The following is a 144,179-nucleotide window of genomic DNA, read 5'->3' as shown; positions in this document are numbered from 1 at the left end:
CTTTTCATTTATTTAGATCTTCTTTAATTTCCTTTAACAATGTTTTATATTTTTCAGAGAGGAGTTTTGTTAAATTTATCCCTTGATATTTTATTCTTTTGGTTGTTTTCATAAACAGAAATGTATTCTTATTTTTTTTATTTTTTATTTTTATTTTCATATTGTTCATTGTAGAAATACAATTGATTTTGGGATTTACAAAAATCCAATTGTGTTACATAAATAAAATTGGATTTTTGTATATTACTTTTGTATCCTTAAACCTTGTTGAACTCATTTGTTAGCTCTAATAGTTTTGTGTGTGCGTGTGTGTGTATGTGTGTATTACTTAGAGTTTTTTTATATACAAGGTTATGCCATCTACAAATAGAATGTTTTGTTTCTTCATTTCAAATTGTATGACTTTTGCTTCTTTGTCTATCTTAATAGCCCTGACGAGAACCTTCAGTAAATGTCGAGTAGAAGTGATAAGAACAACATTCTTGTTTTGTTCCTTATTTTAGAGGAAAGCAGTCTTTCGCCATTAAGTATGATGTTAGCTGTGGGGTTTTCATAGATGTTCTTTATCAGGCTGAGGAAGTTACCTTCTACTCTTAGTTTGTTGAGTATTTTTATCATGAAAAGCTGATTAAATTTTGTCACATGCTTTTTTTGGCATCTGATGTGCTGATTATGTAGTTTTTTTTTTACCTTAATTCTATTGATATTTGTGTTATATTGATTTTCAGTTATCAAACTAATTGCACTCCTGGGATAAAAGTCCACTTGGTCATAGAGTATAATTCTTTGTATACCTAGCTGGATTCAGTGTGCTAGTATTTTGTTGAGGAGTCTTGCATGTATATTCATTAAGAATATTGGTGTAGGGATCCCTGGGTGGCGCAGCGGTTTGGCGCCTGCCTTTGGCCTGGGGCGTGATCCTGGAGACCCGGGATCGAATCCCACATTGGGCTCCTGGTGCATGGAGCCTGCTTCTCCCTCTGCCTGTGTCTCTGCCTCTCTCTCTCTCTCTGTGACTATCATAAGTAAATTAAAAAAAAAAAAAAGAATATTGGTGTATAATTTTTTATGTGATGTGGTTGCCTGGCCTTGGTATCAGAATAATACTGGTCTCAATGTGAGTTGGAAAGTGTTTTCTCTTATTTTTTGGAACAATTTTTTGGAACAGTTTGTGAATAAGTTATACCAATTTTTCTTTAAGTATTTGATGATTCACCAGGAAAGCTATCTGGACTTGGGTTTTTGTGTGTGCATGTGTTCGGGGGCGGGGGGTAGTTTTTGGATTACTGATTCAATGTATTTTCTTGTGCTAGGTCTATTCATATTTTATAAATATTCTTGAGATAGTTTTGGTAGTTGTGTTTTCCTAGAAATTTATTCATTTCATCTAGGTTATAGAATTTTTTGGCACACAGTTATTCATAATATTCTCTTATGATTCTTTTTACTTCTGTAAGATTAGCATTGATTTCACATCCATAATTCCTGATTTTAGTAATTTGAATCTTTTCATTTTTTGCCTTGTCACTTTAATTCAACATGTGTCAATTTTATTGATCTTCTCTAAAAACTGACTTGGGGGGGCAGCCTGGGTGGCTCAGTGGTTTAGTGCCAACTTCAGCCTGATCCTGGAGACCTGGGATCGAATCCCACGTCAGGCTCCCTGCATGGAGTCTACTTCTCCCTCTGCCTGTGTCTCTGCCTCTCTCTCTCTCTCTCTCTCTCTCTCTCTCTCTGTGTGTGTGTGTGTGTGTGTCTCATGAGTAAATAAATAAAATCTTTAAAAAAATTAAAAAAACTGACTTGGTTTCATTGATTTTCTATATTGTTTTTATATTTTCTATTTCATTTTTTCTTACTCTAATCTTTATTATTTTTTCCTACTATTTGTTTTTGGTTTAGGGTTTTTTTTGTTTGTTTGTTTAGGGTTTTTTATCCAGTGTCTTAAGATGGTGAGAGTGGACATCCCTGTCTTGTTCCTGATCTTAGGGGAAAGGCTCCCAGCGCTTCCCCATTGAGAATGATATTTGCTGTGGGCTTTTCGTAGATGGCTTTTAAGATGTTGAGGAATGTTCCCTCTATCGCTACACTCTGAAGAGTTTTGATCAGGAATGGATGCTGTATTTTGTCAAATGCTTTCTCTGCATCTAATGAGAGGATCATATGGTTCTTGGTTTTTCTCTTGCTGATGTGATGAATCACATTGATTGTTTTACGAGTGTTGAACCAGCCTTGCGTCCCGGGAATAAATCCTACTTGGTCATGGTGAATAATTTTCTTAATGTGCTGTTGGATCCTATTGGCTAGTATCTTGTTGAGAATTTTTACATCCATGTTCATCAGGGATATTGGTCTGTAATTCTTTTTGGTGGGGTCTTTGTCTGGTTTTGGAATTAAGGTGATGCTGGCCTCATAGAACGAATTTGGAAGTACTCCATCTCTTTCTATCTTTCCAAACAGCTTTAGGAGAATAGGTATGGTTTCTTCTTTAAACGTTTGATAGAATTCCCCAGGGAAGCCATCTGGCCCTGGACTTTTGTGTCTTGGGAGGTTTTTGATGACTGCTTCAATTTCCTCCCTGGTTATTGGCCTGTTCAGGTTTTCTATTTCTTCCTGTTCCAGTTTTGGTAGTTTGTGGCTTTCCAGGAATGCATCCATTTCTTCTAGATTGCCTAATTTATTGGTGTATGCTGCTCATAATATGTTTTTAAAATTGTTTGTATTTCCTTGGTGTGGGTAGTGATCTCTCCTTTCTCATTCATGATTTTATTAATTTGAGTCTTCTCTCTCTTCTTTTTAATAAGGCTGGCTAATGGTTTATCTATCTTATTAATTCTTTCAAAGAACCAACTCCTGGTTCTGTTGATCTGTTCCACAGTTCTTCTGGTCTCGATTTCGATGAGTTCTGCTCAAATCTTAATTAACTCTCTTCTTCTGCTTGGTGTAGGATCTAATTGCTGTTTTTTCTCTAGCTCCTTTAAGTGTAAGGTTAGCTTTTATATTTGAGTTCTTTCCAGTTTTTGAATAGATGCTTGTACTGCGATGTATTTCCCCCTTAGGACTGCTTTTGCTGCATCCCAAAGATTTTGAATGGTTGTATCTTCATTCTCATTAGTTTCCATGAATCCTTTTAATTCTTCCTTAATTTCCTGGTTGACCCTTTCATCTTTTAGCAGGATGGTCCTTAACCTCCACGTGTTTGAAGTCCTTCCAAACTTCTTGTGATTTAATTCTAATTTCAAGGCATTATGGTCTGAGAATATCCAGGGGACGATCCCAATCTTTTGGTATCAGTTAAGACCTGATTTGTGACCCAGTATGTGGTCTATTCTGGAGAAAGTTCCATGTGCACTTGAGAAGAATGTGTATTCAGTTGAGTTTGGATGTAAAGTTCTGTAGATATCTGTGAAATCCATCTGGTCCAGTGTATCATTTAAAGCTCTCATATCTTTGGAGATGTTGTGCTTAGAAGACCTATCGAGTATAGAAAGAGCTAGATTGAAGTCACCAAGTATAAGTGTATTATTATCTAAGTATGTCTTAACTTTGGTTATTAATTGATTGATATACTTGGCCGCTCCCCCATTCTGGGCATAAATATTCATGATTGTTAGTTCCTCTTGTTGGATAGATCCTTTAAATAGGATATAGTGTCCCTCTTTATCTCTTACTACAATCTTTGGGATAAACTTTAATTTATCTGATATAAGGATGGCTACCCCTGCTTTCTTTTGAGGACCATTTGAATGGTAAATGGTTCTCCAGCCTATTATTTTCAGGCTGTAGGTGTCCTTCTGTCTAAAATGAGTCTCTTGTAGACAGCAAATAGATGGGTCCTGCTTTTTTATCCAGTCTGAAACCCTGCACCTTTTGATGGGGTCATTTAAGCCCGTTCACATTCAGAGTTACTATTGAAAGATATGAGTTTAGTGTCATCATGATATCTATTCAGTCATTGTTTTTGTGGATTGTTCCACTGAACTTCTTCTTAAAGGGGAATTTTGAGAGTCCCCCTTAAAATTTCTTGCAGAGCTGGTTTTGAGGTCACATATTCTTTCAGTTTTTGCCTGTCTTGGAAGCTCTTTATCTCTCCTTCTATTCTGAATGAGAGCCCTGCTGGATAGAGTATTCTTGGTTGCATGTTCTTCTCATTTAGGACCCTGAATATATCCTACCAGCCCTTTCTGGCCTGCCAGGTGTCTGTGGAGAGGTCTGCTGTTACCCTAATACTCCTCCCCATAAAAGTCAGGGATTTCTTGTCTCTTGCTGCTTTAAGGATCTTCTCTTTATCTTTGGAATTTGCAAGCTTAACTATTAAATGTCGAGTTGTTGAACGGTTTTTATTGATTTTAGGGGGTGATCTCTCTATTTCCTGGATCTGAATGACAGTTTCCCTTCCCAGATTAGGAAAGTTTTCAGCTATGATTTGTTCAAATACATATTCTGGACCTCTGTCCCTTTCGACGCCCTCGGGAACCCCAATTAAACGTAGGTTTTTCTTCCTCAGGCTGTCGTTTATTTCCCTTAATCTATCTTCATGGTCTTTTAATTGTTTGTGTTTTTTTTCTTCAGTTTCCCTCTTTGCCATCAACTTGTCTTCTATGTCACTCACTCGTTCTTCCACCTTGTTAACCCTTGTCGTTAGGACTTCTAGTTTGGATTGCATGTCATTCAATTGATTTTTAATTTCTGCCTGATTAGCTCTAAATTCTGCAGTCATGAAGTCTCTTGAGTCCTTTATGCTTTTTTCTAGAGCCACCAGTAGCTGTATAATAGTGCTTCTGAATTGGCTTTCTGACATTGAATTGTAATCCAGATTTTGTAACTCTGTGGGAGAGAGGACTGTTTCTGATTCTTTCTTTTGAGGTGAGGTTTTCCTTCTAGTCATTTTGCTCAGTGAAGAGTGGCCAAAATCAAGTTGTATTGGGAAAAGGAGAAAAAGAGAGGAGAGAAAGAAGGAAAGAAAAAAGAAAAAAGGAAGAAAAAAGAGAAACAAAATGAAAGAAAGGGGAAAAAAGGGTGGGGGAAGCAAACAGAAATCAAAAAGCAAAAAACAAAACAAAACAAAACAAAACACCACGAGGGAGTATCTTCTCTTTCTGTGTACTTTAAGTCCCTTAACTTCCCCTGGAATTTGTCCGTCTGGCTGGTCTTCTGGGGGAGGGGCCTGTTGTGCTCATTTTCAGGTGTTAGCACTTGGGGGAGCTGCTCAGCCCCCTGCCTGGTGCAGGGCTCAGTGGGGGTTGTTTTCCCCCTGAGGCCCCAGGAGAAACAACCCCAGTGGCGGTGGTCAGCTCTGGAGCCCTGGATTCCGCCCCCGCAGTAACTCTTGAGCTCTCTGTCTGCAGGGCCTGGAGGCTCCGGGGCGGGTCCGCTTATCTGCTCAGCTGGGGCAGGAGCGTCCTTGCTGTCCTGTGCCCTCCCGGCCTCTGCCTGTCCCGGGGGGAGGCCAGATCCTGGGCTGTGTCCCGGCGCCCTGTGCTCCGAGGCCTGCGCTGTTGGAATCGCGCTCCCGGGCCGCGCAGCTGCCTCTCTGGAGCCGCCTCCCGAACCCCTCCGAGCTGCTCCCGGGTCAATGCGTGCACGCGCTGCATCCCTTTAGGGAGCTCGGCCGCGGGGTGTGGCGCTCTCCCTGAGGCACAGGTGCTCTGTTGGTGTCCCTGGGAGCCTGAGGACATCCCCGTCCTCCTGGGGTCCTGCTCCAACTCCCTGCGAGCGCCTTTCCGCCCGGGAAGGTTGGTGAATCTCCTGCTTCTCCCGCAGGGAGCTCTCCTGTCCTGGGGACACTCGCCCCGGCCTTAGCCCGGCTCCTCGCGGGGCCCCTCCCCCTTGGATGCCTTTTGTTTCTTTAATTCTCCCCCCCCCCATCTTCTTACCTTGATAGAAGCGTGAACTCTTCTCACTGTAGCATTCCAGCTGTTCTCTCTTTAAATCTCAGGCTGAATTCGTAGATTTTCAGGATGATTTGAAGGTTATCTAGGTAATTTGGTGGGGACAGTTGACTTGGGGACCCTACTCTTCCACCATCTTGCCTCTCCTCCCCTCTGAGTAGTTTTAAGGTACTGTCTCAGGTCACTGGCTTTCTGCTTGATGATCTTCCTTAAATATTTCTTATAAGGTACATGTATTAGGAATGAATTTTCTCAGTTTTTCATTATCTTGGACTATTTACCATCATTTGAAAGATAGTTTTTAAGATATATGATTCTAAGTTGACAGGTTCTTTTCATTCAACAGTTTGAATATCTCATTCCACAGCTGTCTGGGCTTAATGGTTTTTTTTTTTTAAGATAGATTTATTATTTATTTATTTATTTATTTATTTATTTATTCATTCATTCTTTCATTCATCACACACACACACATACACAGAGAGGGAGAGAGAGAGAGAGGCAGAGACACAGGCAGAGGGAGAAGCAGGCTCCATGCAGGGAGCCCGATGTGGGACTCGATGGGACTCCAGGATTGCACCCTGGGCTTAAGGCAGGTGCTAAACCGCTGAGCCACCCAGGGATCCCTCCTTCATTGTTTCATATGAGATTTCCTTGTATGTAATGAATTGGTTTTCTCTTGGTACTTTCAAGATTTTCGTTTTTTCTTTTACTTTTGGCATTTTAACCATGATGGATTTTGATGTATTTTGCACGTATATTGTTTGAGGTCTCAGATTCTTTGGTATATCGAATTACATTTTTAGCAAATTTGGGACGTTTTCAGCCATTATTTCTTTGAAATATTTCTACTGCTCTCTCTCTCTCTCATCTCCTTCCAATACTCCATTATGTGTATTTTGGTGTGCTTAATGGAGCCACACATTTCTCTGAAGTTCAGTTTATTTTGCTCTGTTCTTTTTCTATTATTATATATAATAGCAATTATGTAATTGTTATTAGGCAGTCTTCAAGTCTGCTGATTCTTTCTTCTTCCAATAAAAATCTACCATTGAATCTCTCTAGCAAATTTTTCATTTATGTTATTATACTTTCAACTTAAGAATTTCTATTTGGTTCTTTCTTAAAATAATTTTATCTCTTTAGTGATATTCTCTATTTGATGTGATATTGTCATTAAACCTTCCTTTATTTTTTAAGCATTATTTCCTTTTAACTATTTGAACATATTTATAATGGCTACTGAGAAGTTGTTTTCTGTTAAATCCAACATCTTGGTAACTCTTTCAGGCATTTTCTATTGCCTGCTTTTTTTCTTGTATATGAGTCACTCTTTCCTGTTTGTTTGTTTTGTATGTCTCATAATTTTTGGTTGAAAACAAGACATTTTAGGTAATATATGGCAGCAAGTCTGGATTTTGATTTCCCTTCCCATACCTCTAGCTTGTCTTGGTTGTTGTTTGCTTATTTGTTTAGTATCTTGACTAGACAATTTTAATAAAGTGTATTTTCTATGGAATGTGAAGCCTTTGATGTTGTTTCTCAGACAGTGCAGACTTGAACATGTGTTTCAGCAACATTGTCTTTGAATGTTTCTCTTCCTGTTCCTTCTGTTAAGATGTCTACTTCTGTTGGTATCACACTCAGTCATTGGACTCCACTAATGCCTGCCTGACTGCTCTATTGTTTCAAACAATGCCCTGGGGCTTAAATTGCTCTAAAATTTGATCCAATTACATTTGGGCTCTTCTGTAGAGATAGTTTTTGAGGCAAATGTTTGAAGTTTATTATGATCCCTGGAGGGTTAGTCTTAGGGTTCCATTTCCCTAGTTCTTTCCAGTAAATTTGTTGGCCTATAGTTACCTTGTTGCTTTCATGGATTTATCAGTCTCTTCTTAATTGCTTACTACCAAAATATCCATCGTTTCCAAGACCACCCTTAGTCTTGAATTTCCCCACATACTGTTTCAAATTAAGTCAGTTCCTAGGAGGAGAACTTTGGAGCTCTCTGTTATTATGGGCTTCCTCTTCCCATAGGAAAAAATCTCTGAGCTATTCTCTGGGGACTGTATAGGTACAGAAACCTCTGGTCTTCTCATTTCTCTTCTCCTGACATGGAACCTTTACTTTTAGAATGAAGTGGAGTAGAGGCATTTGGGGCCCCAGTATTCTGGCCAGCCATGCCTTGTGTAGAACCTCTGCCCTGTGAAGGATATGGGTAAAGGCAGAGTGCCCCAACTTCTTGGCCATATTCACCAGGAACTTAGCTTTTTTAACTTGGAGTGGAATGGGATGAAAAGAACTGGCTTGTTTCTCTCAATGAAATATGGTAACCCTTGATTTGGAGTCAGGGATGAGAGAGACCTTTTTGGCCACATCCTCCTGGAGGGGAGCTCTCATTAAATTCATCTGGGGCTGGGGAGGAAGAGAATGTGTCTTGGCTGAACTGCCACAGATTCTTGTTTTCCTATTTAGTTTTAGCAGATTTTCTTAAAGAAATGTTTCTGCATTTGCTGTTTACCCTATGACAATTTCCAGAGACTTTTAAATGGTTGGCTCTCAAAATTATTTTCATCAATTATATTTGCTCCTGGAGTGGATCTATAGTGATCCCCATATGTTGTTCTAGATATGAAATTCTTTCACTTTTATCTTTAAGAAAATACTACATTGTGTGAGAAATTTTATGGTTTGGTGGATTAGTTCATGAAGACAAGGGTTATTTATATAGTCACTTTGTGTCTTATGGTCAGGTATTCAGTCTCCATCAGGGCCCAAGAGTAAAGCAATAGCTATTTTTCAAATATAGAGCAGTTGGCAATCGAGGAGGGCATGGCCTTACTCATAACCATAGTGATCTTCACAGTGATTCTTATTGGTGCTTTCCAGAGGTTTCATGTTGCTTGTCTGCCTTATATAGACATGAAGTTTAGGATAGTATCGGGTCTGCTGGGGCCCAATAAGATGCAAGGGGTGGATTAACTTCCACTGCAATCAGAACATGCTGCCAAGCTGTTTCTTGCTCTGATCTTCATTAAAAAGTGAAGCCTTACAAGGCTCCTGGTAAATGGGTCAGAGCAGCATAATCAAATATAGTAAAGATTAACTTCAAAATTCAAAGAGGCTCACTGAGTATTGTCTCTCTTCTTCATAGTAGATGGTACAAGTGCAGGGGGTTATATCCTATTTTATAAGGAATATACAGACATACCCCATACCACTAGACACTTCACCAATGTGTGGCAGATGCTTGAACTTCTCCAAGGTTTATCCCCTATCCTCTAGAGTACATATGTCTTGCTAAGACATTTATTTGTTATTTCCTACTCCCTGGGTTCATGTAGTATAAAATCATCAATATAATGGACCATTACATTGGGATATCAAGACAAGTAATTTCTGGACTATGACAGTGAGCAGAAGAGTTGACATAGACCTGGGGCAAAGTAAAGGTACATTGTTACCCTGTTGTCTCTGCCCTGTAAATGTAAACTGTTTCTGATTTTGCTTATTAATGGAAATGAAAAAGAATGCATTTTCTGCACATCAATATAGATGTTACATATGGAACTCCAGTTGCAAATGGTATCACTTGACTAAATTTGTGATAATTTACTCTAATTTTCCACAAACCATCTGGCTTACAGTGGCCAAGCAGTTGAGTTAAATGAGGATTTGGTAGACAATGCCTTTATAGTATCTCTTAATTTTTGACATGGCATTGATTTCTGCAGTTCCCCCAGGGACACAGTAAAGTTTCTGGTTTAACTATCATGGTAGGGGTGGGGGCTGTTCCAAGGATTTCCACTTGGATTTTCCTCCCAGAAATAATTCTCACTCCATGGATCAGAGAATCCACCTGTGAATTCTGCCAGTTAATAAGTATATCTATTCCCACTATATATTCTGAGTCTTGGGATATAACTGCAGGATGTGTCCTAAAGTCCCAAAAGAAGACATATTTCAAGTCAAGACCTCATCTACCATCTAAACTCTGTACATTCCCTATTATCAGTTGTTAATAGTGGTTATTTCAGTTGTTTGGGGATAAGTGTACTTTCAGAGCCAGTATCTAAGAATCCATAGAAGGTCTGTCTATTTCTTTTTCCCCAGTGCGATTACCCCAATAAATTGCCATAAGACCTTTGGGGGCAGATTCATAGTACATATCTGTGGCTGCATTGAAGATCTTTCCTTCATCAGGGGGCTCTGTGTCTGTAAACTGGCTTACCCTTAGGAACTGAGCCATGGATTTCCTCTATGGTGACCAAAGAAAGCTAGGTTCCTGCCCAGAAGACCTATATATTTTTTCTCTATATATGTCAAATGGCACTTTTGTAAGGTAACCATATACTATATTTAATTTCTAGAAACCCTATAATCAATTAATTATTGCTGCAGGTCCTTATGGGTCAAAACACTCAGATTACCTTTCTGTCCATAAGTTATTGTGTTAATGGTTCTTATTTTGTGGCTAGGCTACCACCTGATTTTTATCACTACAGGATCCCATTAAGTCCCATTTGAGATCAGGGAACCCAATACCATTGCAGTATCCCGCATCATCACTTCTGGCCTTCAGAGTATGGCCACTACAGAGTATGACAAAAATGTAGGTACTCCCCTTAGTAATGCATATTTTTTATGAATCTTTTTATTTTGAAACAATCACAAGTGTAGAGAAAACTTATAGAAAAGTGGCAATACAGGTAACTTTTTTCCCCTGGGGTCTTTAGAGAGTAAGTTGTCAGCCTGCTGCCTTTCCATCTCAGAAAACTGAAGTGTATATTTCCTAATATACTTAAGCATGCATTTCTGATGAATAAGGACATTCTGCTAAACAATCACAAGACAAACATCAGTATCAGGAGATTATCACTGGTACATTATTACCATTTATTTCTCAGACTTAATTCAAATTATGTCAATTGTCCTTCAAAGCAAAGGGATTCAGGATGCCTGGGTGGCTCAGTGGTTGAGCGTCTGCCTTTGGCTCAGGGTGTGATCCTGGGGTCCTGGGATGGAGTCCCGCATCAAGCTCCCCTCAAGGAGCCTGCTTCTCCTTCTGCCTATCTATGTCTCTGCCTCTCTGTGTCTCTCATGAATAAATGAATAAAATCTTTTTTAAAAAAAGCAAAGGGATTCAGGACAAAATTCTACATTGCATTAAATTGCAATGTCCTTTTAGTCTGGAATGGTTCATTCTGTCCTTAACTTTCATGATTTTGAAACTTTTGAAAATAATAGTTATTTTGTTTACTGTTCCCCAATTTGGACTATTCTGATATTTCCTTATTTGCTTAGATTCCTGTTATGTGTATCTGGTGGCTTTGTAATGTGTCAGCTGGTTGTGGGGAACTGCATTTTCCAAAATTCCCTCTTTTGTATGTTTCTTGTTGAGATGGACCATAAAATAGATTCCTGTGGGAGATTTGAGGGTGGAAGTGAAGCAGCAGCCATTTTGTAGTTTACATACATTGTTGCTTTTCTGTTGGCTTAACTTGTTGGTGTAGGGCACCAGTTGGACCTGAGATGGCTCCACCTTTCTGCATATCTTCCTTCAGCTTCTCCAGGCCAGATGTATATTTAGCTTCATGACAGTGAACCCAGCTTCTGCAGGATACTTGTATCACTAAGAACTGCCACTCATGCTTGTGGCTTCTAGCTTTGTCCTTGTTCTCCTCCACTTTACACCTGTTTTACCTTTTCAACTACTTGACCTGTGGACTGCAAGCTGTAGCATCAGAACAAAGACGATAGCCTTGCATGCAATTGTTTAACCAGTTCTCACAATTGTATAAGTTCAAATTCCCATAACAAATCCTATGTGGTTCTGTTTCTCTCATTGAACCCTGACTGATACCCCATTTTTAGTAGGGGTATCACAGAAGCGATGCTGTATTCTTTTTACACATCCTGTCTGGTGGTGACTGATTTATACTTGTTCGATTACTCAGTAATGATGTTTGCTTTGATCACTCAATTAAGGTAGTATCTGCCAGGCTCCTCCATTGTAAAGTTCCTCCTTTTATCTTTTGTAATTGTTAAGTATTTTGTGAGGAAATACTTAGAAACTCTGTAAAAATTTATTTACTTATTTATATCAGTATGAACTCATGTTTCCTATCTTACCCAATAATTTTTTACTATCATTAATTTGATGCTCAAATTGTTACTGATTTGGCCAGTGGGGAGCCCCTTCAGGGTGGCTTATTTGTCCTTTTGACATGCCCCCATCAGACTCTGAGCACTTTCTTGCTTCCTTACTTTCTGGCACAAAAAGTCCTGGGCTTTTTTTAAAAATCATTTTCCTGGTCCAGCCCTGTAATAAGCCACTTATTCAAGGTGCTCTGATTTCTTTTAGCAGAAAATGGTATTTAGAAAATAAGATCTGGGTACTATGTGTGATCATTGCTCTCAGCAGACAGAACTCTGCTCTCATTGTCCTCTCAGCAGACAGAACTAGAAAGTATATGTAGAGGGTGTGTGTGTGTATTTATCTCTAGCTGTCTATATATCTAAATGTGTATATATACACATACATACATTTACACCTACACTTATTTCTGTTTTAATTATTTTTTAAAAGATTTACTTATTTATTTTAGAGAGAGACAGTATGTGAGCATGGGGAAGGGCAGAGGAAGAGGAAGGGACTCTTAAGCAGACTTTATGCTGAGTGTGGAGCCTGATGCAGGGCTTGATCTCACGACTCTGAGATCACGACCTGAGCTGAAATCAAGTCAGATTCTCAACCGACTGAGCCACCCAGGCACCTTTTATTTTTATTTTTTTAAGATTTCATTTTTAAGTAATTTCCACACCCAATATGAGGCTCTAACTCACAATCTCAAGATCAAGAACAGCATGCTGTACCAACTAATCCAGCCAGATGCCCCTATACTTATTTTAAATAGAAAACCATAAGTTCTCACCCATACCTCCAATTCCAACCCAGTACCACAAGTCTCATTCTAGTTTTTTTCCCCTTACTATATTGGTAACTCTGTTCTCTGACAAGGTGAAACTTGGCTTCATTTATCCTTAATAATTTCATTAGGCCACCTGTATGTAATTAATCTACATTTCTTCCACTACCTCTTATCCTATGGAGATACCCTCCTAACCCCACTCTGGCTTCAACACCTGATGTCAGGCTACCTCTCTGCATGGATGCCCTCTTCATCCCTCTTGGCTGCTAATGCCTTGTACCAGGCTTTTTTTTTTTTTTTTTTTTGTGGGCATACCCATTCCATCCCACTAAGTGTCTGATGTTGGACACTGCCTACCCCACCCTTCCTGCACACAGTGGAGTACATGAATTCCACATAGATTTTGACATTACATGCCAGGCCACCCCTCTGCAGGAATGCTTTTCACACCCTTCCCTGGTCAGGTTCTGACCCCTCAATGCCTGGCTGTCTCTCTACCGACATGGATTTTTTTTTTACACTGCTTTGGCTTTGATAACCCACATCAGGCAACCTCTTCTGGAGACATCATCATCACTCTGTTTAGTTCAAACACTCCTCTCTAGGCTGGTTCCTTACCTGTATAGAAATCTTCTTCATCGTCCATGGACTCTCCCATTGCACACCAGGAAGTCTCTTCCTTTCATGGATACTCTTCTCACTCTTCTTGGATATGATACCTCATGCCAGACCTTCCCCCTGCATGTGTGCCTTCCTTGCCCTGCTCAGGCTCTGACACTTTGCTTTAGTTTGCCACCTTACCCTCACAGATACACTCTTCACCTTGTTCAGGAGGTTAGCCTGCCATCATGGACATCTTTCTTACTCCACGTGGGTTCTGATACTACGTGCCAAATTGCATCTCTGTGTGTATGCCTTCCTCATCCTGTCCAGCTCTGACTTTGTATGCTGAGCTGTGCTCCAGTGTGGATACCCTCCTGACACCACTTAGGTTGGGATATCCCATACCAGACCACTTGTCCCATTGATACATTTCTCATTCTACTTGGGCTTTAATACTGTCACCAGGCCACCCTCTCTGCAAGGGGCCTTCATTTCCAATACCAGGCACCTCCCTTCAGTCCATGTGGATGCTTTCCTCACTGTTCTTGGACTCTGATAGCCCATGCCAGGCCACCCCTCCTTGGGGATGTCCTTCTAACCCTGCCTTGGCAGTGACTTCCTATGCTGGACCGACCTCTAGTGTGGACACTCTCCTAACTCTAACATGAACCCTTTCCTCTCCCTGTTTTGGCTTTGACACTCCATGCTAGACTGCCTCCATGTGTGATGCCCTCCATATCTGCGTAGATGCCCTCCATATCCTAGTTGGGCTCCATAACCTTATGCGATGCCTTCCTTACCTCATTCAGAATCTAACTGCCCTGACCTTCAGATGCCTCCCTTGCTCTGCCCCTAGCTAATGGCTTTCAGAGGGAATTTCTCAGGAATGGGAGGGAAGAGAAAGGGCATCAATGCATTTTTAAAATGCTGTGGTGAGTGGAGTACTGTTACGTATCTTCCCAGGAAGTATGGTCGGGGTGTATCCATTCCATTATATCCATTTCCCTGAATCTTTGGACACTTTCTAAACGATGTCAGAGAAGTTCAGGCATTTTGACTTCAATGACAGCAGGCTATCTCTGAGTCCAGGCTTTGATTAGGCAACTTAACAGACCATTACCACCCACCTTAGTGCTTGAGCCAACATTTAAAATTTTGAATTCTGGGTGAGTACATCAATGAATTTCACCCTATTAAGTCTTATATTCTTTCCCTCTTGGTCAGCATCCTTAAAACTCAAAAATACATGCTCTCTGTGCTCCTGCCAATACAAGTTGGTGAGATCTTATGAGTCTTTTGGGGTATAGGCTCTCTAATTTGCGCTGTGTTGGGATCTAACTGTCCTTATGGACTTGGAGCACATAAGAATGTGGATCTAGAGAAAGCTAAATACTATCCTGTCTGACAACTAATCCCCAGTTATTTATTGAAAGGACTGTAAGACTATGAATATTTTATGTTAATCAGTTGTCTCCTTTTCTCCCTTCCTTTTCTTGGCTTCCTTGATGAAGAATACTGGTGATGGCTAATGTTATAATTTAGGTTCCAGATAGGAATATAATTGAATCAGCACCACCTCATGATGATATAGTGTCACAGAGTTTGTGTCTCCTCTGTGGTGGAAATGAGAGTTCTTTCTTTGCACAAAGGACAGGAATCACTTCTGATTGATAAGAAGGGTAGACCTTGCTCATTATTCTTCGTTCCTGTTCCCATCCAGTTTCTACCATTGCTAGCCTCAACTGTGACCTAAAAGTTTTACCCCTACAGATTGTATATTCTTGGATCTTTTGCATGTTGGCTTTTAGTTGGGTTTGGTAAAGGGGTAGAAATGGTAAAAGATTAGATAGTAGAAAGAGAGGGGTTCAGGGTATACTCCCTCACTCCCTACCTCCTCTGGCTCAGTATCTCTGGCAGTAGCTGTGTCTCTGTTTTATTTTTTTTTATTATTATTGGAGTTCAATGTGCCAACAAACAGCATAACACCCAGTGCTCATCTTGCCAAGTGTCCCCCTCAGTGCCCATCACCCAGTCACCCCAAACCCTTGCCCACCTCCCCTTCCACTACCCCTTGTTCATTTCCCAGAGTTAGGTGTCTCTCATGTTTCGTCACCCTCACTAATATTTTCAGTCATTTTCTCTCCTTTCCCTTTATTCCCTTTCAATAATTTTTATATTCCCCAAATGAATGAGACCATATAATGTTTGTCTTCTCCTGATTGACTTATTTCACTCAGCATAATACCCTCCAGGTCCCTCCACGTCAAAGCAAATGGTGGATATTTGTCGTTTCTAACGGCTGAGTAATATTCCATCGTATACATAGACCACATCTTCTTTATCCATTCATCTTTCGATGGACACCGACCGAGGCTCCTTCCACACTTTGGCTATTGTGGACATTGCTGCTATAAACATCGGGGTGCAGGTGTCCCGGCGTTTCATTGCATCTGTATCTTTAGGGTGAATCCCCAGCAGTGCAATTGCTGGGTCGTAGGGCAGATCTATTTTTAACTCTTTGAGGAACCTCCACACAGTTTTCCAGAGTGGCTGCACCAGTTCACATTCCCACCAACAGTGCAAGAGGGTTCCCCTTTTTCCACATCCTCTCCAATATTTGTTGTTTCCTGCCTTGTTAATTTTCCCCATTCTCACTGGTGTGAGGTGGTATCTCATTGTGGTTTTGATTTGTATTTCCCTGATGGCCAGTGATGCGGAGCATTTTCTCATGTGCTCGTTGGCCACGTCTATGACTTCCTCTGTGAAATTTCTGTTCATGTCGTTTTCCCATTTCATAATCGGATTGTTTGTTTCTTTGGTGTAGAGATTAATAAGTTCTTTATAGATCTTGGATACTAGCCTTTTATCTCATATGTCATTTGCAAATATCTTCTCCTGTTCTGTAGGCTGTCTTTAGTTTTGTTGATTGTTTCTTTTGCTGTGCAGAAGGTTTGGATCTTGATGAAGTCCCAATAGTCCCATTTTTGCTTTTGTTTCCCTTGACTTCATGGATGTATCTTGCAAGAAGTTGCTGTGGCCAAGCTCAAAAAGGGTGTTGCCCATGTTCTCCTCTAGGATTTTGATAGAATCTTGTCTAACATTTAGATCTTTCATCCATTTTGAGTTTATCTTTGTGTATAGTGTAAGAGAACGGTCTAGTTTCATTCTTTTGCTTGTGGATGTCCAATTTTCCCAGCACCATTTATTGAAGAGACTGTCTTTTTTCCAGTGAATACTCTTTCCTGTTTTGTTGAATATTAGTTGAACATAAAGTTCAGGGTCCACTTCTGGATTCTCTATTTAGTTCCATTGATCTATGTGTCTGTTTTTGTGCCAGTACCACACTGTCTTGATGACCACAGCTTTGTAGTACAACCTGAAATCTGGCATTGGGATGCCTCCAGCTATGGTTTTCTTTTTCAATATTCCCCTGGCTATTCAGGGTCTTTTCTGCTTCCACACAAATCTTAAGATGATTTGTTCCAACTCTCTGAAGAAAGTCCATGGTATTTTGATAGGGATTGCATTAAATGTGTAAAGTGCCCTGGGTAACATTGACATTTTCACAATATTAATTCTTCCAATCGAAAGCATGGAATATTTTTCCATCTCTTTGTGTCTTCAATTTCTTTCAGAAGATTTCTGTAGTTTTTAGGGTATAGATCTTTTACCTCTTTGGTTAGGTTTATTCCTAGGTATCTTATGCTTTTGGGTGCAATTATAAATGGGATTGACTCCTTAATTTCTCTTTCTTCAGTCTCATTGTTAGTGTATAGGAATGCCACTGACTTCTGGGCATTGATTTTGTATCCTGCCACACTGTTGAACTGCTGTATGAGTTCTAGCAAACTTGGAGTGGAGGCTTTTGAGTTTTCTAGGTAGAGTATCATGTCATCTGCGAAGAGGGAGAGTTGGACTTCTTCTTTGCCAATTTGAATGCCTTTAATGTCTTTTTGTTGTCTGATTGCTGAGGCTAGGACTTCTAGTACTATGTTGAATAGCAGTGGTGAGAGTGGACATCTCTGTCTTGTTCCTGATCTTAGGGGAAAGGCTCCCAGCGCTTCCCCATTGAGAATGATATTTGCTGTGGGCTTTTCGTAGATGGCTTTTAAGATGCTGAGGAATGTTCCCTCTATCCCTACACTCTGAAGAGTTTTTTTTTTTTTCACTCTGAAGAGTTTTGATCAGGAATGAGTGCTGTATTTTGTCAAATGCTTTCTCTGCATCTGTTGAGAGGATCATATGGTTCTTGTTTTTTTCTCTTGTTGATATGATCAATCACATTGATTTCTTTATGAGTGTTGACCCAGACTTGCATCCCGGGGATAAATCCCACTTGGTCATGGTGGATAATCCTCTTAATGTATTGTTGGATCCTATTGGCTTGTATCTTGTTGAGAATTTTTGCATCCGTGTTCATCAGGGATATCGGTCTATAATTCTCCTTTTTGGTGGGGTCTTTGTCTGGTTTTGGAATGAAGGTGATGCTGGACTCATAGAATGAGTTTGGAAGTATTCCATCTCTTTCTATCTTTCTGAACAGCTTTAGTAGAATAGGTATGGTTTCTTCTTTAAACATTTGCTAGAATTTCCCTGGGAAGCCATCTGGCCCTGAACTTTTCTGTCTTGGGAGGTTTGTGATGACTGCTTCAATTTCCTCCCTGGTTATCGGCCTGTTCAGGTTTTCTATTTCTTCCTGTTCCAATTTTGGTAGTTTGTGGTTTTCAAAAAATGCATCCATTTCTTCTAGATTGCCCAATTTATTGGCATATAGCTGCTTATAACAAGTTTTTAAAATCCTTTGTATTTCCTTGGTATTGGTGGTGATCTCTCCTTTCTCATTCATGATTTTATTGATTTGAGCCTTTTCTCTCTTCTTTTTAATAAGGCTGGCTAATGGTTTATCTATCTTATTAGTTCTTTCAGAGAACCAACTCCTGGTTTTGTTAATCTGTTCCACAGTTCTTCTGGTCTCTATTTCATTGAGTTCTGCTCAAATCTTTATTAATTCTCTTCTTCTGCTGCTGCTGGTTGTAGGATCTCTTTGCTGTTTTTTCTCCAGCTCCTTTAGGTGCAAGGTTAGCTTTTGTATTTGAGTTCTTTCCAGTTTTTCGATGGATGCTTGTATTGCGATGTATTTCCCCCTCAGGACTGCTTTTGCTGTGTCCCAAAGATTTTGAACGGTTGTATCTCCATTCTCATTAGTTTCCATGAATCTTTTTGATTCTTCCCTAATTTCCTGGTTGACCCTTTCATCTTTTAGCAGGATAGTCCTTAACCTCCATGTGTTTGAAATCCTTCCAAACTTCTTGAGATTTAGTTCTAGTTTCAAAGCATTATGGTCTGAAAATATGCAGGGGACGATTCCAATCGTTTGGTATCAGTTAAGACCTGATTTGTGACCCAGTATGTGGTCTATTCTGGAGAAAGTTCCATGTGCACTTGAGAAGAATGTGTATTCAGTTGAGTTTGGATGTAGAGTTCTGTAGATATCTGTGAAATCCATCTGGTCCAGTGTATCATTTAAAGCTCTCGTTTCTTTGGAGATGTTGTGCTTAGAAGACCTATCGAGTATAGAAAGAGCTACATTCAAGTCAGCAAGTGTAAGTGTATTATTATCTAAGTATGTCTTAACTTTTGTTATTAATTGATTGATATACTTGGCCGCTCCCCCATTCTGGGCATAAGCATTCATGATTGTTAGTTCCTCTTGTTGGATAGATCCTTTAAATAGGATATAGTGTCCCTCTTCATCTCTTACTACAATCTTTGGGATAAACTTTAATTTATCTGATATAAGGATGGCTACTACCCCTGCTTTCTTTTGAGGACCATTCGAATGGTAAATGGTTCTCCAACCTTTTATTTTCAGGCTGTAGGTGTCCTTCTGTCTAAAATGAGTCTCTTTTACACAGCTAATAGATGGGTCTTGCTTTTTTATCCAGTCTGAAACCCTGTGCCTTTTGATGGGGTCATTAGGCCCATTTACATTCAGAGTTACTATTGAAAGATGTGAATTTAGTGTCATCATGTTACCTATTCAGTCCCTGTTTTTGTGGATTGTTTCCTTGGATTTCCTCTTTCTTTTACAGGGTCCCCCTTAATATTTCTTGCAGAGCTGGTTTAGAGGTCACATATTCTTTCAGTTTCTGCCTATCTTGGAAGCTCTTTATCTCTCCTTCTATTCTGAATGAGAGCCTTGCTGGATAAAGTATTCTTGACTGCAATTTCTTGTCATTTAGGACGTTGAGTATATCCTGCCAGCCCTTTCTGGCCTGCCAGGTCTCTGTGCAGAGGTCTGCTGTTATCCTAATGCTTCTCCCCATAAAGGTTAGGGATTTCTTGTCTCTTGCTGCTTTAAGGATCTTCTCTTTATCTTTGGAGTTTGCAAGTTTCAGTATTAAATGCTGAGGTGTTGAGTGGTTTTTATTGATTTTTTGGGGGGGGCGGGGCATCCCTTTATCTCCTGGATCTGAATACTGTTTCCCTTCCCAAGTTAGGGAAGTTCTCAGCTATGATTTGTTCAAATACACTTTCTGGACCTCTGTCCCTTTCAGCGCCCTTGGGAACCCCAATTAAACGTAGATTTTTCCTCCTGAGGCTGTCATTTATTTCCCTTAACCTATCCTCATGATTTTTTAATTGTTTTTCTATTTTTTCCTCAGTTTCCCTCCTTACCATCAACTTGTCTTCTATTTCATTCTCATTCTTCTACCTCATTAACCCTCATCGTTAGGACCTCCAGTTTGGATTGCATCTCATTTAACTGACTTAATTTACGCCTGATTAGCTCTAAATTCTGCAGTCATGAAGTCTCTTGAATCCTTTATGCTTGTTTCCAGAGCCACCAGTAGCTTTATAATTGTGCTTCTAAATTGGCTTTCTGACATTGAACTGTAATCCAAATTTATTAACTCTGTGGAAGTGAGGACTATTTCTGATTCTTTCTTTTGTGGTGAGTTTTTCCTTCTAGTCATTTTGCTCAGTGCAGAGTAGCCAAAGACAAGTTGTACTTGATAGAAGTGCACACTCTTCTCAGTATAACATTCTAGCTGTTGTCTCTTTAAATCTCAGACCAAATTCATAGGTTTTCAGGATGATTTGAAATTTATCTAGGTAAGTTGGTAGGGACAGGTGACTTGGGGACCCTACCCTTCCACCATCTTGCCCCCTCCCCTGCTGTGTCTCTGTTTAACTGGAGTACCCTATGGGCTCCTCTTCCATTGTTATGGCCCTCACTGGGCTCTGGTAACTCTATTACTTCCTCTGACCCCTTGGCTGTAGGGATGGTCATGGTTTCTCACTCATACTTCACTACCCATTGTTTCTTCCTATGACTCTGGCCACTCACTGTAATTAGTCATTTCACAAACTATTAATCAATATCATCTGGAGTGAATTATTCTGTTGTCAGCACCCTGCTGATAAAGTCTGTTTGTATCTTCATCTTTTGCTTTATCTCCATGATCTTAAATAACTATAATGCTGGAAGTGGAAAACTCCCCAATAGGGTGTTTTTCTGTACACTTTCTGGGCTGTTCTACAGTGCTTGGAGATAGAGCACCAGGGAAATAAAAATGACTCACCTAGGAGGTTTACTGTTTTAAAAAAGAAGTTTAAAAAATCTATACAAGTAATACATGGTCCTGACAGAAAATTTAGGAAACTACAAAGAGAAAATAAAAATCTCCAGTGATCTCACTCTACAGAAATAACCACTGATAACATTTTGAAAAAATACCTTTTAAACTAAGTTGTACACCTCCTAAAACATCCACAATTCCTGAAGCAGTGCTAGCTTGAATTCTTGGGTTTTTAGAATTTTCACAACTTCTCCCATCTGTGATAGTTTGTACAAACAGCGGCGACTGAAGAAGAGAGAAACACAATGGAGGAGGAAGTAGATCTTAGGTGGTTTCATAATTCAGCCCCTTTCTGGACTGTCATATTTGATGCACTGGATTGACCCCACCCACACCTAGTCCTGCTGTGCTGGGCTGGGCTTGTGTGCTCTCTGGGAGGGGCTGCCTTTTCCAGTTCTCACACTCAGAGGAATCTAAGCCAGAAGCATAGGTAAATAAGCCAGTTGCACAGCTGGCTGCTCTGTACAAAGCTCCTTTGGAGTACATGGAAACCTCTAGAGCAGCCAGCCCAGAGAGAGAGGTTAAGAACCAATTAATTCTTCAGCAGCCCCGAAAAGGTTAATACCAAATTAACTGCGGAACACAAATGTGTTCCCACAGGGCAGAATCTAATCTCATAGCCCATAATAACTTCAATCTTCAGAACTGGAGCTTATTTTCTATATGCCAAGGTCATTTTGTTTTCCCGCAGAATCTAAAGAGCCAAAAATCCCTGCTATTTGATTCTTGTGTCTCCTCAAAAGAAATTACACTATTATGTATGTGTAGAACATCTTGTACCTATCCCTTGTATTTGCTTTTCCACTGCCCAGTGTTATGCTGACCTCAGATAATCAACCCTTTTGTCATCAAGTTTATAAATTAGGCTGGGTCTATAAAATAGACCCCAAAGAGGGGGTATCTGCACAGGCAGAAATGTACACACAGTGGAGTTACTCTCAGTTAGCTGATTGGTGCCAATGTACAACTTTTCTTCCTGGGGAATATCCCTTCTGACTTTTGTCTCACTACTTCAGAACAATTGAAGTATCAGCTTTCTACTAGTTTCCTCTTTGGGAGAGTTAGCAGTAGCAACAGAAGGATGGAATTTAGATATCATCCTTCTTGCTTGTGCTTTCTTTCTTGTTCTATTATTCTTCAAGCCCCTAGTTTCACTCTAAATAGATCCTGTTATGAGTCTGGTTTTTTTTTTTTTTAAAAAAAAACAAGATTTATTTATTTGAGGGAGAGAGAGAGAGAGAGAGAGAGAGAGAGAAACAAAGGCAGGGAGGAGGGGCAGAGGGAGAGGGAGAAGCAGGATCTCTGCCGAGCAGGGAGCCCTATGCAGGGCTAGATCCCAGGATCCTGGGACCATGACCTTGGCAGAAGGCAGAGGCTTAACCAACTGAGCCCCCTAAGGACCCTATAAAGCTGCTTTTTTAAAGACATAAAGGAAGAGATATTATGTGAAAAATCTGTCATTGGCCAACTGTAGGATTCAAAGTACAGCAAGAACCAATCTTCCTATTTAAAAAAAGACTACTTTCACTTTAACTCTGCTAGTCAAATACATATGTTTCTTTTGGAAATCTTGTTGCACCTTTTCAGTTAATGTTGAGGTGATCTAGTTGTAAGTTTACTGAGCTTCAAATAGAAAGGTATCTGGGAAGGGTGGACTCTCAGTAAATTTGTTTGCTCAAAATTAGTGCCAGGATTCAACAGATTTGCTGAAGCTTCCTAGTAACTGCTTGCACATCTAACTGAAATCTATTTTTGTCAAGCTTCATTCTCACAGACCTTTGTTTTTTTTTTTTTGTTTTTTTTGTTTTTTTTTTTCAAAGATAAATTTTTTTTATTGGTGTTCAATTTACTAACATACAGAATAACCCCCAGTGCCCGTCACCCATTCACTCCCACCCCCCGCCCTCCTCCCCTTCCAACACCCCTAGTTCGTTTCCCAGAGTTAGCAGTCTTTACGTTCTGTCTCCCTTTCTGATATTTCCCACACATTTCTTCCCCCTTCCCTTATATTCCCTTTCACTATTATTTATATTCCCCAAATGAATGAGAACATCTAATGTTTGTCCTTCTCCGACTGTCTTACTTCACTCAGCATAATACCCTCCAGTTCCATCCACGTTGAAGCAAATGGTGGGTATTTGTCATTTCTAATGGCTGAGTAATATTCCATTGTATACATAAACCACATCTTCTTTATCCATTCATCTTTCGATGGACACCGAGGTTCATCAAGATAAGAAGCTCTCACAGACCTTTGGATACATTTTAGGAAGAGTCTCAGGATTGTCAAGCAGGAGTGCAAGAAGAACAACGAAGAGAATTTTAGGAGAAGAAAGCAGGAACTAAACCCAGGGGAAGAGATTTGCAGATAGTCCCTTGGGTAAGTCTGAAGAAGGAAATTTTGATACGCATTATCAAAAAGGAATGGCAACAGCAAGTTAGATGGAGATGTGACCTCAAGATCCTTGAAGATGAAGCTTGTGATATTAACATAAGGTATAAACAGAGTGGGGGAAAAGCCAGTAATGCAGGTTGTGGTATGAAATGCTTAGACTATATATCAGCAAAATTGTTCTTTGCACTGAGGCAACAGTTGACAATTGAGTAATTGAGGCATTATAAGGCAGACAGAATTCTATTATAATGACCACTATTCCCATGGAGAATTACATATGGTGCTAGAGCAGTCTTCAGTGGTGTTCTTAATAACAAGAAAAAAGTTGTACAATTCTTGCTTTCTTTTGATTCTGGCCCATCTAATAGTCACTCCCTGTAAGGGAAGGATTCGTTTAGTAATGATATAAAAGACTGCATAAAAAGAACTCTTGTGATTGTTTTCTGGAGAACTGAGATTGTTTCCCACTCTACCGAATTGGGGAAGGAGAATATTGAGAACCCCGAGGAGATAGAAGAGATAGCAGCACTTTTGGAAAGAGGGAAAGGCAGACTGAATCCCAGAGGCCTTTGGCCAGAGAGTGGGTTTGGGCCTGAGAAGGGACCCTGAAGTTACACATTAGAAAGGCCTATATGTGGGGGCACCTGGATGGCTCAATTGGTTAAGCATCTGCCTTTGGCTCAGGTCATGATCTCAGGGTCTTGGGATTGAGCCCCAGGTCAGGCTTCCTGCTGAGCAGAAAGCTTGCTTTTCTCTCTCTCTCTCTCTCTCTCTCTCTCTCTCTTTCCCTCCCTCCCTTTTTGCCCCTCACCACCACTCATTCTCTCTCTCTCAATAAATAAATAAAATATTGTAAAAAGAAAAAAGAAAGGCGTATACGTGGAGTATATTACGTCCATCATGGCCTATTTTATCATAATCAAACTTTATCATTTTGCAGATGAGAAACCAAGGAATAGTGAGATAAATGCCATAGTCATGGTTTCAAGTACACATGACTACTTTTATGAGTTTCTATTTTTTGATTCCCAGGTCAGGAATGGGAATCATGCCTTATTGGACTATAGTGCCTCCAAATAGAAATGTACCAGGAAAAGATGGGGCCTACTCAAGTATAAAGAACCAAACAAAGAGTTAACTGATTTTAGAGTAGATGCCAATTTTTTTTTCCTTTTAAAGTTTAACAGAAGCAAACAAAATGTGGAAAGTATTAGATGATATCTTCTGCCTTAAGAACTTGATTTGTATGTGCCTTGAACACTGAATCATCCTACTATGGTATGATAGAAGGATATCGTATTTAAAGACTTATTTTTTCACTTAAAATTAATGTTACCTAATTTCTACTGAGCCACAGCTTCCTCATCTGTAGAATGGAGATAATAAAACTGCCTAATTTTTAGTGCTATTGTGAGGATTAAAAGAGATAATGCATATAAAGCACTTTATAAAAATAGCTCAACAAATACTTGTTTCTCTTTCCTTTTCCACTTGTACAGAAGCTTGTCTTGTGTGTTTTAGCTTGAGTCAAAAGCAGTGGTTCTAAACAGTTCTCTGAATTTATTTAAAGCCCTTTGAGCCATTTGTAGAATGGTCCATCTCCCTGTAAGTCAGCATTTTTCCAAATATGGGTTTTAGCATACATTCAAATGTACTTTTGCTCATCCAGCAAGACCAAGTGAAACCCCAGCCAACAAGAACTTTATCGTTATGACTTCTTTTTCCTCCTCCTTATTATCTTAGGCCCCAGAAGACAGGAATGAATTTCATAGGCAGCTCTGTAATTCAGCACAAGAGAAACAAAGCTAAAAAGCACATCATAGTTGAGGGGCTTTACTTGCCCTCAGGCAGGGTTTTCTTAGCCTTAGCACTATTGATGTTTTCAGCTGGATACTTCTTTGTTGTGAGAGACTGTCCTGTGCACTACAGGGTGTTTAGCAGCATCCCTGGCCTCTACTCACTAGATGCGAGTAGCATCCTTCCCTGAGTTGCAACAACCAAAAATGTCTCCAGGCCTTGACAAGTGTCCCCTGGGAAGGGGTTTAACATTGTTACCAGTCTTAGAAACAGATCAGCTAGCTGTTTGGCATACAAGTGTCCTATAGAGGAAGACTAATGCAATCTTTAGGAACGATTGGAAATTCAAAGGACAAGGAAGATTGAGGGAGATGAGAGTTCAGGTAGAGGAACAGTCTGGATTTAGAAAGAGAACCTAGTTCATATGCCAGGCCTTATGGATACAAAGATTAGTAAGACATAGGTCCTGCTTTTGAGGAGCTCACATTTTAGTAGGAGAAGCATCCACTGGAACAATGGGAAAACTGGAGTGAGTGTTAGAGGAGCGGCACCCATCCTAGAGAGTACAGGGAAGGCTTTCCAGGAGAGATTACATTTGAGCTGAAGAATAAGTATTAGCATGGATAAGATGAAGGGAGAATGGGAGACATGTAAAAGAATTTGGGATTTGGAGGGAAATGCAGATCATTTAGATTAGGAGAAGAGCACTCAAGAACAAGGAGTGGTGGAAGAGAAGGCTTATTAAGATAGATTAGATAAGAAGCAGATCTTTAAAGTCCTCCAAAGCCATGTAAAAGACTCACTTCTGAGAACTCTCAGGAGTCACTGAGTTTCTCCATGATCCAATTTGGATTTAGGGAACATTACTTTGGAAGCAGTGTGAAAAATAGATCAGGAGCAGGGTGACTAGTTAGGAGGCTATTGTAGTCCAAGTGATTATGACCTGAGTAGTGGCAGTGGCATGAAATCAAGACTTATTTAAGTGGTGAGAATAACAGGATCTGGGGACTTATTATATATGAGGACAGTTTCTGGCTTGTGCTGCTAGGTAGACTGTAGTGCTGCTATTCACTGGGATAGAAAACATTGGTGCCAGAAGTTTGGAAAGAGGATGAAGTTTACATTTGGAAAAGTTAAATTTGAGGTGGTTGTGATCATTGAGGTGGGGATATTTGGCAGGCATTAAATATATGAGTCTAAAGATCAGGATAAAACTTAAGGGAAATTTATAAGATCGAGAGTCATCAGGGGAAATTGAAGCCATGGGAATGAATGAAATCATCTAAGGAGAATGTGTGAAAAGGGATGGGGGCAAGGATATTCCTGTGGTTTGCTTCTTTATTCGTGTCACCTCCTCTAAGAGTCTCTCCTTGAGTGTATAAAATATCACCCTATCACTCTCTATTTCTTTACACTGTGTTTTGTTGTTGTTGTTTTTTAAATGATACATCGGTATCTTTTGTTATATATGTAACCCATTTACTTCTCGGTTATTCCCAGATATTTACAGTAGTTTAACTCATAGGCATTAAAAAGTTCAACCATTCAGACTAAAAATTTCCATCTCACATTCAATTTAAAGCTTCTTCTCCAGCCTCCAACCTCCAGCAAAGCTCAATTGGAGATCCCACAGATCTCTAGTGGAAAAATGTTCTTTCATGCTCCTTTCTGCACCTCCTCCCCTACTTGCTCTGCTGCTTCTGACTCCTCTGGGGTTGAGGAGTGGGGTGGGTAGGGAGAAGGAGTCTTAAAGGGAAAGTGAGAGGCTTAATTCACTGAAGCTGGTATAATCTGGCTATCAATACCCTTTGTGAGGTTGATGTCCAAATACTGGCTTTTATTGTGCTATGCTTTTGTGGTTTCTTTAGAGACCCCTTCACTCCACATCCTCCTAGTGGGGACATCTACCCAAACCATTTCATGATGGGAACAATGGATCCTCTGTTTTCCCACACAGCTTTCTTCTCATGAGATCATCATTCTTCTGCTAGAGTTGCCAGCTATACTAAGAAGAAACTATCTGGCCCATAGAAGACATGGTCCCTTGGAAGTCTAGATACTTTTCTTTTCCCTGCCACTGTGAACAACTTCAACCAGGCTTCTGTCTTTAGACTTCTTCAGGTAAAAGTCATGCATAAGTTTCTATCTTCTCCAGATACCACAGGACATGAGTGAGGTTCTCTCATGAACTCCTTCTGCTTCAGTGGCAACACCGGCAGGCCTACAAATTTCTGTAGCACGGTAAGCCTTCAGGCTGGAAGTAAGATGCCAGTCTCCCCCTTGAAAGGTTTAATTAGGACATGTTTACTTGGCTTGAGGAGAGGAGCCATAGTGCTTTTTACTTTCATGAATTTCTTCCAAAAAAAATCCTCTTTTCCTTCCTCAATTCATCTCTAGAATTCTGTGTAAACTGGAGTTGAATGGTGAAGAATTATAGTTGAAACATCAGTTTGGCTACTTCTTAGCAAGCTCTATTTGATATATTTATCACTGAGAGGTGATACAGATTGTTACTTAAGAGCATGGACTCTGGAGCTATACTGTCTGACTTCAAATCTTGATTAATCATTTGACCTCTCTGTGCCTCAGTCTCTTTATGTGTAAAATGGGAGTAATAATAGTGTCCACATCATGGGATTTTTGTGAGGACTAAATGTGTGTGTGTGTGTGTGTGTGTATCTTAGATTCATACCTTAAAACAGTATTTAGAATAATAATACGTGCTATGTGTGTTTGCTGTTAGTGCTATTGCTTATTTTTCTTTGACTTAGAATGTAAGCTCCATGTGCACAAGACCTTTTTGTTTACTGCTGCATTTCCAGCTACTAAAACAGTGCATATAAGAGGCACTAGTAAATGTGAGTGCTCTTGTACACCTTCTGAATAAATTAATGTGACATTTAAGCCTTAAATGTTAAGATGTGGACAGAGCAAGTGGGGTTTGTGATGATTAAGAAAGATAAGCAGAGAGGAGATTCAGGAGGCTGTGATGTTCCAGAAGTCATAGGAGAGGAAAATTTAACAAGGAAGGATTGGGCAACAGTGTCAAACATTGCTAGAATGTCTTGTGTCCACATCATGGGATTTAGGAAAATAAAACTAAAATACAGTCAGTACATTTTGTAATAAGGAGCCCCTATAGTTTTGCTTTCATACCCTGGTAAGTAATGGTTTTATTTTCCCCAGAAATGCTTTTATTAAAATGAAAAACCACTTTGAATAGGTCTTAAAGTCTTTAGCACTGCATTATCAACCTCCAAAGAACAAACCAGTCCTGGACTTACTTAGTTTTGTCCATAAACACAAAGGACCCAGCCTCAATACAATTTAGTACATTTCCCCTTGATCTGGATTCTCCTCTTGAATCAAACAACAAAACCTACTGTGAACATCTGCTTCTAACTCCATGCTACTTCCTCTTCTGAAAATGTTCTACTTTCCTCCTACCCACCTTCTCTCTTTTCAAAAGTATAAGTGGAATGTATAAAAATCTCTTATAACTCAGTAATGAAAAGATAGGGGCACCTGGGTGGCTCAGTCAATAAAGTGTCTGCCTTTAGCTCAGGTCATGATCCCGGGGTCCTGGGATAGAGCCTCGCATAGGGCTCCCTGTTTAGCAGGGCATCTACTTCTCCCTCACCTCCCTGCTCATGCTCTCCCTTGCTATCTCTGTCACTATCTCTGTCTCTCTCTCAAATAAATAAAATCTTTAAAAAAGATAAATAACCCAATTAAAAAATGGACAAAGGATATGAATAGACATTTCTTCAGAGAAGATATATTAATGGCTAGCAAATACATGGAAAGATGGTTAACATCATTACTTACTATGGAAATGCAAATCAAAACTACAATAAGATACTACTTCACACCCATTGGGATGTCTATAATAAAATAAATTAGTACTAACAGATGTCACTGGGGATGTGGAGAAATTGGAAACTTCATGCATTGTTGGTGGGAATATAAAATGGTGCAGCCACTTTGGAAAGCAATTTGGTGATACCTCAAAGGTTAAATATAGAGTTACCATATGACTCAGCTATTCTACTCCTAGGTATACAGACCAGAGACTTGAAAACATGTGTTCAAAAAAATCTCATAGGGACCCTGGGTGGCTCAGTGGTTTGGCGCCTGCCTTCAGCCCGGGGCATGATCCTGGAGTTCTGGGATCGAGTCCTGCATGGGGCTTCCTGCGTGGAGCCTGCTTCTCCCTCTGCCTGTGTCTCTCTCTCTCTCTCTCTCTCTCTCTCTCTGTCTTTCATGAATAAATAAAAAAAATCTCATAGATGAATGTTTATATCAGCATTATTTATAAGAGCCAAAATGGGGCAATAATCCAAATGTCCATTGACTGATGACTGAATAAGCAAAATATGGAGTATTTGGTGGACTATTATATAGCCATAAACAAAGAATGAAGAATGATTTGAGTGATGTCATTAATGAGAATAGAGAACGCTCCTTTAGTTATAAGAGCTCTATAAATAGAGCTCCTTTAATGGTTGCAATTAGCCACTGAATGAAGTCCCGATTTCTTAACATGACTCATAAGGCTTCTGAAGTTTTATTCTCTACCCATCTATTGTGTTTTAAATTGTGTCCCCCCTCCCCAATTCAAATGTTGAAGCTCTAAATCCCGGTACCTTAGAATGTACTCTAATTTGGAAATAAGATCATTGCATATGTAATTAGTTAAGATGAAGTCATTTGGTTGGGCCCCAATGAAATATGACTGTTATCTTTATAAAAAGGGGGAAATATGGGCACAGGGACACACACACAGGGAGAATGCCATGTGAAGATGAGGGCAGAGATCAGGGTAATGCTTATGTAAACCAAGAAAGGCCAAAGATTGTCAAGAGACCACCAGGATCTAGGAGAGAGGCATGGAACAGATTTTTACAGCCCTCAGAAAGAATTCTCTCTGCACTATGATCTCAGACTTCTAGGCTCCTGAACTGTGACACTTGAACTTTCTGTTTTTTAAGCCACTAATTTTGTGCTATTTGGTTATAGCAGGCCTAGAAAACTAATACACCATCTTTCTAGCCTCATCTCTTGTCATTTTTTCTTTACACTTTATGCTTCAGCAACACCAACTTTATTGTACTTACTTCCTTTGCATAGACCTGGTGTTTCTAGCCTTTTAGTTTTTGCTTATGCTATTCTTCTGCCTGCAATGCCTTTTTAGTCTAGGTTGGCCCTACTTATTCTTTAAGATTCAGAGAAGGTATTACTTTTTCCAAAGACTCTTCACTAACCACTCCCCACAAGGATATAAGTAGCCTTCCTATGTGCTTCTACATGTCCTGTGCATCTCCTCAGCTTTGTATTTTCCACACTGTATTATAATTTTATGGTTTTTCTGCTTCCTTCCACCTCACGCAATATACTATGAACTCCTTGAGGAAAGGGCCACCAAAATCCTATGGCCTAGCACAGTATACTTTGTACATAGTGGATGCTCAGTACATTTCTTTGAATGAAGGGACTTGTTTTCAGTGTTTATTCATTTTCTTCTTTTTTTCCCATAGCACCTACTAAAGTGCTTCACATACAATGGGTACTCAGTACATCTTGGCCAGTGATTCTCAACTAAGGACATTGGGCAATATCTAGAGGCATTTTTGGTTAACACTGCTGGCATCTAGTGGGTAGAGGCCAGAGATGCTGTTAAACATCCCAGAATGCACAGGATAGCTCCCCACAAAAAAACATCATCCAGTCCAAAGTGTCAATTGTATGGAGGTGGAGAGATCCTAATCTTGACTGAATAAAAGACTGAATCTACTTTTTACACCATACACTCACTATAGATCATTAGTGTACTAAATTTGCTTTGTCAGGAAACCTGATTTTTTTTTTTACAGAAGTAAACTATTTCCCAACAGTAAATGAAGTGGGGGGCGGGGAGGGAAGCCTCCTGACATCCAGAATTAAGATTTTGGTAATTGAAAAGTACCTGATCAATAAGAGAACAGAAATATAAATTACATTATCTTTAACTCTGAGATTCTCTACAGCAGTGAAAATGAATGAATTAAAGCTGTATATATAAACAGGGATAAATCTCCTAAGCATAATGTTGAGTGAAGACGGCAAATTGCAGAAGGTACATACAGAGTGAAACTGTTTATATAAAGTACTACATATAGTTTGGGGGTAGACACATGTAGTAAATGTATAAAGATATGCATGGAAAAAGATCAAGATCGAATCTGGTGAGTAGTGAAATAGTGAAAACCTCAGGATGGAGGTGTATACAAAGGGCTTCAATTGCAGTGGTAATGCCTTATTTCTTAAGCTAGGTAGTGGGCATATCCTTATTATATTATTCTCTATACATTTATGTATTTTTGAAATATTTAACACTTTTATAAAAGAGTAATTGCTCAATATTGATGCATCCTATCACCTGGGGCTGAGGAAAATCTCCATCTTACTAGTTTGCACTAGCCAGAACTCCCTCAATGTGACAAAATCAAACAACTCATTGAATCCAATCATTCACTATAGGACAGGACTTTACATAGTATACATAGAATAATATTCCATAAGTCCCTGTTTCCATTGTCCTGCAATGTCTAAATTTTGTGATAATCATGTATTTACTGAAATTTCATGTTATGCAGTCTAAAAATATAGTCAATTTTAGTATTGTTCATTATTTTTTCGAAACTATGAAAATGCACTTTGATGTTCATCATTTAAAATAACAAGATAATGGAAAGGGGCACTTGGGTGGCTCAGTTCTTTAAGTGGCCATCTCTTGATTTCAGCTTAGGTTATGACCTCCGGGTCCTGCGATTGAGCCCCATTTGGGCTCCGGGCTCAGTGCAGATTCTGCTTGAGGATTCTTTCTCTCTCTCCCTCTGCCCCTCCCCCTGCTCTTGCATGTCCTCTCTCTCTCTCTGTAAAATAAATAAATAAATTTTTACAAAAATAACAAGAAAATGGGAAAAGGACAGTCTTTTCAAAGACTGAAAAAAAAAGATAACTGGAAACTGGATATCCATATACAAAAGAATGAAGTTGGACCTTAATTACAACATACACAAAAACTAATTCAAAATGGATCAAAGACCTAATCATAGACTTAAAACTATAAAACTATTAGAAGAAAACATATAGACTTTGGATTTGGCAATGATTTTTTTGGATATGACATCAAAGCACAGACAACAACATAAATAAATTGAACTTCATTAAACTTAAAGAATTTTGCACATCAAAAGATATTATCAAGAGAATGAAAAGACAGTTCACTGAATGGGGGAAAATATTTGCAAAGCATATATCTGATAAAGGATTAATACCCAGAATATGTAATGAATTCCCACAACTCAACAACAACAACAAATGGAATTCAAAAATGGGCAAAGAACTTGGATATGTCTCTAAAGAAAATATATAAGTTGAACAATAAGCACAAGAAATGATGAATAACATCACAAGCCATTGGGAAAAATGTAAATCAAAACCAAAATGAGATATCACTTCGGACTCATTAGGGATGGCTATTATATAAAAAAACCACAAACAAAACTCCCCAGAAAATACCACATTTTTGTGAGGATATGGGAAAACAGGAATCCTTGTGCATTGCTGTTGAAAACAATTTGGCAATTCCTTGGAAAGCTAAATATAGAGTTACCACATAATATAGCAATTCCACTTCTAGGTATATGCCAAAAGAATTGAAAGCAGAGACTCAGATACTTGTACACCAATGTTCATGGCAGCATTCACAATAGCTGAAAGATGGAAATAATTCAAATGCCCATCAACTGACTGATAAACAAAATGTGGTATATTTATACAATGGAGTATTATTGAGCCTTAAAAAGAAATTCTTTTTTTAAAAGATTTTATTTATTTATTCATGAGAGACAGAGAGAAAGTCAGAGACATAAGCAGAGGGATAAGCAGGCTCCTTCTGGGGAGCCTGATGCGGGACTCAATCCCAGGACCCCTCAACCACTGAGCCACCCAGGTGCTCCAAAAAGAAATTCTGATACATGTTACAACATGGGTTTGCTTATACTGGACCCCTCATGATATTTGGTTATAAGAATTTGAGCACAGAATCCTTGTGGCAAGCAAGGAGGATCAAACAGAAATGGACAGCACAGAGTCTGTGGGAATAGGCCATTGCCTAACTTTGTTTTGGTTCATTGTTTATGTGTGTCTTTCTCTGTGTATTTGCAGTTGGTGCACGGAGACTGTCATAGGGTAAAAGAGTCAGATTCTCACATCCTGTTTAATGAGGTGGATGTTAAAGAGTGAGAAACTGCACAAAAAAACCCCCAAAATATCTGGAAATTTTGCTGGGGATAAGGGGATTGGACTAAAATGTTTTCTGGAGTCTCTCCTGGCTGAGGGTGTTTCCAGCTTCTGCAAGCATCATCTGCAAAAAAAGGAGCAGAAAAGTGCGTGGTCTAAATTCCCACAGGCCAGGTTAGGGAGATAGAGCATATGCAAAGCCTAGGGCTGAGCACAGGTCCTGAGGGCTGAGTCAGCAAAGCTAACAAAAGGATTTCCTTTTTGAAGTGGCTTTTCTTCACACTTCAGGCAGTGCATGGGATACTGGAGGGCTAAAATATGGAAGCAAATTTTGGGTAGAACCTGGGAGCTAAATTTTACTGTTTTGTCTGTTAGAATTAAAATGATTTTTTGGGGGGGAGTCTGTATGGCTCAGTTAAGTATCTGTCTCTTGGTTTCCGCTCAGGCCTTAATCTCATGGGTAGTGACGTAGAGTCCATGTCAGGCTCCGTGCTCAGCAGGGTGTCTGCTCAAATAAATAAATAAAATTTTTAAAATTATTTTTTCCCAAGCTTTTTCAAAAACAATTACTTATATTGTCAAAGCCATACGGTTCTCATTATAACAAAGTTGAAAAATACAGAGAAGTAGGAGGACAACCAAAAATTCATTTATTTCCATCACATAGAGACAGCCACTACTAGTATTTTGCAGATTTTGTTCTAATCTTTTTCCCAGGCAAATCGACCCATTTTCATTAACTGTTGTGATCATATTTTATATTAAATGTTGTATCCTACTTTCTATCAATATTAGAGCATAAGCATTTTCCTGTCATAACCTATGCGTAAATGTCAGTTTTATTGGCTATGTGATATTCCATTGTATGACTCTATTAAAATTTACTTAAGCATTGAACCATTAGGTTTTTTCTTAGTATTTTATTATTCTAAGTAATACTAGGATTAGCATAGTTGTACAAAAAATTTGTGTATATCTGTTTTCCTTAGGACACATTCATTCATGCATTATATAAATATTAGTGAAGGCCTAATATGTGCCAGGTACTATGCTAGGTGTCAAGTTTCTGCCTTGGGTGGCATGTTATCATTTACTGAGATAGGAAACACTGGAGGAAGAGCAAATTTAAGAGAAAATATGGGGTGTTCAGCTTTGGATGTGTTGAATTTGAGATGTCTGCAAGACATCCAAATGGAGATGTCAAGAACACAGAGTTCAGTGAAGAGTTCTGGATAGAGCTATAAAATCATAGCTGTGGTCATATAGATGGTAATTAAAGCCAAGTGAGTGAAAGAGATCATTTAGCGAGACAATATATGCAGCCTAGCTCTGAGCATGTCTGACTATCAGAGGTTAGATAGCAGAAGTAGAATCTACAAAATGCTTCAGAGGAGAGGGCAAAAGGGTAGGAGGAAAAGCAAGGCTATGGAATTACAAATGTCACAGGAAGACTTTCAAGTAGGAGGAAATAGTTAATAGTGCTAAATGTAGGGAAGATGTCAAGCAAGATAATAATTAAAAATATCCCATTTATTTATTCATGCATTTATTTTTAGAAGATTTTATTTTTTTATTCATGAGAGACACAGAACGAGTGGCAGAGACATAAGCAGAGGGAGAAGGAGGCTCCCTGCGGGGAGCTGGATGTGGGACTTGATCCCAGGATCCCGGGATCACCACCTGAGTCAAAGGCAGACACTCAACCACTGAGCCTACCCAGGCATCCCTCCACTTTATTTTTTTATTTATTTACATAGATTTATTGACATGGGGGTCATTCATTGGTTGGGTATTTTGTTGAGCTCAATTTCAGTAGAGTGTTGGAGAAGGATGCCAAATTGGTAGGTGAGAAGAAGAGAATAGAGATTGCAAATGTACCTGCAAAGTACATTTTCAATAAATTTGCCCATAAAGAGGAGCTGGAGAAGTATCTAGTTTGTAGGGAGGACTTTTTTTTTTTAAGATGGTAGACTTGGGATGTTTAATTGAGCATGGTTAATGGCTGATGAGAAGGCAAGTGGGGGGGGGACAGGAATCTACAATTACTGGGTAGATATAAATATTCTAAAGTCTAATGAGGTATATTGCCCACATGCCTTCTAAAAGGGTTTTTAATCAACACACTCTCCCACCAGCAATTATGAAAGAACTTTGTTTTTGGTAGCTACTTTCTCATTAAATGTGATAAAAACAAACAAATACTTTGCCAAAGAGTCTCAGTATTGTTCTAATCTGCTCTTATTTGATTACTAGTGAGTTGAATGTTTTAAACATTTGTGTCTCTGTGTATGTATGAATTTTAGTTTAGGTCCTTTGTCTCAAACATTCCTATTTTAGACAGACGCTTTTATTTGCCGCTGTTATTGGCCTGAAAGTTAAAGGATCCGAATGGTATCGTATTTTATCTTCCCAAATCATATGGTCTAGAGTCTTCATCTTCTTATAAGGACACGACAGTTTGACAACTTTTGGCTCAGCTAAGCGGAAGAGGCAGGAGATTTATCATCTGAGTGGCCACAGATGGAAGTGAAAAGGGGGCCACGTCCAGTCTTAGACCCCAATCCTCGGCCCTTAAGCTTCTTTTCCTAACCCAGGAGGGTATCCCTCTAGTGACTTAAAAGTCTTTGGCTCTCAGAGTACACTTTGGGTGGCGCAGCCCCCTACTAAAGGGCCCAGAGAGCTGTGCGGCCCCTTTAAGAGTCCAGCTCCTCCCCGCTCCAGGGAAAGTTGCAGCTTTTTCCGCCTACCGGGAGGGTGAGTAGGGCCGGCCGCGGAGCAGGACTGCAGTCTTCCAGGAGCCGGAGACCCTCCGTTGAGTCCGGCACTGGGACGCTGGGACGTCTCACCCTCTCGTGGCACCTGTTGCAGGTGACAGGTACTTCTGCGGCCGGGGGCCGCCCCTTCGCCCTGGGTCCCGGGCTCCTCCCGGGCCCCTCCCTGCTTTTCTCTGCCTAAGCGCCCCCCCCACCCTTATCTCAGGGATCTGCGCCCTTCCCTGCCCCCGCCCCCCGTCTGTGATCTCCCAATCTTTCCTTCTCCCTGGCTGACCGCCTGTCCCGTCTCCCTTGTCTGCCTCCCTGGACCGCACCCCCCACGCTTTGACTCCTGTCTGCTTGGGGCGGCCCCTCCCCGCCAGTTTGCGTTCCCTCGGGCCTCTTCTGGCCCCTTCCCTGGCCCACCGGTCGCTAACGGAGGCTGTACCCCTTGGGGCTCTGCCTCCTCCGGGTCTCGCCTCAAGCAGAGTGGCTCGGCTTTTCCCGCCAGCCCCGGCTGGAGCCCCTCCCGAGCCGGCCCTGGGGGCGGGTGGGGCCGAGCTCCCAGCGGGAACTGCACCCTCGGAGACGTCGAGTCACCTTTTCGGTGGTTCCTCTCTCAGCGCTTGGCCATCGCGCCGGGTCTCGGTCTCGCCCCGCTTCCGGACCTCGGACCTCGCGGCGTCAGCTTCTCTGGCCTCTGTAGGTCCGCCAAAGGTAAAGGCTGGAGGCGGCTTGGCTGGGAGTCTCGCCTCAGTGGGCTCCCCCTGAGCTTGGGGCAGGGGACCCAGCTGTGTGCTCTGGAGTTGAACTGCTTTATCTTGCCACCTTTGGAGCAGGCGTTGGAGGTTTGCTCCTGGAAGAGGGTCCCCAGGGCCCTCAGAAGGGGCACAGAATGCTCTTATCCCCTGTGATGGTTTGTAGAGGGCCAGGAAACCTGTTCCTCCAGCCCCCAAAGTTGAATGAGATAGTTAGGGGTTTTTTGGCCGTGAAATCATTTGGTTAGAATTCTGGTGAAGGAACAGGTGATCTGTTTTTCATTAACCAATATTTTCTTCCCCCACTAAGTACCCTGCTCCTTTAGGACCAGAGGACCTAGCATTCCAGAATATTGATTTTGGCAGGGTTGACCCTAGACCTTGTACAGTTGTGACAGAAATTAATCGTCACTGCCTCCTGGACCTCTTATTTTTAACTGGCTTCTTTTCTGTTCTTTCAGCTCCCTACTCCCACTCCTCATAAACCCATTAATATTAAGGTGTTAATGACCTAATGTGTTTACCCCACTGGGCTGTGGAGAGAACAATGCAAGGAATTGAGGCCCTGATGAAGTTTTTTTGTTGCAGTTCTAGGTTTTTTTTTTTTTTAAATCTGTTTTGTTTTTTTACATGTTTGTTTGTTTTTAGCACCTGCTAGAATCCAAGTAGAAAAAGACCACCAACTTGGCTTATGAGACTTCTCCTGGCAGGGGATGAACATTTCTGCTAACATAATTTTAGGTGCCTCACTTTAGGTCAGAGTGGTGAAATGGACCTTGGAGGCCTATTCTGCGATAATTGGTCAGTGAGTCAATGTGGCATTCTGCTTGATGCTCTTGGAGCTCTTCCCCCTTAATGCTACTAATAATGGTTGTTAGGCTCTATTGAGCCATGTACTCTGATAAGTTCTTTACACACTTATCTCATATTATCCTCATAGTAACTCTGTGCGGCAGACACTACAGTTATAACCATGTTATGATGGAAAGGAAAATCAGAGATTTAGCTGCCTTGCCCCAAATCACCAAACTGGGCCATGTGGCTGCAGAGCTTGTGTTCCTATCCCCTGTCCCCACCGCTTCTGCTGTCTGAGATTTTAGGAACACTAAATAGCTCACAAGTAAGGACTCAATGATTGAAACTTGCCCTTCCAAGCTGAAACCTGAGTTTTGGTCCCTGACTCCATTTCAGATGTGCTGTGGAGACTTTGACCCACTTCTCTCACTGATAATCTGACCCTCCTTCACCATTTCACTTCTAACAGGGGACCACTTGCCACTTTATTACTATAAGGACACAGCCCTGAATGTACCTGGCTGAATGAAGCCTCTGGGGCTCTTAGCTCAGTAGGGATTGTCCTGAAGTGAGGAGAGGGTTACTACCCTCTGGATTCTAGGGATGTGCGCCTGACTCAACTTCTGCCTTTCCTGCTGGCTAGGGAAGAAATGAGGGTGTGGTAAGTGATAAGGATTTCCCAACAGTCAGCCCAGAGAGCCTGAGGGTGAGTGTGTGCTTGTTTTATCCTGCGGTGGACAGAGTACTGGAGGCAGGGACCATACCGAAGAAAAAATAGCCTCACTGATTCCATCTCTGGACCTTTGCTCAAATGGCTTCTTTTTCCTGAAAAGCTAACTTGCCACCCATACCTACTCTCCTGCTGTGAGCTCCTATTCATCTCTCAAGATCTAGCTCTAAGGTCCTCTCCTTTGGGACAGCCTTACTGGACATACAGTTACTTTCCCTGGAACTGGATTACCAGTTACCCTGTCCTAAATCACTTTGTTTATACCTCAGGAAAGCCCTTCACATCCTTCTTTGTTGTTTTTCCACCTGGAAGGTCATTAACCTCTTTAAGGGCAAGGTCTGGCTCTTTGGAGCTCTTTCTCTTAAGTACAAGAGATGAACAAGGATTGGTGCTAGGCTGGGGATACCAGGCCTTTAAGGCCCAAGCTTTGATGATGGTGGAACTGGAGCACACAACAAAACAACTTCCTGAGGCACTTGAAATCCGACCTGACCTTCCGGAGTTTGTACTTAAATACAAACTTCAGTGAGGCCTTCCCAAACCACGCTATTGAAACTTAAAACCCCATCCCTGAACATTCTATATGACCCTTCCCTACCTTATTACTTGAATATAATACATTTTTTCATTTTTCTTTCTTTTTTCTTGTCCCTCCTCCCTCCAGAATGTAAGCTCCCTGTGGGCAGGGATTTCTGTTTTATTTACTGGTAGACCCCAGCACCCATAACAGAGCCTGGCACATCATAGGTGCTTAACTCATATTTGTTAAATGAATTAATGAATGACATTGCCATTCTAGGAATTGGCGGTCTTTTGTGCTCTCCCGGAGCTTATTTTATTTTTTTTAATACATTTATTTTTTATTGGTGTTCAATTTACCAACATACAGAATAACACCCAGTGCTCATCCTGTCAAGTGCCCCCTCCAGTGCCCGTTACCCATTCACCCCCACCCCCCGCACTCCTCCCCTTCCACCACCCCTAGTTCATTTCCCAGAGTTAGGAGTCTTTATGTTCTGTCTCCCTTTCTGATATTTCCCACACATTTCTTCTCCCTTCCCTTCTATTCCCTTTCACTATTATTTATATTCCCCAAATGAATGAGAACATATAATGTTTGTCCTTCTCTGATTGACTTACTTCACTCAGCATAATACCCTCCAGTTCCATCCACGTTGAAGCAAATGGTGGGTATTTGTCATTTCTAATGGCTGTGTAATATTCCATTGTATACATAAACCACATCTTCTTTATCCATTCATCTTTTGTTGGACACCGAGGCTCCTTCCACAGTTTGGCTATTGTGGACATTGCTGCTAGAAACATCGGGGTGCAGGTGTCCCGGCGTTTCATTGCATCTGTATCTTTGGGGTAAATCCCCAACAGTGCAATTGCTGGGTCATAGGGCAGGTCTATTTGTAACTCTTTGAGGAACCTCCACACAGTTTTCCAGAGTGGCTGCACCAGTTCACATTCCCACCAACAGTGTAAGAGGGTTCCCTTTTCTCCGCATCCTCTCCAATATTTGTGGTTTCCTGCCTTGTTAATTTTCCCCATTCTCACTGGTGTGAGGTGGTATCTCATTGTGGTTTTCATTTGTATTTCCCTGATGGCAAGTGATGCAGAGCATTTTCTCATGTGGATGTTGGCCATGTCTATGTCTTCCTCTGTGAGATTTCTGTTCATGTCTTTTGCCCATTTCATAATTGGATTGTTTGTTTCTTTGGTGTTGAATTTAATAAGTTCTTTATAGATCTTGGAAACTAGCCCTTTATCTGATACGTCATTTGTAAATATCTTCTCTCATGGTGTAGGTTGTCTTTTAGTTTTGTTGACTGTATCCTTTGCTGTGCAAAAGCTTCTTATCTTGATGAAGTCCCAATAGTTCATTTTTGCTTTTGTTTCTCTTGCCTTCATGGATGTATCTTGCAAGAAGTTACTGTGGCCGAGTTCAAAAAGGGTGTTGCCTGTGTTCTTCTCTAGGATTTTGATGGAATCTTGTCTCACATTTAGATCTTTCATCCATTTTGAGTTTATCTTTGTGTATGGTGAAAGAGAGTGGTCTAGTTTCATTCTTCTGCATGTGGATGTCCAATTTTCCCAGCACCATTTATTGAAGAGACTTTCTTCCAATGGATAGTCTTTCCTCCTTTATCGAATATTAGTTGACCATAAAGTTCAGGGTCCACTTCTGGGTTCTCTATTCTGTTCCATTGATCTCTGTGTCTGTTTTTGTGCCAGTACCACACTGTCTTGATGACCACAGCTTTGTAGTACAACCTGAAATCTGGCATTGTGATGCCCCCGCTCTGGTTTTCTTTTTTAAAATTCCCCTGGCTGTTCGGGGTCTTTTCTGATTCCACACAAATCTTAAAATGATTTGTTCTAACTCTCTGAAGAAAGTCCATGGTATTTTGATAGGGATTGCATTAAACGTGTAAATTGCCCTGGGTAACACTGACATTTTCACAATATTAATTCTGCCAATCCATGAGCATGGAAATATTTTTCCATCTCTTTGTGTCTTCCTCAATTTCTTTCAGAAGTGTTCTCTAGTTTTTAGGGTATAGATCCTTTACCTCTTTGGTTAGGTTTATTCCTAGGTATCCTATGCTTTTGGGTGCAATTGAAAATGGGATTGACTCCTTCATTTCTCTTTCTTCATTCTCATTATTAGTGTATAGAAATGCCACTGATTTCTGGGCATTGATTTTGTATCCTGCCACGCTACCAAATTGCTGTATGAGTTCTAGCAATCTTGGGGTGGAGGCTTTTGGGTTTTCTATGTAGAGTATCATGTCATCGGCGAAGAGGGAGAGTTTGACTTCTTCTTTGCCAATTTGAATGCCTTTAATGTCTTTTTGTTGTCTGATTGCTGAGGCTAGGACTTCCAGTACTATGTTGAACAGCAGTGGTAAGAGTGGACATCCCTGTCTTGTTCCTGATCTTAGGGGAAAGGCTCCCAGTGCTTCCCCATTGAGAATGATATTTGCTGTGGGCTTTTCGTAGATGGCTTTTAAGATGTCGAGGAAAGTTCCCTCTATCCCTACACTCTGAAGAGTTTTGATCAGGAATGGATGCTGTATTTTGTTAAATGCTTTCTCTGCATCTAATGAGAGGATCATATGGTTCTTGGTTTCTCCCGGACCTTAAACAGCCCCTCGTCTGTCACCTTACCCCTGTAAGTTTGCCCCAAAGCTCAGGTCCCACACGACTTTCCTTCTGCTAAGTTTTGCTTTGAGGCTGCATTCCTGATGACAACTTTGACCTAATTGGAAGTACTTCTCTCTTTTTTGAAGGCATGAGTCTCTGAATGGAAACTTCTAAAGTAAGCATGTAAAGAGTCTGTGCTTTTTGTTGGTTGGAAGGGAGACTAGCACTGAGAGGAGAGGATGTGGATTGTCAGATGTCTTGAGGCCTTTCAGACATTTGGTGAGCTCAGCGAGTAGCTGGGGAAAGTTACTGTGTAACAGGGAAGTGACCACCCCGAAAGAATAAAAGGCGGCATGAGTTTGGCTTCTGTCCTTGCATTTCCCTTAGCTTTTCAGGCATGAGGTGGTTATTGGATTATAAGCTTTATGGAAAAGCTATTACTGAGTGCTATGCGTGTGGTACTTGACTAGTTTAGTTTTGTTCTGGGAGAATTATACAGTGTGAGGAAACCACGATGTAACAAAATAGAATAAAAGTATGATTGTCTTTAAATGTGGTTTGAGGGTTCCTGGGTGGCTCAGTCAGTGAAGCATCTGCCTTCAGCTCTGGTCATGATCCCAGGGTCCTGGGACTGAACCCTGCATTGGACTCCCTGCTCAGTGGGGAGCCTGTTTCTCCCTCTCCCTGCCGCTCTGCCTGCTTGTACTCTCTCTTCTCTCTCTCTGTCAAATAAATAAGTAAATAAATAAAATCTTTAAAAAAATGTGTTTTGAAATATTCACAAAGAAAAAAACCCCTAGAATTCCTTAAAAGACAGGATTGGAAGGAGTTGGGTCCTTTGATGTGGTGGTACATATGTGATTTCCCACCATTTAATGTGTATTAACTTCTTAAAACTAAAGTCTGTATTAAAAACTTCTGCTTAACCTCATCTACTAAATGTATCTCCTCAACCTCTGAATATTGGAGTGACGTACTTTTTTTTGTCCATGTACTTTTTTCCATGTACTTTTTTCCATCCAGAATCTTCCAGGGGGCGCCTGGGTGGCTGAGTCGGTTAAGCTTTTGCCTTTGGCTCAGGTCCTGGGATCGAGTCCTGCATTGGGCTCCAGTTTGGAGGGGAGTCTACTTTTTCATCTCCCTATGTCCCTCCTGCTGCCTTGTGCTCTGTCTCTCAAATGATAAATAAATAAAATATTTTTTTAAAATTAAAGATTTTATTTATTTATTTATTCCTAAGAGACATAGAGAGAGGCAAAGACATAGGCAGAGGAAGAAGCAGGCTCCCCGCGGGGAGCCTGATACAGGACTTGATCCCAGGACCCTGGGGTCACAACCTGAGCCGAAGGCAGCTGCTCAAACGCTCAGCCAACCAGGTATCCCTAAAAATTTTTTTTAAACAAAACAAAACAAAGCAAAACACCCAGAATCTTCCTGAAAGCACTCATCCAGCCCCATGGCTTTAAATACTGTCTATCTATATATTCATCATTCCCACACTTAGATGTCTGACTCAAGCCTTTCTTCTTTCTTCTTTTTTTAAAAATTTATTTATTCATGAGAGACAGAGAGAGGCAAAGACATAGGCAGAGGGAGAAGCAGGCTCCATGCAGGGAGCCTGATGGGGGACTGGATCCCAGGACTCTAAGATCACGACCTGGGCCAAAGGCAGATGTGCTTAACCACTGAGCCACTCAGGAGTCCCTCAAGCCTTTCTTTTAAGCTGCATCCTCATATATCCAATGGCCTATATGACATCTCTACTTGGATGTCAAATAGATATTAAATGTGGCATGGCCAAAATGGGACTCCTGACTCTTCTTGGATCCCTAGCCCTTTCCCTCAGCCCTCTGTATCTCAGCAAAATGGCACCATCATCCATTCAGCTGCTCTAGCCAAGAATCTAGGGTCACCCTTGATGCCTCCCCTTCTCTCACCTCCGCACATCCAATTAATCAGCAATTCCTGTTGCCCTGATCTTCCAACTGTGCCATCTATTCTGCCACATATCTCTATCTCCTTTGCCTATTACCCTAGTCCACGCAACACAAGGCTGCAATAAACATCTTCGTGGAGTGCTCAAAATGGATGTAGATATAGATATACCTGCACAAATATTTCTGCAGGATAGCTTTCTAGTAGGAATTATTGGGACAAAGGATATTTACATTAAAAGATGTGAATAGGTTTTGCCAGAGTGACATCCAGGAAGGTTTACATTCTAACCACAGAGAGTGCTTTTCTGTATGCCCTTGCTGAGGATGGACAGTCTTTTTAATTTTTACAAGTTTGATAGGTGAAAAATAGTATCTGACTGATGTAACTTACATTTCTCTTATTACTAGGAAGGCTGAGTGTTTTTTTCATGTGTGTTAGCTATTTGCATTTTTCCTGATACTTGCTCCTTTATACCCTTTTTACATTTTTCTTTTGGGTTATATATTTAATTTGCTTGTAAGATCACTATGTTTGTTAGGGACAATTTATTCATTGCCTGTTACACGGTGCAAGTTTTTCTCTCTTGTCATATGGCATAACTTTGTTCATGATGTGTACCCCTCTTGTAATCAGATAACAGACACTATAAAACATTGTAAAAAACATGTTCATTAGATTTGGCAATTAGGAGGTCAGTGACGGATTGACATCAGTGCAGCAGGAGGAGAGAAGGCAGATTGTAGAGGATTGGGGAGTAAGCACTTTCAAGAAGGACTGATGACGAATATGGTATATACTTTGAAGAGGCTTGGCTACAATGGGAAGGAGAGAGTATTCCTTATAGACAGATAGAAGATAATCTTAGACAGAAGATAATCTTGTTAATAATGTTTAGTTTTGAATATAGGAAACGAGCCCATTCACATGTAGATGGCATAGAACTTGATGATACATAGTTGCTAAGGAAGCAGAAGGGTGGGGGCTCCAGAGTGAAAGAGTGGAAAAGACTGGCCTTAGAGAAAGGAAGGTAGCTCTTCCATTGAGAGGAGGGAAAGGGACAGGATTGATGAAATTGTGGGAGCACAAGATTTTGAAGAAGGTCCCATCTGATGCGATCAATGAGGGATTGGGATAGCATTTGAGAAGGATGAAAAGAGGAGCTTTTTAGAGGCCTAGCATATCACCATATCATAGTGAGCCAAGAAAAGCTTGGATATCTTGAATTTGTCTCCACCCTGTCACAGAATCCTGTATCCATTCTCTTCAGGAGCACTCATCAGTCCAGGTATAGAAACAGAGTGTAGATGAGTTAGTTTGGGGATTTTTGGGGGTAGCTATGACAGAAATATAAGAGGGCAGGAGACTGGACAGTGACGGCATAATAGTTGAAATGGTGGAACCCTGTGGCTGGCATATCTGTGAATAATTCTACTTTGAACTTGGGTAATTCTTTTTTTTTTTTTAATTATTTGTTCATGAGAGAGCCACAGAGAGAGGCAGAAGCATAGGCAGAGGGAGAAGCAGACTTCCTGCAGGGAGCCTCTTGTGGGATTCGATCCCAGGACCCTGGGATCATGACCTGAACCAAAGGCAGAGCCCAACCACTGAACTACCCAGGTGCCCCGAACTTGGGTAATTCTTAAGAGATGGAAGATTTTCACGTCATCTTGTACTATTTGTTGTTTGTAGCTCTATTAATTCAGGCATCAGAATAGATTTAGTATCAGTGTCCTTAAACTGTGGTTTGCAACTTATCAGAAACCATGGGTTGATTTACTGGGGGCTTACAATGTGCCAGTTTCTAGGTGAGGTACTCGAGATACAGTGGAGAAGAAGACCATGGCCTCTTTTTTTTCCCATGGAACTTACTTCAGCAGGAGAGGTATGTGTTAAACAGCATCACGTAAGTAGTGATCTCATCACAATTGTGATAAGTTCTTTGAAGTTTAATTTTTTAGAAATCACATTGTCACATTGCTTTCTCTAACAGTTTTTACCAATTTACATCTGCCAGCAAAGTATTAAAGTACCTCTTACATCTTCCCTTTTTAAAATTGAATACTGTCTGTTAAAAATTTTACTGAATTGATAGACACATATGAAAATATTTTCATTACCAGTAAGTGAAACTTTTTCTTTCTTACATCTATTGGCCATTTGATCTTCTGCCTTCAAGAAGTACCTGTTCATGCTCATTTTCTGTTAGATACTTACCTCTCCTTGTTTTTAGTAGACCTCTTTTCCATATTTGAAAACCACCCTTTTCTCTCTCTCCTACCTTAGCTCAGGAAACTCTAAAATGTATTTTACTCAGTCTCTGGCCATTCCCTTTTGATCTCTTTTGAACTTATTTCTTAACTACTTTGGAAACTTTCGTGTGACTAGGGATCTGACTACATTTTTATTACTTGACCCAACAAAAATGATATATATCTTCTGTTCTCCTTTCCACATCTCATTCCCCAGAGGGAACAATATTAAATTTGTGTCTCTTTCCAGACATTTTCTATGCCTATATAAAATATTTCCTTCCTCCCATCCATCCATCTATCCATCCATCATCCATCCAGCATGTTAAAAATACAAATGGAATCATAATGTATATGTTTTGCAATGGATTTTTTTATCTAATGGATTTTTACTTAATATTTGTGGCAAGCCTTCAATGTCAGTAAAAATAGAACTATCTCTTTCTTTTTAACAGTGGCATAGATGTCTTCAAATGTATGTGTAAAAGGAGGAGTTAAGATGGCAGAGGATTAGGGGGACCCTAAGCCTGTCTTGTCCCTCAAACACAGCTAGATAGTTATCAAATCATTCTGAATGCCCAAGAAATCAATCAGAGGTCTGAGAAGACAAAAACTGCAAGTCTACAAGTAGAAAAGTGACTACCTTTTGGAAAGCAGGAGGTGTGGAGAATTGAATTGGGGGAGATACTGCTGTGTCTACAGCAGTAGGGAGGAAGCCTCCTTATGGAGGATACTGTAAAGTATCATACACAGCAGAGCACAAAATCTGAACTTTTAGAAGTTTGCTGTGGTTGGGGATGTTCCTGGCTTACAGGTGCTCAGGTGACAAGCTGGGGTAGAATCCCAGGTGTGACACCATTGTCTGATGTCTTGGAATCTATCCCCTGGATTCCAAGAAGAATGAGTGGTGCTTAAGTGCAGCACTATTCCCAGGCATAGGAACAGGGATACTGGCTGAGTCTTGGTGTCAGCTGTCTGCTCTGTTTTGCCATAAACTGTGAACTGTGAACCTCAGTCCTGCAACTGCTTTCCTGTGATATGCTGGCAAATGGCAAAAGCATGATGAGACCCTCCCTCACAGAAACAGTGTGGGTCCAAGCCATGGAAGTCCCTAAAATTTGGAGTTTTGAAACTCAGTCACAGGCCTAAGATAAAAAAAGCTCAGACACAGGCAGGGTGAATGCAGGGTTCTGACAAAAACAGGGGACACAAGAGTGATTGATTGCTCTTCTGTGAGGTTTCACTGAAGATGGGGGATGCAGACTTTCACCTCCAGGGCTAGAGAGCTGGGCACTGACATATTCATCCCATCAATCAGCACTAAAAGCTTTCAGGGAGCAAAAGACTGCCACCTCGTGGAGGCTGGAGCTGCTTACACGAAGGCGCACACCACTGTGCCCAGGAGTTGCATTTCCGCTAGGGCAATTCCATCTGATCATCAGTAAAACAGGCCCCTCCCCCAGAAGACCAGCGTGATCAACTTGCTTGTACCAAGTTTACTGATCATAGGCTACTGCAAAGCTTTAACTGTAAGGGGAAAACAGGATCTAGTTTCCTTTTTGCTTTTATTCTTTATTTTATTATTATTTAATTTCATTTTATTCCTATTTTTAAAATTCCTTTAAAAAACCTTTAATTATTAATTTACAACTTTTAAATTTATATATTTATATGTATATTTTTGTTTACTTTTCTTTTATTATTTTTTATTTTGGGACCTAAGTTCTCTCTCTCTCTCTCTCTCTTTTTTGGTCAATTCTCCCCAAATTAATATCCAAGTTTATTTTTTTTGTATACTTTTTATTGGAGTTTGATTTGCCAACATATACTATTAACACCCAGTGCTCATCCCGTCAAGTGCCCCCTCAGTGCCCATCACCCAGTCACCCCAACCCCCCGCCCACCTCCCTTTCCACTACCCCTTGTTCGTTTCCCAGAGTTAGGAGTCTCTCATATTCTGACGCCCTCTCTGATATTTCCCACATATTTTCTCTCTGTTCCCCTATAATCCCTTTCACTATTTTTTATATTCCCCATATGAATGAAACCATATAATGATTGTCCTTCTCCGATTGACTTACTTCACTCAGCATAATACCCTCTAATACCATCCACATCGAAGCAAATGGTGGGTATTCATCATTTTTAATGGCTCAGTAATATTCCATTGTATACATAGACCACATCTTCTTTATCCATTCAACTTTTGATGGACACCGAGGCTCCTTCCACAGTTTGGCTATTGTGGACATTGTTGCTATAAACATTGGGGTGCAGATGTCTCAGCTTTTCACTGTATCTGTATCTTTGGGCTAAATCCCCAGTAGTGCAATTGCTGGGTCACAGGGTAGCTCTATTTTTAACTCTTGGAGGAACCTCCACACAGTTTCCCAGAGTGGCTGCACCAGTTCAAATTCCGACCAACAGTGCAAGGGGGTTGCCCTTTCTCCACATCCTCTCCAACAGTTGTTGTTTCCTGTCTTGTTAATTTTCCCCATTCTCACTGGTGTGAGGGAGTATCTCATTGTGGTTTTGATTTGTATTTCCCTGATGGCAAGTGATGCAGAGCATTTTCTCATGTGCTCATTGGCCATGTGTATGTCTTCTTTGGTGAAATATATATTCATGTCTTTTGCCCATTTCATGATTGGATTGTTTGTTTCTTGGGTGTTGAGTTTCATAAGTTCCTTATAGATCTTAGATACTTATCTTGGTGAAGTCCCAATAGTTCATTTTTGCTTTTGTTTCTCTTGCCTTCATGGATGTATCTTGCAAGAAGTTACTGTGGCCAAGTTCGAAAAGGGTGTTGCCTGTGTTCTCCTCTAGGATTTTGATGGAATCTTGTCTCACATTTAGATCTTTCATCCATTTTGAGTTTATCTTTGTGTATGGTGAAAGAGAGTGGTCTAGTTTCATTCTTCTGCATGTGGATGTCCAATTTTCCCAGCACCATTTATTGAAGAGACTGTCTTTTTTCCAGTGGAGAGTCTTTCCTCCTTTGTCGAATATTAGTTGCCCATAAAGTTGAGGGTCCACTTCTTGATTCTCTATTCTGTTCCATTGATCTATGTGTCTGTTTTTGTGCCAGTACCACACTGTCTTGATGACCACAGCTTTGTAGTACAACTTGAAATTTGGTATTGTGATGCCCCTGCCTCTGATTTTCTTTTTCAATATTCCCCTGGCTATTCGGGTTTTTTTCTGATTCCACAGAAATCTTTTTTTTTATTTGAAAAAAGTTCAGATTTACAAAATGTGTATCATTCTGTCATGAAAACTCTGCACCAACATTATACACTTGGAAAAAAATACAAACAGGATATATTACAAATTTATGTAAGCAATAACTTAGTTCACACCATGCAATAAAAAGTACAATAATCAAGATATACAAGCTTTTGTAGCTTCTAAACTGAAGGACTTTTTTTTTTTCTGCAGAATCCTTAAAACTTATGGCACTTAAAATTTGTTAGCCTTTCTACTGAAAGGTTAATTATACACAACAATGATGAAAAAAATTAACAGACAATTTGTCTATTATGAATCATTCCAGCTTTGTTCAACAATGGTTAAAACTCTTTTCTCATATTCTCGTTTGTTTTCCTGATAAAGCTGTGCTGCCTGGCTATTGGCTGGACTGTTTGGATTTGGTTCATCCAGCAGAGACTGAATTGATGTTAGATAGAAGGTATATCATATGCTGGACTCCATCAGTTCTGAAGGATATCATTTGGATGAAACATTTTGGATAAAAACCCAACAGTTAGTGGTTTATTTGGATACTCTTCAGAAAATTCTATTACTAGTTTAAAAGTACCATCTTCAAAGGGTGTCCCCTTGGGTCCAAATATAATTGCATTCCACTGCATAATGTTGTTTACAGATGGCATGCCACTGACACCCACAGGTGGGTCCTCTTGGAATCGCTTAAATCCCGCATGAGCCTCCTCCGGGCCAGAGTTGACATGCTCCCCAGCTGCCCCGGGGTCAGTCTGATTCCACACAAATCTTAAGATAATTTGTTTCAACTCTGGGAAGAAAGTCCATGGTATTTTGATAGGGATTGCATTATATGTGTAAATTGCCTGGGGTAGCATTGACATTTTCACAATATTAATTCTTCCAATCCATGAGCATGGAATGTTTTTCCATCTCTTTGTGTCTTCCTCAATTTCTTTCAGAAGAGTTCTGTAGTTTTTAGGGTATAGATCTTTTATGTCTTTGGTTAGGTTTATTCCTATGTATCTTATGGTTTTGGGTGCAATTATAAATGGGATTGACTCCCTAATTTCTCTTTCTTCTGTCTCATTGTTAGTGTATAGAAATGCCACTGATTTCTGGGCATTGATTTTGTATCCTGCCACACTGCGGGATTGCTGTATGAGTTCTAGCAATCTTGGGTTGGAGTCTTTGGGTTTTCTATGTACAGTATCTTGTCATCTGTGAAGAGGGAGAGTTTGACTTCTTTGCCCATTTGAATGCCTTTTAGTTCTTTTTGTTGTCTGATTGCTGAGGCTAGGACTTCTAGTACTATGTTGAATAGCAGTGATGAGAGTGGACATCCCTGTCGTGTTCCTGATCTTAGGGGAGAGGCTCTCAGTTTTTCCCCATTGAGAATGATATTTGTTGTGGGCTTTTTGTAGATGGCTTTTAAGATGCTGAGGAATGTTCCCTCTATCCGTACACTTTGAAAAGTTTTGATCAGGAATGGATGCTGTATTTTGTCAAATGCTTTCTCTGCATCTATTGAGAGGATCATGTGGTTCTTGTTTTTTCTCTTGTTGATGTGATCTATCAGGTTGATTGTGTTACGAGTGTTGAACCAGCCTTGCATCCCGGGGATAAATTCCACTTGGTCATGGTGAATAATCTTAATGTATTGTTGGATCCTATTGGCTAGTATTTGTTAAGAATGTTTGCATCCATGTTCATCAGAGATATTGGTCTATAATTCTCCTTTTTGGTGGGGTCTTTGGTTTTGGAATAGAGGTAATTCTGGCCTCATAAAATGAGTTGGAAATATTCCATCCCTTTCTATCCTTCAGAACAGCTTTAGTAGAATAGGTATTATTTCTTCTTTAAACATGTGCTAGAATACCCCTAGGAAGCCATCTGGCCCTGGACTTTTGTGTCTTGGGAGGTTTTTGATGACTGCTTCAATTTCTTCCCTGGTTATTGGCCTGTTCAGGTTTTCTATTTCTTCCTGTTACAGTTTTGGTAATTTGTAGTTTTCCAGAAATGCATCCATTTCTTCTAGATTGCCTAATTTATTGGTGTGTAGCTGCTCATAATACTTTTTAAAAATTGTTTGTATTTCCTTGGTATTTGTTGTGGTATCTCTTCTTTTATTCATGATATTATTAATGTGAGTCTTTTTTCTTTTTAATAAGGCTGGCTTGGGGTTTATCTATCTTATTAATTCTTTCAAAGAACCAACTTCTGGTTTTGTTGATCTATTCTACAGTTCTTCTGGTCTCTATTTCATTGAAATCTGCTCGAATCTTTATTATGTCTCTTCTTCTGCTTGGTGCAGGTTTTCTTTGCTCTTCTTTCTTCAGTTCCTTTAGGTGTGAGGTTAGCTTGTGTGTTTGAGTTTTTCCCGATTTTTTGAGGGATGCTTGTATTGCGATGTATTTCACTCTTAGGACTGCTTTTGCCGTATACCAAAGATTTTGTACGAGGGTATCTTCCTTTTCATTAGTGTCCATGAATCTTTGTAATTCATCTCTAAAATTCTGATTGACCTATTTATCTTTTAAATGATGCTCTTTCACTTCCATGTGTTTGAGTTTCTTCCAAATTTCTTCCTGTGATTGAGTTCTAGTTTCAAAGCATTGTGGTCTGAAAATATGCAGGGGACAATCCCAATCTTTTGGTATCAGTTGAGCTGATTTGTGACCCAGTATATGGTTTATCCTGGAGAAAGTTCCATGTGCACTTGAGAAGAATGTGTATTCAGTTGCGTTTGGATGGAAAGTTCTGTATATATCTGTGAAATCCATCTGGTCCAGGGTATCATTTAAGGTCCTTGTTTCTTTGGTGATGTTGTGCTTAGAAGATCTGTCATTTGCAGAAGTGCCATGTTGAAGTCTACTACTATGAGTGTATTTTTATCTAAGTATGTCTTCACTTTGGTGATTAATTGATATACTTGGGAGCTCCCACATTAGAGGCTTAAATATTCATGAGTGTTTGGTCTTCTTGTTGGATAGACCCTGTATGTATGATATACTGTCCCTCTTCATCTCTTACTACAGGCTTTGGAATAAACTCTAACTTATCTGATATGAGGATTGCTACCTCAGCTTTCTTTTGAGGACCATTTGAATGGTAAATTGTTCTCCAACCTTTCATTTTCAGGCTGTAGATAACCTTAGGTCTAAAATGAGTCTCTTGAAGATAGCAAATAGATGGGTCTTGCTTTTTTATCCAGTATGAAACCCTGCATCTTTTGATGGGATCACTTAGCCCTTTTATGTTCAGAGTAACTATTGAAACATATGAATTTAGTGTCATCGTAATACCTATTCAGTCCCTGTTTTTGTGGATTATTTCTTTGGGCGTCCTCTTTCTTTTACAGGGTCCTCTTTAATATTTCTTGCAGAGCTGGTTTGGTGGTCACAGATTCTTTCAGTTTCTGCCTATCTTGGAAGCTCTTTATCTCTCCTTCTATTCTGAATGAGAGCCTTGCAGGATAAAGTATTCTTGGCTACATGTTCTTCTCATTTAGGACCCTGAATATATCCTGCCAGCCCTTTCTGGCCTGCCAGGTCTCTGTAGAGAGGTCTGCTGTTAATCTGATATTTCTCCCCATATAAATTAAGAATCTCTTGTCTCTTGCTGCTTTAAGAATTTTCTTTTTGTCTTTGGAATTTGCAAGTTTCACTATTAAATATCAAGGTATTGAACAGTTTTTTATTACTTTTTTGGGGGGGTGGGGGTCCTCTTGGATCTGAAGGCCTGTTCCCTTCTCCAGATTTTGGAAGTTCTCAGCTATGATTTGTTCAAATATACTTTGTGCTTCCTTCTCTCTGTCTCTTGGGTTTTCTGGAATCCCAGTTAGACGTATATTCTTCCTTTTCAAGCTATCATTTATTTCCCCAAGCCTTTCTTCTTGGGGTCTTAATTGTTTTCCTCTTTTTTCCTCAGCTTCCTTCCTTACCATCAATTTGTCTTCTGTGTCAGTCACTCTCTCTTCCATTTCATTAACCCTAGCAGTTAGAACATCCAGTTTGGATAGCATCTCAATTAATCTATTTTTAATTTCGGCTTTAGTAGATTTCAATTCTGCAATAACAATGTCTCTAGAGTCCGCTTATAGTTTTTTTCCAGAACCACCAGTAGCTTTATAATTGTACCTCTGGGTTGAATTTCTGACATCATATTTAAATCCAGATTCTGTAACTTCTTGGCAGAGAGTACTTTTTCTGGTTCTTTCTTTTGTGGTGAATTCTTCCTTCTAGTCATTTTGTTCAGTGCAGAGTGGCTGTATGAGTGGGATGAGTCAAAAATATCAACTATGACCTAAGTAAAATATGCCCTAGATGATTCTGAAGAGATCAGAGAACAGAAAATAATGGGAAAAAAGAACAGAACAAAATAAAACAAAAGGACCCCTAAAGTAAAAAACAAATTTTAAAACAAATTAGTAAAAATAAAAAGCAAAAAACCATAAACCATGAAGAAAAAAGAAAAAGAAAAAAAATTAAAGAAAAGAGGGAAATGAAAAAAAAGGAGGGGATGGTGGTGGTGAGGAAGTGGTAGTGGAGAGAGAATGTAGTGTACCTGAGGGTCTTAGAGGGTGATCCTCTTGGTTCTGAGTTTATCAAGTTCTGTATGTTAGACGATGCTCAGTCTCAAATTAATATAAACCAGCAATACTTGTAGAAAACCCCAACATTGACCACCAAAACATAAACAAGATAAAGGGGGGGCAGAATGGGAAGGAAGAGAGAATATAATCTCACAGAATGAACCAACATGGTATTTCACTTGGTTCTGGGTGTATGTTGGTCGTGTTTTTGAAGGTACTAACTTCCACCATTGTAAAGCAAAACAAGGCAGAAAAAAGAAAAAAGAAAAACCCCTATCTCTTATATCTACCAAAATTAAAATGAATACGTTGAAGGGAGTCCAGAAGTGAGAAATATAGTGAAGACATGTAACTGTAGAAATATGAAAGTCAAAAAAGGAAAACACTTAAAAATGGAGAGCTGGTAAAATATTGTAGTTAAGGTGGGAAACCGAAAAGATATTGGAAATTTTTAGTCTGATATAAAAGCAAGTCATAATGGAAACATAATGGGAAAAGAAACAAAAAAGGACCCTCTAGTTCTACATAATATTTTCCCTCAGTCCTGGAGATTTCCAGTACTGCTTAGTCAATAAATTTGTTCTTTCTTTTTTCTTCCAGCTAGTCTTCTGGGGGAGGGGTCTGCTCTGCTGATTCTCAGGTGTCTGTGCCTGGGCATAGATGTCCGGCTCCCTGTGGGTTGCCAGGCTCAGTGAGAACTGTTTATCCTGTGAGGCCCCTATTCCCTGGTGGCAAAGGGTGAAACAAGGAGGAAAAAGAACAATGTTGGCAGCCAGATTTCCAGCTCTGGAGTCAGCTCCCACTAGTAACTAATGCAGTCTCCCAATCTGCACTGGCTTAGATGCTCCCAGGGCTGGTGCAGGTGCACTGATCTGCACAGCTTGCAGGGTGCCCAGTGGCAGGAGAGTTCTCACTGTCCTATGCCCTCCTCACTTCCACCTGTCCCAGGGGGAGTGCAGGATCATGGGCTTTGTCCGCTTGGGGACCTGGGATCTGGGGCCCTGTGCTGCTGGAATCGTGCTCCTGGGGCACACGGCTCCTGAAGGCAGCAGGGCACAGCCATCTCCGTCTGGAGTCAGTCTGCCTAACCAACTGGCTTCTCCCAAATGCCCTGCCAGCTGTGCGCTCCAGCCCTTTACGGAGATTGGTCCAGTTTGTGGGGCCGGGATCTAGGTTCTTTTAAGAGGCAGACCAAAACACACCCAGGATCTAGTTTGTTTTGCTTTCTTTTCTTTTCCTTCTTTTTTATTTTGTTTTGTGTTTTTCTTTCTTAATTTCTTTTCTGGACAAAATGATTAGACAGAGAAATTCACCCCAAAAGAGAAATGGGAAGTAGAACTCATGGCCAAGGATTAAACCAGTATAGATATAAGTAAGATATCTGAACTAGAATTTAAAACAATGGTTATAAGGGTACTAGCTGGGTGTGAAAAAAGCATAAAAGACACTAGAGAATCCCTTGCTGCAGAAATAAAAGAACTAAAATCTAGTCAGGCCAAAATTAAAAATGCTATAACTGAGATGCAATCCCAAGTTGAGGCCATAAAAACTAGGAAGAATGAAGCAGAGGAGAAAATCAGTGATATAGAAGATAAACTTATGGAAAATAATGAATCTGAAAAGAAGAGGGAAAGAAAGGTAATGCATCATGCAAGTAGACTTAGGGAACTCAGTGACTTATTAAAACATATAACATTTGTATCACAGGAGTCTCAGAAGATGAGAGAGGAAAAGGGGCTGAAGGTTTATTCAAACAAATTATATCTAAAAGCTTGCCTAATCTGGGGAAGGAAACAGACATAAAAATCCAGGAAGTACAGAGAACTCCCATTAAATTCAACAAAAGCCAACCATTGCCAAGGCATATCATAGTTATATTCACAAAATACACAAGGAAGGATTCCTAAAAGCAGCAAGGAAAAAAAAAGTCCTTAACCTACAAGGGAAAACAGAACAGTTCATAGCAGATCTATCCACAGAAACTTACCAGTCCAGGAAAGAGTGGCAGGAAATATTCAACATGCTGAATGGGAAAAATATGCAGGAAAGAATTCTTTATCCACCAAGGGTGTTATTCAGAATAGAAGGAGAAATAGAGTTTCCTGAACAAACAAAAACTGAAGGAGTTAGTGATCACTAAACCAGCCCTGAAAGGAATTTTAGGGGGGATTCTTTGAGTGGAGAAAAAAAACACCAAAAGCACCAAAGACTACAAATGACCAGAGAACATTACTAGAAATATCAACTTTACAGGTAACACGATGGCACTAAAATTATATCTTTCAGTAATCACTCTGAATGTGAATGGATGAAATGTTCCATTCAAAAGACATAGATAGGGGATCAGAATGGGCAAGAAACAAGATCCATTTATATGCTGCCTCCAAGAGACTCATTATAGACCTAAAGACATCTGCATATTGAAAGTGATGGGATGGAGAACCATTTATCATGCTAATGGACATCAAAAGAAAGAGTAGCCATACTTATATCAGACAAGCTAGATATTAAAACAAAGACCATAATAAAAGATGAAGAAGGGTATTATAGTTAAAGGATCTATCCATCAAGAAGATCTAACAATTGTAAATATTTATGCCTCCAACATGGAAGCATCCAAAATATATAAATCAATTAATAACAAAGAAACTCATTGATAATAATATAATAATAATAGAGGTTTTTAACAATGTATTTACATCAATGGACAGATCATCTAAGGAAAAAAATCAAGGAAACAATGGCTTTGAATGACACACTGGACCAAATGCACTTAATCGATATTTTCAGAACATTTCATCCTATAGCAGCAGATTATACATTCTTTTTGAGTGTACACGGAACATTCTCCAGAAGAGATCAAATACTGGGTTACAAATAATTTCTCAACAAGTACAAAAAAATCAAGATCATGCTATGTATATTTTCAGACCGCAACACTATGAAACTTGAAGTCAACCACAAGAAAAAATTTGGGAAGACATCAAATACATGGGAATTAAAGAACATGCTACTAAAGAATGAATGGGTTAACCAGGAAGTTAAAGAGGTAATTTAAAAATACATGGAAGGAAATGAAAATGAAAACACGATAGCTCAAAGCCTTTGGAATACAGCAAAGGCAGTCCCAAGAGGAAAGTATATACCAATACAAGCCTACCTCAAGAAGCAAGAAAAATCTCAAATACACAAACTAACCTTAAACCTAAAGGAGCTAGGAAAGAAACAGCAAATAAAGCCTAAAGCCAGCAGAAGAAGGGAAATAATAAAGATCAGAGCAAAAATAAATTATATGGAAACAAAAAAAAACCCTAATAGAATGTATTAACGAACTAAGAGCTGGTTCTTCGAAAGAATTAACAAAATTGATACATCAAAAAGAAACGAGAAAGGTTGCAAATAAATAAAACCACGAATGAAAGAGGAGAGATCACAACCAACACCAGAGAAATGTAAACAATTATGAGAGAAAATTATAAAAAAATATATGCCAATGAACTGGGAAACCTGGAAGAAATGGACGAATTCCTAGAAACCACCAAACTACCAAAGCTGAAATGGGAAGAAATAGAAAATTTGAAGAGACCCATAACCAGCAAAGAAATTAAATCAGTAATAAAAAATCTCCCAACACACAGAAGTCCTGGATTAGATGGATTCCCAGAGAAATTCTATCAGGCATTTATTTTTTTCAAAGATTTTATTTATTTATTCATGGGAGACACAGAGAGAGAGAGAGAGGCAGAGACACAGACAGAGGGAGAAGCAGGCTCCGTGCAGGGAACCCAATGTGGGACTCGATCCCGGGTCTCCAGGATCACGCCCTGGGCTGAAGGCAGGTGCCAAACCACTGAGCCACCCAGGGATCCCCCTCTACCAGGCATTTAAAGAAGAGTTAATAGCTGTTCTTCTCACATTGTTCCAAAAATGGAAATGGAAGGAAAACTTCCAAACTCATTCTATGAAGCCAGCATTACCTTGATTCCAAAACTAGACAAAGACCCCACTAAAAAGGAGAATTGCAGGCCAACATCCCTGATGAACATGGATGCAAAAATTCTCAACAAAATACTAGCAAATTGAATTCAACAGTACATTAAAAGAATTACTTACCATGATCAGGTGGGATTTATTCCTGGACTGCAGAGGTGGTTCAGTATTTGCAAGTCAATCAATGTGATATGCCACAATAATAAAAGGATGAGAATCGTATGACCCTCTCAATAGATGCAGAAAAACATTTGATAAAACGCAGCATCCTTTCTTGATTAAAAAACCCTCAACAAAGTAGGGATAGATGGAACATACCTCAGTATCATAAAGGCCATAATGAAAGGCCCACATCTAATATCGCCCATCTCAATGGGGAAAAACTGAGAGCCTTCCCCTACTGTCAGGAAGAAGACAAGGATGTCCACTCTCACCATTACTATTTGACACAGTACTGGAAGCTTTAGCCTCAGCGATCAGACAACAAAAAGAAGTAAAAAGTATCCAAATTGGCAAGGAAGAAATGTAACTTTCACTATTTTCAGACAACATGATACTCTATGCAGAAACCCTGAAAGACTCTACAAAAAATTTTTTGGAATACATGAATTCAGAGAAGTTGCAGTATATAAAATTAATGTGCAGAAATCTGTTGCATTTCTATACACCAATAATGAAGCAGCAGAAACAGAAATCAAGGAATCAATCCCGTTTGCAATTGCACCAAAACCTATAAGATACCTAGGAATAAACCTGACTAAAGACGTGAAAGATCTGTACTCTGAAAACAATAGAACACTTATGAAAGAAATTGAAAATGACACAAAGAAATGGAAGAGCATTCCATGCTCATGGAGTAGAAGAGCAAACATTGTTAAAATGTCTCTACTACCCAAAGTAATCTACTCATTCAATGCATTCCTATCAAAATACTGACAGTATTTTTCACAGAGCTAGAATGAATACTCCTAAAATTTGTATGGAACCACAGAAGACCCTGAATAGCCAAAGCAATTCTGAAAAAGAAAAAAGAAACTGGAAGCATCATGATAATGGATTTCAAGCTATTTTACAAAGCCATAGTCATCAAGATAGTATGGTACTGGCAAAAAAACAGACACATAGATCAATGGAACAGAATAAAGAACCCAGAAATGGACCCACAACAATATGGTCAACTAAGCTTTGACAAAGCAGGAAAGAATACCCAATGGAAAAAAGACAGTCTCTTCAACACATGGTGTTGGGAAAATGGGACGGCAACTTGCAGAAGAATAAAACTGGACCACTTTCTTATACCATACACAATTTCAAGCTGGACAAAAGATCTAAATGTGAGATAGGAAATCAGAATCCTAGAGGAGAACACAGGCAGCAACCTCTTTGACCTCAGCCATAGCAACTTCTTATTAGACATGTCCCTGGAGGCAAGGGAAACAAAAGCAAAAATGAACTATTGGGACTTCATCAAGATAAAAAAAGTTTCTGTGAAGTCAACAATCAACAAAACTAGTAAGTAGCCCTCAGAATGGGAGAAGATATTTTCAAATGACATATGTGATAAAGAGTTAGGATCCAAAATCTATAAAGAACTTACCAAACTCAATACCCAAGGAACAAATAATCCAGCTAAGGAATGGGCAGAAGACATGAATAAATCCTTTTCCAAAGAAGATATCCAGATGGTTTACAGACACATGAAAAGATGCTCAACATCACTAATGATCAGGGAAACACAAATTAAAACCATGATGAGCTACTACCTCACACCTGTGAGAATGGCTAAAATTACACAAGAAACAAGAGGTGTTGGTGAGGATGTGGATAAAGGGGAACCCTCCTGTACTGTTGGTGGGAATGCAAAGTCGTGCGGCCACTCTAGAAAACAGTATGAAGGGTCCTCAAAAAGTTAAAAATAGAGCTACCCTACGATCCAGCAATTGGCCTACTAGGTATTTATCCAAAGAATACAAAAATACAGATTCAAAGTTGTACATGTATCCTGATGTTTATAGAAGCACTGTCAACAATAGCCAAACTATAGGGAGAGCCCAAATGTCCATTAACTGATGAGTCGATAAAGATGGGTAAGGACACACACACACACACACACACACACACAATGGAATATTACTCAGCCATCAAAAATGAAATCTTGCCATTTGCAACAATGTGGGTGGAGCTAGAGTATATTATAATGCTAAGAGAAATAAGTCAGAGAAAGACAAATACCATATAATTTCACTCCTATATGGAATTTAAGAAAGAAAACAGGTGAACAGGGCAGCTCTGGTGGCTCAGCGGTTTAGCGCCGCCTTCAGCCCAGGGCGTGATCCTGGAGACCTGGGATCGAGTCCCACGTCAGGCTCCCTGCATGGAGCCTGCTTCTCCCTCTGCCTGTGTCTCTGCCTCTCTCTCTCTCTGTGTGTGTCTCTCTCATGAATAAATAAATAAAATCTTTAAAAAAAAAAAAGAAAACAGGTGAACATATGGGAAAGGGGAAAAGTTAAAAAGGAGAGAAGGAAACAAGCCATAAGAGATTCTTTTTTTAAAAAGATTTTATTTATTTGAGAGAGGGAGTGTGAGCACAGGAGCAGGGGATTGGAGGGAGAGGCATAAGGAAGGAGAGGGAGGGAGCCCACCCAACGTGGGACTCTATTCCAATACCTAGGGATCGTGACCTGAGCTGAAGACAGATGCTTAACCCACTGAGCCACCCAGGTGCCCCTCCCCCACCTTTTAAAAAAGATTTTAAGAGTTTTTAAAGATAGAGAACAAATTGAGGGCTGGGGGAGGGAGGTGAGTAGGTGATGGGCTAGATGGGTGATCAGTGTTAAAGAGGGCACTTGATATGATGAGCACTGGGGTTGTATGTAAGTGATGAATCACTGAATTCTATTCCAGAAACCAATATTACACTATGTTAACTAAGTAAAATTAAAAAAAAAACAGAAGAAAACCAGTGACCTAGTATTCCATTATATGTACGTACCATAATTTACATAATCACTTTCTTATTGATATGTTTGTGTTATTGTATACCTTTTTTTTTCTTATTCGAACACCAAGCATCCCTATGATATATATTTGTGTCTGTACTAGAATATCAGTAGGATAGTTTTTCAAAATGGAATGACTCCATGAAAAATGGTATGTGGTGCTCAAGATCCAGAGTGGTCTAGGAAGGTAAAGCCTGATTGCCATCCACTGGATTTAGGAGGTTCCTCTTGACCTTAGAGCAATTTCAGGGGGTGATTGGGGTGGAATGCTAGACTTTGGTAGGTTGAGAAATGATTGAGGATACGAGGAGGTATAGATAATGAATATAGAGAATTCCTTGGAGAAATATGACTCTGAATAACAGAGAGAGTGTAGTATGGGAAAGGTTGAGATCTAGGGATGGGCTTTTTTTTTTTTTAATTTAGCAGGGACTAAATTTTTTTTTAAGGCTTTTAAATCATTTTTAAAAGCTGATGGGAAGGAAGGGATAATGAATGGAGCAAATTCTTTGCCCTTACAGGGCAAAGTTTTTCTGCTGGATGGGAGAGGAACCAGAATGAAGTAGAGGGTTTACCCTTAAATAAGAGGAAGTACATTACAGGTGGGAAGAACAAAAAGTGAATATAGAGGAAAATAGGTTTACAGATTTGGTGGCAGGAACTTGTCTGAGGGCATTTATGTTTTTCTGTTGTGTAACAGGAAAGGTCATCCTTTCGAGCAGTGGTTGAAGTGGGGCAAGGTTTGGGTTGGAGATCTGCAGTGTTTGAGGAAGGTTTAAAATAGTTATTGTGGTGAGCAGGAAAGCATAGTTGGAGTGTCAGGCAGTGTTGAGGTGAGCTTGGTGACTGAGAATTCATATTGATAACCTACCAGACTGTGATTTTTTTCCCAGCAGATCTCAGCAGCCCCGGTGCAGGCATAAAACACAATTGGGCTTTTCTAGGGTTATGTTTTTTTATAAGATATATACAATTAAAAGGAGTTATTGAAAATCTTGACAGAGTGAAGTTGAAACGATAGAATTCAAACTGTCTAGGAACAGAAGTGAAGAAGCAGAAGGGTATTTGAATTAGCGATATCAAAAGGGAAGTCCTGGATGATAAGCTCTTAGGTGTGCCTGAATGACATTTAATATTTTTGATGCCAGCTCATTTAATCAACAAATATTTATTGTATGCATATTATGTGCCAGACAGTGCTCTGGGCATCGAAGGTACAGAGATGAACAAAACAAAGTCCCTTATCTCATACAGCTTATTATCTAGTGGGGGAGATTATTCATTTTTGTGAAAGGGCATCCTCATTCATATGCTGATTACTGATTATGAGTTATATTTAGAACTAATAATGATAAGGTCAAATATTTACATATGCAGAGTGAGGAGAGTTCAACTAGACATTTCGAGTGCCTTACTTTATTGTAAGTTATATTAACTGAATTAGGAAAATTTATACCTCCCCCCTTAAAACTTTTTAAGGTACTTTTATTTGGTATGTCAGAATTGAAGATAAAACAAATATATACATGTGTGATTTGAACATTTTAGCAGTTTTAATTTTTATATGCTTTAGGGGTTTTTAATATCAGGATATTTCTTCTAGCTATAGACCAGATGTTGATAATGCACGTACCAATCTTGTTCTAGGGATTTGATGTAATGTGTTAAGTAATTATGGTTAAGCAGTTTAGAAGGGAAAGAAGGCTTGTAGTACGTTCATATTTTTACCTTTATTTTGTATTCTCCAATCTATACCTACTCTTCTATGTATATATATATTATGTATATATTTACTGATATTTTATTTGAAAGAAATTAGCATTTATTTGATGTCTTATAGGCTTTAAATAAACCTTAAGATTATCTGCTACACATACAGAAAAATTTAAGTTCAATCATAGGTCATTTGATTGTGTTTAAGGTTTCTGTAGCCATAGCTAGATCACAGCTCTCCTAAAATCAAAAAAGAAACCAAATGCATGAAATCACAGTTAGGTGTGAACATGGGCTGGATTTGTCACAAACCATCATGATATCTCATCTAAGGGAACTGCGTGGGTGATTTTTAGGTGACATGGCCTGCAAGAAAGAACTAGATGATTAGTGAGAATTCAGTTTAGAAATCCCCACCATCTGTGATCCTGGTAGGAGAGGGTCTCCTATGCAAGGGTGATGGTTTATAAAAGCTTGTTGACTAAGGAAAGATAGTGGTGTTGCACACAGCCATGAGACTTCTTGAAAAATGACAAGGTATCAGCTCTTACCAGACCTAAAAAATTGTTTTATGCATATGAATGAGCTGGATTTTAAAACAGTATATATTTTTTCAGTTGGGGATTTTTGATCTTTTTAAGCTTTTGGGCTGTTAAGGAAAGGGACTTTGGCAGAGAAGAGGATGAACTGGTCATATCCCAAACCCCATCAACCTCATGGGGCTCTTGTGAACCTTCCTGGCTTATGTGAGAGGTAGCTTTAAGTATAGGTCTTGCAAGCTGGAAAGCCAAATGGTATTTGACATATATATGCATTTCTCCTGTTGCCAAGGGTGGTATTTGGACACATGGTCTCGTTTTTATGATCTTTTATATAGACTTATTCTATGCCCCATGTTTATGGAGATCTTTCTTCGAGGATTCATGGTAGGTTTAAGATGTCTGGAGTTGCGGAGGAGCATGAAAAAAGTGTGAAATCATGAAAATAATACCATATTTCTCTGTATCCAAAAAACCACTCTGCAGGAGAAATATATATATTAAGACACCCAGCTTCCCCCTGGGCCTTACTTTAGAGAAGTATGTATTATGTTGAAGTGGGAATTTCTTCAAACCATTTATGAACAGAATTTGGTGGTATTGAAAGGTAACCATGTGGTTTCAGTCTGGAGGAAGTTGTCCCCAACTATGATTCTCAGAACTAACAAAAGAGATTATATTTTAGTTACATCCCCCATATGCTCCTACTGTCCTTTAGAACAGATATCCTGGATGAGGGGAGGTCAGAGGGCTGAAATAGTAAGCCTGACTGAGGGCCTCTCAAATGTTCACTGTTACTGAGGACTTTTTAAAAAACTACAGTTACTGAGGGGGTACCCCTTTTCCAAATATTACCATGTATTAGCAATATTATCAGAAAAAAGAAGAGACTGAATAGCATAGCAGTTAAGAGCTCAAACTCTAGAACCAGCCTGCCCGGGTTCAAAGGCTAGATTGCCACTTACAGGATGTATGACCATGGGCAAGTTATTTATTTGATCAGGGTGTGCCTCCCTTTCTTCACTTGTAAAACATGAGAATATAGTATCTGCCTCACAATATGATCATGAGGACTACCTCATCTATATGAAGTGCTTAGAAAAAGTGCCTGGTACACAGTAAGCATTATAGAAATATAAGTTGCTTTCTTCTCCTCCTCTTTCTTCGTCTTCATCAATTGGTGGATATCTTTAAGGTATCTAAAACTGCTAATGCCTCAGTATATGCAAACTCTACTTTTGTAGAATCTGTTTTGAAAAACGATTGTCGGGATCCCTGGGTGGCGCAGCGGTTTAGCGCCTGCCTTTGGCCCAGGGCGCGATCCTGGAGACCCGGGATCGAATCCCACATCGGGCTCTCGGTGCATGGAGCCTGCTTCTCCCTCTGCCTGTGTCTCTGCCTCTCTCTCTCTCTCTCTCTCTCTCTCTCTCTCTCTCTCTCTGTGACTATCATAAATAAATAAAAAAAATAAAAAAAATTGAAAAACGATTGTCAGGGGCCAAAGAACCTAGTGCAAACCCCAGATCTTGAGAGGTAGTTATAAATTTCTCATTGTTAGGGGAAAATAACAACTTGGCTACCAAAACACTTTTGAGGATGGACCCCAGTGTAGGGAGGCCTAGGCACATTGTCTGCAATTGTGGGGGTCTGGACTCTAGTGGACCATTGGGAAGCCTCAGTTGCCCTTTGGGTTTGGAGCCTTGATTCTGATTCTCTACTTTATCACCACTCTTGTTTTTCTTCTTTTGATCCTATTTTTAAAATTATGCTATTTTGTTTTGTTATATGTATCCTTTTAAGTCATTTTAAATCCTGTCTGGAACAGTGTGTAAATAAATATATTTTAAACTGATCATATCCAGTTACTAACATTTGCTTAATATTTATGCCTGTCAGCCTACCTCCATGCAAAGTGCTATGGTGACTTTCCATCTGGGAAAGACTACTGATCAGATTTCTCAAATATCATAGTAAGATGTCAAAACAGCCATATGCTTGTATCGTTTTCAAAGCATATGATTAATAATAATTAAAATTAAACAGCTACCAAATTGGCTGCTTATTCTAGACTGGGCACTATGCTATGTCCTTTACTTATGATGTACACTGGAATCCTCACAGCCTTAGGCAAGAGCTCCTATTATTAATCACTACTTTTACAAATGGGGAAACTGAAATTCAGGGAGGTCAAATAACTTAACCAAGGTCACAGAGCTAAAAAAGTGGTGAAGCTCTGATTGGGAGTCAGGCAGTCTGGCCACAGATCTAGTGCTTAGAGGCACTATTCTAAGCAATAATGCTCTTAATTAGAAATCTAGCACACCAGAACCCAAAGTCCTAGTAGAAGAGGCTGTTCTGTGTTACAGAACATTCATGGGTTATGCAGGTTTTACCTGAGTGTTATGCTTTCAATATGCCCCTTCCCATCTCTACTACCACTGCCTTCTCCTTTGGGCTCTCATCATCTGCCCCCTGGATTTATATCACAGCCTTCTCAAACCTATATTCTACATAACTGTCAGAGTGGTCTAACAAGCTTTTGCCTTACCTAAAACTCTTAAATGCTTCCTGTTGTCAAAGGCTAATTATCCATGTTTCTGAGCATAGTACATCAAACTCTTCCTCTTGCATAATAGGATCCCCACCCCCTGTTTCTTCCACACCTTCCCTTACTGTTTACTATCCAGTATTGCTGTACTGCTTGCCCATACCATGTTGCTTTAATGCTCTGTGCTCTATTTCATTAACCAACTGGTACACAGTACTTAAAACCAGTTCACGTGCTATCGCTGGTATCTTTTTCTAGTTCCCTTTCCCTTTCCCCAAGCTGGAGTAGGTGTCCCACCTTGGTATTCTCATAATACTTTGTGAATATATTTCTTTGATCACCATGTTCTTTTATGAGGATCTATTTAAGTATTTCTTTTTTTTTTTTTTAGATTTTGTTTTTATTTATTCATGATAGACATAGAGAGAAAGAGAGGCAGAGACACAGGTAGAGGGAGATGCAGGCTCCATGCAGGGAGCCTGACGCGGGACTCGATCCCTGGACCCCAGGACCGTGCCCTGGGCCAAAGGCAGGCGCTAAACCGCTGAGCCACCCAGGGAACCCCTATTTAAGTATTTCTTTCAATAGACTGTGAACTGCTTTTGGGCAGGGCTATGCATGATTTTATCCTTAGCCAGTTAGCATAGCACTTAGCAAGTAGCTGGCCCTCCTAACCAGTGACTATTCTGTAAACAGTGCAGAATATAGAGCTTCAGGTCAGAGGAATGAAGTAGGATTTTGAAGGCCTGAAACCACACAGACATGCAAAGGTAACTACCAGGACAGCAGAGGGAAGTCTCACAGAAAAATCTTTGGGCCAGATACATTAACATGATTTAATCCAGGAACCAGAAGAGGCTTGGCGGGGGCAGGGGGTGGGGGTGGAGGGAGGGCAGATGGGGGGGGGAGTAGGAGTCTGTATCCAAAGAAAACTTCGAAAGACTGAGAAACCAGATTTAGCAGTTTTGCAGTTTGAATCTACCTTAAATTTGTTTGAATGGACTTATTAGATATCTAAAACCAGGTACATTTTAATAAAATATTTAGAGTTATTTTCTTGCAGGGACATCACCCTAAAATTGAAAGGGACAGTTGATAAAATAACCAACGCAGTATCCAGTGGAAACATATTAAGGACTATAAGCAGTGTTGCATGTTCACTCAGCTGTTACCAACCAAAAAATGTTATCAGTTGGTGCCTTTATGCATAGGTGGCTAGATCCAAACCAGGAGGTTTAGGGAAATCCTGCATTTCTGGGAGCTTTCTTTTCATGGAATCTTTTCCTTTTTTTCTTTTTTTTGTGAAGTGTACAGACTTACCACATAATCAGTTTTGGTCTCACATTTCTGTGCTCTGAAATCCACTCTGTTACCTTTAAATTTTCAAATAGTGTTTTTTTTTCCCAAAGGGGGGGTGGATTTTGCCACCTTTTAAGGCCTGTGCTTCACTGTGTTTTGGAAACCCATACATATAATAAGTATGAATTTTGACAGTGCTTAAGATTGGTCCACCTCACACTTGATGGGATGAGCACTATGTGTTATACTATATGTTGGCAAATTGAACTCCAATTAAAAAATTTACAAAAAATAATAAAAAAAAGATTGATCTATCTCAGAAATTGTTACTGTCTTGGTTACAATTAGTTAATAGAGTTCACTTTGGAATGTACTTTATAGGATCACAAATCCCTATTCACTATGCTGCCCTACTTGCATCAGAGCAACTGCATTACAATCATCAGAATGATTTATTCTTTCCTAATTAACATACATTATAAATATATGCAAGCAGAATCACGATAACATATACTAGCTAGTAAAAAAGGATTCCCTTCATCCTTCTTTAAGCAACACATTTCCTAACTTTTTTGATCATTCTCCCTTACCACTAAAAATTTTGATCACCCCTAATACATGTATATTTATTTAGAAATAATGTATTAACTGTACTAATATTATATAAGACATTCATTTCTATAAAAATAGAAATAAAGATATAAGATGAACACTTTAAAATTAATTTTAATATTTGTAAATGGTATAATAACATTTGCTCTCATTTTTTTTCCTCTGCTCTCATTTTGATGAGAACACAGACATTCAATGTGCTTTGTTTAAACAAAATATTGGTTTATGATACAGCTATTTGAAGGTCTGATTCTAAGTTCTGTTTATTTTTTTTACTTGATTCAAGTGACTGTCAGAGCTGGAAAAAGATACTTCACAAAACATATAAATCTAAAAATAAAAGAAGCCCATTGTTGATGCACTTACTAAATAATGATACTCAGTTCTGGGAAACAATTATGCAAACATTTTGTTGCTATTTCATCTTCTTGGCTTTCAGCATGCTGCCTTTTCACATTTTTAAATTCAGGTATAATTAACATACATTGTTATATTAGTTTCAGGTGTACAATATAATGATTCAACAATTTTATATGTTTCTCAGTGCAGCCACTGTGGGAAATACTATGGAGGTTCCCAAAAAAATTATAAATAGGGTTTCCTGGGTGGCTCAGTTGGTTAAGCATCTCCTTTCGGTTCAGGTCATGATCTCAGGTCCTGGGATGGGTTGAGCCCCAGTGTCACTGGGCTCCCTGCTCAGCGGGGAGCCTGCTTCAACCCTCCTGCGGCCCCTCCCCCGCCTTGTGCATTCTTTCCCCACCCCCCGTCTCTCAAATAAATAAAATCTTTTTAAAAAAATAAAAAGAGAATTCTTATATCATCCAGTATTCCACCATTATCTTTTCACATTTTACTTTTTTTAAATAATAAATTTATTTTTTATTGGTGTTCAATTTGCCAACATACAGAATAACACCCAGTGCTCATCCCGTCAAGAGCCCCACTCAGTGCCCGTCACCCATTCACCCCCACCCCCCGCCCACCTCCCCTTCCACCACCCCTAGTTCGTTTCCCAGAGTTAGGAGTCTTTATGTTCTGTCTCCCTTTCTGATATTTCCCACACATTACTTCTCCCTTCCCTTCTATTCCCTTTCACTATTACTTATATTCCCCAAATGAATGAGAACATATAATGTTTGTCCTTCTCCGATTGACTTATTTCACTCAGCATAATATCCTCCAGTTCTATCCACGTTGAAGCAAATGGTGGGTATTTGTCATTTCTAATGGCTGAGTAATATTCCATTGTATACATAAACCACATCTTCTTTATCCATTCATCTTTCGATGGACACCGAGGCTCCTTCCACAGTTTGGCTATTGTGGACATTGCTGCTATAAACATCGGGGTGCAGGTGTCCCGGCGTTTCATTGCATCTGTATCTTTGGGGTAAATCCCCAGCAGTGCAATTGCTGGGACACAGGGTAGCTCTATTTTTAACTCTTGGAGGAACCTCCCCACAGTTTTCCAGAGTGGCTGCACCAGTTCACGTTCCCACCAACAGTGCAGGAGGGTTCCCCTTTCTCCATATCCTCTCCAACATTTGTGATTTCCTGCCTTGTTAATTTTCCCCATTCTCACTGGTGTGAGGTGGTATCTCATTGTGGTTTTGAATTGTATTTCCCTGATGGCAAGTGATGTAGAGCATTTTCTCATGTGCATGTTGGCCATGTCTATGTCTTCCTCTGTGAGATTTCTGTTCATGTCTTTTGCCCATTTCATGACTGGATTGTTTGTCTCTTTGCTGTTGAGTTTAAGAAGTTCTTTATAGATCTTGGAAACTAGCCCTTTATCTGATATGTCATTTGCAAATATCTTCTCCCATTCTGTAGGTTGTCTTTTAGTTTTGTTGACTGTATCCTTTGCTGTGCAAAAGCTTCTTATCTTGATGAAGTCCCAATAGTTCATTTTTGCTTTTGTTTCTCTTGCCTTCATGGATGTATCTTGCAAGAAGTTACTGTGGCCGAGTTCAAAAAGGGTGTTGCCTGTGTTCTCCTCTAGGATTTTGATGGAATCTTGTCTCACATTTAGATCTTTCATCCATTTTGAGTTTATCTTTGTGTTTGGTGAAAGAGAGTGGTCTAGTTTCATTCTTCTGCGTGTGGATGTCCAATTTTCCCAGCACCATTTATTGAAGAGACTTTCTTCCAATGGATAGTCTTTCCTCCTTTATCGAATATTAGTTGACCATAAAGTTCAGGGTCCACTTCTGGGTTTTCTACTCTGTTCCATTGATCTATGTGTCTGTTTTTGTGCCAGTACCACACTGTCTTGATGACCACAGCTTTGTAGTACAACCTGAAATCTGGCATTGTGATGCCCCCAGCTCTGGTTTTCTTTTTTAAAATTCCCTTGGCTATTCGGGGTCTTTTCTGATTCCACACAAATTTTAAAATGATTTGTTCTAACTCTCTGAAGAAAGTCCATGGTATTTTCTTAGGGATTGCATTAAACATGTAAATTGCCCTGGGTAACATTGACATTTTCACAATATTAATTCTGCCAATCCATGAGCATGGAATATTTTTCCATCTCTTTGTGTCTTCCTCAATTTCTTTCAGAAGTGTTCTATAGTTTTTAGGGTATAGATCCTTTACCTCTTTGGTTAGGTTTATTCCTAGGTATCTTATGCTTTTGGGTGCAATTGTAAATGGGATTGACTCCTTAATTTCTCTTTCTTTAGTCTCATTGTTAGTGTATAGAAATGCCACTGACTTCTGGGCATTGATTTTGTATCCTGCCACACTGCCAAATTGCCGTATGAGTTCTAGCAATCTTGGGGTGGAGACTTTTGAGTTTTCTATGTAGAGTATCATGTCATCGGCGAAGAGGGAGAGTTTGACTTCTTCTTTGCCAATTTGAATGCCTTTAATGTCTTTTTGTTGTCTGACTGCTGAGGCTAGGACTTCCAGTACTATGTTGAATAGCAGTGGTGAGAGTGGACATCCCTGTCTTGTTCCTGATCTTAGGGGAAAGGCTCCCAGCGCTTCCCCATTGAGTATGATATTTGCTGTGGGCTTTTCGTAAATGGCTTTTAAGATGTTGAGGAATGTTCCCTTTATCCCTACACTCTGAAGAATTTTGATCAGGAATGGATGCTGTATTTTGTCAAATGCTTTCTCTGCATCTAATGAAGGGATCATATGGTTCTTGGTTTTTCTCTTGCTGATATGATGAATCACATTGATTGTTTTACGAATGTTGAACCAGCCTTGCGTCCCGGGAATAAATCCTACTTGGTCATGGTGAATAATTTTCTTAATCTACTGTTGGATTCTATTGACTAGTATCTTGTTGAGAATTTTTGCATCCATGTTCATCAGGGATATTGGTCTATAATTCTCCTTTTGGTGGGGTCTTTGTCTGGTTTTGGAATTAAGGTGATGCTGGCCTCATAGACCAAATTTGGAAGTACTCCATCTCTTTCTATCTTTCCAAACAGCTTTAGTAGAATAGGTATGATTTCTTCTTTAAACGTTTGATAGAATTCCCCAGGGAAGCCATCTGGCCCTGGACTTTTGTGTCTTGGGAGGTTTTTTTTTTTGTTTTTTTTTTTTTCTTGGGAGGTTTTTGATGACTGCTTCAATTTCCTCCCTGGTTATTGACCTGTTCAGGTTTTCTATATCTTCCTGTTCCAGTTTGGTAGTTTGTGGCTTTTCAGAAATATGTCCATTTCGTCTAGATTGCCTAATTTATTGGCGTATAGCTGTTCATAATATGTTTTTAAAATTGTTTGTATTTCCTTGGTGTGGGTAGTGATCTCTCCTTTCTCATTTATGATTTTATTAATTTGAGTCTTCTCTCTCTTCTTCTTAATAAGGCTGGCTAATGGTTTATCTATCTTATTAATTCTTTCAAAGAACCAACTCCTGGTTTTGTTGATCTGTTCCACAGTTCTTCTGGTCTCAATTTCGTTGAGTTCTGCTCGATTCTTTATTAACTCTCTTCTTCTGCTGGGTGTAGGACCTATTTGCTGTTTTTTCTCTAGCTCCTTTAGGTGTAAGTTTAGCTTTTGTATTTGAGTTCTTTCCAGTTTTTGGATGGCTGCTTGTATTGCGATGTATTTCCCCCTCAGGACTGCTTTTGCTGCATCCCAAAGATTTTGAATGGTCGTATCCTCATTCTCATTAGTTTCCATGAATCTTTTTAATTCTTCCTTAATTTCCTGGTTGACCCTTTCATCTTTTAGCAGGATGGTCCTTAAGCTCCACGTGTTTGAAATCCTTCCAAACTTCTTGCTGTGATTTAGTTCTAATTTCAAGGCATTATGGTCTGAGAATATGCAGGGGACGATCCCAGTCTTTTGGTATCAGTTCAGACCCGATTTGTGACCCAATATGTGGTCTATTCTGGAGAAAGTTCCATGTGCACTTGAGAAGAATGTGTATTCAGTTGAGTTTGGATGTAAAGTTCTGTAGATATCTGTGAAATCCATCTGGTCCAGTGTATCATTTAAAGCTCTCGTTTCTTTGGAGATGTTGTGTTTAGAAGACCTATTGAGTGTAGAAAGTGCTAGATTGAAGTCACCAAGTATAAGAGTTTTATTATCTAAGTATGTCTTAACTTTGGTTATTAATTGATTGATATATTTGGCAGCTCCCACATTCGGGGCATGTATATTGAGGATTGTTAAGTCCTCTTGTTGGATAGATCCTTTAAGTGTGATATAGTGTCCCTCTTCATCTCTCACTAGTCTTCGTGGTAAATTTTAGTTTATCTGATATAAGGATGGCTACCCCTGCTTTCTTTTGAGGACCATTTGAATGGTAAATGGTTCTCCAACCTTTTATTCTCAGGCTGTAGGTGTCCTTCTGTCTAAAATGAGTCTCTTTTAGACAGCAAATAGATGGGTCCTGCTTTTTTATCCAGTCTGAAACCCTGCGACTTTTGATGGGGTCATTTAAGCCCGTTCACGTTCAGAGTTACTATTGAAAGATAGGAGTTTAGTGTCATCATGATATCTATTCAGTCCTTGTTTTTGTGGATTGTTCCACTGAGCTTCTTCTTAAGGTGGAATTTTAAGAGTCCCCCTTAAAATTTCTTGCAGAGCTGGTTTGGAGGTAACATATTCTTACAGTTCCTGCCTGTTTTGGAAGCTCTTTATCTCTCCTTCTATTCTGAATGAGAGCCCTGCTGGATAGAGTATTCTTGGTTGCATGTTCTTCTCATTTAGGACCCTGAATATATCCTTCCAGCCCTTTCTGGCCTGCCAGGTCTCTGTGGAGAGGCCTGCTGTTACCCTAGTAATCCTCCCCATAAAAGTCAGGGATTTCTTGTCTCTTGCTGCTTTAAGGATCTTGTCTTTATCTTTGGAATTTGCAAGCTTTACTATTAAATGTCGAGGTGTTGAACAGTTTTTATTGATTTTAGGGGGGGATCTCTCTATTTCCTGGATCTGAATGCCTGTTTCCCTTCCCAGATTAGGAAAGTTTTCAGTTATGATTTGTTCAAGTACATATTCTGGCCCTCTGTCCCTTTCGGCGCCCTCGGGAACCCCAATTAAACGTAGGTTTTTCTTCCTCAGGCTGTCACTTATTTCCCTTAATCTGTGTTCATGGTCTTTTAATTGTCTGTCTCTTTTTTCCTCAGTTTCCCTCTTTGCCATCAACTTGTCTTCTATGTCACTCACTCGTTCTTCCACCTCGTTAACCCTCATCGTTAGGACTTCTAGTTTGGATTGCATGTCATTCAATTGATTTTTCATTTCTGCCTGATTATATCTAAATTCTGCACTCATGATGTCTCTTGAGTCCTTTATGCTTTTTTCTAGAGCCACCAGTAGCTTTATAATAGTGCTTCTGAATAGGCTTTCTGACATTGAATTGTAATCCAAATTTTGTAACTCTGTGGTAAATTGAACACCAATAAAAATTAATTTATTAAAAAAAAACACGGGGGAGTATCTTCTGCTTCTGTATACTTTAAGTTCCTTGACTTCCCCTGGAACTTCTCCGTCTAGCTGGTCTTCTGGGGGAGGGGCCTGTTGTGCTGATTTTCAGGTGTTAGCACTTGGGGGAGCTGCTCTGCCCCCTGCCTGGTGCAGGGCTCAGTGAGTAATGTTGATCCTGTTTATCCTGTGAGGGCACTGTGAGGCTCAGTGGGGGTTGTTTACCACCTGAGGCCCCAGGAGGAACAACCCCAGTGGCTGCGGCCAGCTCTGGAGCCCTGGATTCAGCTCCCGCAGTAACTACAGAGTTCTCCGTCTGCAGGGGCCTGGATGCTCCGTTGGTGGGGCCTCTGATTTGTTTATATCGGGGCAGGAGCGTCCTTGCTGTCCTGTGCCCTCCTGGCCAATGCCTGTCCCGGATTCTGGGTTGTGTCCCCGGTGCTCAGTGGTCCTGGGCCTGCGTTGTTGGAATTGCACTCCTGGCTGCGCAGCCCCCTCTCAGAGGAGCCGCCGCCCGAGCCCCTCTGAGCTGCTCCCGGGTCCAGCCGTGCGCGTGCGCGCTGCAGCCCTTAGGGAGCTCGGCCACTCTCCCCGGGGCCCAGGTGTCTGTTAGTGTCTCCGGGAGCCTGAGGGCTTCCCCGCCGCTCTCGGGATCCTGCTCTAACTCCCTGCAGGCGCGTTTCCTTCCAGGAAGATTTGTGAAGCTCCTGCTTCTCCTGGACGGTGCTTTCCTTTTTTTTTTGCATTTTCCATTTGTTTGTTTATTTATTTATTTATTTATTTATTTATTTATTTTTTATTGGTGTTCAATTTAGTAACATACAGAATAACCCCCAGTGCCCGTCACCCATTCACTCCCACCCCCCGCCCTCCTCCCCTTCCACCACCCCTAGTTCGTTTCCCAGAGTTAGGAGTCTTTACGTTCTGTCTCCCTTTATGATATTTCCCACCCATTTCTTCTCCCTTCCCTTATATTCCCTTTCACTATTATTTATATTCCCCAAATGAATTCTGGGGACACTCGCCCCGGCCTTAGCCCGGCTCCTCGTGGGGCCCCTCCCCCTGGGATGCCTTTTTTTTTGTTTTGTTTTGTTTTCCGTCTTCCTACCGTGATAGAAGCGTGAACTCTTCTCACTGTAGCATTCCAGCTGTTCTCTCTTTAAATCTCAGGCCGAATTCATAGATTTTCAGGATGATTTGAAGGTTATCTAGGTAATTTGGTGGGGACAGGTGACTTGGGGACCCTACTCTTCCGCCATCTTGCCCCTCCCTCTCTTTTCACATTTTAAACAATTGATTCAAAACTCACCGAAATTCTTCATGGAAGAGGTACAAGATAAAACACATTTTAGGCTACAAAACTAAATAATAATGGAAACAAAGTTAAATTTATTGTGTATTATTTAATCTTTATTAAAAAAAAAAACATCTGCACAGTGAAGGAAACCATCGAAGAGGCAGCCTACCGAATGAGAGAAGAGATTTGTAAATGATATATCTGATAAGGGTTTAATATCCAAAATATATAAAGAATTTACATAGCCCAACACCAAAAAACCCCCAAATAATGTGATTAAAACTGGGCAGGCGAGCTGAATAGATATTTTCCCAAAAACATACAAGTCATCAACAGACACATGAAAAGATCTTCACAGTATCACTAATTATCATGGAAATGCAATTCAAAAACCACAATGAGATATCACCTTACACCTGTCAGAATAACTAAAATAAAAAAGACAGGGGTGCCTGGATGGTTCAGTTAGTTAAGTGTCTGCCTTTGGCTCAGATCATGGTCTCAGGGTCCTGGAATTGAACTCTGCATCAGGCTCCTTGCTCAACGGGGAGCCTGCTTCTCTCTCTACTTCTGCCCCTTACTCCCCTGTTTGTGCTGTTGCTTAAATAAATAAGTAAATAAAATCATTGGGGAAAAAATGCCCCAAAACCAAAAAGACAAAAAATGACAAGGATGTGGAGAAAAAGGAACCCTTGTGTGCTGTTGGTAAGAATGCAAATTGGTGTAGCCTCTGTGGAAAAGAGTATGGAGGTTCCTCAAAAAATTTAAAATAGAATTACTGTATGATCCAGTAATTCCACTGCTGGTTATTTGCCCAAAGAAGAAGAAACTACTAATTGAAAAAGATATATGCACCTCTGTTTATTGCAGCATTATGTACAATACCCAAGATATGGAAGCAACTCAAGTGTCCACCAATAGATAAATGGAGATTGTGTGTGTGTGTGTGTGTGTGTATAGATAGATTGGTAGATAGATAGATAGATAGATAGATAGATAGATAGATGATAGATAGAGGAATATTATTCAGCTGTAAAAAAAGAATGAGAACTTGCCATTTGTAATGACATGGGTGGACCTAAAGAGTATAATGCTACGGGCAATAATTCAGTCAGAAAAAGACAAATATACAATTTCACTTGTGGAATTTAAGAAACCAAACAAATGAAAAAAAAAAAAAAAAAAGCAAAAAGCCAGACTCTTAAATACAGGAACAAACTGGTGGTTCCCAGAGAGGAAGTGGGTGGGGAGGGGATGAGTGAAATAGACAAAGGGGATTAAGAGTACACTTCTCTTGATGAGCACTGAATAACGTATAGAACTCTTGAATCGTATTGTACACCTGAAGCTAGTATACCACTATATGTTAATTATACTTCAATAAAAATAAGATGCATATAAATAGATATAATAAAACACCTCTTAGAAGAAAAAACCCCTCTGACATAAAGCAACATTTTATTGTTTGAATACATTTAGAATTTCCTAGTGTTTTATAGGTATTCTTGGGTGGTAAAACCTCTGATTACAAGATATGGTTATATTTAATTTTAAAACTTTAAAAAACAAACTTTATGGAGGTATAATTTACATATGATAAAAATTTACATATGATAAACTACATTTTAAAAAGTATAGAGTTTGATACATTTTGACATCTGATATATATATATATATATATTTAAACTATCACCAAAATCAAGACAGTAAACATTCATTACCTTCAAGTTTCCTTGTGCCATTTTATAATCTTTCCTTCCTATCCTTATCTACTATAAAACCCCTATCCAGCAGCTACTGATCTGTTTTCTACCACTATACATTAATTTTCATTTTCTTTTTTTTTTTTTAATTTTATTTATGATAGTCGCACAGAGAGAGAGAGAGAGAGGCAGAGACACAGGCAGAGGGAGAAGCAGGCTCCATGCACCGAGAGCCCGATGTGGGATTCGATCCCGGGTCTCCAGGATCGCGCCCTGGGCCAAAGGCAGGCGCTAAACTGCTGCGCCACCCAGGGATCCCTAATTTTCATTTTCTAGAGTTTTATAGGTATTCCTTTTTGTTCAACTTTTTTTTTCAGTCAGCATTATTATTCTGAGACTGAGCTGTATTGCATATTGTAGTAGCTCATTCCTTTCTATTATTGAGTAGTATTCCATATACCACTTTCTAAAAAATCCATTCACATCTTAATAAACATTTGTGTTGTTTCTAGTTTTTGGCTATTATAACTAATGCTGTTATTAGCATTCACATGCAAATCTTTGCATGGACATATGTTTTTGCTTTTCTTGGGTAAATACCTATACATAGAAAGGCTGGGTCATATGGGAGATATATGTTTAACTTTTTGAGAAATTACTAAAATCTTTTCCAATGTGGCTGTACCATTTATATTCCCACTGCAGCGCATGAGAGCTTTACTTGCTTCAAATTCTGGTCAACATTTGGTATACTTTTTAATCTAGCCATTACAGTAACTGTGTAGTGGTATCTCATCATGATATTAGTTTGCATTTTACTTAATGATTAATGATGTTGAGCGTATTTTCATGAGTTGATTTGCTATTTATATGTTTTATTTGGTGATATATTAAAATTTTTAAAAATTAAAATATAATCCACTTAAACCCATTTAAATTTAAACCATTTAAAAATTTGGGTTCTGTAATTTTTCTATTTTTTTCTGTAATTTTTTTAAATTATAGTTTTGAGATTTCGTTATATATTAATATTCTGGATACAAGTCCTTATTAGATATACTATTTGCAGATGTTTTCTTCTAGTAAATGTCCTTTTATTTTTTTTATCAGCATCTTTCAAAGGGGAGAATTTTTAATTTAATTAAAAAAATTTTTTTGTATATTTTTTATTGGAGTTTGATTTGCCAACATATAGTATAACACCAGTGCTCATCCCCTCAAGTGCCCCCTTCAGTGCCCATCACCCTGTCACCCCATCCCCCCGCTGACCTCCCCTTCCACTACCCCTTTTTCATTTCCTAGAGTTAGTAGTCTCTCATGTTTTGTAACCCTTTCTGATTTTTCCCACTCATTTTCTCTCCTGTGCCCTATGATCCCTTTCACTATTTTTTATATTTCCCATATGAATGAAACCATATAATGATTGTCCTTCTCCGATTGACTTACTTCACTCAGCATAATACCCTCCAATACCATCCACATCGAAGCAAATGGTGGGCATTCATCATTTCTAATGGCTCAGTAATATTCCATTGTATACATAGACCACATCTTCTTTATCCATTCATCTTTCAATGGATACCGAGGCTCCTTCCACAGTTTGCCTATTGTGGACATTGCTATAAACATTGCGGTGCAGGTATCTCCGCCTTTCACTGCATCTGTATCTTTGGGGTAAATCCCCAGCAGTGCAATTGCTGGGACACAGGATAGCTCTATTTTTAACTCTTGGAGGAACCTCCACTCAGTTTCCCAGAGTGGCTGTACCAGTTCACATTCCCACCAACAGTGCAAGGGGGTTGCCCTTTCTCTACATTCTCTCCAACAGTTGTTGTTTCCTGTCTTGTTAATTTTCCCCATTCTCACTGGTGTGAGGTGGTATCTCATTGTGGTTTTGATTTGTATTTCCCTGATGGCAAGTGATGTGGAGCATTTTCTCATGTGCTTGTTGCCCATGTGTATGTCTTCTTTGGTGAAATATCTGTTCATGTCTTTTGCCCATTTCATGATTGGATTGTTTGTTTCTTGGGTGTTGAGTTTCATAAGTTCCTTATAGATACTGGATACTAGCCCTTTATCTGATATGTCATTTGCAAATATCTTCTCCCATTCTGTAGGTTGTCTTTCAGTTTTGTTGACTGTTTCTTTTGCTGTGCAGAAGCTTTTTATCTGATTTGAATTAACTAATTAAAATTTAATTGATATTTAATTTTAATAATCATAATTTATTTAATAATTAATTTAATTATAATATTTAATCATATCAATTATAATTTATTTAATTATTTAAATATAATTTAATAATAATTTTAATTAATTAATTAATTATATTTGATTTGAATTAATTTTTTCTACTACAAAGTATAATCTGCTGCTAACCCCATTCTGCGTATTTTTTCATCTCAGATGTTGTAGTTTTTATCTCTAGGTTTGATTTGGGTATTTATAAAAGATCTTCCATGTCTTTATTTAACTTTTAAAAATTGGAATGCAGTTAAAATGACTGTTCTAATGATTTTTTTTTGCTAATTCTAACCTTTTTGTCAATTCTTGGTGAGTTTATTATGATTTATCTCCTCTTCATGGACTGTATTTTCCTACGTTTTTGCATGCCTGTTAATTTTTTAAATTGAAGTATAATTGACACATAGTGTTATATTAATTTCAGGTTTACACCACAATGATTTGATAACTCTATAAGTTATGCTATGTTGAATTCACCTCAAGTGTAGGTACAATCTGTTACCTATTAAAATGTCATTGACCGTGTTCCCTATGCTGTACCTTTCATCATTGTGACTTATTCATTCCAAAACTGGAAACCTGTACCTCCCACGCCCCTTCACCCATTTACTTGTTATTCCACACCCCCTGCACTCTGCCAACCACTAGTTTGTTCTTAGTTTCTTTTTTTTTGTTTATTTATTTGTTTCATTTTTTAAGATTCCACATACAAATGAAATCATATGGTATTTGCCTTTCCGTATATGACTTATTTAATTTAGCATAATACCCTCTAGCTTCATCCATTTCATTGTAAATCATGCCTGTTAGTTTTTTATTGGGTACCATATATTGTGACTTTTACTTTGCTGAGTGCTGCATATTTTTATATTACTACAAATATGCTTGATATCTGTTCTGGGATGTACTTGAATTACTTGGAAACAGATTGATCCTTTCAGGCTGTTTTGTTTAGATTCATTAGGCAGGACAAGAGCAGTATACATATTCTGGGGCTAATTAATTCCCATTATGGAACCAAGACTCTTATGAGTACTTTGTCTCATGCCCTGTGAATCATAAAGTTTTTCAATTTGTCTGGTAGAACAGGCACTACTCCTGGCCCTATGTGGGTGACAGTGTTCTTTTGAATCCTTTCAGTTGGTTCTGTCCTTGGCCTAGGGTACTTTCATCACAGGCATGCCATGCACTGACCAGTGCTCTGCTGAATACTCAAGGGAAACCCTTGGCAGCTCCCCAATGATCTGTGTGCAACTCTCTCAGGTACTCTGTCCTATGAACTTTAGCCACCTGGGTTTTCCGACTCTCAGCTCTGTCACCTCAGCTCAAGGAATTTACCAAGTTCTGCTTACATCCCTGTTCCCTGCACCATAGCCTGGAAACTGTCTCAAGACAGTGAGCCTGGAAAATCAGAGTTCTCACTCTATTATTATCTCTCAGGGATCTCAGATCTTCATTGCCTGATGTTCAGTGTCTTGAAAGCCACAACTGTTTCATATATTTTATCCATTTGGGGCAGTGGCTTGCTTCAGGCAAGGTGGAAATCCATTTTTTTGTTACTTCATCTTAGCTAGAATTAGAAGTACACTGACATTCAAAAATCCCAAATTTTGGGGGCAGCCTGGGTGGCTCAGTGGTTTAGCACCACCTTCAGCCCACGGCCTGATCCTGAAGACCTGGGATTGAGTCCCATGTCAGGCTCCCTGCATGGAGCCTGCTTCTCCCTCTGCCTGTGTCTCTGCCGCCACCCTCCCCCCACTCCGCCGTGTCTCTCATGAGTGAATAAAATCTTTTTAAAAATCCCAAATTCTAAAAAAAAAATAAAAATAAAAATAAAAAAAAATAAAAATCCCAAATTTTCATTACCAATTATAATTTGTAGCCCAGTTTCATTCTAACCTTTCAAAAATATAGACACTATCACATTTTTTGTCATAGCTATATCAATTCTGATTATCTATATTCAAGAATATACAGAATCTGACACATAGCAGTGTAAATCTCATCACTAGTCAGTTCCTGTATAAAACATAGTATCGTTTGCGTAACAACAGCAGTTTAATTTGGAGCTTCTTGGTTAAACTAATATACTTTGAAAGACTCTGGTTCACTTTTTCATGTTCAGTTAAGTATAAATTTTACCAAAATTGTCCATTTTCCTTGGTCCAAACAGCAAAATGCTCTTAACATATCACTTTGATGGGACATAACCAATAATCCAATAGAATTTATATGCAAGACCATCACATAAATACTACTTGTAGGTTTATAGGAACACATTAGTACCAGTTCAGTCTTTTTGTCCTTGAACATGGATCAGTTTTTCTGAAATTCTGTCACTTGAATATTGTCAGCATAGTTTCTCACTTCTAAAAACAATGAAACTTTAAATGGTGTCTAGATGCACTTTAACTCACGATTTGTCTATATTCTTTAAAAGAAAGTAAATGCCATTTTTCAAGTCCCAGTTAAGTCTTTTTTTTAAAGATTTTATTTATTTAGTCGAGAGAGAGAGAGAGAGAGAGAGAGAGGCAGAGACATAGGCAGAGACATAGGCAGAGAGAGAAGCAGGCTCCATGCAGGGAGCCTGATGTGGGGCTCAATCCTGGGACCCCAGGATCATGCCCTGGGCTGAAGGCAGGTGCTCAACCACTGAGCCACCCAGATGTCCCCCAGTTCAGTCTTAAAGCATGAGTACACATATAAACCTGACAAAATAAAGTAACAGATAACATTCTCTGTTATCAACATTCTTTTTTTAAAAGATTTTATTTATTTATTCATGAGAGAGAGAGAGAGGCAGAAACACAGGCAGAGGGAGAAGCAGGCTCCACGCAGGGAGTCTGATGAGGGACTCGATCCTGATGTCCCAGGATCATGCCCTGGGCCAAAGGCAGGCGCTAAACCACTGAGCCACCCAGGGATCCCTCTGTTATCAACATTCTTTTTTGTGGTTGTTGTTATCAATGTTCTTGAACACTACTTCAAGCACTTTACATATTTTAAAAACTAATTTAATCTTTATAACAAGCCCCAAAGGGTAGGTAATTATCTTCATTTTACAAATGAGGAAATTGAAGCAGTGAGAAGTATAGTAACTTGCCCAGGGTCACACAACTATTGAATAGTGAGGTTGAAATTCAAATGTAAGCAGTCTGGCTCCAGAGTCTGTACTCTTAACCATGACACCATCCTGCTTCAGGAAAACAAAAACCACTTTTCTCTCAGCTCTATTACTGCTCTTCAATTTCTGTGAGTTAAGTTTAAACACATAAATATATTTCTGGGTGAAGACATTCAGTAAACATTTATTGAACTTATATTGTGTATCAGACACTGTGCTAAGTAAGTTCCTGAGGATATGAAGTCCAGATACAGTGCCTGCCCCCAAGGAGATTGCATATGGTATAAGTTTCTAGTTTGAACATGCAGTATGTATTTAGGAGAGAGAGAAGTACCAAGGTGCCCAACAAAGTAAACACAGTTTCAACTTTGGGAGCACAAACAATTATTTTTAATGTAAATACTATTTTTATAAGGATTTCTACATTTTTAATCATCCTTTTCATATTTTGGGCCCTTGTCCAAGGTCATATACCTAATAAGTAGCAAAGCTAAGATTTGAATCTAAGTCTGTCTTACACCATTATGTTCATTCTATGCTTCCTACCAGTTGACCCAGTTTTTTGTTTTTATACCTCATCTTCAGAATTTAAAATAACTCGAGAGCAGTCTCGCCACCACTTCTTGAAAACTAGCTGTTAGTATTAATGTTCACTTATTAATTATTATTATCTTCTAATCTCTAGGTTTAGGGTATAATTAGCTATATCTACTTGGATCTGTAATTGAGAGAGTATGTTAACCTTCCATTTTGATAGATTTTCAGCTTCCCCTGGCTTTTGTATTTGGGTTAAAATATCCTGAATTTTGAGTGGTAAGTGTATATAATTTTCCAAGTCAACAAACCATCCTTTCTAAAATAACTTCCCATGGGTATGAGGTCCCACAAGGGTGCCATATTAAGATATTTAATCTGAGTCTTGACACCCCACAATTAACATGGAACAAATTGTCCATCAGAGTTTGGACATGAACACTCATGTTACCTGAGCTGTGGTTTTCTCAATAGATAATCCTTGCTCTTTTGACAACACATCTGGGACTGAATTTCAGTGAATAGTGTTAACAAGTAATTTTGGGGTTTGGTTTCTCAATAGATAATCCTTGCTCTTTTGACAACACATCTGGGACTGAATTTCAGTGAAAAGTGTTAACAAGTAATTTTGGGGTTTGGTTTCTCCACTAAACCATAGTATTCATCAGTTGGGAGAATATGAAAGGTCACAGGTTTCCTAACTTCAAACCTGTCTGGTTTTACCTGTGCATCCATTATTTTTCTAAGTTATGTTTTTCAAGATGTGTTGTATCACCTACCATAAAACTATTTGCATAAAAAGTATTACTTTTAGTCCACATTTTCCTTTTTGAATTTCTAGAAGACATTCTACAGTATGGGAGTGACAGTGGTGGTAAAACAGCCAGCAGGTTTTCTTCTATTAAGATATTAATGATAGATTTGGTACAGTTCTATTTTTTTGAAAGATTTTATTTAGTTATTCATGGTAGACCTAGAGAGGGAGAGGCAGAGACACAGGCAGAGGGAGAAGCAGGCTCCACGCAGGGAGCCCCACGCAGGACTCGATCCCGAGACTCCAGGATTGCGCCCGGGGCCAAAGACAGGCGCTAAACCACTGAGCCACCCAGGGATCCCCTACAGTTCTAATTTTTGTTTGACCTATGAGTTACTTAGAAATGTCTTTAAATTTCCATAATGTTTTGGGATTAGAAATGATCTTTTCTTATTGACCTCATATTTAATTCCATTGAAGTCAGAGACCCTGATCTGTATGAGAATGGTTTCTCTGAAATTTACTGAGACTTGTATTATAACTTAGTACATGATAATTTTTGAGGTAGATGTTCCATTTGTACTTGAAAAGAATGTAATTTTCCAGTTGGATATAGATTTCTATATATGTCCACTAAATCAAGCTTATTTTGTTGTTGAACTTGTCTATATATTTATTAATTTTTTATCTGCCTGTTCTGTCAATAACTGAAAGAGGTATGTTAATCTTTCATTTTGATGGTTGAATTTTTAATTCTTCTTTGGTATACTTAATCTTCCTTTATATATTTGGAAGTGTTAAATTAGGGCATACAGGCTTATTTACTCTATGTACTGATTTTCTTTATGTGTTATAATGCTTTTATTATCTTGAAGTTTTATTTTTTAGATGTTAATGTAGCTACATCACCTTTCTTTGGGTTGGCATTTACCTGGTATATCTTTTTCCATCTTATTTTCAATCTTTCCTCATCTTTATGTTTTAGATGTGTCCCTTGTAAAATGGCACTTAGCTGGATTTTTAAAAATGTTATCCAGTCTGTTAACCTCTGCATTTTAATGGGTGAGTTTTGCTCATATATGTTTTTTTTAACGTTCACTAATAACATTGGAGCTTGTTTTTACCATCTTCTTTTTGCTATTTGTCTCATTTTCTTCCTATGCTTTCCTTTTTGTCCTTGCTTCAAAAATTTTTTTTCTTATCCTGTTTTCTTCTCCCCACTACTGATTATGCAAGATTGTATCTCAAGCTAACTGACTGGTGACAGGGTTAGGGTTTGAAACTACCCATGGTCAGAGGTGGGGTTGGGGTGAGATGGCTTTTCTGAAAGGAGTTATATTGGCAAGTTATGGGGGAGAGGAGGCAGGTGGCTGAGGATGTCATAGGTGGTGGATTCTAAATCCTTTTTCTTTACAAATGTGAAACAAGGATGTCTGATAGGAACTGGAGGAAAGGGAAGTGGGAGTATGAGATGAGACTAATGAAGGCTTAAAAATAGAACCTGAAGCAAAACTAGGTAAAGCAAAACTAGGTGAAAACCTGAACTAAGAACTGAGGTTGGAGACCAAGAATTGTGTAGGTCTTGGGTATAGGTTCAAACATTGAGTCATTTGGAGTCCAGTTTGGGTTGGAAAGGAAAACAGATCAGCAGGAGGCAAGGAGACCAAGAGAAAATGAAAGATGGACTTAAGAGACTGTGGTCTTTTTTAAAGATTTTATTTATTTATTCATGAGAGATACACAGAGAGAGGCAGAGACACAGGCAGAGGGAGAAGCAGGCTCCCTGCGGGGAGCCCGATGTGGGACTCGATCCTGGGACTCTGGGATCATGCCTTGAGCTGAAGGCAGATGCTCAACCACTGAGCCACCCAGGCGTCCCACGAGAGAGACTGTGGTCTTGAAGTGGTTGAAGAACAGGTCTAGTGGGAATGAGCTATGGTCAGAAAAATGGGGATTACTGAATTTAAGATTTTAGGAGGAGGCAGTTCTGGTTGATCTGGTCCATAAGTGAAAAACAAAGAGAAGATATACAACATTAGCAGTTCCATTTTCTTATGGTGCTGTATTTATTTCCTCAATGATGTTCTTACATCTGTCGGTCTTAATATTACTTGGTCTCATTATTGTGTCAGTGTGCCTGTTTTATCACTTATCATTCCCAGTGTACCTGTGCCAGCCATCCTTGGTCTTTAGCTGCTAGGCAATTGGTAGATACCTATTTTATTCATGAGCAGCTGATATTTTAGCCAGTGCTCCATTCATAATCACATAGAGGAGAATCCATTTGCACAATGCTTTTGATTGCTCTGATAAACATTTTACAATAGTTTTGGCCATGATCCTGCCTGGACAGAGCCTGTAGAGTGCTAGCTCTAGAATCAGATTGCCTGGGCTTGAATCCCAGCAACTTTACTTACTTTGTTTACTACTGGGCAAGTTAACCTAACCTTTTCTGGATCCTCATCTATAAAATAGGGATAATAATACTGCTGCGTTCTTAGGGTTGTGGTGAGGATTAAATTAATATATATAAAGTACTGCATTGCCTGCCATTATTGTCAATTCTCAATAAATGGAACTGATGGGGTGATGATCAGCAGTAGTGGCAGCAGGTGCAACACCTTTTTCACAATATCATGTTAGGTGCTGGGACAGATACAAAGAAGAATATTGAAAAAGCCCTTGTTCTCAGAGAGTGTAATATTCTCCTTGGTTTGAAAACTAAGAATTCTTTTTCAAGATTATCTAAGAAAGGGTCCATGAAGGAAACTTAGTGTCTTACAGTTCAATAAAGACCAGGAAATAGCCAAGTCAAGAAACTGTTGATGGAACCTTATAACTATGCTGAGTTGTTTATAGTCTTTATTGTCCTGTAGGTAATTGGAAAAAAAAAGTGGAAAAGGGCTCATGGTTTAGTTTTAAGGGAGAGCAGAAAAGGTAAAGATGATCATCATTTCCTTTCAGCTTTGTCTACCCTGAGCACTTTGACTGCCATGACTACCAAATCTGTACTTTCAGATACAGTCACTCTTCCTGAGGACCAGCCCTGTGCCTCCAACTACTTTCTGAGCCTAATTACCTGGATATCCTGTATGTAGCACAAACTCAATATGACTAAAATGAAACTTCTTGCTTTACTTCCATACCTGTTTCTTCTCTTATAACTCTTCTCACTGTTAGAATTATCACTAATCTATCAGTTGTTAAACCAAGACAGGTAAGGTAAGGCATCTTTGTGCCTTCTTCATCCTCTTAGTCACTCCATTCTGTTACTTCTGCTTCTCAAACTTGATTCTCTGCTCTTTGTCTTGCTGCCCTGGGTTACGCCTGCCCTGTAGCAGATTCAGCAAGTATGTGTATTGTTAAACATGGATTTCAAACATTGTGATTGGCCCTGTAACATACAGTATTTCACTTTCTTGATAACTTTGTGAAATATATCATTTTGCACATGAGAAACTAAAGGGTGACAAATAAAATGATTTGCCAAGTTGGGTAGAGGTGCACTTGGTAAACCTAGATTTTCTTTTGTCTGGACTATTACAATAATCCCCTGTCTCCTCTGAAATTTCTTTTTTAGGACTTAAAAGTAAGACTTCTTTACGTAAAAAAATCATAACTATATACAGTAAAAAAAGTGAAAGTTGCCCCTCCCAATCCTCCGCAAGAGAAACCAATGATCGTGGTTTTTGTTCCAGACTTTTTTCTCTGCATATACAAATGTATAGGTAAATACTTTACCAAACAAATCATTCAGTATAGTCTGGCAACTACTTATTTTTTCTACTCCAAGATGCATTTTCAAACAGATCTACCACATTTCTTAATGGTTGCATGGTATGCCATTATATGGAAGTATTTTTTTTAAAGAACTTCTTTGTTTTGTTCTTACAAAGTTACAGTAACATTCTTGTATATATATTGTTCTATGCACATTTGTATGAATATTTCTATAGGTAGATTCTTAGAAGTGGTATTGCTTGGGTAAGGAATGCACATATTTTACAGTGTGTTATGTACTTCCAGATTGCACTTCAGTTTGTCTTTTGAATCAGTTCTTTTGTACTAAAGCTAGAGTAAAATGGATTTAATCATTTAATTTCCCAACATCAAAAACAAAGCAACAACAAACATGTTTGATGGACTTCTATTGTCTATGTAATAAATGCAAAAATTCTTAATTTTCAAGAATGCAAGTTATAGGGGTGGCTGGTGGCTCAGTCAGTTAAGCCTCTGCCTTTGGCTCAGAGTCCTGGGATCATGCCCTACATTGAGGCTCCCTGCTTAGCAGGGAGTCTGCTTCTCCCCTCTCCCTCTCCCTCTGTGTCTTTTCCTGCCTCTCTCCCTGCTCATTCTTTCTCTCTCTCTCAAATAAGTAAATAAATAAAACTTTTAAAAAAGAATGAGAGTTATAAAATTTAGCCCAAACCTATCTTTCCTACCATTTCCTCCCACCAACAAAAATATGCTGCTTTATAAGGAAAAATTCACCTCTTCTGTGAAACCTTCCATGTATACAGGTCATTCTCTTCTCTCTCTATGCAAGATAGAATTAGTTGCTTCCTTCTTTAGGTTCCCATAGCATTTAATTTATTATCCCTCTGATAGCGCTTAGTGCATTGTACTATATTTATGCGTATCTGTGTCCCCTACTAGTCTGTGAACTTAAGGACAGGAATTGTGTCTTAGTCATCACTGTATCCCTAGCACTTTGCACAATGCACGTCAGAGTGAGTGCTTAACAAATGCGCATGAAATGGGTGAAGATATTCTTCAGGTAGTGGTAGCAATAAGAACTTTGGGAGATAGAGTAGGTGATGGAACTTTTAGAGTATAGCATAAAGCTATCTGAGTCCTGAGAACACAGAAGCTGGTCAGGAAAGGAAAAATGGGCTTCAACTGGCAGAAGTCCCCATGTGGTTTTCTTCTCTACTACAGAGACCAGCTGTCTGATTATTTGGTTTAATAGATTTGGGACTTGGGAAAATGTAAAGTATTGAAAATTGGATGATCTAGGATTCACTTGCTGTAGGGAGAGTTCAACTCAACTGTTCTGTGCTTATTCCAGACTAATGTGCTCATGCTGAAAGACTCAGCCTTTTTCCAGAGTCATGAATAAGTTATCCTTCTTGAAAATCCAGAGCTGCCTCACTTTCAAGGGCAGGATTCAGGTGGGAGTAGGAATGGTAAATAGGTCAGATATTTCTACATTGTCTTTTTGTCCTGGCTTAAGGGGAAAGTAGCCTACTAAGAGGTTCTAGGGCTGTGGGACTACTCTGGAGTAAATTATCTGTGTGAAAAATAGTCCTTATCTTATTTCAGGCAACTGTGGTGGCTTTCCTGGTCTGATTGATTTGAAGAAAGAAGAGTAGAATAAAAATATAGAATAAATCATGTCAGAGATACTTGACCTCTCTTTTCTGTCTGAGATGGAGAGGGATTTGATCCTCAGTGTTCTACAACGAGATGAGGAGCTCCGGAAAGCAGATGAGAAAAGGATTAGGTAAGCATTCCAGAAAAAGCATGGGTGCCCAGACCTTTGACCAATTTTATCTGGACCTTTCCTTATACCTCCCATGTGACTTTCAGAAGAACTTATGAATCAGTATACAATTCCTCCCTTGGGCTCTGAAGTTGTTACTTCTGTAGAACCAAATTTTAATTACCAAACCAAAGTCTTACTGTCTACCCCTCAACAACTCTCCATGCAACCTATGCAGACTGTGAACGCACTTGTGCTTCTCTTTGGGGATTGGCAGGCGACTGAAGAATGAGCTACTGGAGATCAAAAGGAAAGGGGCCAAGAGGGGCAGCCAATACTATAGCGATCGGACCTGTGCCCGGTGCCAGGAGAGCCTGGGCCGTTTGACTCCCAAGACCAACACTTGTCGGGGTTGTAATCACCTGGTGTGTCGGGACTGCCGCATCCAGGAAAGCAGTGGTACCTGGAGGTGTAAGGTGTGCACCAAGGAGATGTGAGTATCACCTGTGGAGAGAGGCAAGGAGGCCCTGGCTGTGGGGAGAATTTCCCTCCTCGGCCTTTGTTAGTTGAGTGGCAAGAGCCATTTTAAAAAAAATTCACTTGTCACTTTCCTTTATTCCTTCTCAGAGAGCTGAAGAAGGCAACTGGAGATTGGTTTTATGATCAGAAAGTGAATCGCTTTGCTTACCACACAGGCAGTGAGATAATTAGGATGTCCCTGCGCCGCAAACCTGCAGGTACTGGCCCTGTCTGGAAATGGTTTTGTTTTGTTTTGTTTTTGAGGTACTTGACGTCAGTGAAAGATCCCTTGGCTTGGAATCCTATTATATATTCTTACTAGTGGTGTCTTTACTTCATGGGCTCTGTGGGGAATATAAAGATTATATTGCCATCCCTTCTGCAAGTGGGATGTGTTTCCGTCCCCCTCCTCTCATTACCACCACTCTGCCATGCTTTTGTTTACCTCGAAGTGAATAAAAGAGAGACAGTGGGACAGTCCCTTCTTCATCAGTCACAGATGGATGATATCTGGCCAGGAAGAAGGATCGTTCAGGAGCAACAGAAGGAGCCCAGGTAAGAACTAGCAATCATTTACAGAGATGCTACACATCCTTTGAATTCTATTATTTTAAACTTTGTTCTATTTATCAAAGAAGAGCTGTTTATGACAGGAAAATTTGGAAAGTATAGAAAAGAATAAAGAAAGAGGGGAAAAATCTATTGCTACCACTCACATGTTAACATTAACATTTTGGAATATTTACTCTCTTCTTTTTAAGACCAATTTAAAGATGAATAAAAATAACACATACTCATGATTAAAAATTTAACCTGTACAGGAAACAATAAAGAAAGCAACGAATCACCCAAATTCCTAATACCCACAGTACTCATATGTGAAAATTATTTAAGGTATCACTTGTCTATATATGTAGGTAGAAGGATAGACTGAAAAACCTGTATAATATTGGATCATAATATATACATTAAAAGCATGCTATTTAATTTTACTTGACTTTAACAGAATAAAACAGAAGAAATAAAATTGAAGAATTGCTCATCTTCAGATAAATGTTTCTTTACCATAAAAGATACTAATCTTTAACATCCCTCTAAGTTTAAGAAAAAAAATCATAAAATCTATTGAGTAGTCATTTTTTTCCTAGTGTCTTTTAGGTAACAGTTTTATTGAGATAGAATTCACATACCATACAATTCACCCATTTATAATGTATAATGCAGTGGTTTTTAGTGTTCACAGAATTGTGCAACCATCGCCTTAACTGATTTTAGAACTTTTCATCACCTTAATAAGAAACTCTATACTCTTTTAGCTAAAACTCCCAACTTCCTTATCCTTTCCCACCCCTAAGCAATCACTGGTCTACTTTCTCTATATATATATTTGCCTATTCTGGACATCTCATTTAAATGGAATAAAAGAATATGTGATCCTTTGTGACTGTCTTTTCTCACTTAATGTAATGTATTCAAGATTCATCCATGTTATAGCATGTATCAGGACCTAATTTCTATTTATTGCCAAACAATATTTGATTATATATTCGAATGTTCTATTGTATGTATATACCGCATTTAATTTATACGTTCATCTGTTGATGGACATTTGGATTGTTTTTACTATTTGGTTATTATAAGTAATGCAGCTATGAACTTTCATTATGAGTTTTTGTATGGACATACATTTTCATTCCTTTTAGGTAGATACCTAAGAGTGGAGTGCTGGGTCAGTCACTTAGTCATTTTAAAAAAATCTACCTGTTTCAATATTATCACTGTACTCTCTGCTATGAAAGAGAAGGAAATTAGGGGCACCTGGGTGGCTCAGTCGGTTAAGTGGCTGCCTTCGGCCCAGATCATGATCTCAGGGTCCTGGGATCAAGCCCCCATTGGGCCTCCTGCTCAGCAGGGAGTCTGCTTCTCCTCTCTCTCTGCCTCCTCTCCCCTGCTCGTGCTTATGCTCTCTCTCTCTCAAATAAATAAATAAAATTTTAAAAAGAGATTAGCTTTCTTATACTTTCTCCAAATACTTTACCCTACTCTCATTTTTTATACTCAAATTACTTTTACTTTGACAGCACTTCTAACATTTACATTCTGTTCTGCAACCATAAACCATCTGCCTGTTTTATCTGTTTAGTTTTTGTTCATATTTAACAGGAGTATACTTTTTTAAAAAAATTTTTATTGGTGTTCAATTTACTAACATACAGAATAACCCCCAGTGCCCGTCACCCATTCACTCCCACCCCCCGCCCTCCTCCCCTTCTACCACCCCTAGTTCGTTTCCCAGAGTTAGCAGTCTTTACATTCTGTCTCCCTTTCTGATATTTCCCACACATTTCTTCTCCCTTCCCTTATATTCCCTTTCACTATTATTTATATTCCCCAAATGAATGAGAACATATAATGTTTGTCCTTCTCCAACTGACTTACTTCACTCAGCATAATACCCTCCAGTTCCATCCACGTTGAAGCAAATGGTTAGTACTTGGATGGGAGGAGTATACTTATAACCTTGTACCATGGCTTCTCTGTATTTCTGAATTTTTCCTTTCATTTTTTTTTTTTGGTTGTTTGGATTTTATCACTGAGAAGTTCCTTCAAGAAGGGCTTGCAGAAGCAATATTTATTTTACTCTTTCATGTTAAGAATGCCTACCTACTGACTTAATACTTGAATGGTATCTTGGCTGGATATTGTATTCTTGAGTCACACTTTTTTTCCCTTATAATTTGTAGACATTATTCCATTGTCTTCTACTATTGAGTGTGACTGTGATAAAGTCTGAGGTCAGCAAGCCTTCTGTTTTTCTCCCTTGTAGGTAACTTACTGTGTGTATGTGTGTATGTACACACATGTCTCAATGGTGATCATTCTGTATCCTCCTAATATGTACCCTTGATGAGTTCTTTGTTCATTGCTGGAATATTTTTCTTTTTTTTTAAGGTTTTGTTTATTCATGAGAGACACAGAGAGAGGCAGAAATATAGATAGAGGGAGAATCAGGCTTTCTGCAGGGAGCCCGTTATGGGACTTGATCCCGGGATCACACCCTGAGCTGATGGCAGATAGATGCTCAACCTTGCGCTGGGCCCCTTGGCTTCTGCTGGCTGGCATTCATCCATACACCAGCCAGCCTTCTCTGTTTCTGCTACTGCTAGAAATGTCCCTGTTACTGTTCAGACATTCTCTAGTACATTCTCAAACCTTCCTTAATTGTCATCTGAGAGTGGCCACCTCCTATGCATACAAATCAATCATTATAATTTTCCCCAAGAAATTCTGGAAAGAGGAAGTGGTGGTTGGGCTGGATGAGAATATTTCTGCTCTAATCACCAAGCCTCTCTTATTGATGATGTAAGGACAATTTCTACCAGCTTTGGGGGAGGGAATAAGAAGAAAAAAAGGGATACTTTGCTCTCCCCTTGACAGAGGTAATTGCCTTACCTGCTACACAATGTTTTTCACTCTCGACCTCTTACACTCTCATTCCTGAGAAACCCCTGAGTTGCTCTCTTTTCTGGCCTCATATTGTTTTTCAATAGGTTAAGGTTACAACTATTAATAAGCTAGGGCTTTTGCTCCGAGGCTGTCAAACTAGCCCTTTTCAAGTCTGTAAAACTTGTGTAGCAATTAAGAGATATGAAATCTCATATATTCATGTAAGTAGCTCTTCCTTTCATGTTTTTGCCTGGCTATAACTGGAGATGCTTTTAAACTACAAGCTTTTTTTATTAAGTAGAAAATATGCTTATTGAGAGGAAGGGCAAGATGCTCCTAGTGACCTGTCTAAAGAATCCCTTTTACCAAAGACAGCTTCTATCAAATGAGAGCAAGAATTTTACTGATTCTGAACAATGTAGGGGCAGGACCATAAAATCAGGACATTTTTTAAAATTGCCTTTTTCTTTTGTTTAAGGATCTTATTTATTTATTCATGAGAGACACACACACAGAGAGAGGCAGAGACATAGGCAGATGGAGAAGCAGGCTCCCTGCAGGAGCCTGAGGTGGGACTCGATCCCAGGATTCCAGGATCATGACTTGAGCCAAAGGCAGACGCTCAACCACTGAACCACCCAGGTGCCCCTGGAAAATTTTTCTATGTCATATCCTCTGAGATTTTTTTCTGTTTTATTAGTTAAGTTTCCCACCCTAGGCACGTTGGATTTCTTATTTATTTATCCTCCTTTTCTTTTAGTATCAAATGCAAGAGAAAAGAAAGGTAAAAGCAATTAACTGTGATTAACCCAAACTTTTCCTCTATGCTTTGATTTTCAGCCATTTTCTTTCCTCCCCTTTTCCCCTTTCCTCTTGCTATATCTAATGTACTTTTAGAATGAATTATCTTGGGATACCTGGGTGGCTCAGTCGGTTAAATGTCAGACTCTCGATTTCAGCTCAGATCATGATCTCAGGCTCATGATCTCAGGGTCCTGAGGTCAAGCCCTGCATTGGGCTCTGTGCTCAGTGCTCTTCCCCCTCTGCTCTTCCCTACCTCATGTGCCTCTCTCTCTCTCTCTCTCTCTCTCTCTCTCTCTTTCTCTCTGTCTCTCTTTTTTTCTCTCTATCTCTCAAATAAATACCTAAAAAAGTGAATTATCTTGATTAGGTTTTAATTTATTCTTTGTTCTCAATCTTCCTTTTACCCCAATTTTGTTGTTTTTCCATCTTTCCTGTTTGCACTCTTATGCTTTATCAAATATATATTCTTATTGAGTTTCTATATAGTATAAAGCACTCACAAGCAATCTATTTTCTGAGGGTTATACTCTTCTCCAGAATAGTTCTTTGACCATCTTGCAAGTTGTTTCTATTTCTCCACCCCATGGCAATTTATAGATTTATCTGCCAGACCATTTCTTCTCATTTTACTCATGTTGAAGCTAGGAAGTTCTTCTGCCTATATCTTTTATTTGCTCTGGTATAGTGTGTGAATTCTCCTTGACACCTCCTTCTCACCTCAACCTGAAACAATTTATCTCTTCCATACCCCCAACTGTACTTCAAGCATAAAATATTGCTTTCTATATACTTCTTTTATTGGAACCTAAGGGGAAAGCAAAAGGCAACTTGGGGGTCTTGGGGTTTGGCCTGCTGAAATTCTCTTAAATGTCCAGGCTCACATGGTCCAGCTTTGGATACATCATCTAACTCCTAGCAGTGCACTGAGAGATGACATACCCCAGCAGTCTTGTCTGCATCTGTTGATACCTGGGACTACAAATCTTGAGAACTTTTGTTTTCCTTGTCTTATTCCAGGACTGCCTACTCACTCACTTCATCTGTACATCTCTGTATTGGATGGAATTTTGCTGAGCTAAATCATTCTTCTGTCTTCCTAGCCATGACTTTTTGAACTTTATGACAGGAGCCTTTACTCCTTATTTGGTAGCTGCTGGTGTTTTTTTTTTTTTTTTTTTTTTTTTTTTTTTTTTTTTTTTTTTTGGCTTTTTACTTGTGTTTTTCCCCTAAATTTCCCTGAGCCAAAGGGAAATGACTTAATCACGTTTTGTATGATTGTTGAAAAGCACTATTAGAAATATGTAAAATGAGTCCCCAGTAACCTCACTGCTTCTGCCCCAGACTATTATTGTTAATGGGCATTACTAGTTTTGGTGATGGACTACCAGACTATCTAAATGTACAAATACGGATTGGATTCTTACATTTTTAATTTCTTTTAAAAAAAACTGTCATACTACATACATAGTAAATGGTAAAAACTGAAAGAGAGAGAATTTTAAAAACTCAATAGTATAGATAATCCAGTAGAAACTTGGCAAAATATTTGAACAGACACTTTGCCAAAGGCAAGATATAGGTATTGAATAAGCACATAAAAAGATGCTCTCAACACCTTTAGTTATTAGGGAAATATGAAAAAAATCATAATAAAATGCTACTGTATAACCATTAGAATGGCTAAAATTTAAGAACTAACCATACCAATTATTGGTGAGGATGTAGAGCAACTGGAATTCTCCTACACTGATGGTGGGAATGTGCAGCAGTGCAGCCTCTTTGAAAACCAGTCTAATAGGAGTTTAGTTAAATATCCTTTACCTTGTGTTTCACCCATTCCATTCCTCAGTATTTACTCAAGAGAAGCAAAAGCATGTGTCCGTGCAAAGACTTGTACATGGATGTTCATAGCAGCTTTGTTTGCAATAGCCAAAACCTGGAAACAGCTCAAATGTCTATAAACAGGTAAAGGGATAAATTGTGGTTTGTTTATACAGTGGAATACTACTCAGTGATGGAAAGGAATGAATTATTGATACGAGCAATAATATGGGTGAATCTCAAAATAATCATGCTGAGTGAAAGAAGCCAAACAAAAGAGAGGGCATACTGTATGATTCTGTTTATATAAAGTTCTAGAAAATGCAAACCAAAGAGTAGTGGCAGATGCAGATCAGCACTTTCTGTCTGGGAACAGAGGTAAGCAGGGATGAATGGATTATGAAGGAGTGAGTGGAAGCTGTTGAGAGTGATAGGAGTATTCACTAACTTAATTGCGGTGATGGTTTCACAAGTGTATGTACATGTTAAAATTCATCAAATCACACACTTAACCATGTGTTACTTATGTCAGTTATAACTCAAGGTGTAAAAGGAACAATTGTAGAAAAATAAAACATCGGCACCTCTCCATGTCTGCACTAAGGGTCTATCATTCTTTTTGCCATATGTATGGTGTTTCATGGTATGTATGTACTATGATTTAATCCACACAGCATTGGGTGGGTGACTCATCTGTTCTAGGCGATGAGGCCCCCTTTTTCCTTGGTGGATAAGGATAAAAACAACTTTTATTTTCTGAATCTGATTAACACATCTGACATCATCGGTCAGAATGTAATTTCTGAGACCTACTGCTTCTGGCTGTCTATGACCTCTTTTCTCATTGGATCCAGAAGACTTATTTATCCTAAACATGGAAGCAGATTAAGTGGCCATAAATTATCTTTGCCATAAAATTATGGAGTCTCAGAGGTAATCAAATTCATTCCTCTTATTTTTACAGAAAAGAAAGCAAGATAATTTACCTGAGATCATACAGATAGTTAGAGCCCAGGATTCTCATCTCTTAGTCTATTTTTTACTGCACAGATGCCAATAATTGCCTTTTTGCCCTAGGGTTATTTGTATCAGCTTTGGATTAGTACGTATTAATCATTAGGAAAAAATACAAGCAGAAAACACACTCCGTGGGTTATTGTTAAACTACTTCTCTAGAGGAATGGTTCTGCTTTGGATTCTTTATTCTTTGGAGCAAAGGGAGAAAAAGAATGATTCTAAAGTAAAAATGAAATCAACTTACCTGCTGCGCTTTGAACTATAGAGCTATCTCTCAGGAAATGACCACTGTTTCACCTCTTGCATGCCCTAGGATTTCAACCCCTGCTGCCTTTTTTCATAAAACTATTGCAAACATGATGTCATAACTTGGAATGTTTATTCTTTACTGCCTAAGACATTATAGATTCTGGTTACTTTGTTCTTTTTTTTTTCCTGGTTACTTTGTTCTTTGTTCATATGTTAATTGACATATTTTAAAACAAATGTCTACAAATGCCTACTATTTGCCAGGCACTGTTTTAGGCCTTGGGATACACTGGTAAATACAATAAAGTTCCTTGCCTGTGGAGCTTAGATTTGGGGACAGGGAGACACAGACAATAATCAAGTAAACATATCAAATCAGATGTTGACAAGTGCTATAGAGAAGACAAAGCTGTCTAAAGGGATAGGAAGTGGCAGGAAGACATGTGTGTACACAGGCTGTTTTACTTAGGATTGCCAGGGAAAAGTCTCAATGATACAGTGATATCTGAGCAAAGACATGAAGCAGACAGGGGAGCAAACTTTTGAGAGGATCTGGGGGAAAAGCATAATGGGCAAAGAAAGCGGAAGATGAGTTTGTATTTGGTGCATTTGAGTAATCTGGAACTGAGCGAGCAAGGGGGGAGTGGTAGGAGATGAAGACAGAGAAGGGATGAGAAGCAGATCACAAAAGACTTTGTTGGCGCTTGTAAGGAATCTCACTCCAAGTGACATGATGTTTTTTCTATTTTGAAATTGAGGTGAAACTCACATGACATACAATTAATTGTTTTAACAATTTTAAGGTATGACATTCGGAGGCTTTTAGCACTTTGAGAATGTTCTGTAACCATCGATTGCCACTGTCTAACATCAGAATATTTTCATGACTTCAAAAAGAAACCCCACACCCATTCAGCATTCTCTCTCTGTTTCCTCTAGTCCCTAATGTGCCTCCTGTCTCTGTAGATTTGCCTGCTCTGGATACTTCACATAAGTGGAATCATATAAAATATGTCTTGCTTCTTTCATTTAGCATAATGTTTTCAAGGTTCACCCATGTTGTAGTATGTATCAGAACTGTATTTTTTGACAGTAATATTTCATTGTATGGATATACTACATTTTGTTTATCCATTCATCCATTGGTGGACAGACTATTTCCACCTGTTGGCTATTGTGAATAATGCTGGTATGAACATTCATGTACAAGTTTTTGTGTGGACACAGGTTTTCAGTTCTCTTGGGTATATATCTAAAAGTGGAATTGCTGGGTCATTTGGTAATTCTATATTGGATTTATATTTTAAAAGCTCATTTTGACTGTCTATTGAGGTTAGATTGTGTAGGGAATAGGGTAGAAGTAGGGAGTTCATTCAGGAGGCTATTGTGACCATAATGTTACCAGTAGCTAGGTGATGGTGGTTTGGACCAAAGCAACGTCAGTTGAGGGGGTGAGAACCAGTCAGTTTCTAGATATAATTGAAGACAGAGCCAAGAGTATTTGATAACAGATTTGGTTTCTATTGTGAGAGAATAAGGGGAGTCAAGGGAAACTGTTAAGATTTTTGACCAGAGAAATGAAAGGAGGAAGTAGCTATTTGATGAAATTGAGGGAAAAGCAGATTTGGGGGAGGATTAGGGCTTTAGTTTTGCCCTTGCTGTGTTTGAGACATCCAAGCAGAAATGTCAAGTAGGCTGTTGGAAATACAAGCCTGGCATTCGAGTGAGAGATAAATTTAGGAGTTATTGGTTTATAGAGGATATTTAAAGCCATGAGACAAGATGAGATCATTTAGGAATAATTCTAGATAGTGAAGAGAAGCAGTCTAAGGAACACGCCTGGACACAATCCAAAGATTAGAGCTTTAGGAGATGAAAGACCAGCAGAAGACCCTGAGAAGGGGACCCCAGTGAGGTCAGAGGACCAGGAGAGAGTCGTCCTGGCAGCCAAGTGAAATTAATTGAGATCCTTTTTTTTTTAAAAAAAGATTTTATTTATTTATTCATGAGAAATACACACACACACACACACACAGAGGCAGAGGCAGAGACATAGGCAGAGGGAGAAGCAGGCTCCTTGCAGGGACTCGATCCAAGAACCCTGGGATCATGACCTAAGCTGAAGGCAGACGCTCAACCACTGAGACATCCAGGTGTCCCAGCCGAGCAGTTTTAAAAGTATACTCAGATATTTATCGTAGAAAGACCACTCAGGCTCCCATTGTGAATGGGTTGGGAGGAAGCCTGATTCCCAGCAGGAAAGCCTACTTCCTTTACATATTGGCCTTTGGTTTTTATTCTAGTGTGCCATTTGATGTGCCTAAGCTGAAAAGTGGAAAGAGTGCACTGGAGGCCGAGAGTGAGAGTCTGGACAGCTATACAGCTGACTCGGATAGCCTGTCCAGGTGAAATCCCTGCGAGTGCCTGCACCTCCGACTACATTTTGTTGTCAAGTTCAAGATGCAGGGCTCCTATACCTTCAGTGTGTCTTCCTTCTGTCCTCAGCAAGTCAAATGAAGTATTTTCTCTGACCTTGCCACAAGTTTGTCAGTAGTACATCTGCTGTTGGCTCCGAGCACAGCCTTCTGGAGCGTGCTAACTTCCATGGGCTGCTGTATCTTAGAGGAGTCTCCCTGGACCAGTAGCAACTGCCCCTGCTGTCCCTTAGGAGTGGGGGAGTAAGTGTGTTTGTGCAAAGTTGCTTATATGATTGTCTACATTCCTTCAAAGGTAAATCAGATGTGACGTTTACTTTCTGGATTTGGTTACTGCAGTGACCCCAAGCCAGTGGATCTCATTCCATAGAGCTTCCATAGATGGGGAAGTTGAGCAGGTGATTTTGTTATAACTTCTATATCTACCCCCAGGAGAGACTCTCTGGATAAATCTGGGCTCTTTCCAGAATGGAAGAAGATGTCTGCCCCCACATCTCAACTGGAAAAGGTAAGCTTTAGTTATTGGTCAGTTGGGATCTCTCTCTCTCTCTCTCTCTCTCTCATTTTTCTTCTCTTCTCTCTCTTTCTTCCTTCTCAGGAACAGTTTACATTGAGAATTCATCTAAATAGGGTATCTGGGTGGCTCAGTCAGTTAATCATCTGCCTTGAGCTCAGGTTGTGATCCCAGGGTCCTGGGATCGAGTCCCACATCGGGCTCCCTGCTCAGCGGGGAGCCTGCTTCTCCCTCTCCCTCTGCCACTCACTCCCCTGCTTGTGCTCCCTTGCACTCTATCTCTGTCAAGTAAATAAATAAAATCTTTAAAAAAATATTTCCTTTTTTATTTCCTTATTTATTCATGAGAGACACAGAGAGAGAAAGGCAGAGACACAACACAGGCAGAAGGAGAAGCAGGCCCCATGCAGGGAGCCCGACATGGGACTCGATCCCAGGTCTCCAGGATCATACCCTGGGCTGAAGGCGGTGCTAAACCACTGAGCCACCCGGGCTGCCCATAAATAAATAAAATCTTAAAAAAAAAGAATTCAACTAAACAAATTTCAGTGCAGATTCACTTGGGAGCATTTAAGGTTTTGTTTGAACCACCTGAAAAAATAGGTTTTGTACCACTTCCTAGGATTAAATTAAATTCCTAAGATTAAAGTAATCTTTCCTGGGATGCCTGGGTGGCTCAGTGGTTGAACGTCTGCCTCTGGCTCAGGGCATGATCCCAGGGTCCTGGGGTTGAGTCCCACATCGGGCTCCCCTACAATAAATATCTGAGTATACTTTTAAAACTGCTCAGCTGGGACGCTTGGATGTTTCAGTGGTTGAGCATCTGCCTTCAGCTTATGTCATGATCCCAGGGTCCTGGGATCGAGTCCCTGCAAGGAGCCTGCTTCTCCCTCTGCCTATGTCTCTGCTTCTGTGTGTGTGTGTGTCTCACGAATAAGTAAATAAAATCTTTACAAAATAAATTAATCTTTCCTTTAACTTTGTATAGTTTAGCAAAAATCTGACCTTTATTCTTCTTAAGGCTATTTTTCCTTACTCTATCCTTCCACCTTCCCTACAGTCCTTTTCCATTTCCTTGCCCTTATTCCTTCCTAGGAAACTCAACCTGGGGGTCAAAATGTGATATCTGTTGATGAGGGTGAAATGATATTTAAGAAGAACACCAGAAAAATTCTCAGACCTTCAGGTAGGTTTCCTGTCATGGCCTTAGAGATTGAAGTCCTGCATACCCTGGATGTGTTTTTGGTGTGGAAAAGAATGGGTCTCTTATGATTTGGGTTTTTGGTCTTCCATTTAGAATATACTAAATCCGTGATTGATCTTCGCCCAGAAGATGTGGGACATGAAAGTAGCTCCTTGGGAGACAGAAGCAAATCTGTCCCAGGCCTCAGTGTAGATATGGTAAGTACCAATGTATTGGTCACTATATGAAATTCGATAAATCTAGGGTTGACCTTAGTACTTGATACTCTTAATCAACCTGTTTAATTCTTTAGGAAAAGACAACATGAATCTTGATTCCTTCAAATTTCTAAAGTAAATCTGGTTGCTGAATTGCCTAAAGAAAAAGAGTGTCTTCGCTGTCTCTTTTATCTTCTAACATGATGCTTGATATCTAGTTGGGAGAGCTTAAATGAATATTTATTTTGATTAAAATATAAAGGGATGGTTGGGTTGGGGCAGTTGAATGGGAAAGAGATATTCTTATCTTATTCTTTTGAGATTGGAGAAAAATGGTTGGAATATAGTTTGGAAACCTGAAATTGGAGACACAGAATAAGGATTCATGTGTGCATGTGCACAAGACATCTCAGAGTTTAGCGATAATTATGGCTCCCACTTAAAATCCGGCATTGTGATGCCCCCGGCTAAAGGAAGCTTATCATTTTTTTAAAAAGATTTTATTTATTTATTAGAGACACACACATGCAGAGAGAGAGAGAGAGACAGGCAGACAGGCAGAAGGAGAAGCAGGCTCCATGTAGGGAGCCCGACGTGGGACTCGATCCCGGGTCTCCTGGATCACATCCTGGGCTGAAGGCGGCGCCAAACCACCGAGCCACCCAGGCTGCCCAAGCTTATCCGTTTTTGAACTTTTCCTTACTTTATTAACTCTCAATCTATATTTATTGTTCTAGGAAGAGGAAGAGGAAGAAGAGGACATTGACCATCTGGTGAAGCTGCATCGCCAGAAGCTAGCTAGAAGCAGCATGCGAAGTGGTTCCTCCATGGTAAGTTCTATTAGTTCTGTAGACATGTTGGGGTACCAGGAATGAAGGAATATCTCTCTAGAACAGAGTCAGGACCTGGGGAAAGCATCCTAGTCACTCTTTCCAAGTAAGTGAGATACATCTGTCTGTTCATATCCTCAATTTAGATAGTGATTGCTTAGTGGACAGCTAGGTGACTTTCCTTAGCCTCTCCCCTGGAAGTAGTAAGATAATTAGACAGCTAGGGCTAAAGACATTCTTTTTTTAAAAATTAAATTCAAGTAGCCAACATATAGTACATCATTAGTTTCAGATGTAGAGTTCACTAATTCATCACTTGCGTATAACACCCAGTGCTCATCACATCACATGCCCTCCTTCATGCCCATCACCCAATTACCACATTACCCCACCCACTACCCCTCTAGCAACCCTCAGTTTTCTATGGTTAAGAGTCTCTCATTTTTCTCCCTCTCTGATGACTTCCCATTCAGTTTTCCTTCCCTTCTCCTATGAGCCACTGCACTGTTACTTATATTCCTCATATGAGTGAAATCATGTAATTGTCTTTCTGATTGACTTATTTCACTCAACATAATACCCTCCAGTTCCATCCACATCAATGTAAATGGCAGATATTCATTGTTTCTGATGGCTGATACTTCCATTGTATGTATATGTGTATATATATATATATATATATATATACACATATACATACACACACACACACACACACACACACTACATCTTTATCCATTCATCTGGTGATGGACATCCTGGATCTTTCCTCAGTTTGGCTATTGTGGACATTGCTGCTATAAACATTGGGGTGCAGGTGACCCTCGGATCACTACATTTTTATCTTTGGGGTAAATACCTTGAGGTACAATTGCTGGGTTGGAGGGTAGCTCTATTTTTAACCTCTTGAGGAATCTCCATACTGTTTTCCAGAGTGGCTGTACCAGCTTGCACTACCACCAATAGTGGACGAGGGGTCCCCTTTCTCCGCATCCGTGCCAACATTTATTGTTTCCTGTTTTGTTTATATTAGGGCTACAGATGTTCTTACTACAGCTTTGTGAACAGTAAACCATAACTTCTCCCCCAAAAAGTTAACAGGCCATGAAGTGAGAAAGATAATATTTCTTCATCAGAGTCCATTCCAGATCTCACATTCAAGAGCATTGTCATGAGAAGGGGCCCTGGCAGGGTTAATTGGCATCAGGGTATGATTGAAAAGCAGCAATGTCAATCAGAATCATGAAGGTAAAAGGGCATTTAAGAATCAGGGCCTAGTTCTGTCAGAAGTATGAAGATCGGTGTTTAGGGGACAGAGAGTCAGGAACTGGGGTGATTGGAGTTTGTTCCCACTCACACATGGAAATAGGGTGGCAGGCATACAGAACTGATTACTACCTGAGAGAAAGAGGTCTTTTTACCTCTGGTGGGATTCCCCCCCACCAATTCTGACATAATCACTTTTTTCTGTAGGTCTTGATAGGGATAAGGCAGATAAAAGAAACCCACACATGTATACACACACACACACACACACACACACACACACACCATGGAATATTACTCAGCCATCAGAAAATGAAATATCACCATTTGCAACGATGTGGATGGAGCTAGAGTGTATTATGCTAAGTGAAATAAATCAATCAGAGAAAGACAAATACCATATGATCTCACTCATATGTGGAATTTAAGAAACTAACAGATGAACATATGGGAAGGGAAAAAAGAAAAAAAAAGGAGAGAGAGAGAAGCAAGCTGTAAGAAACTCAATGATAGAGAACAAACTGAGGGCTGATGGAGGTGGGTGGGGAATGGGCTAGATGGGTGATGGGTGTTAAAGAGGGCCCTTTTGTGATGAGAACTGAGTGTTGTCTGTAAGTGATGAATCATTGATTTCTACTCCAGAAACCAATATTGCACTGTATGTATGTTAACTAAAATTTGAATAAAGAAAGAAACCCACAGATAATTAAGGCACTTTGTTTTAATTAGTAACTGACCCCTCGAGCCCACATTTTAGCAAATATAACATATACCAAAAACATAGTTTCATTTTACCTGTACTCCTTGTCTACCTTCTGGGGCAGGTAAAAACTAAAAATGAAATCTCTAAAAAGAGGGGAGAAAGAGAAGCTAAGAGCATAGGTGAGCCATGAACTGATTATTAAGCTCAAACATTCTGAGTGTGCTCCTGGCTGTCTTGTACAAGACTATTGGCAGTGCTGGCTTATTGCAGGAGCTTCTGAAGCTTTTGTTTTGTTCGGTGACTGTGGCTTTATTATGAGGAAGATTAAGCAACATGAGAGGGGGAGCTATGCCTTTACCAGATGTTTATGGGTGCTTTATCTTCAGAGTACAATTGGCAGCATGATGAGCATCTATAGTGAAGCTGGTGATTTTGGAAACATCTTCGTGACTGGCAAGATTGTCTTTACCCTGAAGTATGAGCAGCAAACACAGGCTTTGGTCATCCACGTGAAGGAGTGCCACCAGCTGGCCTATGCTGATGAAGCCAAGAAGCGCTCTAACCCGTGAGTTCTTCTGGAACCTGACTGATGCTGAGATGAGAGCTTAGACCCTCACGTCTATGTGGGTGCTCTTGAGCCGAGGTTATCACCTCCTGGGCAGACAGGGAGGTGTGATTGAGAGTGGTTAGGGGAGATACAAGAAAGGAAGGGACCAGGACTGGGAAAATGCAATAAGGACATGTTTAAGAGGGTTTGATGTGGCATTTTCATTTCATCATGGCATATGTACATGGAGAGCAGAGAGCTGAAGAATGGACTTGAGAAAAGACAACAAATGACTCAGTACTTTCCTTGGGTTCTAGATATGTGAAGACTTATCTTCTGCCTGACAAGTCCCGCCAAGGAAAAAGAAAAACCAGCATCAAGCGGGACACCATCAATCCACTGTATGATGAGACCCTCAGAGTAAGTATCTAGATCCTGAGAGTAGAACATGTTCTGTCTTGTGCACTAAGCTGCAGCTATTCCTCTGCCACATGACTGGTTGACATGGTTTTCAATGAGATATACCATGAGCATCTGTTCATATACTAACCTCCTGGAGAAGAAAACAAAAGTGATCTGGCATTCTTGGATTGTTGTGAAATTGGAGATGCATGGAACCACAAAATCTCATTTTATTTTATTTTTTAAAATATTCTATTTATTTGAGAGAGAGAGAGAGAGAGAGAGAGAGAGAGAGAGAGGAGATACAGAAGGAAAAGCAGGGAGCAGGAAGCCCAAGACAGGGCTCCATCATGATCTGAGCCAAAGGCAGACCCTTAACCAACTCAGCCACCCAGCCGCCCCCACAAATCTCATTTTGAAAAGTCTTTTGGGATCAGGAGTTTCTGTGGCAGTCCTTTCTGAATACTCCATTGTTCTTTCACCTAGTCAAGGAAAAATTAATTTTCCAGGTCCTACCATGGAATATGGTAGGTTTTTGTGAAATGGGGTAAGTGAAGACTTTGATTAAGGAAACTCAAAGTGCTTAGGGACAAAAGTGATTTGGTATTCAGGACTTTGGGTATGGTTGCTCAGATTTTGGAATAATCTTTTCTGAGGAATTACCATAAACTAATCATCTTGGGCTTCTGCGTTTCTTTTCGCAGTATGAGATCCCAGAATCTCTTCTGGCCCAGAGGACTTTGCAGTTCTCAGTTTGGCATCATGGTCGTTTTGGCAGAAACACTTTCCTTGGAGAGGCAGAGGTCCAGATGGATTCCTGGAAGCTTGATGAGAAACTGGATCATTGCCTCCCTTTACATGGAAAGGTAGTCTGCTTTGACAACATACACAGTTTGGATCTCTGTCTGCAGGAACATCTTTTTTTTTTTTTTTGCTGGAACATCTTTAAATGTAATCTGTAGAGTTCTAGCGCACTCTGCTGGGGTTTCTGAGTTTGACAGTAACTTTAGATGCACTAGCATGTCAAGTGTGTTATCTCTCTGAGGGCCAGGCAAAGGATGAAGCCATGGTTTTCCTTTGAAAAGTCTTTCATATATGTGCCAAGCTTTGCCTCATATCCTTTCAGAGTCTGGGCCTATCCTAACATCGTCACTTGCTCCTCTTCTAGAGCTGACTTTTTGGGTGTATCCTAACGTGCACTCCTTTTCCAAGCTAATCTTTTCACTAAAGAAGTAGGAAGTAAAATAATTCACAGTGTTCTAATTGTTGTGCTTTTTGTCACACAAGCCAGGGAAAATTTTACTTTGGAGATGGCATCTCAGGTGAGATTGTAGCAGTGTGCATAATAGTGCCTGGGATCTGAGTGCAGATCTGGATTTGAATCCTTGTTCTGTTAATTGCCAGCTAGGTAAGTCACCCCTTTTATAAAATAACTTAGGTGAATCACTTAACCTCTGTGAGTCTTAGTTTATTCATCTACAAAGTGGAGGTAACAATAATATTCCTGTTTCACAGGATTGTCCACAAAGTGCCAATGGACATTCAGTAGGTTACTGTCATTCCAGTTAAGATGAAATTGCTAAAACAGAGTTAGGATTGAATCATGATATGAACTGTTCAATGGCAAGGTTCCTTGGTAAATTTTTTTTTTACATTGGCATTTTTGATGCTAAAAATAGTACGTGGTGCATAGACTCTTTGGAAAGATAGACAAGAAACCAGTAGCAGTGGCTGCCTCTGGGAAGAGAGACCGAGGTGAGAGAACAAATTAGTTTTTTTTCTATATGCCCTTTTAGAACGTTTGAACTTTTTACCATGTCTATGTGTATTGCTTATTTTAAAAAAATTAAGAGTAAGAGGATTTGTTTGCATGTGTTTCAAAATTACAATGATGTAGAAATAAGTACATTAGGAGAAAAGTACATTCAATTCCCTAGAAATAACCACTGTTATCGGCTACTTGGATATCTTTGCAGAGATTTTATATTAAGCAGCATGGATAATCCCAGCATACATGCAGGGATTTATATTTTTTCCATTTTATACAAATAGGCTTATATGAACCTCATAGTGTACATGTATCTTGATTTTTCTCATTTAACAATTTATTGTTTATCATGGGCATCTTTCTCTGCCATCACTTACATATCTATCTCATTTTTATTGCTGTATAGTATTCTCTCATTTGCCTATATATAAATTGTTTGCTTTTTTTGCTGTTAAAACTATGCTGTAACTTATCTTGGCCTTCTTATGTGGAGGTAATGTAGGAGAAATTTCTAGTGGTAGAATTGCTGAGTCAGTCATGCAATATTTTGATAGCTACAGCCTTTCATAAAAAATATTAAGAATGTTAAATCTGCCCCTTTAAATACTAATAAAAACAGGAAGGCAATTATCACCAAACTATAGCATATTATTAGAAATGTAGAATTTCTTTTTTAAAAAAGATTTTATTTATTTTTTTTGAGAGAGAGAGTGTGTGTTTGAGCATGAGCTAGGGGAGGGGCAGAGGAAGAGGGAGAAGCAGACTCCCTGCTGAGCAGGGACCCCCCTGCCCCCCGATGCAGGCCTCCATCCTAGGACCCTGGGATCATGACCTGAGCTGAAGGTAGATGTTTAACCAACTGAGCCAGAAATGTAGAATTTCTTAAGCATTTGACACAGGAATCATTGAGGGGCCTACAGTTGATATAATTATATTGGAAATGTCACCATAAACCATTACGTCCTACTGCCAATAAAAGTGTCTTACATCAGAAGAAAAAAAACTGCATTACAATGGAGACATTTGCTCTTCAAAATTATTTTGAGCTAGAATGGAAATATGCCACTGAAAAAATACACCAATTTCTAGCTAAGGCTAAACTCCAATTTTAAGAGTCTACTGAAGTTCACAATCTGGAAATTAGTAAGTTTGTAGACATTCATAAACAACCAAAAGTCCACTCCGGCATCACATATCTATTTTAACTTAAAAATTCTACATTTATTGCCTCTGATCTATCCCTTTTTCCCCCTTAGCCATCCATTTGCTCCCATCCAGTTTTCTCTTCTTGGCATCCACCTCCCTATTTTTTTTGTATCATTCCCACACAGTAAACTGTATGTACACATTCTGGGTATGTGTACATTTTTCCAAACCAAAGGGGATTATACCTTCCTGGCATTAGTATACTCTATGCTAAGACCTAGGTGAGAGGAGCCCCAGTGACCACAGGCAGGTGATAGGATATGTCTGATCTGCACCAGCTCATGTTCTGGACACAAAAGTGTAAAGAACAGAACCATGCCGAGAGAGCCAATAGAGTGAAGCAATTCTGGTCCCAACAGCCAAAGATAATAGGCCAGTTGCTGCTCATTCCGCACATTCATGCATTCACTCTTACATTCATTCCTTAAATATTTGTGGAGTACCTACTATGTGTCAGGTACTTTGCTAAGTATCAGGCATACTAGGCTGAGCAAGACTAGGGTGATTCCTATCCTCCTGGCATGTAGGTTCTAGTGGTAGAGACAGCCAATTAATCAAAAGTAGCACAAATAAATATAAAGTTAGAAATTGTGGCATGTTCAAATCCTTGTAACAGAGTTCCACTTAGGCCTCAAATCTTTGCAAGCTCTCTTTAAAAAAATACTCTTCACCTTCAAAAATCCTACAAGCAATACATACCATTCTCTTTAAAAAGACTGTACACATATACACAGGAAAAAGTAAAAGCCCCTTTTCCTTTCCCCAATCTAGTCCTCTCTGTAGAATAAACAAGTGTTATATGTATCCTTCTGGGTTTTTCTATGCCATGTAGTATAGTGGTTAAAAGCATGGACTCTGGAACCAATCTGTCTGAATTTGAGTCCTGCCTCTGCCAATTGCTGTGTGACCCTGGGCAAGTTACTTAATCTCCCTGTTCCATAATCTGTAAAATAGAGATAATAGTACCTATAGGGATTATCTTGAGGATGACACAAAATGACATACATAAAGTACTTATAACAGTGCCTGGCATGTAGTAGATACAATATAAGTGATAATGATAATAACCAGTATTTATATACATACATATTCACATGTACAAATTAACATATTTCAATATAAATGGGATGCTTTTTCTTCATTTTGCTTTGTTGACTTAACTGTACATCTTGGATAGCTTTTGGAGTCAGCATGTATGGATTCCCTGCATGCATTCTTTTTGATGATTGCATGCCATAATACAATCACCATATGCGGGCATTAAAATCACTCATTTAACCTTTTCTATATTGATCACTACCATTTAGGCTGTTTATACTTTTGGGCTTTTACTAACGATGTTGGTAGTAAGATTCTTTTTTTTGGTAGTAAGATTCTTCGTCATGGTATCAGTGAGTCTGTGGCAACTTTGCTGGAAGACCTTTGTGGGTATTTAGAATCTAGTAACTGTATCCCCAAAAGTAGCAAAATAGTGGGCATAGCAGAAGACTTAGCTGGTTCTTCTGTAGCTCCTTCTGAAGGAACTGCCTTGGAAACCGGTGGCTGCCATGGCCAAAGGTCCCAGGATTGTATTCATAAGGAGGATTCTCTTACATCATGAAGCTGTTCTTGGGGTTAATTTTCAGATCTCCTCTATGAGAGGTCCCAACAACTCCTGAGAAGCCCAGCATGACCTGTCGGGTTTCCCTGTGTTTCAGATCAGTGCTGAGTCCCCGACTGGCTTGACATCACACAAAGGCGAGTTGGTGGTTTCACTGAAATACATCCCAGCCTCCAAACTCCCTGTTGGGGGTGACCAGAAAAAGAGTGAGTTTTGGGGGGAGGGGCCTGTTGTAGCCCTTAGCGTTCAAGCGTGTCTGTGAGATAGGGCAGCTGGTGGCCAACACTATTGGAGAGGCCAGATTGAGATACTCCCTGGATCATCTTCTAGGGAAGATTCCTTTGCTAAGGAAGCCCTTTTCCACGTTATTTTCAACCAGAAAGGAATATCTTAGGGTTGGCACTCTTTTTTTGGCCATGAAACTGGCTTAGTCTTGGTCCAGCAATGGCAATCTATTAAGAGGGCAGAATAGAGCAGAAACATTGGGGATGAGAAAAGTGGTTGCAAGGGGTCGTGAAGTATAAGGGATAGGGATTTGAAGGTGGCGGAAGAGTAAACCAACACGGGAGGCACGGCGCTAGTGACTATGGATGTGTAGATGAATAAGACACATTTGCCCTCCCTTGAGAAGCTTCATTTAGCAAGGAAGACAGTCACCTGCTAAAAGAGCACAGACACAGGAGTGATACATTCTCTCTGGTTACATTTGGGAGAGTTTTAAAGAGGAAGTAAGGATGAAACCGGACTGCATATTTTACCTATTAGAAAAGGAAGTGGATGGGGTGAGAAGAGCCATTCTAGAAGAGGTAGCATGAGCAAAGGTCTTTATTAAAAAGGCATGGTAAATGTGGGGTCGTATGTAAAGTGTGAGGTAGCGAACTCCTTATTTCAGTGGTGCTGGAGTCATGGTTTGTGTATATGAGAATGGAGCTGGAATTGTTGATAAGGCTGGTTCCTGACAGTAAAGGGCTTTGAGCATAATGGTAGGGCATTAGTGCAACGAGAAGCCAAAGTTCTTAGAAAGACACCTGTAATAAGGTCTAATCTATTGGCTACGGGGATGAACAAGACCCCCAGGAAGGGTGTGCAGGATGATTAGAGAAGACAGGTAGTGATAGTGCACTGTAGGGAAGAGCAATATTTTAAAGGATGAAGACTGGATGAAAAGCTTGTGAGCGAGAGGGTTATTAGGAAAGAGCTCAAAGAATAAAAGAGCAGAGATAGTCAGTAGTGCTGAAATCCTATTGGAATGTCAGGCCGGTGAGGACTGAGAAGGCATGGCTCATTGGCGTTAGGTAGTATTTTCAGTGGATTAGTGGAAGCAGAAGCCAGGTTTCAGGAGAAACTGGGCTGAGTGAATGAAGCAAAGAATTAGAGGTAGTGAGTGTGGGCTTTTTTTTTTTTTTTTTTTTTAGAATAACTGATGGTGAAAGAGATAAGGGTAAAGGGAGATTTTCTTTTTAAAGGATTTTTTTCTTTTTTAAAAAAAGATTTTATTTATTTGAGAGAGAGCAAGAGAGCACAAGCGAGGGTGAGGAGCAGAGGGAGAAGGGGAAGCAGACTTCCCACTGAGCAGGGAGCCTGAAGCTGCTGGATCCCAGGACCCTGGGATTAGGACCTGAGCCAAAGGCAGATGCTTAATGGACTGATCCACCCAGATAACCCCTTTTTAAAGGATTTTAAAAAGAAGAGGTGAGATTAGTGTATATTTAGACTGAGGGGATAGGACTAGGAGAGAAAGAAATATTAAAAATGGAAGGTGGGAGTTGAAATTGATGATGCCTGATGAGTCCTGTGAAGTGGGCATGGGATCAAGAACACAAGTAGGGGAGTTCCCTTTTTAGAAATCATTCAACAAATATCTGGCAACTTTACTTCTCTAAGCTTCCATTTTCTCATCTATAAAATAGGAATAATAGTATATATCTTATATGGTTGCTTTGACAATTAAATGCTTAATGTAGAATCTGGCACATATAGCCAGTTTTCTAAAAGCATTTATTGCTTTTGTTGTTCTTATTGAGTCAGTCACTGTGTTAGGTCCTGAGAGTGGAAGCCAGGTGTGGTCTGATTTTCATGGAGCTTGCTGCCTTCAGGAGCAAGGGATGGAAGAGGCCATGTAGATAAAGAGCAAAAAGAGAAATCTGAAGGGGTAGGGGCTCACTTGCTATGCCTGACATCCCTCACAGGTAAAGGTGGGGAAGGGGGAGAGCTCCAGGTGTGGATCAAAGAAGCCAAGAACCTGATGGCTGCCAAATCAGGAGGGACTTCCGACAGCTTTGTCAAGGGGTGAGTCCCTGGATCAGCAACAAACTAACCAGCTCCAGGACAAGAAAGCTAAGCGAGGAACCCAAATTAACCTTTCTCTGTGGATGTTATCCTTGTATATCCTACCACCTCCAGCAATCAACTTTGTTCCTGAAAATAGGTAATAGCAAAATCTCCACAACCACCTTTGTACCAGTCTTGAGCTCAGTCTGGACTGTGCTGTAGTGTGGATTTCCAAAGAGGAGGGTGGTAGACAGATAGGCTGGACTTTTCCTTTGTTAAATAGACTTACGCTTTTAGTCAATCCTAAATAAAAATCCATGTCCCCTGACTGTTCAGATTTAGGAACTCAGGACTTTGTTTCTCCCAATATTTAAGTAATGCCACCCAAATTATAGATCACCTTACTAACTTAAGTTCTCTAGCAAATCATGTTTGGCTAGGCTTCTAGTTATTACTATTGTTTTCATCAAAAGATGACCTTGTCCAGTATCAAGGGAATCAAATATTTAAAGCCCGTTTGGGGGAGGGTATAGATAACAACTTACTGATAACACTCTATCAATTTTCTCTCCAGGTTAAAGGAATTGAATGAGCTGAATGATCCAGTGGGGGTAGTGGGAACTCTGCTTCAGCATATTCAAAGGAGGGAGTGTATGTGCTAGGATCTGAATAATGACTTACCTTCCTGGGCTAGGCCTGTGGTCAGGGAAAGGGGAATTTAGATAGATATTTGCCAGCTTTGAGTAGGTTGTTGATTACTTCCCACCCTCTGCCAGATACCTCCTTCCCATGAGGAACAAGGCCAGTAAGCGTAAAACTCCTGTGATGAAGAAGACCCTGAATCCCCACTACAACCATACATTTGTCTACAATGGTGTGAGGCTGGAAGATCTACAGCACATGTGCCTGGAACTGACTGTGTGGGACCGGGAGCCCCTGGCCAGCAATGACTTCCTGGGAGGGGTCAGGCTGGGTGTTGGCACTGGTGAGAACCTCTCTCCTGTCCTATTTTAAAGACGTCTCGTGCAATTTCCTCCTAATATGCCCATACCCCTTCCTTCAAAGCTGCTCTATAGCAAGAGTTGTCTTCTTTTCTTTCAGTTAACATTTGGTCAATATTTACTGGGTGCCTACTATGTGCAGACCTAGGGGAAGGCTGTGCTCATGCACTGTTATGCGTACAGATAAATGTGACCCTGATCACCAAGAATGCCGTCATCTTACCACCAAAAAAATCTAATTTCTTAAAAGGAATTGTCTCTATTGCCTCACATCTTAATCCACTGTGATCTGGCTTCTGTCTCACCACTCTGCTGAGCAGTTGCTCATGACAAAGTTTTATTTTCATTTTACTAGAATTTTCATGCTATTTAGTATAATTACTCCCTTTTTCCTGAAATACATATAGCTTCTACTAATACTATACTTGTTTTACGGGTTTCTCAGTCTCTACCCAAACTCTAAATCTTGGTGCTTTCTTTTTTTTTTTTAAAAAAAAAGGTTTTATTTATTTATTCATGAGAGACACAGAGAGAGAGGCAGAGACAGGCAGAGGGAGAAGCAGGGACTTGGTCCCAAGATGCCCGGGATCATGACCTGAGCCAAAGGCAGACAGTTAACCAACTGAATCACCCAGGCACTCCTTGAGTCCTCTTTTTCCTCTCTGCAGTCTCGGCATGCCTACGGCCTTTATACTACTTGTATATTAATAAGTCACACAAAGCACTTAACACATGGTGTCTAAAATGATGTTTTTACAAATGTAAGCCAGTTCACATCAGTCCCCCACTTAAAACCCTTCAGTGGCTTACTACTGTACTTGGAAGACAATCCAAAGTTCTTGCCATTCTGACAGGCCCCTATAGATTCTGGACCCTTTGTTCTTTATGATCCATCCTATATCACTCTCCTGCTTGCTTACTGTGCTCCGAACACAATGACTCTTTCTGCTCTCCAAATATACCTACCTCATTCCAACTTCATAACTTTTGCAATTATTGTTAACCTCTGTCTGGCTCCTTCCCATCCTTCAGAGCCTGACTCAAATGTCTCCTTGGAGAGTCCCTCAGACCACTCCATCTAAAGGAGGCCCTGATCTAGGCACTACAGATCACCCTGTTTATTTACTTCAAGACATTTATCTCACTATCTGAGGTACTCTTGACTTACCTATTTTCTGTTTTCTTTTCAAATGTAAGCTGCCTGCAAGGCAGGACGTTTTTGTTTTTGTTTTTGTTTTTGTTTTCCCTTTGTTCACCACTGTATCTCCCAAGCCTAGAAGAGTACCTGGTACACAGTCGGCACTCAAAAAATGTTTGTTGAAAAAAATGAATGTACAAGACAATAAGAATGAGGTCACAATCCAAACTTTTGGCCTGTAGCCTACAGCTAGAGACAAATGGTGTTTAGCTGCTGCTTCTTCCTCCCACCCTCCACCTTTTTAAAAATAAAGTTTCAGTCAAGTTGGCAATAACAGAAGGGCAAATACCTCTGGCATGAGGTGTCAGACACAAGAGCTCTGTAATGGCCTCAGAATAAGAGGTCTGAAGCTACTGTGTGCTATTTGGAGTCTTCATTTCATCAACCTGAATTCTCCTGATAGGCACTCAGGAGCACAGAGATAGCTTTGCAGAGACCACAGGGAGCAGTTCCCAGACTACCATACCCATCAACCTGTCTTTGTAACATACTGTCTCTTATGGGATGGCTACCCTTGCCCTATAACCCATCTTTCCTGGTGGGCTGAAGGAGTGGGTTCCCTGTTCAACCTCCTCTGGTGTTTCTCCTCAGGGATCAGTAATGGGGAAGTGGTGGACTGGATGGACTCGACTGGGGAAGAAGTGAGCCTGTGGCAGAAGATGCGACAGTACCCAGGGTCTTGGGCAGAAGGGACTCTGCAGCTTCGTTCCTCGATGGCCAAGCAGAAGCTGGGCTTATGAGCCCCTGATCTTCTCTGCAGGTCCAGCCCTGTCCAGGGCAAGTGAGAGAAAGTGAAGAAACCAAGAGCAAAGATATATAATTATGTGTATGTGTGTGTGTGTAGATATATGTATACATATATATATGTGTGTGTGTGTGTATGTGTGTGTGTAAACATATTTCTACAAATCTCATTATGCTAGAGTGATGCAGACTTGTTCCCCTTTTTAAAGCAGGCTCAACAATAAGGGTCTGTTCAAAATGTTTTTATTTGTGCATAATCTAGTATATTTCCAGAGTCCATTCTTATATCTTTATGATGTTTAATTAACTTAAAAATCTTTTAAAACAAGTTTTTTTCTACTGTCTTGCCATCCTTTCCCTCCTTCTCCAGGAAGCCTTGGCTACCTTTGGCATTCATACAGGTCTGTGTTTCCAGGTATGCCTGGTCTGAGGCTGAGGCTCTGGGAAGCAGGGTTGGGTTACTAAAAGATGGGAGAGAGGTGAGTAGGTCTGCCCCCTTCCTTTCCAGTTTATATTTTTAACTCCATTTTTACCTTGATAAATTTCTGGAACTTGGCTTTTAACTCTTCTTGTTCTTAAGCCATTTCCATATTGCTTGGGTCTAATGGTCTTCTTGGAAATGCTAAGAAAATTCCTAAGTTTCTTCCAGCTCCAGACACCTTCACTAGACTTTTAGGGAACCCTTATAATGGAGCTGATTTAGAAAAATAATTAGATGGCTTTTTGGTGGTCTCAGAGGACCAGAGTGGTTGAGAGTGAAATGTTTCCCAGCTCATACTGGATCTTTGCATTTTATATAGATACAGCTGTTGGAGAGCATCTCCTTTCTCTAAAAAAAAAAAAAAAAAAAAAAAAAAAAAAAAAAAAAAAAAACGTTTTCACTCTCATATACCACATCTTTCTTAGCATTTGTGTCCATGGTGTGGTACCACAAAGAATATGGCCTACATTACCAGAAGAGCCAAGTACTGTCCAAACGGGCCCAGTGTTTCTCCAGCCTGGCCACTGTTAGTGCTCTAAGAGAATGTGTTCAGAGAATCCCCCAGTTATTCTGACTTCCTTCTTGAAGTGATTTCAGTTTCTATTTTTTTCTATTGTTTCCTAAACTTGACTTAGATGTAACATGGGTGTGATGTGATGAGACCTTTCTTAATAGGGTCTGGTGATCTGAGGTTCATTTTCTGAAACTCACTGTACCAAACTGACCTTTTTTTCCTTGCAAGTGTATCTACACAAAGTTGTTTGTGAAAGGGATCTACCAGAGAAGAAATCCCTGTTGGTAGAATGTGCTGATTGTCCTATAAGGCCACTAGCTGGAGGGCAGCTTCAGTGGTTTCTACTGTAGAGATGAACTGAATGGAGGGTGTTTTTAAAAGGTTTGTTTGGTATGGATTGATATTGTAACGGAAAGCATGATTTGGGATCCTGGGCTGTAACTTGCTGCTTTGTTCTCCATCCCCTGAAATGTATGTGTGCTCCAATAAAGCTTTCTCACTTGTCAAGTGTTTGCGTTTGTTAGTTCTATAGATGCTTTTCTCTCTGATGTCCTCACTTACTGTTGTTGCTGTTCAGTGGCTTGAAGGAGAAAAACCAAAGTGACAAATGCCCTTCCCTAACCATGCAGTGTACTAATTCAAAGAAAATTTTCCTTTCCCCACATTGTTGCCTGATACCTCTGCTGAGCTACAATCTATTGACTTTGGTGTTTGGTCTCTAGGGAGAGACCTGAGAATCCATCTTAGAAGCAGCACCATTTCTCAATTTCTCTCTCAAGTACCAAGGGAACTCCTCCTCTCATTTTGTAGCCCCCTACCACTAAGAAGGAGAGGGGGATTCACAGGGGAAGGAAGGTGTTCTCTGCTGTGTTTCTTTCTGGATCCTTCAATATCTCTAGGAGGTAGGGCCTTTTTCCTTCACGCCTACTACCATTATTTAGTTTTAGGAAAGAAAGAATACAGATGCTAAGCAAGCCATCTCAGAAATAAGGCCCTAGGGTTAAGAAACCTGGGTTTCTAGGTAGAGCGCAAGTGATTCTTGACCTCTTGTGCAAAAGGCATTAATATATGTTGCATGTCTTTTGAATATGGAGCTTTGTGCTAGGCACATTATATATTATTATTATTTCCTTAATTTCTCCAAGTACCTTGTGAAGTAGGAAAAGTCCCATTTTTACAGATGAGGAAAGTAGAGTCCACTATTACACAACGGAGTTGGGATTTGAATTTGAATCAACGTCTGTTTCTACTGTGCCATGCTACTTCCTGTAAGGGTGTTATATGTGTTGTTAGCAAAGGGATGATTTGTTTCTTCTAAAATATCTCAAAGAAATAAATTTAGTTTACAAAGGAGGATAATCAGAATGCTTTGGATGTTACCTAACCAGCTGCTGACTTGATAGTTTGTACGTGTGTATGTGTGTGTGTGTGTGTGTGTGTGTGTGTATGTGTGTGTGTATGAGACAGAGAGACAGGGAGATGGGGATGGGGATAGGTGGTAGGCAAAGAGAGAAAAACAAACACATGTAGAGGGTTGGGGTGAGACTAGCCCCTTGTCTGGCTGTAAGCCTGATTCTGCTGCTGCCTCCCCCTCCTAGTTAGTAGCTAGAATTTCCTGAAGCATCATGCAAAAGAGGTTACGGTAAAACTTTACCTAAAGAAAGCAAGATTGACTTGCCTGTCTGACTACTCAGTAAAATGAAACAGAACAAAAGCTTCCCAATTTTTCTAAGCTACCGGAGCATTTCTATGCGAGAGTCAGGTCCAGGTAGAAACTTTGTTCGAGAGGCAGTGGGCCTCGACATGTTACCATTTGGGCCTTGACCTGCTAGCATGCCCTGGCTTGCCACTTGAGGTCTAAGTGATAAAGACAAGGAAGGGCATTTATTTTGACTCATATGCAGTCTTTGCCTTTGGAACCACAGACCTTGTCTGACCAGAGATATCCCATATTAGCTCATTGTATTTTGTCTTCTGCCCATAACTTGTCTTTTGACTTTCAAGCTCCTGTATTTCCATGCAAGGAAGAGGGAGAAGGGACTTTTTTTTTTCTTCACGTTTGATCATTCACTCCATGCCCTGTTCCACTCAGCAACTGGCTAACATTTTATTTTGCATTTTATAAGTGAGATTTCCACTAAGCCTACAGTGGAAACAGCCTCTCTCTGATTCACTACTACCCCCATATGTTCTGGGCTTGTGATTTATGTCCCATCCCTCTTCTTTGGAGAGTGAATTTTCTTGGTCGAGAGCCTTCCATTTTCCTTTTCCTCCTGGGCCCACTCCTGAGTCTTGTGTCTGAGTAGGATTATATATAGAAGGTGAAACTGCTGTCTTTGCTGGGAGCAATCAGCTGTCTTTAAGTGAAATATAGAAAAAATAGAGGCAGTCCAGTACAATAATTAAGAACACTGACTGGAGCCAGACTGCTGGTGTTTAAATCCCAGCTCTGTCACTTACTAGCTGTCTGATCTTAGGCAAGTTGCCTAACCTCTCTGTGCTCCCATTCCCTCATCTGTGACATGAGGCTAATAGCAGTACCTGCCTTATAAGGTTGTTGTGAAGGTTTCAGAGTCAATGGATGGAATGTTTAGAATGGTACCTGGTACGTGGTGAGTGCTTAAGCATTAGCTCTGCCTCTCCACTCAGCCTGCTTTCTTCTCTCCCTTAATTTTCCACTGGTGATCCCCTAGGCCAAGCTGAAGGAGAAAAGCTGCTGAGTCTTAACCATGACCCTGCATTCCATGAGTGTAAAAGAAGAAGGTTCTAAGCAGCATGGGAAGAATACCTTTTTTTTTTTTTTTTTTTTTTTTTTTACCTTCTCCACTAGTTTTACAGAGGCTTGGAGTGGTGGTTTCCAGGTTCCCTAGATCATGAGCTGGGGGCTTCTCTGAGGAAGGGACTGCCCTGGCTGCCTTTTGTTATGGAACTGGAGGCTCAGTAAGAAGAGGCTGTTGCCTGTGAGCCAGCTGGAGGGGCCAGGACAAAACATTGTGCTCTGGCCTGATTCTTCTTCTTTAAGCTGCCTCCTGTTGCAGCATATTCCTTACTCTTAGATGAAGCAGTGGTTAACATAACATTTGTAACCCAATACCCTAAAAGGACAAATGACAAGTTCAAGGATATTTTCAAGCTGCCACCACCTCCAATGATAGAGTTAACCTGTAGGGGGAGAAAACCAGCTACACTTGCTTTAATGTCCCAGTCATCTGTTGTGACAGTGCTGCCCTCTGCTGTCGCCTCAGGGTAGAGGAACCATTTAAAACACAACCGGTTAGTGAATGAATTGAGAATTTACTTATCTGGAAGACTTTGGAGAGCTGCGCAGAGGCCTCCGGTTGGGAAAAGACTTTCACCCCCCAGCCCGTTGACCAGGACCTGTCCTAAGTCCTTGCCTAGCTTCTTATCTCCTCGAGTGCTACTTAAAGCAGAAACTTGCTTAGGGAAACTATTACACAGCCCTACAAAGGGCGTCTGGGAATATCCCAGGATTGGTGAATCTCACCCACCTCAGGGTCCTGGCCCTAGTACCGTGGGGAGCCATTTCCTCCTTTTATTAGGCCCCAGTTTCAGCCGACTAGGGGAACTTTGCCCTTGACCTCCATCCATGCCCTGGCTCCAGTTCACTCGCATATGTCCCTTTGCTCCCGACGCTGGATCAGCTCCTGGTTGCTCAGTAGATAGTCATCAATGAATGTAAAGATTTCCTCGGGGGTGACAGGTTCCATGTAGCGTTCCCGGTCAATTCCTTGCTTGTCAATCAACACCATGTTGAAGTAGGAGGGAGTGAGGCGCTGAAATTGCCTAAGGAAAGGAGCCCACGAGGTGTGAGACCTTGTCTGGGCTTCATCCCACCAAGCTTTACTACCTTCTCACTTTTCACAGTTCTACCCATGGACTAGATCCTTCCCTACCAGGTCTCTTGTCCCCATCCCCTCTACTACTGATCTTAAGCCCCTTTGTTTTTCTCTGCTCAGACTGTAGTCTTGCTGTCCCTTTGCATATAACTCTCTGCTAAGCTGTCCCATTCTTACCCCAGATGGAGCAACTTTGTTAATACCAGGCTCTGCTTCCCTTGTGGGAATATGTGACTAGTGTCTTCTAGAGTTGGGCTGGACATAACCTGCACAACCGTACATGGCAGCCCTGAGGTTGATTAATATTGCCCCGTCAACTCTTCTATCTGTAGATGCAAGTTCTCAATCTCCTTCCTCTGCATGTTTCTCAGTCTCTCTCCTACCTGGGACTCTGTCCCCACTGGGACTGAACCCTAGAGGCAGGTATTGTTTATAGAACAGAAAGCAATGATAGCTTTATTGGCACTGAGTGTACGTGGAGGCATTTGGAGGGGGTGATAATGGATAGATGACGAGAAAAGTCAACTCCTACCACCTGTCACCTGTAGTCTTCTCCTTGCCCAGGGGCAGAGGAGTAAGATTCAGATTTTAGTGCCTAAAGATGCATTTTGCTCCTTTGGAGACTGAAGAAAAAGAGATGAGGCCATGGCGCGATGAAATCAGAGGCTTCTCTTCTCTGAGTCATGTTTGGGTTCTGTGTCTCAGCCCTGCTGTGCTTCGGAGTCACCTAAGGTCCCTCATAAAAGCACAGTCTTCGGGTAGTTTGGGGTCGAGCCTGGTCCTTGGTCTTTTACAGGCTCCCTCTGCCCATTTAAGTTTGATATTCTACCACTCTCTGGTTTTATCTAATGCATCCAAAGGATTCAAACACAAGGCATGCCTCAAGACAGTAGTGTCTGTTGACTTTCCCCCAACCTTCCTGTTGCCAGTGTCCTGCCTGGGGTTGCTGCCCACCCCTTCCCTGTGGCCTCCAGCCTGGACCTGAGCTCCTCGATGATGTTGGCTGACAGCTGTTGCTCCCGGATGCGCCCCACCTCCTGAGGTGGCTGCCCCACCAGTTCAATGATGGTCATGTGGCGTAGGTCCAGTCCACAAGTGGATTGCTGGGAGAAAAGAGAAGGTTTTGTGGAATAGGTTCTCAGACTCAAATCTAAGGCTACTTCACTGATTCCTCCTGGGACCACACTGAGGCAGTGTAGGAAAGGAGGGGCTTCTCCCCCAACCATCACACCGTGGGGTTCAACAACCACTTTCCTCTGTCATTCCTAAAGCATTTGCCCTAACAGTATTTCTGTTATTCTAATGAGACCATACCAAACGTGTCACACCATGTGGTGTAGAGAAGCAAAATGTAACTGATGCATTGCAGGAATATAATCTCTCCTTGTACAGTATTGCATTGGCTTTAAACTACATAGGTTCTTAACAGATGGCTGTGGTGATATGATTATAATGGCTCTTGTTTATGGAACACATATACCTAATGCTTTGCAGGAATAAGCTAATCCTTATAACACCACTAACAAGATAGGTGGGATCATTCTTATTCTGTAGGGGGACAAAGTAACTTGCCTAAATTTGCAGGACAATAATATCCTTTTTTTTTTTTTTTTTTTTTTTTTTTTATTGGTGTTCAATTTACCGCCCCGGAGCCTCCAGGCCCTGCAGACAGGACAATAATATCCTGAGCCAAGATTCAAACTGAGGGCTGATACCGCCCAAGTGTATGCTCCTTACCACTAGGTGACATGGCCAGGGCCCTCTCTCAGTCTCCAGGATTTCTCCAAAGTAGTGCCAGTGCTCTCTCTTTATTACCCTCTGTTGCCTTTCTCACACTGGGCAGGACACCCTGGAACCTTACTCTGGCTCTTCGTCAGTTGCAGGGTCGCCTCTAAGCCAGTTACCCAGAGTGAGGCTTAAAGCAACAGTAAAGGCTCCCTGTGCCCAACTCCTTGTTGAATCTTTGGGCTACTCCTCTAGTCCATACCCTACCCTCAGAATCACTGTCCTTACTGGCTGGTTCCTGTTCTTGTTTTTGCTTTCTGTTCAAGCTGAGGTATTGTCTTTGTCTGCCCTTTCTTTGGCAGGGGACAGGGAGACGGGGTTGCTGGAGGAATTAGGTTTTTTTTTTTTTTTTGGTATGGACACTCAGGGTCATCCCTTTAATGAAGCTGCTGCCATCATGGGCTTCTGAATATTGATTTAGCAATTTCTAAGATTTAACCTGTAGAAATCCTCCTAAGTAGCATTGTCTCTTACCTGGGTATCTAGTCCCTTGCAGCTCCTCAGAGCCACTTCTCTTAGTCCTGTCCGTATACCCTGAATTCTCTTCAGAAACCTTTTCCTAAAACCCAGTGGATATATCTGTTGTGTCTCATCTACCTCTCCCTCCCCCACAAGTGGCTTTGGCTAGGTAACTCTTAATATGTTAAAAACTGTCATGTAATTCCCTCATTTTCCTTTGAAATGTCACAACACTTTTCCTTCTATTCTGCTACTATGGTGGTTAAGAACACATACCCTGGAGTCAGACTGTCTGGGTTCAGTAAAAACATAGCAGTTTTTAAAATGTGCTAAATCTGTCCACCATAAAACTGATCAAATGTTGCCCACAAAAAGTTTGAGGAAATGAGGTTTGTGCTGCAGAAAGCGCAACTTTTTGATTTGAAAAAGGTAAGGGAATAATGGGGGTAGGCTTAGGGGGTAAGTAAAGGAGCTAAGCCCTGATGAGGGTGTGGGTCTCACCTGCAGCATAGAGATCTGCATTTTATAGTATCGGTTGGAGGGATCAGGAGCCGAGATGATGAGGAGTCGCTGTTTCTCATAGAACTGATCCAGAAGGCCAGCAGCTGAGTTGACATTGACGTTAATCTTCATAGCTAGGGCAAAAGCATATGGTCAGAGTAGGGCTCATCCTTCATGCTAGCATAGTAACAACACTTTGAGGACTTTTAGTCTTTCATGTTGACCCTTTTGTTTGTTTCTGCCTTTCCTTGGGGGAAATCCTAAAAGAACACTTGGAGATTTTGAACCCTTCTACTTGGTGGGGGCGGGGCGGGTAGGGGTATTCTCTGGGGAGAACATTAGCCCCTAGAATAAACACAACTCATAAAACCCCATTCCCACATCATACACATTGCTATTGGACTCCTGCACCATCCATAAGGACAGATCCTCCAAAGTAGCCCTGATTAGTTGTGTCTACTCCCCCTGCCGCTGGTTTCACTCACGAGCACAGATGGGTGGTGATCCTGACCACTGGCGGCTGGACTGGCAGACCCGGGAGGGGGTTCCTTGGCGTTCATAACCTCCATCACAGTGGTATTCACAGGTGGCACCATAGTTGTCCCCTGCTGAGGTGCAGGTGAGGTAGCCATGCTGTGGTGGTTTTAGAGTTGGGCAGCGTCTCACTGTCAGGAAGGAGTTCAAGTTAGGGGCTATGGTATCTCTTCCAGGGAAAAAAGTTTAAGAGGGTGGCTGGGCTGTGTTTTTTAGACCAGGAGACCTAGGATGATCAGAATGAACGGCTTCTCTGTTTCCAGTGGCCAAGGGCAGAGCCAGAATTTTCCTCTTAAGGAATTAAATCTGAAATGCACACGAAGGTGTTCCTAAAATCTGGAGGTGCAAGTAAGTATACATATTATCATAAAAAAGACTATCAATCTGTAAAAAAAAAAGTTTGTTTTCAGACTTTGTGGACACCCCGCACAAAGACGATCACCTTACACAATTAATTTGAATATCAAAAATAAATTGGAGAAGACTTAAATACCCATAAGTGGTAGAACTGTTAAGCAAATCAAAATATATTCTTAGAAGGTTATGATGTTGTCATTAAAAATACTTCTGAAGAGTTTTTAAAAGCATGAGAAAACTACTTGTGTTGTAATGAAAGTGAAAAGGGTGATCTAAGATTGGATATACAGTATGATCTCAACTATATATTTTTTAAAAAGTATGTGTAGATAAAAGACTGGGAGGAAAATACCAGAAGATTAACAATAATTGCCTCTGGATGATGGAGTAATAGATTTTTCCCCTTTATATATTTATTTCCAAAATGTTCAATGACAAGTATGAATTATTTTTATAGTGAAAAAAATCAAAACAATACACTACGACACAAAAAGGAAGAATCAGACAGCCAACACCACCAATTTCAGCAGAGGTGAAAGAGAATGAAGGCTGCTTAGAGTTGATAATTGGAAAACTAAGAAAAGAAACAAATGCAGAGTATCATCATGAATTTTATCTAGATTTAGAATGAGAGGGACGCCTGGGTGGCTTAGCGGTTAAGCGTCTGCCTTCCAGCTCAGGGTGTGATGCTGGAGTCCTGGGATCGAGTCCCACATTGGGCTCCCTGCGTGGAGCCTATTTCTCCCTCTGCCTATGCCTCTGTTTCTCTCTCTCTCTGGATGTTTCTCATGAATAAACAAAAATCTTTAAAAAAATAGATTTAGAATAAGAAAGTCTTCTTGGGGAGTCAAGGTTCCTGAAACGTGTATACATGTAATGCAGCTTCCTGAACAGCCCCGTGTAAGTGAAAATTTTTCCCCCCCTCTCCCAATATAAAAGAGGCCTCTGTTTCAGGCACAGAGTGGGGAGGGTTGTGGTGGGCATGTAGAGGGTCAGGGCAGAGCACGAATAATGAACAATGTAGAAATGGAAGACTTCTTTCTGACCTTGTACTTTCACAATGAACTTGCAGCTGGCTCGGTTATAGGCTCGGTCATAGGCAGTGTAACGAATCACATGCTCTCCTTCGGGAAAGTGAGAGCCTGGCTCAGGGCCCCGAAGTGTCACCCTGCATGGGACCAAGGAAGAGAGCCACTGAGGAAAGAGACTCTTAGAACTGGGGTCTGGGGCACATCATCACTGTGGCAGCAGCCTGTGCAGTTGGGTGTGGGCAGCCTGAAAAACTGCGGGGAGGTATAAGGGGAATCCATTACTCACCTGGTGATAGTACCATCAGCAGAATCTTTCACCAAGGGTGGGTCCCAATATACTCGAGCAGTCAGTTTCTCCGGCTCTGCCATCTTCTCACGTGAGTGGGGACAACGGATCTTGGGGGGATCTATGTCTGCCAAGGTCAGAAATCAAGTGCTATCTCATGGGCCCCCGACCTTCCCTGGAGGGAACTCAGCGAAGCAGTACCACACTACTGGGTAAATAAAAGGTGTACTCGGTTTAAGACGCTCAATGAAACCAGGGAAGGAAGCCCAGCTCCAGGAGAAGTGATCACTTTGTTAAGCTTGTGCCCTGGGTGCCACCTTCATGGCGAACAGGAATGCTTTCTGTGGTGAGAATTCCACATCCTCTGTGGCTATAATGCCAGGATGGCTCTTTGTAGAAGGACAAATGGGAAGGACCGCCATTTACCTACACATACAGGTTCGCCTCCACTCCATCGCCCATCTTCCATGCAGATTCGGCTGCGGTCACCTTCCAAGTGGTAGCCACTGGAACAGCTGTAGTCACAGCGGGAGTCAAGAAGCATCCCATTTGTGCAGGTGTAAGTGCCACTAGTGATGAATGGCAGTGCGTGGCATCTCACCTCTAAGAGAGAACCAAGCGGCAAGCTCAGTGGCCTGTGGGACTATCTGGAGGTGATGCTTGGGCATCTAGCACAGGGATAACCATATCAGAGACAGCAGAAAATACAAAAAACCCTACGCTAAACTGTCCTTATATTCTTGTGCCCAATTGCCTTTTTATTTTCATATTTTAAAACACAGCAATGCTCTTGGAGGGGAGAGGTCTTAAAGAGGTAAATTACTTGTCCAAGTGCATGGGCCTCAGAATCACACCCAAGTTTGGATCCCAGCTCCACCTCTTACTAGTTCTGTGGCCTGAGCAAATCACCTCATCTCTGTCTCAGTGTTTTCATCAGTAAAATGTGGATATTCCACAGGATTGTTGTGCAGATTAAGAGACAATGCATATAAACCTCTGGGCTCATTTAGGGCCTCAGCAGCTGTTTTCATATCTTGTTCCTCAAATCCTAGATGCTCTTTAGCAAATTCAAAGCTCCCCTTTGAATATAATTTTGGTGTGACCACAGCACCCCTCAGCTGAGGCTCACTTTCATGCAGAAGCAGGCTCATCTTATATCTGGGTAAGAATACAAGTCAGCTCAGTGCCTGGAATCCATGTGCTTTAGACACCACAAGACCTATAGAAAAAGAACTTCCTTGAAATCAGGGCCAAGGAAAAAGGTTAGTCTTTTCAGATGAATCTGTTTTCTTAGTATTATCTCTTATAAGGAAGGACAAAGCCAGATTCAGTGTTCTAACATAGTAATTAATTCATTCTAAGCACCTGGAAATATGTATGTCTCCATTCTTTTAACTGATTTTAGGTTCATGTATAGACATTTTATTTTAGTTTTGTAAGCCCAATTCACATTCATTTTGGAAATGATGGGATCTAAGTCCTAAAACAAATTACTTATAATCACATAGAGGCATGGAGTGGTTTCCTTCTTTCTGGCTATCAAGCTTCCCCTTTTCCTCCACCGCATTTTCTCTGATCAGTCCCATTTCTCTCTAAATGCTCATTGCTATGCAACCACTTTCACTGCATTCACGTGCACATGTTTGCATTTCTACCCCATTAGTCTATAAGCAGCCTGGGAGTAATTAAGGAATTGAGTGAGCTCCTGAGGAGACCAATAGGGGGTCCCTCACACATGGATGTCCATTTTTTTTTGGATGTCCATTTGTAAATGGCATTCAGCGATGGACATATGGATAGACAACACTCAGCTGCTAAACACGGGTAGGCTGTAGAGCTTGAATAAGAGGTAGGGATTTGGGAGCTGACGGTGACATGATTTAGAATGTGTGTATTAGTATTCCCACATTCTAGTCTTAGGGATTCTTCTTGACTTTCAGAAGAGAATGAAAAATAGCAGATGTGTCAAACCTTCAATGCCAAGGCCTTCTAAGGCCTTAGGGCAAGGAGTACAGCGGTTTACCATGAGTAGGAAAAAATCTGAGACCACACACATCCTTGAGAGCTCCAGAGAAAAGCCTAGGTTCATACAGGCCCCAGGCCCAAAATTTATATGTACTCCTGGGTCCTCTGAGTCAGAAGGGCTGGTTGTTACTTAAATGCCCATATTGCTTGGGCAATAACCAAAGGGACAGGAAAGGAGCTAGAATGTTAGGATAGAGAAAGGGACTGCAGGGCACCTGTGGAAAATTCTCAATTTGCACTTGACAGAGGGCACAGTAACACCTCCAAGCATATACCCTCAAGTGGCTGACTGGATCGCTGGCCTCTCTCACACACATACATCAGTACATGCACACATACCACTTACGCCTGCAGTAGGCAGTTCCAGACCAACGGCGGCTTGACAGGCATTGCACCGACCTTCGTCCGATCAGTCGAAAGCCCCGGTCACAGGAGAACTCACAACGAGTACCCAAACTGCTGTGATAATTCCCTCCCCTTGGAGAGTAGCATGTGGCTTCTCCATCCTGGATATTTAATGTATAACACCATCGGGGGACTGTAGCAATAGAAGAAAAGTAAGCTAGGCATACAGTAATCAAGACATTGCGGTATTGGTGAAAAGACAGACACATAGATCAATGGAACAGAACGAGAGCCCAGGAAGTAAATCCATACAAGTATATCTATCAAAATGATTTTTGACAAAGGTGCAAAAGCAATTCAATGGAGGAAACAAATGGGGCTGGAGTAATTGAACTTCCAAAGGCAAACAAAACAAGACAAAATAAAACAAAACTTCAGCCTAAATTTTATAACTTATATGAAAATTAACTCAAAATGGATCATGGGCTCAAATGTAAAAAATAAAATTACAAGGGCGCCTGGGTGGCTCAGTTGGTTAAGCATCTGCCTTTGGCTCAGGTCATGATCTTGGGGTTCTGGGATGGAGCCCTACATTGGGATCCCCACGGGGAGACTGCTTCTCCCTCTCTTTTGCCATCTTGGTCTCTCTCTCTCTCAGATAAAATAAAAATAAAAATAAAAATAAATAAATCCTTAAAAATAATTACAAAACTTTGAGGAAAAAAAAAACATAGGTGAAAAATCTCTGGGATCTAGCACTAGACAAAGACATCTTAAACATGACACCAAAAACTCAATTCATGAAAGAAAAACACCACAAAATTTAACCTTGTCAACATTTAACATTTTTGTTCTGCGAAAAGCACTATAATAGATGGGGAAAAAAATCACAGACTGGGAGAAAATACTTGCAAACCACATATCTGACAAAGGACAGGTAGCTGCAATATATGAAGAACTCTCGAAACTCAACAGTAAAAAAGCAAACAATCCAGTTAGAACATGGGCAAAAGACATGAACAGACATATCACCGAAGAGGATATATATACTGATAAGCAAATAAGTACATAAAAAGATGTTCAGCATCATTAGTCAGTAGAGAAATGCAAATTAAAACCACCATAAGATACCATTATACACCCATTAGGATGTCTATACTTAAAAAATATAAAAGTGTTGGTGAGGATGGAGAGAAATTGGAACTCTCATACCTCGCAGAGGCAAATACAAAATGATACTGCCACTTTGGAAAATATTTTGGTAGTTCCTTGTAAAGGTAAATACACACTTCCTGCACGCCTCTGCAATCCCACTTTATGTATTTACCCACGTGAAATGAAAACCTGTGTTCATACAAAATGCTGCACACAAATGTTTAAAATATCTTAATTCATAATTAACAAAAGCTAGAAACAATTCAAATGTCCTGTGGCTGAATGGTTAAACCAACTGTGGTTTATCCATTCCAAAGAAGGAAGTGCTGACACATGCAAGAGCATGGATGAATCTCCAATGCAGTTTGTGAAGTGAAAGAAGCCAGATTCAAAAGTCTGCATACTGTAGGATTCCATTTATGTGACATTCTGGATTAGGTGAAAATACAGGGACAGATCAGGGGTTGCCAGAGAACAGGAGAAAAGATTGGGGACAACTTCAAAGGTGTATCCCGGGGCAATTTCTGAGGTGAGGGAACTGTGGTAGTGGTTACCTGACTATATGCATTTGTCAAACCTCATAGAACTGTACCCCAAAAAGAATGAATTTTACAGTATGGGAATTTAAAATGACTAAAAAATGTATAACATAAATGTATAAGCTAGAGAGAGGAAGGGAACGTGATACCAAAGAAGGCTGCTTAGGAATGAAAGTAAGATCCCAGTTCAGTACTGAGCACAAAAGGTAATAGAGCCCTTTAAGTAATAAACACATTAGAAAGACGTCTCGTTGGCTACACAAAAATAAATGACTCTTCAGGGGGTTCAGAATCTTTTTTAAGATTTTCTTTATTTATGAGAGAGAGAGAGAGAGAGGCAGAGACACAGGCAGAGGGAGAAGCAGGCTCCCCGAAAGGAGCCCCATGCGGGACTCAATCCTGGATCCTGGGATCACGCCCTGAGCGGAAGGCAGATGCTCAGCCACTGAGCCACCCAGGCGTCCCCAAGAGGTTCAGATTTTAAAGGAGCACATATAAACAGGCAGAGGCCACATGCCCAAGGATGGCATACATAGGATGACACAGATCTTTTAGCCTGGGGTTGGAAAGGCTAAAGCCCCATAAGAGCTCATTCGGTTCCCAAATCCTAACAGACAAAAAGAGGCTTTTTTTTTTTTTTAAAGGGCATCAGGAGCTAAAGGAACAGAGAAAAGCCAGGAACCTCTGCTTGAGGGCAGCTGGTGAATGAAGACAGAAGATATTGGGAAAACTATCCTTTAAGCAACAACATGCTTATGGCTTCCAGTGTTAGTTTTGAGCCTGTTCCTGTGATACATGACTGCCATCTGGAGCACCATCTCCAAATTACAGAAAGTCTCATAAATACTATACTTGCAGAGCTGCTGATTATATGTCACAACGATTTTATTTTTTTTATATAACACCTGTTTTATTGATTATATGTGGCAAAAGTTTCTTTCCTTTTTTTGTATATTTTTTATTGGAGTTCAGTTTGCCAACATATAGCATAACACCCAGTGCTCATCCCATCAAGTGCCCCCCTCAGTACCTGTCACCACAAGGGGTGGTGGAAACAACACGATTTTACATGGGAGACTGGGACCCCAACAGTCACTTCCATTCTCTTGCTCACCTATATTCTATCAAGGAAAATATACATCTGATTGGAATGAATGGATTGAGCAAGTGTAGTAAAGGGAAATATAAAGCTCAGGATAAATGCAGAGATGGTAAGAGAGTTATTACTGGATAACTGGATTGGAATGAATGGATTGAGCAAGTGTAGTAAAGGGAAATATAAAGCTCAGGATAAATGCAGAGATGGTAAGAGAGTTACTAGTTATTGCAAATAAGTTCAAATTTGCTGGCCCAGAGGAATCTTAGCATAGAGAAAACACATTGGAAGGCTGGAAAAGAGCAAAAACACTATTCCAATTTAGTTTTTGCCCCAGCTTTATTAAGGATACAATAGACGAATAAAATCATATATATTTAAGGTGTACATTGTGATGTTTTAATATACATATACATTGGGAAATGGTTACTGCAATCAAGTAGATTAACACATCCATAATTTCACATGGTTAACTTTTTTTTTTCTGTAGTGACCACACTTAAGATGTAGTCTTCTAGCAAATTTCAAGTATGCTTATTGACCATGGTCACAGTGTTGTACATTCCCCAGAAGAAAGAAGGCAACCTCTGGGAACTACAGCTTGGTGAGGCTGACAGCACTGATAGCAAAGGCTTCTAGAATATTTAAACACAGGCTTATGAGCAGTTAGAAAGAGAAGTAGTTATCTCCAGGTGCCCTCAAGAACAAGTAATTCAAGATTGACCTCATTTCCTCTTTGGGTATAGTTACCAGACTGGTAGAGCAAGGTAACTGGTGGCTACACTATATGGAAGTGAGGCATGTGACAATGCCTTTCAGACCATTATTGTGGAGTAGATGAAGACATACAGGAGAGGTGACAGTACAGTTATGAAGATTTACACTTGGTTGAACAACTGTACCCAAAGAATGCTCTTGGAAAACTGAAACTAAGAATGTGGCTAAATATTGCTTGGTAAAAATGTCTGGTGGGAAATGTGTTAGCTGTTATTGAGTATCTACCATGTGCTGGGCATAATGCTTGAACATTTTTTAAAATTTTCACATGCCTCATTTCATATAGTTCCCAACAGCCCTGTGAGGTAGGTAGGTGTTTGTCTCTATTTTGCCAATGGGGAAGTAACTTGCCCTTGAGTCCCTCAGCAAGGAAGGGGCAGAGCTGGGATTTGAAAAGCTTTGCCTAGTTTCAAAACCCATATTTTTTCTAATCACAGTATCTACCACTGCAGCATGTTAGGTTGCTATTTTGAAGCGTACATTTACGTTTTTGAATAGGTGACACAACCACATGATTTGAAACACAAAAAGTATAAAAAGTTACACGGTGAAAAGTTTCTGTCCCACCTCTGCTCCCATGTCCACCCTCTCTTAGTACCCCCATAAAGAACCACTATTGTTTCTTTATGCATATAAAGCAAATTTTGCTATAGATTCCCTTTACCCCCTCCTTTTAACACAGAGTAGTATATTATGCTGTTTCCACCAATGCTTTTAAAAATAAACTTAATGTGTTTTAGAGATCTTTCCATATCACTACATAGCAAGCATGCAATTTATTTTAATAAAATAACATTTATAAAATACATAGCACAACGACTGGCACACAATATGTTTGTCCAGGGTGAAATTGTGAGAAGGTGGAGGGGCTGGGACTTGAAACTCAGACCCGTGTCCTCTTCTCTGTGCAGCTGTTTGCCTATCTCTTTTGGGGGGATTATAAGAAAACAAAGTGCTGGCAACAGAGGTGAAAGGGCCTTGTCTGTGATTATCTTCAGATAACCCAGACAGAGTTACCAGCTTGCCCGGGGCCAAAGCAATATGCTGGGAAAGCAGTGCCTCCAGAAGACTGAGGGCATACCTCAGAGAAGGATTTCTGACTCCATGCCACGAGTCAGGATTAGGGAATAAAGAAAGTTCAAGATCAGTGAAAATGGCACCAAACTACATGGTTACCTTGCTCTAAAATCATGATCTGGCTTTTACTAGTTCACTCTTTTTCTTTTTCTTTTTTTTTTTTAAACGATGGGTTACATTTTTGATGAAAGAGATGGAATGAGTGTGGCTTTGCAGTCAGACAGACCCACCTGGGTTTAAATTCCTGCTCTGCCACCTCAGAGCTCTGCAACTCTAAATTTAAATTTACCTTCTCTAAGTTTCCTGATCTGTAAAATGGGGATAATAAGCCAGTTTCAAAGCGCCGTTCTGAGAATTATATGAAATTGCATGTGCAAAATATATCTAGCCCTGGGAATGATATTCCCTAAATAAGCGTCTGGGTTTGAGCCACCAGCTCATTTTTCTTCAAGCAACAACACACTGCTGACAGACTTTTTTTTTAAATAGAAAATCTCAAGCACCAGAATTGCAGAGCTATTGTAAAAACACAAAGATTTTACAAGGGAGACTGGGATCTCAGGTTGTACTTTCCCAGCCACCCCTCCCAGTGATAACCTCACTCAATTAGTTTAATGTCCTGAGACCAAGTTCCAAAAAGAGCCATGAGACACTTGACCTCAAGGCCAAAGGCCACCATGTCACTTATGTTTTTCTAAGGGGCTTTATAACATTTAAAAACAACCAATTAGGCAGGTTAATATTCATCATAGGGCTGCTGGACCCTCTGAAAGAATCTTCTGCATCTGTTGCTTTTTCCTATCCACTTTTCCCATTTACAGTTCCCTACAATCTAGCTTCTGCTCCCAGGGTGCCAACCAGCCAGTAAACATTTCTTGAGCACTACTTTTTACATAGCTCTCCAGGGGTATCATATATGGCTCTTTCTGTTAACCTGCACCCCAATGTTTATAGCAGCAATGTCCACAATAGCCAAACTGTGGAGGTTAGCCTCGGTGTCCATCGAAAGATGAATGGATAAAGAAGATGTGGTCTATGTATACAATGGAATATTACTCAGCCATTAGAAATGATGAATATCAACCATTTGCTTCAACGTGGATGGACCTGGAGGGTATTATGCTGAGTGAAATAAATCAATCAGAAAAGGACAAACACTATATGGTCTCATTCATTTGGGGAATATAAAAATTAGTGAAAGGGAATAAAGGAGACAGGAGAGAAAATGAGTGGGAAATATCAGTGAGGGTAACAGAACATGAAAGACTCTTAACTCTGTGAAACGAACAAGGGGTAGTGGAAGGGGAGGTGGGTGGGAGGTTGGGGGACTGGGTGACGGGCACTGAGGGGGGCACTTGACGGGATGAGCACTGGGTGTTATACTATATGTTGGCAAATCGAACTCCAATAAAAAACGATACAAAAAAAAAATCCACCAGGTAACGATTTTGCTGAGATTAACAAAAAGTAAACCAAAAGAGCAGTACATAATGAATGCCAAATAAGTGGTCCATATGAGAAATAAATATTTCAGAGGAGGTACATAGTAGGTACTCAAATATTTATTGAATAATGAATGGAAGGGAATGCATGGCTTGGAAAGCATAGAAACAAAGAATCTTAGAAATGGAAGAGATACTAGATATCACCTGGTCTTACTTCCTTTCTAATGCAGGAGTCCCTCCCTAGTTGGCATTCTTCACAGATACTTTTCCTGCCTGAACTAAGAAGGGTTCCTAGATCATGGAGCTTTTCCTAATTTCTGTCTCACTCTTTATATATATATATATATATATATATATATATATATATATATATATATAATAAATTTATTTTTTATTGGTGTTCAATTTGCCAACATACAGAATAACACCCAGTGCTCATCCCGTCAAGTGCCCCCCTCAGTGCCCGTCACCCATTCACCCCCACTCCCCACCTTCCTCCCCTTCCACCACCCCTAGTTCATTTCCCAGAGTTAGCAGTCTTTATGTTCTGTCTCCCTTTCTGATATGTCCTACCCATTTCTTCTCCCTTCCCCTCTATTCCCTTTCACTATTATTTATATTCCCCAAATGAATGAGAACATATAATGTTTGTCCTTCTCCGATTTTCTCCTACTTCCTCCACATCCCATCTCCTCCTGCCAGGCTGGTTTCTTCTTAGCTCCTTCCTCTGGTTGCTTTGTTCTTACCTCTATATCTCCAGCCAACTGCTTTGCTGAGAGCCCTCCCTTCCCTCTCTAGTTCTCAAAAATCCACCCATCATGCAAGGCCTAATCTAAATATCATCTTTCAAGATCCTTTCCATGACTTCTTTTTCTTAACCCCTATTCACATTTACTGCTACCACTAGTTTCACACTTACTGGCCCTACATGTGCTAATTTTATTTCCCTCTCACCCATCTCCCACTCCCATCCTGCCCCCAGCAGAATATAAGCTCCTTGAGGAGGACAAAACCTTACCTTAGATTTTTGTATCATCCACAGGTTTACCCTGAACAGGATTAGGCATATAGCAGGTATTCAGTCAATACTTACTGATTAATAATAGTTGGGTAACCTTAGTGCTAAAGGGGTAAGGTCATACAGCAAGTCAGTAACCAAGGTCATGATTGGAAATCACAGTCTGATTCCCTGAGCAGCAGTTTTGGCACACATGAGCCAAGCTGGATGAGCATGCTTCAGGGAGGGTCTACGTCTCAGGCTAGAAAAGGCCCTTCCTGAGCCTGAGAAGCAAGGAGGTTTACCTCGGTAGTCTAGGGCAGGGGCGTGTGGGACCTCTTCAGCATATACTTCATTGTAGCTTTCATCTGGGTAGTAGCCTGAACCTACAGTGAAGAAGATAATACCAAGATGACATACTAATTTCTCACTCAAGTCCTTCCCAAGTCTTCCCCTATCCAATGTGGTCCCTTCCTTAGGACGTAGCACTCTATAGGGAGGGAGCCAGGTGGATATTTAGTGGGGGAAAATTCTGCCTTGTAAGGCAGCAGAACTATTGTATGTAAATCTCAATATCTCAGGTGCACAGAAGGTGAACTCCTGGTTGTAGGGGTGGGAGTGACTTTCTGGTAGCACAAAAAGCTTCCATTCAAAAGAAAAAAAAATGAACTTCTCAACTATCCATCAATCCCACCAATCTGGACTATAATTGACCCATTTCCTTGATGCAACATACAATACAAGGTCTTGCTGAGATACTGTTGACCAAGCTCTGAGGATAGGCTGTCATCCCGGGTAGGAGGAAAAAATTAGTCTGAGTAAGAGTCTCCCCACTAGTGATAGGCCTGCTCATGGTCCCCAGAGATAAACAATTCCTCAACCTCCCACTAGCCCACAGGGGACCACCCTTTTGCCACCTGGTTGCCATTGCTAGGAGTGGCGTGCCAAAGCCGAGGGAGGGTTCAAAAGGCAAGTGGGAATGAGCATAGTTTCATGCCTCGAGCAGTTTGTCCTGGTCTGTAGGAAAAAGAAGGCAGAGTCCTTTGGAGAAATTTCCTGTTCCCCTAATTAGCAGAAGCTTTAGCAGGGAGCTGCTGAGCTGGTGAACATTCCCAATCCACCCCCATTCTGTTAAGTGGCCCAGACCCTGGTGGGGGCAGGTCTGTGGCTGTCTGGCAGACTAAACAGTGTGTTCCACCAGACGGCAGGAAATCAGTCATGAATACAAACTAATTGGAATACAACTTAGTCCTTTCCGGAGTCAAGTTTCAGGAAGCTCTGTTTCCAGCCTCTCTGAGCCCTAATGAATGCACACGAATAGAGCAACCAGCCATGTCAGTGTCAGAAAACAATTCCTCATTTCCAGGAGAAGGTGTGCTTTCAGGACAGCCCTGGGTTTTAGTGCTGGAGCCCTTTGGCCTGTGTAAACACTCAGACCACAAGCTTGTCTGCCTCCTCTCTGGAAAGAGACACGGGCTCTCTGCACTAAAGAGTGGAGCAGAGGACTAGATGATGAAGCTCCTCCATTCCCCACAAGCCAAGACTGGGTGGTGGGGGGTGTTGGGAAACCATTCCAACTTGATGAACAAGGGAATGAATCAAACTGAAAGTTTGCCTTATGAAATCATGTCTTCTTGGTTTGCCTTCATTCCAGAGGAACGAGTTCATTTTTTCTTTCCCTTTATTATTTTTTTTTCCTGTTTTCCCAGTTCGGTTCCTTTCTTGGCTTTCTTATATTTCTCCTTAGGCTTCCTCTCCCTTGCTCGCTCTCTTCCCACATGGGAGGGTTCTTTGTGGGGCATGGAATTCCTGTCAGCTGTTTCAGTTTAGTATTAGCCTCAAAGCCTCACAGCTTCTGTAAACAGGAGACCAGATGTGTGTGATTCCCTAAAGGATTAGTCCCAGCACTCTTGCTCCAGTGTTCACTTGTGAAGAAATGCCCAGCAGGGAGGAAGCCTCTGTTTACCAGAAGAGCAAACAGAAGTGTCAGAAGCCTATGGCTTGATAGCAGTAGCAACAACAGCAGCAGTACCAACACCACTGCTAACGTCACTCAGCACGTACTTACTTGTATTCTGTGTTCAGCCCATTGCACGTGTTATTGTATTATGTCACTCTAACATTTCAGTGAGGTAGACACTCTTATTGTTCTCTGATATACAGATGAAGAAACTGGCTCAGAGGAGTTAAAGGAGTAGCCCAAGTTCTCCCAGCTAGGAAGGAGCAGAGTGGGCCTTCCAGCTCAGGGTGGTTTGATCCCCTGATACCAAACTCAGATACTCTGCTAAAGATGGCAGATGGAGAAAGCTTTGGACAATATCCAGCAGAGGAAAAAAATCCAAGCTCTTTCTTGCAATCCAGCTTTTTTACCCTGTGTGTGGGATCAAAGGCCACAACGCAATTTCTCTCATTCCAGAATTACAGGGGATGTAGGAAAGCTGAGAGGAAGACTCAGTCAGATAATTCTAGTCTCCAGCAGGGTGCAGAGGTAGCTGGACTAGGGCCACGTTTGCATCGTGATAGGAATGGGCTTAGGCCACCATACCAGTTTAAGCCTTTCCATTTCCTCTCTTTGCCTTTCTTGGGGTATTTTATTTTGCAAATATTAAGATACCGAGGTGATATATAAGAAGACAGAGGGGCACCCTCCCCACTTTGTTCTATCCGCTTACTCCTTTTCAGCACTGGGGAAGAGAGGTTTGGGCAGCATTCCTCAATTCCTTTGCATCAGTCAGAGATTACTGTGTGGTCTGTTACTGGGTCCCTCCAAATTCCATAGTACCTATTGCCAGACCCTCTAAGCACTGCCCTTCACAAAGGTATGGTTGGAAATGTAACTAATAGTTGAAAACTATTTTAAGATCCACACTAATGCTTGGCTTATGGTAACAAATATAATCTGACTTCCTGAACTACATAGATACGCCAATCCACACTTTATAACCCACTGTTCACTTTAATTAAGGGTTAATATTCTTAACCCTTCCCAACATCTGCTGATTTTTCCTGGATCCTTTTTCTGATTAGTCCTGAATCCACACTCGGCTCCTTTCTCTGTGTCATTCCTATTTGAGGACAAAGCTATAGCTAAGAATAAACAATGTTGGATGCACAGAGTGGTCAGTAAATAGTTGTTGAATGAATGAAGGGACAAATGAGTAGAGAAAGCTCAGACAGCTGAGCTAGTTGATATAGGGGAGGATTATAAAAATATTTCTAAATTTCTCCCATCATGTAGCTAGCCTTCTAAGAACAGAAGAAGACAGAATTAGTAAGTTTGTAGGGCTGTGAGAGACCTCACCAACCTGGGCTCCTCAGAAGGAACCTCATGATTCTTATGGAAGTGGAGAGTGCCACCCTTGCAAGCAGCTCTCAGAAAGCTTTGAATGAGACTAAGTTTTTGTTTGTTTGTTTTAAACTGCTCTGTCCTCAGGACTCCAATAGCTTAGGTAAAGGCCCTTGTCCTGCATGAGGTTTCTTACAGGTGTCCAAAATTGGGCCTTGAGCCATTTAATCTCTACTCCCTAGTTCTCTGGCCTTTAGCTGGATTTTGGTCTTAGGTACTTGAACTGAAACTAGAGGGAGTTTGGCAAGGGCAGCTGCACATATTATTTCCTGGAGACCTGGGGGTTCTTTAACTCCAAACAGTGTGTACTCTGCCAAGGGCTTGACTTGAATTTCTTTATCTCAGCATCAGCCCTTGTTCTTCACTTCCTACAAAGCCAGGTTAAGCCAAAGAGGGGAAGAAGTTTGCATATTTGTTTGAAAGCTTGGTGCAGCTGTTTCAGACAAACAGAGTTACTGCCACAGGCCTCCACCAGGAGCTAAGGGCATGTGGAAAATTTTAGCTGCAATGACTGTGGCTGTGATTGAAGCAGTTTGTTATTTATTCATCTCTGGATATTTTCCTTACTCTATTGGTTGGGTCTAACTCCTTCGCCTACTCCTCCCAGCCCCCAAGAGGGCAGACACTGCAGGCCACAGAATATTCTTAGCACTTGAAATGCCATTTGGGCCCCAACAAAAACCTCTGTCTGCCACCTCATTATCCTTCCTTCATTTCTCCCCCTCCCCCTTTCCCTCTCCTCACTGAGTCTGTTCTCTTCAGCTCCTAGGGGCAAAGGATGACACATTCAAGAATCCAGAAATCTCCATCCCTTCTGAAGTAAGAAATGAGCCAGAAGAGACCAGGGAATTCCTGTTTAAGTGAATTGATCTGTATTGTCATTAACATCTTTGGCAGAAAGGGACCATAAAAGTCTTGTCCTATAAGTAAGGTCTAGAGAGAGAGGGAGGGAGAGAGAGAGAAGGGGAAAAGGAGAGAGAGAGAGGAAGCTGAGTGCAGAGGCAAGTAAGACAATGGCTTCAAATACCATGTTGTCCAACTCTCTCATTTTTGTGCTGATGTAGCCTGTTTTCAAACATCTCTTGTTTGCCTCCAAAGCCTCCCTTGGTAGCCAGTTGCAATGATTAACCATCTTTGTTGTTGCAAATAGTTATTTATTTAATTTCAGTGTCTCTTACTGCAGTCTAATTCCCCCTTCTCCAGGACTGAGTCTGGGTCCTGCCTTCCTTGGAAATAATGGCCAACAGGTCCTTCACTTACCTGCATACCATGTTGGTGTCACTGCTGGAGTGAGGAAGAGCAGGAGACATAGGGCTCCTCTTTGGGTTAATTGACCGGCCATCCTTGAAAGGAGTCAGGATAAGAGGAGGTTAGGGAGATAAGAATAGAGAAATGTGACCAGAAGTACCAGGGAAAAGGAAAATATCTTTCAGGATCAGCCAACAGGGAACTAACTTCCTCAAGTGAAAAGAAGCAGAAATGCAGGATCTGTGAGGAAGAAGAGAAATTTTTAAATTATTGAATGCCGGTTATATTGTCCCCTTTGTACGGATCTTCCACTTTACAGAATAACAAGATTCTATTTGTTATTTCGAAATCTTTTCCTCCCAGGAGGAGGATGACATAAAACAACAGTCAATTCTCAATTAACCCTGGTAAGATCAGATGCAAATGTTTCATTGCCCAAGTTATAGAGAGGGACATGGAGGAATCAAGATCAGGAAAGGGCCAACATAAAGTCATACAGAACCAAGAGGGAATTCTGTGATCTAAAAGCTGCCAATTGATGGTTTCATCCATTTAACTAGTATTTCCTAGTCACTGGTCTGGGAAAGCATTAGCGTGTATGGACCAAGAGCTTGAACTCTGGAGTCACACAGATCTGTTTATGTATCCAATTCTGTCCATGTTAGCTATGGGGTCTTGGACAACTTCCTTAACTTCTCTGAGCCTCAGTTTCTTTATCTATAAAATGGGAATAATAATAATATCTACCTATATAATAGATTATTGCCTGGCACATAGGGAAAGCAATCAATATATATTAGATATTATTTATGCCCGACTTCATATTAGACAGAACTAGATGTTTCCTGTTTCTAGTCTCTTAGGCCATTAACTATAGCCTGGCTCTTTTCTTAGCTTTGGATTTTGAGACTTAGTGGTTTGGTAGTGGCTTTTGGCTTTCAAGTCCAGCCTAACCTTCTAGTTTTATTCTGCTGAGGCAGCAGGAGGTCAGTGAGGTTGGGAAAAACCTATTGAGGTACGTGAGGAGAGGGTAAGCAAGCTTCAGTTGCCCTCTCACTTCCTGTCCTGTCCTCACTCTAATGGGATGAGAGTTTTGTGGTTCCCAGTAGGCAAATACTTCATACAGGACAGTATTAAAACTTGCTGCCCATTGGTATAAACTGGCCACTGAACTTTTCAGCAAACACCCATTTACCCAACATGCTCTCAATGAAATGCAATGCTCAGGGGAGGAGTCAGTCCCAGAAATGGAGAAACAAAAAGATGGCAGATTCTGGCCAGAGTCCCTAAGGGACATGAGAAGTCCAAGAATGGCAAAAATTCATTTTCCAATTTATTGCTACTTGGCTTCAGATTTTGTCCAGAGACTGGAGAGGAAGCAGGATAGAAAACAAAATTGAGAACAAGTGAAGGAGGCAAGGAAAGTGGAAAGGTGTGGGAAGGAAGCAAGAAAGAAAAAAAAATCTGCCAGGGTTGAAGGAAAGAGGTAAAAGCAGAAAGAATAAACAAAAGGACAAGAAAAGAGAGATTAAAGAGAGATCAAGGAAAATGAACAGCTAGATAAACTCATCACTGACCCTTGTCACATACGCATTCTCCTTGGTTCTGGAGCAGGGGCTGTCCTTTTTAGACCCACTACTCTGCATCTGTGACTGCTTCCCTGCCTGCCTCCTCCCCTGATCTGAGACTGAAAACCTAACTCTCAGAGCCTGCCCGGCTGCTGCGGGCCGGGGCCGGGAAGGTAGTGGGAACCTGTATCGGCAGCCAGGTCATGACTCAAATGGCAAGCAGGATATGATCCAGTTTCATAAAAGAAGCCCCCCCCCCCAGTCATGTTGCTCATGTCCTGGGTCTCATTAACCCCCATGGTTGTGAAATGAAGTAGTATAGTGTGGAGGGTTAAGCAGCAGATCTTACCTGTTTTATAGATTTTTGGTGCTCTCTTCTTTTTCTCCTTCCTTTCTGCTCCTCTCATCAGTTGGAAAAACTTCTATTTTAACATTCCTAGAACGAGTGGCTCGTCTGTCCGGGCCTCCGGGATTCTGTTAACACTGCCCAGATGTTAGGACATCCGCATCTGCCAAAAGTTTCCTTAAAGCTATATTATCCTCAAAGCTATAAGCTATTCCTCCCTCAGAGAAGGGTTTTAGAGAGGTAGGGGAGAAAGAACACAAGGATTAGAGGCAAACAGTCCGTCTGCCACAGAACAGGGGGAAAGTGTGAATGGCGCTGGCCCAGAGCCCATGAGTATAGTAATGACTAACAGAGACTGGCTGAAGGGCCTCCAGAAATGTGGTGTACTGAAGAACACTTCTTTTTTATGACTCAACATGACATCAGGATTGAATGAAAAGGAATTTCACAAATTCAAAGGAGAAGGGAAGAGTGTAGCTGACTTTGACATTCTCTAGAGATTTCCCCAGTGATTCCTTAGTACTTCCCAACTCTGGGTTGCCTTGCCATCCATATACACAGGGTCAAACACACTTTGAAACTCTCACTGATGATCTAACTTCTATGGACTTCAGTTTCTGATAAGATTATGTTGTCTACAAAAAATTACCATGCACTTTTGCCTGAAGAATCAAGACTGATTTCTTGTAATAAGAGTGGAGGGAAAACATGCTTAGAGAGGCTTTAGTGAGAGGCTGTTTAAGCAAACCTAGATGATCTGTGCATGGCATGGCAAGGTTATAGCTGTTGCTAAGCTGTTTCCCAGTGACCTCTGATGGAGGGATATGCTTTACTAAGCAAGCTTTCTCTTTAGTATCTGGTAACAAGAGTATTCTAACATAGTGCAGACCAGCTTTCCACATTCTCCCTCCTCTCAGAGTGGACATTTTCATCCTTGAAAAATCAGTGATTGTAAAATAATTTTTTTAGATGCTGTAGAAAGGGCTTCTTCCTTGTGTTCACAAGCAAATTATTAAAACCTTGTCAGTTATAAAGGGCAGAATTGTGCTCCTGATAATAAAAAGTTCAGTAGCAAGCTTGCTTCATTTCCAATTCATCAATCAGAAATATGTATTGAGGGATCCCTGGGTGGCACAGTGGTTTAGCGCCTGCCTTTGGCCCGGGACGTGATCCTGGAGACCCAGGATCAAATCCCACGTCGGGCTCCCAGTGCATGGAGCCTGCTTCTCTCTCTGCCTGTGTCTCTGCCTCTCTCTCTCTCTGTGTGTGTGACTATCATAAATAAATAAAAATTAAAAAAAGAAAGAAATATGTATTGAGTGTCTACTATGTGCTCAACAGTGTGATGTGGTATAAAAACTATATAAGACATGATCTTGGCCTCATTTATCCAATAAATTTATCATGCTTCTACTGTGTTAAGGAGAGTGGACAAAGACAAAATCCTTGACATCCTAACACACAATGAATTCAACAGTATTTATTGTCTATTATGTGCCACACACTGTTCTAGGTACTCGAGAAACATCAGTGAGTAGAAGAGACAAAAATTCTTGCCCTCATGGAATGGAGGAGGCAGACATTCAACAAAAATGTTCTTGATTACAATTGTGTGTGTTTAGGGAATTAGCATTCATTGGGCATCTATTATAAGCTCAGAATGGGGAACAGAGGTGAATATGAACTGTGTGATCCTTCATCTAATGAAGCTTACTCTCCAACAACCAGAGGGTTTATGTTTAGGAGGGGAGATAAGAGGAACACAAATAATTTGAAAACAGTAAAATTCTAAATAAAAGACAACATAAAATTCTAAAAGCCATGGTATAGACTGTGAGGACTGTATGAAAACTCTGTGGGAAGACATAGGCCTTGGTCTCTTCTCAGGCAAGGGAAGTGACATAAACAAGAGCTCATTGTTAGGTGGGGGGGATGGGCTAACTGGTTAGAGGGATCAAGAGAGTGATAGTGAACAAAATTGAATAAACAGAGTAGGACCAGTTTACTCGAAACTCATATGTTAGGAAACAGTAAATCTATTAACTGTGTGTGTGTGTGTGAAAGAGAGAGAGAGAGAGAGAGAGAGAGATGAAGAGAGAGCATGAGCAAGCACAGAGGAATATATTCTACTTGAGTTATTTTCTTAAAAAAAAAAAAAAAAGCACAAACCTTTACTAGTCCCCCTCTTGGCAAAGAGTGCAGTCCAAACTCTTAGCAGGGCATACTATACCCTTCACAAGCAAGCCCCATCAACGTCCTCAGCTTAGTTTTAAACATTCACCTCATGACTTGTACTGGACATACTGAACCTTCTCGCTATTTATTTCATACTTTGGTGTCTTTGCACAGATACATCAACTCTACCCTGTATTCCTTTCCTTCTTTTCCTTGACTGTTGAAACTGTATCCACCTTTGCTGTTGAGAAGTTTCCCTCAGCCCACGCCAGCCAGATCTGGTTTACCTGCCTTTTCTATCACATCACTTTGTACATGTCTCATTTATAGGTTTATCACACTTATTGTCATTGTTCACCCATGACAATCTCTGTCCCCTAATCTACTAGCTTGTTCATCTCAGACTGATCTTTGTCCCCTCCTAGACCGTGAGAGCCTAGGGGCCTACTAACCTTGCCTTAGTCTTCTTCATTTTCCCAGCACCCAACACAGTCTAGCACATGCTAGGCAGAGGATGCTGCATAAGGCCTCATGTCCCACTCAGAGCTGGAAGGAGCAGGACAGAGGGGTGACAGAGAGATGCTAAAGAGGAAAGTGAAGGGAGGGGAATATGGAAATCATAGGGAGATCAAAGTAAAGGGATAAATAAGAGGGACAGCATCACTCTGAAGCACTGCAATGGGTAGTATGAAGAGCTTATAGAAAATCAGGGGGGCTAATTTCTAAAAAAACAGCATTTTTTCAGTTCCCACTACTATCTGTGGATAACATCCTATTAGACACTGTGGGGTATAAAGTTAAATAAATCACCTCTCTGTATGATTTGGTTGGAAAGAAAAGACAAAGACACACAAAGAGACCAACAACATCTATACATACAAACGCAAAGTTCTTAAAGTTCAGTACCATTTTCAATATCAAGACATTTAGTATGAAGTCCCTTAGCAGTCAATAAGATACATTTTTAAGAAGTATTATATATGCAAACTGACTTGCCTAGATAAGATCTCAGCAAAGCTTAACAAAACCAAACTAGAAACAACTTTTCTAGAATACTGACTATGGCAAATTGATACGAAATTGTGAATTCTAGTATCATTTAAGAGTATTTCTCACTTCTCTGTGTCCCCATATATATTATAAGCTTTTTTGAAGAAGGCAAGATCAGGACTGGGAAGGAGGAAAGGATTCATGGAGAATCTGAAAGGAGTGGATGGAAAAAAAGTGAATGAAAACTAGACACAGAAGAGAATTTCAGAGAAAGGATTCTTGAAAAGGTATTAGAAAGTGAAAATGGGAAAGGCATCATGTGAATAAGAGATAAGATGTATTCTGAGTGAAATAGTTGATTTTTTTAATGGTTCCTAAGACAGGGAGTAGTAATGTTCCAAGACATTAACCAGCAGCTCAACTTAATTGTTTTGTTTATGACAGGGTGATACTGGGATAGCTTAGGCATTTAGTTTATTTAATTTAATTAATCAAACCTCAAGTCAGTACTAAGTGGTTTAGTCTCACTAACTCACTAATCACTAAGTGGTTAGCCTTTGGTCCCAATTATGACCAAAAGCTCAACAGGGATTGGCTGAGCACAAATGAACTCATCAATTGAACATTGTGTCCTAGGGCACTGGGGAGAGTATAAAAGGAGGCGCAGGAGCCCTGCCACCCTGGCTCTTCAGTAGTTTCTGAACATGTAGATAGCAGGATGTAAGACAGGTAAGTAGAGAAGAAAATAGGAAATACAGGTACTCTTGTAATTAACTAAGGGTCTGAGTTTGTGTGAGTGGTCAAACTATAAGCTCTGATACTAGAGAAAGAGGAATATATGGGCAGGGGTGGGGAGTCTGGATAAAGGGGACTGAGAAGCATTCTCATTGAGTTGAGGTTGGGATGTGCCTTAAGTAGAGAGTAGGAATTTTGAGTGAAATTGGAGACTGAGAAGGGAAGAGGGAACAGATCTTGTCTATCAGGAGATAATCATACTGGTTTATTGTGGAACAGAAAATTCATGTTGCAAAAGCAGTAGG

The 144,179-nt window shown here is 40.3% G+C and overlaps 3 protein-coding genes and 1 pseudogene across 13 annotated transcripts in view; 2 read left to right on the top strand and 2 right to left on the bottom strand.

Moving 5' to 3' along the window:
• The first annotated feature begins 36,039 nt into the window (after nucleotides 1-36,039).
• On the top strand, nucleotides 36,040-115,707 carry SYTL4 (synaptotagmin like 4). 8 transcript variants are annotated; one of them, XM_035711947.2, is made up of 19 exons: nucleotides 36,262-36,422; nucleotides 36,924-37,017; nucleotides 88,049-88,151; nucleotides 88,303-88,483; nucleotides 88,740-88,955; nucleotides 89,090-89,199; nucleotides 89,434-89,536; nucleotides 98,623-98,724; nucleotides 99,187-99,262; nucleotides 100,364-100,454; nucleotides 100,566-100,669; nucleotides 101,407-101,499; nucleotides 103,855-104,033; nucleotides 104,333-104,435; nucleotides 105,122-105,283; nucleotides 109,089-109,197; nucleotides 111,181-111,280; nucleotides 112,039-112,247; nucleotides 114,053-115,707. In XM_035711947.2, the coding sequence occupies exons 4-19, from the start codon at nucleotides 88,374-88,376 to the stop codon at nucleotides 114,199-114,201; spliced, it is 2,016 nt and encodes a 671-aa protein (XP_035567840.1). In that variant the 5' UTR covers nucleotides 36,262-36,422; nucleotides 36,924-37,017; nucleotides 88,049-88,151; nucleotides 88,303-88,373; the 3' UTR covers nucleotides 114,202-115,707. The 8 variants fall into 8 exon arrangements, with proteins under 8 accessions (XP_025287518.1, XP_035567840.1, XP_025287519.1 ...); XM_025431734.3 differs by lacking the exon at nucleotides 88,049-88,151 and adding an exon at nucleotides 83,966-84,042; XM_025431733.3 differs by lacking the exon at nucleotides 88,049-88,151 and having other exon boundaries at nucleotides 36,040-36,422.
• Nucleotides 49,156-49,911, bottom strand: LOC112649434 (ubiquitin-conjugating enzyme E2 B-like; annotated as a pseudogene).
• Nucleotides 115,708-118,474: 2,767 nt separating the features above from the next.
• SRPX2 (sushi repeat containing protein X-linked 2) lies at nucleotides 118,475-140,345 on the bottom strand. 4 transcript variants are annotated; one of them, XM_025431741.3, is made up of 12 exons: nucleotides 139,978-140,345; nucleotides 138,268-138,300; nucleotides 138,073-138,155; nucleotides 133,772-133,852; nucleotides 126,382-126,573; nucleotides 124,437-124,613; nucleotides 124,011-124,137; nucleotides 123,740-123,861; nucleotides 122,288-122,467; nucleotides 121,803-121,936; nucleotides 120,039-120,160; nucleotides 118,475-119,004 (listed from the first exon to the last, which is right to left on the bottom strand). In XM_025431741.3, the coding sequence occupies exons 3-12, from the start codon at nucleotides 138,152-138,154 to the stop codon at nucleotides 118,824-118,826; spliced, it is 1,398 nt and encodes a 465-aa protein (XP_025287526.1). In that variant the 5' UTR covers nucleotide 138,155; nucleotides 138,268-138,300; nucleotides 139,978-140,345; the 3' UTR covers nucleotides 118,475-118,823. The 4 variants fall into 4 exon arrangements, with proteins under 4 accessions (XP_025287526.1, XP_025287525.1, XP_048963239.1 ...); XM_025431740.3 differs by lacking the exon at nucleotides 138,268-138,300; XM_049107282.1 differs by lacking the exons at nucleotides 138,268-138,300; nucleotides 139,978-140,345 and adding an exon at nucleotides 139,638-139,827.
• Nucleotides 140,346-143,743: 3,398 nt separating this feature from the next.
• TSPAN6 (tetraspanin 6) overlaps nucleotides 143,744-144,179 on the top strand; it is a 10,391-nt gene continuing 9,955 nt past the window's right edge. Inside the window, exon 1 of the mRNA XM_025431745.3 lies at nucleotides 143,744-143,868. The gene's annotated coding sequence lies outside the window, so the exon portion shown is untranslated. The remainder of the gene's footprint in view (nucleotides 143,869-144,179) is intronic.

Source organism: Canis lupus, chromosome X, assembly GCF_003254725.2.
Source record: "Canis lupus dingo isolate Sandy chromosome X, ASM325472v2, whole genome shotgun sequence".
NCBI lineage: Eukaryota > Metazoa > Chordata > Mammalia > Carnivora > Canidae > Canis > Canis lupus.
This window is presented reverse-complemented; position numbering and strand designations above follow the sequence as displayed.

Coding starts and splice junctions, on each gene's coding strand:
- SYTL4 (XM_025431733.3), top strand. CDS start 88,374: ATGTCAGAGATACTTGACCTCTCTTTTCTGTCTGAGATGGAGAGGGAT. Junction 88,484..88,739: donor GCAGATGAGAAAAGGATTAG/GTAAGCATTCCA, acceptor GGGGATTGGCAG/GCGACTGAAGAATGAGCTAC. Junction 100,455..100,565: donor AAAAATTCTCAGACCTTCAG/GTAGGTTTCCTG, acceptor TCTTCCATTTAG/AATATACTAAATCCGTGATT.
- SRPX2 (XM_025431741.3), bottom strand. CDS start 138,154: ATGGCCGGTCAATTAACCCAAAGAGGAGCCCTATGTCTCCTGCTCTTC. Junction 126,574..133,771: donor CCCTGCCCTAGACTACCGAG/GTAAACCTCCTT, acceptor CTATTGCTACAG/TCCCCCGATGGTGTTATACA. Junction 124,614..126,381: donor TGGAACTGCCTACTGCAGGC/GTAAGTGGTATG, acceptor GTTCTCTCTTAG/AGGTGAGATGCCACGCACTG.